General features: G+C 40.1%; 2 protein-coding genes across 4 annotated transcripts; one reads left to right on the top strand and one right to left on the bottom strand.

Annotated features, from left to right (window-relative positions):
• Nucleotides 1–17773: 17773 nt before the first annotated feature.
• On the top strand, nt 17774–20434 carry POU3F2 (POU class 3 homeobox 2). The gene has a single exon (XM_007169667.3). The coding sequence runs from the start codon at nt 17916–17918 to the stop codon at nt 19239–19241; it is 1326 nt and encodes a 441-aa protein (XP_007169729.2). The 5' UTR covers nt 17774–17915; the 3' UTR covers nt 19242–20434.
• Nucleotides 20435–52157: 31723 nt separating this feature from the next.
• On the bottom strand, nt 52158–123322 carry FBXL4 (F-box and leucine rich repeat protein 4). 3 transcript variants are annotated; one of them, XM_007169664.2, is made up of 9 exons: nt 123196–123322; nt 107436–107552; nt 106201–106784; nt 94249–94591; nt 84885–85129; nt 77466–77679; nt 61130–61201; nt 57309–57621; nt 52158–52706 (listed from the first exon to the last, which is right to left on the bottom strand). In XM_007169664.2, the coding sequence occupies exons 3-9, from the start codon at nt 106710–106712 to the stop codon at nt 52543–52545; spliced, it is 1863 nt and encodes a 620-aa protein (XP_007169726.1). In that variant the 5' UTR covers nt 106713–106784; nt 107436–107552; nt 123196–123322; the 3' UTR covers nt 52158–52542. The 3 variants fall into 3 exon arrangements, with proteins under 3 accessions (XP_007169726.1, XP_007169728.1, XP_007169727.1); XM_007169666.2 differs by having other exon boundaries at nt 106201–106641; XM_007169665.2 differs by lacking the exon at nt 123196–123322 and adding an exon at nt 109773–109899.
• Nucleotides 123323–144179: the final 20857 nt, after the last annotated feature.

The following is a 144179-nucleotide window of genomic DNA, read 5'->3' as shown; positions in this document are numbered from 1 at the left end:
ATGATAATGTAAAAATGAAATTAAGAAAAATATTTCACTTACAATAGCACTAAAAAGAATAAAATACTTAGAAATACATTTAACCAAAGTACAAGATGTGTTCACTAAAACTACAAAACATTGTTAAAAGAACTTACAGAAGATCTAAATAAATGAAAAGATACACCATATTTATGATTTCGGAGACTTAATATTGTTAAAATGGCGACATTCTCCAAACTGATCTGTAAATCAATGCAATCCCTGTTAAAATTTCAACTGCCTTTTTTTCAGAAATGGTGAAATTGATTCTAAAATGCACTTGGAATTGCAAGGAACACAGAATACCCAAAACAATCTCGCAAAAGAAGAACAAAATTGCAGCAATCACACGTCTCAATTTCAAAACTTACTACAAAACTACAGTAATCAAAACAGTGTGTTACTGACATAGTGGTAGACATAAATGCCAATAGAATAGAATTGAGAATCCATTTGAGGCCATTAGTGGCTGAGAACTAAAGTATGTCTACTAATAACACCCCCAGCAGCTGGGGTAAAATTTCTCTCCTTGAAGAGGGAGTTGAATGGTATATCTCTGTAGCCACCTTGCTGATGCATATGATTACATTAAAATTAAAGATTTTTGTTTGGTGAAGAACACTTTGGATCAAGTTTATAAGCAGGAAGCAGAAAGGGTGAAGATGTCAACAATGTCTATAACTAATAATTACTAATATCTAGAATGTACAAGGAATTCCTGTAGCAATCCCAACCAAAGAAAGATGGACAATGGATATAAATGGGTAATTTAGAGAAAAGAAAACCCAAGCATGAAAAATATGCTTAAACATAATCAGAGAAAAACAAAATAAAATAAAAGGGAGATACACCTTCATACATATAGATTGGCAGAAATAGGAAAGCTGGATAACATCGAGTTGGCCTGGATGTTGGGATAGAGCAATTTGTCTGAAACAGTCCTAGTTTACACTTATTGTCCATCATAATTATTAATATCTGCTTTCATTGTCAAAAGTGTCTCCATTTGGACAATATATCACATGATCTCCCTGGGATAGAGGAATCATCATAGACTGCTGGTGTAATGTAGACTGGCGTAGCCATCTGGGAAAACAATCTGACACAGTATTCAGTCACATTAAGTATTTAAATAACTTGTGATGCAGAAATTTCCCCCTGGATGTCTGGATTATGAGAAAAGTATGTATGTGTGTGTGTGTGTGTGTGTGTGGATAGATAGATAGATAGATAGATATAGATATATAGAGAGAGATATAGATAGATGATAGATAGATAGATAGATAGATAGATAGATAGATAGATAGATATAGGAAACTCTCACAAAAGTCCATTAGAAACATGTATCAATAATAAGCTGGTCAGTGTAGCGTTATTTGTAGTGGCAAAGAGTTAGAAGCTATCTGAGTATCCATAACTGGGAGAGTAGAAAAGTAAAACCTGAGGACACATGAGGAGCCATACAGCAATTAGAAGCAACACAAAAGATGTAAACATAAGAGCACAGATGGATACTTAAGACAATGCTGAGTGAAAACTTTTTTTTAATAGCATGATAGTATGTAGGATGACTCCCACTGACCCACACTATTGTACAATTCTCTCCCCTTGTCTATGGGTGGGATCAGCGAATATGGTGGGATGGCAGTTCCACGATTACATTATTTTGTGTGGCAAAGGGAAAGGGGTTTTGCTGATGTAATTAGGGCTCCTAATCAGTTATTTTGATTTAATCAGAAAGGTTAAATCAATCTTTCTGATTAAATGAGTGGGCACCACCCAGTGGTCAGAAGCAGACACCTTTCACATTATAGCCCCAATCAGGACTGTCCCTGAAAGATCATGGTGAAGGGAAATCCACCTAATGGGCAGAAATTAGAGCAGCATATTTGCCGCCTTTGTCAGGACTGGATATGGCCAGAGATATGCATCTGACTTACACACAGTGACTAATAGTTTGGTTTGACAGTTAAGGACAAGGTAGGACTAATCGATGCCAAGAACGACTAGGGAAGAGGTTTGTGGCTAGACCTACAGAATGAGCACAGAGTGTGAAGACATCTGCTCACCAAATGGCCTCCATTGCAGGTAGGACTGCAGAAGGTTTGCTTTCCATACTCACAACTTTGTGCTCTGCTGGTTTAGAGGTCTTAGTTCCCACAGGAAGAATGTTTATACCAATAGACGTAACAATTATTCCACTGAACTGAAAGTTGACACTGTCAACTTGTCCATTTCTTGGTTCCTTATGCCATTGAGCCAATAGGCGAAGAAGGGGATTGCTCTAATGACTAGGTTGACTGATCCTGACTGATCCTGCTGCCACAAAATGCAGGTAGTGAAAACAGGAGACTCATTGGGATGCCTCTTAGAACTTACATTTCCAAGAATGAAAGTTAATGGAAAACCAAAGTAATAATAATTTAAAAAAAAGACAGAACCACTGAGGATTAAAATCTTTCATAAATGAAAGTATGGGTCCTTTGGCCAGGTACAGAACTAGCTGAAGTACCAGCTGAAAGCCAAAGAAACATGGAATGGGTACCAGAAAAAGAAAGTTAGAAATATCAACTATAGCCTTGTGACCAGTTGTAGAAACATGGACAGTAGTAGCAGCTATATATTTTTATCTTCCTTGCTTATATATATATTTCTATTTCTATTTTCCTATTACTTTCTATAAGGAATGTTGGTGTTAGTTAAATTTGCAATTTAGTGTTTTTGTAACTGAAATACAAGAGTAATTAGTGGCCCATACACGGAAACAATACCTGTTGGAAAATTAGGTCTCCTTTGTCGGGGGGCAGGTTGGGGGGCGGTGATGAGAGGGTTAGAGCATCTTGTGAAGAATAGTTGCGACTTACTAGGCAGAAGCATAAAGTTCTTGTATAAAAGTTCTGATATGTGTAGGAACACAGTATTACACCATTGTTCTTTAACTCCAATTTTCCCCCTTGTAGATCTTACTTTGTAAAACTAGGGCTGAGATTCTTTAGATTACTTTGTCAGTTGGATCCTTATTAAATTCTGTCAAAAGAGAGCCTAGAGAGAGACCAGAAGACAGGGAGAGCCCAGAGAGGTTTGGTCCTTTTTATTTGCTTGTTCTTCCTGTCGGTATCATGCAAGCAAAGGTACTTCACCCTGGCCACAGCAGTTTGTCTCAACCTCCAACTTTTTTTGGCACTTCTGGAGCAGCCTCATTAGCCCTGGTTCCCTTGGAAGCACCAGCTGCCAATGCCTCCTGAGCTTTGAGTCTCAACTCTTCAAGACTATTCCTCTTACCTCAAGGTATTAAGACTAGCTGAGCAGCACTTTCTCTACAGAGGTCTGAATCCCCTCTCCCTGGGGCCCCTCGTCCAAACTCTAAAGTTTTAGTAGCCTCAATATTTCATATTTACTCCCCCAGCCCTACTTTTTGCTGCAATTATTACCTCTATTATTCATTAGTTTTCACTTTTTGCATTTTCAGCTCTCCAACACCTGTGTAATCAAACCCATAAGTTAAATTATTTGTTGAAATACCTAGTGTGGTTTCTTCTTTACCTACCGGAGCTTGACAGATACACACACGAGAGAGAACTATGAAGCAATTATAAACAATAGATTAGATGTACACATAGCAACATAAATAAATATTAAATATACAGTACTGAGTGAAAATGCAAGAAACAGAACAAGATGTTCAACACAATGTCATTTACATGAATTGAAAATAATTCCTTCAGAAAAACAACACGTATTTTCAAGAATACGTGGAATTCTTGGTGGGAATGTAAACTGATGAAGCCACTATGGAAAACAGCATGAAGTTTCTTTAAAAAGCTAAAAATAAAACTACCATAAGATCCAGCAATCCCATTCCTGAGCATATATCCAGAGAAAACTATAATTTGAAAAGATACACGCACCCCACTGTTCATTGCAGTACTATTTATAATAGCCAAGATATGGAAGCAACCTAAATGTCCAATGGACATATATACAATGGAATATTAGCCAGCCATAAAAAAGAAAGTTAGAAATAATGCCATTTGCAGCAACATGGATGGACCTAGAGATTATCATACTAAGTGAAGTAAGTCAGAAAGAGAAAGACAAGTATCAAATGATATCACTTATATGTGGACTCCAAAATATGATACAAATGAACTTATTTACAAATCAGAAACAGACTCACAGACATAGAAAATAAACTTATGGTAACAAATTGAGAGAGAAAGTGTGGGGAAGGGATAAATTAGGAGTTTGAGATTTAAAAAGAAAAAGAAAAAAGAAAAATACATGCAAACATATTAGAATGGTGACCTATGAGAAAGACAGGAATCTGAGTGAGGTATGGGGATAAAGGAGAAGGGAAGAAGGAGGGAAGGAAGGAAAGAAGGAAGGAAGGAAGGAAGGAAGGAAGGAAGGAAAGAAGGAAGGAAGGAAGGAAGGAAAGAAGGAAGGAAGGAAGGAAGGAAGGAAAGAAGGAAGGAAGGAAGGAAGGAAGGAAGGAAAGAAGGAAGGAAGGAAGGAAGGAAGGAAGGAAGGAAGGAAGGAAAGAAGGAAGGAAGGAAAGAAGGAAGGAAGGAAAGAAAGGAGGGAGGGAGGGAGGGCGGAAGATAGATATGAGAAGGGCTTTGCATGACCCAACGATAATGCTGTACCATGAACTGAGATGTATGATTAACTTAACCCTCTGCCCTTAAGAGCATGAGAATCATGAAAGAGTCATGGCTGTTTCAATTTCAAGCGACAGAAACTCAAACTAACTTCAGCGGAAAAAAAGAGTGATTTCTTGGCTTATGTAACAAAAGAATCCAAGGGTAGACTTTAGGCACAGCTGAATCCAAGGGCTTGATTATATCATCTTATGTTACTCTGTCGTTTGCTTTTCTCTGTATTGGTTTCGTTCAAGTATCTCCTCTTCACAACAGAGCTCCTAGAGGATGAATACTTATACCTTAGCATATAGGGTAACCAGAGATTTAACTTTTTTCTTCTTCTTCCTCACCATTTTAGCCAAAATTATGAGGCTGATGTTCATTGGCCCTAATTGGCCTGCTCCGGTCATGTGCCTTTCCTGAACCAATCACTATAGGGTGCAAATACTTTCATTGGTCAAACATAGGTCATTCTCCCCAGATCATGGGGTTGGTCCCGTGGAACCTGTTACTAAAAGCAAATTCTTCACTACAACACCAATCCCATTAAAACAGTTCCAACACTGCCCAATTACTAATAAAGAATTCTACAATGGCACTGGTTTCCAGTAGAAATTTCATATCTGGGTAGATCACAGAGGTAGAGCTGGTCTTTAAAGAGAGGACAAAGAAGGTGACTCATGGCCATGTGGCTATATTTTAGGAATGCTGCAAATTCCTCTTGCCTAAAATATCTTCCCCATCTGCCAACCACAGTCTTAAATTCCAATTCCACTACCGAGATTCATTGTTTGGGGCCTATAACATGGACCCTCCAAGCTGCTTTGGAAAAACATGTAAATACCTCTTAGCATGTATCAGCTTTTCACACCTTGACATTGATTACCTTGTCAGATGGATGATGACAGGGAAGGCAACAAGTGAGGAGTCCCTTCGAGGAAAGAGTCTAAACAGGCTAAAATATCACAAAGGGCAGACCTGGAACTGTGTGATCAGGGTGATGGGGCAAAGTGAAAAGAGTGGCAGGTAACAGGACATTCGAGACACAGCCTATCTGTGTCACAATTTCTCTTGGTAACAACGTTACCCACAACACACTTAATTGTGTGTTAGAAAGGGTATCAGCTGAGAGGATGTTTGGGGATCTAGTCCCTTCCCCTAACAAGACAAGTTCCATGTTGGAGACATGGCCGTAGAACAGCATCTGTCCTGGGTCTGCAGGGAGAGGGGAGATTGTTTAAATAGAAAATGCTCACCAGAAAGAACCTCAGACTCTAAGAACCTTCTTGAAATATTCCTAGCTTCTAATAGTTAAACAAAGATGTTCCCAGAACGTTTGTTGATCTTTTCTATTGACATGAAAGTGCTAGTTCCTAAATGACGTTTTGTTTTGTTTTGTTTTTTTCCAGCTAATGCAGCAACAGTGAGAGAGCAATACCCCAAAGCTAGCTTCCCACGTCATTTGGGACAAGATATTTTCCTTCTTTAGAGGGCCCCAAACTTGAACTCTTCATTACTAAGTTTCTTATCTCACCAGGCCCCATCTTCCTAAAGGGAATTATAACAATGTATAACAATAAAAATCTTCCCAAAAGTTTAGTAAGTAGGTGGAAAAAGAGAGAGAGAGAGAAAGGCAGGAACTCAAACTATCAGCAGTGGTTACCTAAGGGAAGAGAAACGTGATGAAGGTGAAGGTAGTGGAAAAGAAAATGTACATTTTATTCTATATATTTTATTATTGCTTGACTTTTGTTTAGCATGATGGTGTATTCATGAATCCTTTTAATAATTTAGAATTTAGTTAAATTTGCACTTAATTGATTCTACCCACTAGAACTTGTTCTCACGTTTGGGATTAAACTTGACGGAGGCCCGGCCAGCTCTGTGGCCTAGATAAATGCTGACCACATGGAGAAAAAGTATATCCTATAAATGGTCCCCACTGTCTGAATTAAGCTTAAGAATGATGCTCAAATTATATAAAGCCAAGCTGAATAAAAATGCAAAATACTCCAATTCTTTGTTACATCTACTTTTTTCCTTTTTTCAAGAAGAATGAACTACTGCTGTTCTTGAGAGTGTCATAAAGATACAGGTCGGTTATACTGCTCCCCTGGATGGGTTTCAGTTGGTAATAACTGGTTTTCTGAGAGGTTTGAGTTAAAGCTCTTATGTAAATAGAAAGAGGCTTACATAATGCTCTTTAAACTAGAACTTTGAAGACAATCTGCAGTAGGCATATGAAATCTGTCTGTGCCGCAAATGGCATCTGAAAACTATCAGGAAGCCATCCAAGATTTGGTTCAAGAAAACTGGAAGAATAAACACCCACCGTGCAAGCTTCTGGTGAATCGTTTAACCAAACCGCAACCACAACCAAACAGAGAGTATGTGAGCGATGTGTCTTGGGTTTATAGCAGTGCTAGTAAACCAAAGTGTGTTTCAGCAGCGCTCTTGAGCACAGTTCATTGTAAATTTCTGCGTAAAATTCTCCAGGGGCTGGAGTCATGCCTTCGGCCGTTTCCCTCCCTATAAGGTTAGACAGTGCATCATCTCACGGAAGAGGCTAAACTGGTATCGATTTTCCAATTTCTAAAAGGAGTAACCATTTGCAGCAAAAGCACGCTGGGGGCGGGAGGTGGCGGGGAGGGGTGCTCTGTGTGAAGGGGAAACACACTTCAAACTGAAAGCTCTGAGGAGTGGGGAAGAGGGAGCTGCGGTGAGCGAGCCGCGGCTCCTCTCTGCCCAAGTATCGAGGCTGCGAAGTTCTGGCCACAACAGCTGCGACGCTCTAATTCTGTGGACCTGCCGGGAGAGCTGTTTCTTTGCCAAAAGAGAGAGATTTCTGTATTTCTCAGGGAGGCGGGACGAACCGTCCTCCATCCGTTTTCACTGCCGCCTCACGTTGATCATCCCGATCCTTACGCCCTCCTCTCCGAACCCCATCCTTGCACAGCAGAGAGGGAGAGACCGGGGACGGGGAGCGCGCGCGCACTGGATTTCAAACTCGACCAAACTTTCCAGGAGCCCCCGGCCTTCGCGGGACTCCGTGCAGGCGCCCCTCCCGGCTTCCCCGCCCTGCAGTCCCCGGGGCCCAGAGGAACGGTGGCCTAACTTTCAGGTCCATTACAACCTTGAGATTGAATTGCACCGGGGGCTCGTAGTTCGTGAAGTAACTGCAGAGTCTGAGCGAGCTTGGGGCCGCGCGCTGGGGGCCGGCCGGCCGGACGGCGGGAGGGAGGGAGCGGCCCCGCCTGCAGCCTCGGGAAGCGTCCCGCCCCGCCCGGCCCGGGAACGAGCCCCTCTCCGCGGGCCCCCTCCCCACCCCCTCCGTGGCCACCCTCCCCACCCCGGTCCCGACGGCCCCGCGGGAAGGGGACCCCGCAGGCAGAGCCCCCCGCCGCCCGCATCTGCTAACTGCCCCGACACCTCCTTCCCCTGCCACGTAACACACCATTGATGACCATGTAGACTCGCACTCCCGCACGCCTGCCCTTTCCCCAGAAGCCTGAAAGTGGCTGAATGGAAACACTGACACGTGAAAACTCTATTCTGAGTGACTTAGCATCCGCCGCCTTGAGGTTTTAATCTTGCTCGGCTCGTCCCGCCTGGCGCTCGGGGCAGCTGTCCGCAAGGTCCCGGCGTTCTTTACTGCCCCCGGGGAAGGTGAGGGGAGAAGGATGGGGGGAGGAGGAAACGTGAGAGGTCTGGGGCCACTCGGAATATCCAAGAGGACACTCCAAATCCTAATCCCAGGAACTTAAGTCCCGTGCATTGTTTCTAAGCCAAATGCACATGGCAGCTTTCTTCGGAGCCCTGCGATCCCCAGATCACGTCTTAGGAACCGGGAGAACGGACGCGCGCGCCACCCCTGACCATCTGTCCTGGGGTTGAGGGGCGGTGCGGGTACTGCTTGCCCTAACCCTGCCACCCTTCATCAGCAGCAGGTTTCCAAGTACGGAGACCCACACACACACACACACACACCTGGTCCTCCTCCCCGCCCTGTGGCAGTCGCCCCGCCCTGTGTTGCCCCAGACAGGGTCAGACTGGGGCTAGACTGGCCTTGAAGGCGTGGACGCCTGTGGCCAACAAGGTCTGAGATTTCAAAACGTCGGGGCACTGCTGGGGAGAGGGCAGACAAACCTCTTATCAGACCTCTTCACGAAGGAAATGAGTGCCCATGTCTTGGCCTTTGGTTGTTCCCCACCTAAGAAAACCTTTTTTCTTTTGCAAACACAACATCGAGGATCACTTGCATCCCTGCAAAATTCTAGCTTAGACGTTTTTTCTCAAAGGCGTTCGTGGTACGTTTTGACAGGACTTTCCTTCCTTCTGCGTGCCTGCAGGGATCTTCCCGCCTAGTTTTCCCTGCCTGAGACACTGACTGGTGGCCCAGCCTTCTCCCGGACAGTTGCAACGGGTCCCTCTGGTGCTCCAGGTCTACTAGGGGACCACCCACCAAGCTCCCTGCTCTCCATCCACCACTGTCTGTACCAGGTGGAGAACGACTTTATTCTCTACGGTATGACCTCCAACCCGATGGCTCTTCCTGATGAAGCCAACGGAAGAAGGAAAGGAAAGCAGTGTAGATGGTGGCTGGACACTCCAAAGGTTGACCTCAGAGAAGGAAAACCTTCCACTACTGCCTCTCCCCACCTTGCATTGTATCCCTGGAACCTGGAAATGAAAATGGAAATTGTTTGATGTATGAGGAGACTTTATCTAATTAGGGCATAAGAAATTTAATCTTTCCAGCGTGGAGGTCATATAATTAATGTTAATTTAACACTCAAATTCTCAGTCATTAATTTTTATTCTCTTAAATGCAGTTTGGCAGGTGCCCCTGATCCATGGCAATGGATTTTACTGGATGTGAGAGCACACTTGGTCTTAGGAGTGACTCACCACAGACCTTCCCATCCTAATAACAAGATCACATCATGTATGCATTATTAAGCCACGTAATTGAACGGTCCATAGTTTGCATATCAGACTATTAAAATAATGTGTTTTGCTTTTCTCTGAACACGAATTGTTCAAGCCTCTGCGAATCTGTGGCGATTCTGATAATTATCACCAAATTACTACAAATGTTCTCTTCATTAACGTGATTTCTTTCAAGCATTTTTAAAAATGTGAATATTATTATGAATTAAGGAACTTCTTACAAAGTTGTGTCAACTTTTTTTTTTTTAAAGACTTGTCACTTGGAAGGAAAGGATATAGTTTAAATGGAGGAGGGAGAGAAACTCTCTTGCCATGCTTTTCAAATGGCTTCCTCCAGCCAACTAAAAGTTTTCTCTCTAGTTTTTCAGGCAGCTTCTAGGCAAGAGACAGACACAGAGAGAAGAGAGACACAGAAAGAGAGAGAAAGGGGGAGAAAGTGAGGGGGGGATTTAAAAGTCACAAGAGAGTAAGAGAATTAATTTTTTTAAGTTTTTACTATCTGATTCCCTTCTGGTGTAGATAACTTGTCCCCACAAATAAAATCTTACTTTTTACCTGTCCTAGAGTAAACGAATATTCCCCCTTTTAAAAAATACCAACTCCAAATTTTCTAAAGCTAACAGCTCACAATTAACTAAATAGTGCTGTTTTCCCCTAGCTCTTCTGAGCTATGTGGTTGGAGAAATTATAAGCCGTAAAGAGCCTTTATTGTAACCCCTTCACACACTGTTTTCAAAGTTGAATAGTAAGATTTAGAAAGAAAGAAAGAAAGAAAGGAAGGAAGGAAGAAAGAACACTACTGCAAAATAAGAGTCTTTTAAATGTGAGAAATTTGCATCTATACTCCTTTCTAGTCAAATTTCCCTTTGAATGATTTTTAAACTTATAACAACAGGTCATTCTGCCTCTGGTATCATCACTCCCTCCCGGTACAGGGTACAGCGTCGGCGCCGCGCGCAGGTCTCTCTCCTCCGACGGCGCTTCCAGCGCGGAGATGCTGCCATCAGTCCCGGCAAAGAGGGGGTTCTACCCATCGGAATATCTCCCGAGTTTGAGAAGGTTGTGAGATTTTTCCTAGGTAAAATGTGGCAGGGAAAGAGGAGAGAGGGCGAGAGAGAGGGAGAGAGGGGGGAAGAGAGAGGGAGAGAGAGAGAGAAGAGATGGGAGAGAGGGAGAGACTGGTGCATTCCGCCCGCTCCAGTAGTAACCTGCGCGGCTGTTCCCTGCTGGGCTGGATACCCCCTCCCCTCTTTCGGTGCCTGGATCCTCTGGGCCCCTCTTCGGGAGCCCGCAGTCAGCTCTCCGGGGAAGGGGTGCCAGGCCCCGGGCGGCACTTTTATTTTGGCTAAGAGGAGGGAACGCTGCTCCCAGGCCCGAGGGAGGCGAACTGAGCCCTTCTGTTTGGATTTCCCTTCTCGCTATAGCAACCGGCAGCATCCGGACAAAAATGCGCCCTCCCTGGACAATGGCCCGGCCTCCCGCTTCTCGCCCTCTCCTTCCTCCCCCGGATCGCAGCCAGAACCTGCCTAGGAGCTCAGTGGCTCGGTGGCAGGGAACGCCCCCTCCCAGCCCGCGGCGTTCCCCAGCAGTCCCCCCGGAGGTCAGGCCGGGGCGCCCGGACGCCGCCGCCCGTTCTCCCCACCCGGGCTGATGCCCCACGCAGGCCCTGGCCGGGAAACGCAGCCTCCCGGCGGAGCATGCGGGCTCCCACCGCGGACTTCTGCGAGGGATTGTGTGGGTGGTTGGCGGGCCCGGAGTAGCACAAACTTCAGCTTTTTTCAGGGTTATAAAAAAAAAAAAAAAAAGGTTAGTATAATGCACGAAGGAGACTACTCCCCCCATCCCCTGCACATTCACATAAATATAAGTAAGCATCCTAAACCACGGTCCTAGGCTTGATCTCTTTCTTTCACTCTCACAAGGCTCATTACGTTCCCTTCCGCGCCTATTCATTATTCTCTCCCTCTAACCTAGGGCGTAATATGATCAGGCCTGTGACTCTACCGTGTCCTGTTTTCCTATTTTTGCATTTAATGCTGGGACCCGGCTGCCCTAGATTACCACCGAAACCTCGCAGGAAAGACTAGAGGGGTGAGCTGGTCTCATTACTCCAACCTGACTAAGGCTCCCTTTTTCTGAGTCTTCTTCCAGACAATACCAGCCTCTACGTTCCCAGGACCCACATTCTGGAAACCTGCCTTTTAAAAAATAGTCCTCTCTAACTTCATTAAGTCCAAAAGTGCCCAGAATGACAGCTTTGAATCTCAGAGACCTAGAAGAAGGTCCCGGCCCACAGCTATTACCGCTGTGGTCAACTGTACACAAGAAAAACTTCGCTCCGTGCACCTGGACACTAACAAGAGACTATTAAGGGCACTCTTAACACTTTAGCAGGGATTTGCATTCGTGCTCTGTTGAACCAGAATAAGAAAAATGAAGTCCGACCTCAACTAAATGCATCTTTGTTTCCCCCAGCGATGGAAACCCAGCCCTAGACCTTGGACAGAGTCCTCGTGAAATACGCCCTCCCCCCAGCGCCTGTGCGAAAGTGTGTGGGAGTGCTCTTGCCCCTTGCTTTCCGCTTCTCAGATTGTCCCAGAGGATAAGAAAGGGAAGGGATGGTGGCAAGGACTTCATCTCAGTACATCTCCAAAAGCTCCAGAGCTGAGGTGGTTTCTGTTGAAATCACTTTTATGTATCAAAGAGTTGTCATTTCCTCCTGGTGGCCATCCACCTGCTTTAGGGCAAGGGATGGGGGTGGGAAACACCTTCAGGCTCCACTGTTAGGAAGTCATTTAACTGATAGTCCTTTGAAAACGAAATTTCAGAAAGGGAACTAGGAGCCACCAATCCCCTCGTGTTCTGTTCCTGATATTTCAATATAAACAAGCTGTATTATCTCCAAATAGAATTTGTCTCGCACACTGATGGAATGTGTCCTTTATGCTTTCTCCCCCGTAAGGCCTCAAATTCACCACTCAAAATTTAGCAGGCTTCCTTTGGTAAATTACCCAAAGTAACCCCTGAAACAGCGAGACTGCCTGGGCGATGTGGTTTTAGAAGTCTTTAAGCCATGCCTGTCTATAAAATATTCACTTGTGGACTACAGAGGGGGTATCATTTTTAATGATGAGATTCAGAACTGGAAGAAAAGGAGAAAGAGGTTAATATCCATGAATTCAAGTAATTTCATTTCAAAACACTGAACTTAGAACATTACATCTCACTGGTTTACACAGTAGTGAAGATAAAATAGAATCATCCGTATGTGAGGCATGGACAAACACAGAGTTGCCAAGAATATGAAGAATGGGAGTTTCAACTTTCAGAAAACTTTTCCTTCTTCAAGACCGTTTATGACATGGAGACAGATGCACATTTAGAAACTTGTAAAATGTATGTATAGATAGTAACATATAAATCTATGTGAGATTTTTTTAATTGAGGAGACATTGTGCTCCTACATAATTAAAGATATTAATTTCTGTCCTTTTTTTAAGGTAAATGTTTATTGTTTCTCTCACAAGAACTGGCAACTTGGAAATGCATGTTCCTTGCTCCTTATAAATGCATCCCCAAGCCTGCAATTCTTCGAGCTTTAAGGAGGTTTTCATTAAAGGAGCTAGCTGCCTCTTTGTGTGGATTGGCTGTTTAAAGCTGCAGCTCTGAAGTGGGAACCTCAGTTTTGACATTCTGTAGGCCCTTAGCAAAGAAGTTCCATTAAACGTGTGAAGCTCAAACAGCTTCTGGGAACTAGCAGGAGAGCAGAAAGCACAGGAATGAATGACTGAGACAAGGGAGGAAGAGGAGGAGGAGAGGAAAAGGAAGAGAAAGAGAAGGGATTCACAGAATCCTCCTCCAAGGTGGATACATTAAAAAGGAAGTCCCAGTAGGCAATTTTACCCAAGTTTAAACCAGCTGCCACCTCCTAAGAAAATTTCCTTCATTTTCTGATTTGTTATCATAAAACTACATCAATAAGAAATAAATGAAGATCAAACGAATACCGTCTCACCTCTATTTTAATAACTGTGTCCTTTCAGCTCCATGTATGGGAGTGATTATGGCGGTTTTTCTGCCAAGTCCTGGTATAGAGAAATACAATAAATGATATTTTACATGCGGTGTGAGTGTGTTTACTAGATGAACCAAGTTAATAAATTAGAGTTCAGGTTACAATGCATAGGTTGATACCATTACTGTTACTCAGGTGAAGACTTTGGGGGCCTCAGGTCAAGGTGCTGGGCACTACCAAGACCCAGGCCCGGCTTGCTCTTTCGAGAAGTGTGACAATGTGGGGATAAATATCGGTCTTTGGGGTTTAGCTCGGATTCGCTGAGTCGTTTCTCTCCAGGCAGTGCAGGAGGGAGTCCGCACCAATTCCTTAGACTTGTCCAGGTCAGGATACCGACTCAGTAGAGCCCTTGCTGGGACCTAGGGGAAGGGGATGGGCTGACGCGGTTGCCAGGATCTCCTCTCAGGGCGCCTGGAGCTTGTTCTCGAGGAGGGGGCCCAGGGGACCCCTCAGTCAGCCCCGGAGGCTGCGAGGCCCGCGTGAACCGCCTGCTCAGCCTTTGTCCTAGCCAATGATCTCGGGGAGCTGTACTGGAGTGAGGGAGATATCAAGACACCTTGTCAGTTCAAAGCATTTTAGGGTTGTTTGAAATCCTCTCCTCGTCAACGTAAGCAGCCTCTGTATTTGAACAGTTGCTTTGAACAGTGAAAGGGAATGAGCTGAATCGAAACCTGGAGGTGTCCCTCCGAGACACCTTCAACATGCTTTTATGAGGGTGGAGAAAGGCAGGCAGACGTGCGGACTCTGCTCCAGCGGGGTCAGCCGCAAAGAAAGGAGCCCACGATGGGGGGAGAAAGGTAAGGGAGGACCGAGAAGCCCCCATCTGGGGCTGAAACCTCAGAGAGCCCAGGTTCCCGGAGCCCCGGGGAGGGGCAGCGCCGGAAGGCAGACTGGAAGCCGAGGCTACTCAGGACCCGGCGTTCGCGCCAACCGGGCCTCCGGCGACAGCCGGGGAGGCGGGAGTGGCGCGGGGGGTGGGGGGGGTGGTACCCAGAGCCACTGTGCGCGCCCAGCCCAGCCCAGCCGGCCCGGCGATTGGCCCGGCTCCGGGGGTGGGGGTGGGATGCAGAGGCTGAGGCCCAGGAGTAGGGCATTGCTTTGTGTACTCCCCGGGATTTACTGGGTGTATTAATCCGGTAGAACCACCCGGCTTACCCTGTTGGGAACGTTTCGGCTCCGTCGCCTGCCAGCGAAATGAGGCGGGGGTGGGGGTGGAGTGGAGACCCGGGACGTCAGCGTGGCATGGATCTCCGAGCAGTAATCGCCAGTGAAGTCCCATTGCAGACAGGAAGTTGGGATGTACACGTGCAGCCTATTCTTGCTCCCCTACCCAACACCCCAGCGCCCAAAGCCCGAGACTGGGGAAAGGGAGGCAGAAGGAGAGGAGGGAAGGGGACTTTTAAAGTGTCTCTGAGTCAGGCCGCCTCGGTTCCCTCGGAGATTGGAAACCTTTCTCTTCCCTCGAGTGTTTCACCCCACCGGCTGCAAAGGGCCTTGTCCCTTGAGAAATGAGAAATCAAATCCAGAGAAAAGCAGACACCTGCCCCGGAAGGCGGAGGGTGGTGAGCTTGTTCAGCGCCCGGACGCGGCCCTTCCCGGAGGCTGGATCCTTCCATCTGTGGGAGCTCTGAGTTCTCCCAGCCGAAAGGCGGGGAAGGAGGGCAGCCGGGGGGCAGGGGGTGAGAAGAGGCGCGGCGGGCCGGGCGGGACGCGGCTGGCGAGCGGCCTTGCGCTCCCAAAGCCCCGGGAGAGCCAAGAGCCCAGCGCTGGGGACTCGGAACTGCTGCGGAGGGAGGCGGTCCTGCCCTCCGCCCATCCCCTTTACTCTCAGTGGAAAAGCCGCGGGCGCCAGCCGCAGAGTCTGCGCGCTCCGGGGCTTGGACTTTTTCATTTTTTCGTAGCCCGGCAAAGTTACGGGATTCCTAGCAGCCCCCAGGCGAGCGGCCGGAGTGGCTCCGCGCTTGCGCGGGAACCCAGCGCCACAAGGTGTGTGTCCTCGCCTCGCCGCGCGGGTGCGCGCGTGGGGGGATGCAGGTCCATTCCGTTGGCGGCCTGTGGGCTCGCCCCTCCCCTAACGATTTCTCTCTCTTCCACACACACGCTCGTAAACAGAGGGCACGTGGAAATTCTCAGCCAAAGCGCCTTGCCCGGGCGGGTGCTCAACGTGGTGATTTATAAACAGCTCAGCCACTCCCCAAAGGCCTCCGCTCCTCGTTAGTCATGATGAATTCTCTGGCCCGTTCCACTTTGCTGTCTAGATTAAGATGCTCGGAGGCCCCAAAGTGCTCCCCTTGAGCGTTGATTTGGCTTCCCTCACAAACCCACGACCACCGGCAGCGCCAGCGCTAGCGCTACAACGCGCGAGGCCGAGGGTGAGAGGTGGGGACGCAATTCACTTTCCCTGTGGTTTTTTGTTTGTTTGTTTGTTTCCCTTCCCGGCAGCAACTTCTGATTCGTTTTGCAGTATCCGTCCGGTACACTCGGGCCTGCGCGGTGGTTCCGCTGCTCCAGCACGGGTCCGCGCCCGGGACTCTGCTACCCGGCTAGCAGGCTCCGAAACCCGCGGCAGGCACCTGCTCCCGGCGGCTACGGCACTGACGGCGCGACGCGCTCGCGCTGGAAGAGCTGTGCTGCCAGGGCAGGGTCCCGCAGTCTCGCTCTGGAGTTCACGGCTAAAGGCTAAGCACGGAGCTTCGCCAGTGAGCGCCTGGGAGCCGAGTTAGACCAACCCACCAGCTGGCGTCCGCCGAAGTTTAGGATCAGGAAGGTTCCCCTAGTACTGCCCATTTTTCTTCACACGCTCTTCCTCCCTTTCGAAGCAGCTAACGGAAAAGTTGCATCCAAAAGCTCCAGGAGCACGAGGAAGTGCTCACGCAGTCCCCGCGGTTCCGCTTCCTGGAGCCGCCCTTGGTGCCTCCCCCGCACCCGGACGCCGAACACCCCTTGCCAGGCGCTCCTGTAGCCTGGCACAGGGCGAAGGTCTACCGGCTCAGGGTCCTAGTTTCCTAAACCAAAAACTGTGCGCGCGCCCCAGTGTTTGAATGTGTCAGAGACTTTTAGAGTTTTGTTTTCAGTCCAGACCGCTGCGCTGTCAGAGCAGGCAACTCCGCTCCTGGACAGGAGTCTCTTACAAGCCGAGGCACGGGCTGAGCCTGCCTCTCGTGGGGTCCTCATCCCGAGGGGCTGGAAGACAATTAGGCCTGGAACCTAAAAGGAAGACATCCTACGCTAGCGGCGGGGTGGAGGGGAAGAAGAGGACCTTTATTGGGGCAGAAGTGTCCGCACACCCTGGAGCAAGAAGCTCATGGGCACTGAAATTCTAACTGTGGGGGAAAGGAGACTTCAACAGGGGTGTCTAGTCTGACTTCTGGCTCTAGATATGAGACGTTGGCGTGTGTGTGTGTGTGTGTGTGTGTCCCAAGGTGAATAAAAATCGGACTCCCCCTGGCTTGTTGGGACTCAGCCTTTCTCTTCTTCCTTCTTCAGCCCCCTCTCCCGCCCTATTGGGAGGAGTAGGTGGACTGACATCCCCCTCCCCTCCGCCACCCAAGTCTTGCAAGTGTCTGTGGTCGATAGATGGCTGGGGCGCCCCCCTCCTCCACCGGGACCGCCCGGCGCGTCTGCTTGGGAGACAGATGGGGGGCGGGCCCATCCTAGGGGCGGAGGAGGCCGGGGGTGGGGGAGAAGGGGAGGTGAGAACTCTGAGATTCTGAATTGGGTGGAGAGGGGGGACCGGAGGAGGGCTAAGAGGACTCCGCGCCCGGGAGGGGAGGAGGAGGGGACAGCTCTGCGCCAATCAGTGGCGCCGGCCTGGGAGGTTGCTAGCGGTATCCACGTAAATCAAAGGGCGCGGAGCCAATGGGAGGGGGCGGAGGGGGCGGGGCCCAGGCGCGTGCCGCTGCGAGCTGGCGCTGCCAAGAGAGCGGGAGAGAGCTGGAGAGAGCAGGGAGAGGGGGGGAGCGCGGAGCTAGTCAGAGAGTGAGAGAGAGCAAGGAGGGAGAGGAGGAGAAAGAGAGCGAGGGCGGGCGGGAGGCGGCGGCGGCGGCGGCGGCGGCAGCAGTAATAGCAGGAGCAGCAACAGAAGGCGTCGGAGCGGGCGTCGGAGCTGCCCGTTTGGGAGAGAGGAGAGAGACAGAGAGCGAGCGAGGAGAGGAGCCCGAGGCGAAAAAGTAACTGTCAAATGCGCGGCTCCTTTAACCAGAGCGCTCAGTCCGGCTCCGAGAGTCATGGCGACCGCAGCGTCTAACCACTACAGCCTGCTCACCTCCAGCGCCTCCATCGTGCACGCCGAGCCGCCGGGCGGCATGCAGCAGGGCGCGGGGGGCTACCGCGAGGCGCAGAGCCTGGTGCAGGGCGACTACGGCGCGCTGCAGAGCAACGGGCACCCGCTCAGCCACGCTCACCAGTGGATCACCGCTCTGTCCCACGGCGGCGGCGGTGGGGGCGGTGGCGGCGGCGGCGGGGGCGGGGGTGGCGGCGGGGGCGGCGGCGACGGCTCCCCGTGGTCCACCAGCCCCTTGGGCCAGCCGGACATCAAGCCCTCGGTGGTGGTACAGCAGGGCGGCCGCGGCGACGAGCTGCACGGGCCGGGCGCCCTGCAGCAGCAGCAACAGCAGCAGCAGCAGCAGCAGCAGCAGCAGCAGCAGCAACAGCAGCAGCAGCAGCAGCGGCCGCCGCATCTGGTGCACCACGCTGCCAACCACCACCCGGGGCCCGGGGCATGGCGGAGCGCGGCGGCTGCGGCGCACCTCCCGCCCTCCATGGGAGCGTCCAACGGCGGCTTGCTCTACTCGCAGCCCAGCTTCACGGTGAACGGTATGCTGGGCGCCGGCGGCCAGCCGGCCGGGCTGCACCACCACGGCCTGCGGGACGCGCACGACGAGCCGCACCACGCTGATCACCACCCGCACCCGCACTCGCACCCGCACCAGCAGCCGCCACCCCCGCCGCCCCCGCAGGGCCCGCCCGGCCACCCCGGCGCGCACCACGACCCGCACTCGGATGAGGACACGCCGACCTCGGATGACCTGGAGCAGTTTGCCAAGCAGTTCAAGCAGCGGCGGATCAAACTGGGATTTACCCAAGCGGACGTGGGGCTGGCGCTGGGCACCCTGTACGGCAACGTGTTCTCGCAGACCACCATCTGCAGGTTTGAGGCCCTGCAGCTGAGCTTCAAGAACATGTGCAAGCTGAAGCCTTTGTTGAACAAGTGGTTGGAGGAGGCGGACTCGTCCTCGGGCAGCCCCACGAGCATAGACAAGATCGCAGCGCAGGGGCGCAAGAGGAAAAAGCGGACCTCCATCGAGGTGAGCGTCAAGGGGGCTCTGGAGAGCCATTTCCTCAAATGCCCCAAGCCCTCGGCCCAGGAGATCACCTCCCTCGCGGACAGCTTACAGCTGGAGAAGGAGGTGGTGAGAGTTTGGTTTTGTAACAGGAGACAGAAAGAGAAAAGGATGACCCCTCCCGGAGGGACTCTGCCGGGCGCCGAGGATGTGTACGGGGGGAGTAGGGACACGCCACCACACCACGGGGTACAGACACCCGTCCAGTGAACTCGAGCGAGGGGGAGGGGCAGAGCGCGGGGCTCCCCCTCCCCTTCGGTCCGCGACCCTTTCCCGGCCCCCTTGTTCCCTCTCTAACTTCTGATTGTTCTTTTCTTTTTAATTATTATTTCCCCGTCCCTTAAAAAGAAACAAAAAAAAATAAGGAAAACAACTAAGGCACTGGACTATCTTTTAAACGGTAGCAGGTGTAATGATATGTTTTGACCTTTACAGGCTAGCACCCAGGCAATGGAGTGGAGTGTCTCATAGAGAGAGTGAGAAGAGAATGTGTGTGTGTGTGTGTGTGTGTGTGTGAGAGAGAGAGAGAGAGAGAGAGAGAGAGAGAGAGATGGCAAGCACTGAGTTAAATACCTGGCAAAACTAAATAAATTACCAAAAAGACAAAAAAATCTACCAAACCGTGAGAAACACAAAACACAGCTCCTGATGCTTGGAGTTGGCACATGCTGCTGTGTTTATTTAATGTGGATCCCCATCAGGAAAGAGGGAAAAATACACACGTTCTTTGATGTAGGCAAAACTTAACCACATAAATTTGCACTGCAAGAAAATTGAAGTTTACATGAACAAATTCACAAACATGTTTTTCTTTCTCCCAGCGTTAATTTTGAAGTTGCCGGGTTTGGTTTGGTTTGGTTTGGTTTGGTTTGGTTTGGTTTTTATTCCTTGGAGAGAGTTGAAGCCAGCTTTTGGCCACTCTCCATCTCTAATGTTCTTGTGTTGCCCCTCTAGTTATTCTTACTGTTTGTGAACTTTGATTACCTTCAGATTCCCCCCTCCTTACATTGGTATAACGTTTATTTGCTCCTTTTACCAAAGCAAACCGATTGACTTCATACAAAATAAATAATTCTCTGCTTTCAGGAAATGTGCATGGTCTACCCGCTTTATCCAAGGCAAGAATTCTGTTTGGAATACAAAAATGAAAGTGAAGCATTGGTTTTTGTTACCAGCCACAAAGTAAACTTCATTTTCAGGCAGTGTTTCTGGGGGAGGTTGAGGAGGGAAGAAAAAGAAAAATCGATAGTGAGTGACTGATTGCTTCATTTTATCAGGCGGGCCCATTGTGAAAGAGCTCAGAGGAAATGTGGAGGTTAAATATATTTCCAGAGTTGTCCAACAGAAGGAAAGTGGCACTTCGAAGAGAACTAGGGAAATATGTATCTTCAGACACCCCTGTACAGTTCTCTGCCTTCGGTTTTAATAACTTAATTATGAGGAATTATTTGTGCTGACAGCAGCAGTTAAACTTTGTTCCTCTAATAGCTTTTGTTTTTTAACATAAAGAAAATAATCTGGGAACTTAATGGTGTATGCATAGACTGTGATTCTTAGCACACAAATACCCATATGCATACAGAGAATATCTCCACTCTAGGCTGACTTTGTCTTCACTAGCTCATTTGTTTATCAAATCATATATAAGGTCCCACACCCTCTTCTTCTGTAATTTATTATAGAAAATACCAGTTTGACTTGGACAGTTTTCCCCCCTCTTTTACTAAAGAAGCCAAATGAAGTAGAAAAAAATGTTATTTTCAATCCTTCCTTTTCTCCCTTTGTTAACAGTTTTAAGTGCGTTTTTTGACCTTATCTTGATGGAAAACGGTTAACTCTCATAACAAAAGACTCTACCGGGAAGTGAAGGTGGAAAAAAAAACTTGTAACTTTATTGAAAATAAATACCATTAAACTGTGATCAGTTAAAATATTAAATAATAATCAGCACAAAAGGGCGCTAAAAGGGAAAACACTTTTTATTCATCTTAAAAGTTTGGGGCTTTTTTTCTGGTTAGTTATTAGACAAATTTTTATTTTAAGAAATTAAATTCTCACTACCAGAAAATTATTGTACGGCATCAGATTAGCATTGCAATCAGTAGTTAATGTTTTAGGAACTATGCTTTATATTGTCTTTTCAAACACCTGTGATTGTTTCATTTTCAATGTTTTTGCAAGATAAATGATGGCTTATAATGGGCATATTTATTTGCCTGTATTTCATTTCCCCCAATGACTGTCACAAGGAGATGGGCATGGAGCTGCTTCGGGGTGCATCATGCCGCCTGTTCCTAAGGTGTGGGAACTGGCCTTTAGTGAAGCAATCCAGAGCAGGGCATAGAGCCAATGGTAAAGCGAGGAAATGAATTTTCACATTCTTATTACCAAGTGGATAAGGTCAGAAGCTGGAGTTCAGGGGACGTGTCTATAGCTCCTCTAACTCTCATAGGTTTACTAAGATGAAAGTTACCACTGAACCTTACCACTATGTATATATGTTTAATATCTGTCTTTTGAAATGCAGAAATAGTTTAAATGTTTCTTTGTCTATTTTCTTTTTTTTTAATGCTACCCAGGGAAATATTTTCATATCATTTTTAAGTGGCCTGCCTCAATGTATATTTATTTCTTTTAAAGCAAAAAGGTTCTGGAAACTGTTTTTCTGTAGCTTTAAATGAGTAGGTGAGCAAAATCTATATGGGATGTAATTTTTTTTGTTCAGTCTCTTTAAAAATACTTTGTTTTGGTACATTTGGTTGTGCTTGTGGGGAAAATAAAAACTCAGAGATCCTTATATATTTATGTTAAAGTAATATTTTATTATCTACATAAAACAGAAATGCACAATACCTTCATAGTTTGTTCTAATTATTGAAATATCTTTATTTTATTTTAAAAATAGTGCCAAGTTTTAAGGGGGGAAAACCCTAGACCTTATACTGACTGAGTTGAGTTGTGTGTAAAACACTTCCCTTCCTTTATACTTCATAAAGTTTTGGAATAAATTTTATACATATACTGCCAGGTTTCATGTTTATAACTTTCAGGAGCTTTTTTTTTTTTAAGAGAGAATACTCTTCTGATTCACTTTTCTTTGCAAAAACTATCAGTCCCAAACCTTGCAGTCACTAAGCCTGTAGTATTCCATTGAAATGGTCATTGGGTTTGAACTTCAGTTTGTTTGCCATTTCATGGTCTGACAAAGAGGTGTTTGTCCCCTGAAATATCTGCAGTGCCCCTGCATCATCTTTCCAGGTTAGCTTTACCTTATCTGATTGTGCTTTTTTGGAGAGCATCCATGGAACTAGGTGGACTTTGATCTTTACCCACATGTCCTCCCATAATTTGGGACCTACAGAAGAGCAAGGCTTAGTAAAGAGGATTATTCTTTTTCATAATTAACAAATATCTTTCAACAAAGAATGATTCTGACAATATGCACTATGTGTGTTTACAAAGTGATTAGAGGTAGGTCCTCTATATTGTTCCTGTTAGGCTTACAGAAAAAGATGGAATTTGCAATGGTTTATACAATAGTGTCTATTTCTCATCAGACAAGCAAACAGGATCTGAAACAAGAAATGAAAAAAAGGAAAATAACATAGGGGAAAGACTCAAGACCGGGATGCTAATAACAAATTGTTTCAGATAGTCATAGATGGAACATCACAAGGTTTAAGGTTAGTGAGAAATCCAAGCAGTGTTGCATTAGTTTACAAGTTTGCTGATCTATTTAAAGTCCTCCTTGGAACAGTGGTTTAAGTATATATGCCCATTCTGAAAGGTAGTTTCTGGGCTTATTACATCTGATCATCTTTTCTAACTCCTAGTCAATATTACCCAGGTCCCAAACAGATTCAGCCAAATGATCTTATCAATAGTCTGAACAAGAAGTGACAGAAAGAAGAAGTGTTTTGTGACTGCAGTCATGCTGATGGGTAAAATGTTTAAGCTGGCTATAGATTTGAGTTCTGCGTCAATATCCCCCTCCGTTGTAAGCAGAAAACAAGCAGCATCTGCCCTCTGCAGGGCATTTGAGTGGACCTTGAGAAGGCTTTTTTTGTTCTTAGCCACAGGGGCTACTGTCTGGAAACCATCACGTGTTAAACGGACACGCCACGGTTTTGACCCATGCTTGCCGTTCAGACTCTAGAGCTACTTGGGCAGTTTTGATGCCCGTTTGGGGAGTGTATGGCATGCTAAGGTGAAAAACTCCATGGCTGCCACTGGGAGAAATTTGTGGGGCAGTCATCCCTAAAATGTTGACTAGCCACAACGACAAACCCTTTCGTTTCCCTAAAGACAATAATGCAGAGCACGGCCATCCTGAAAGAGCTCCTGTGTTTCCTCAAGATAGGTCACTTTTAAATTTTATGGGGTAAGATGGGGAAGAAATGATCGTGTGGGAGAGTTATGCGAAGGTCAGATGGAGGGAGTGACCATAAATAATATTATGCTTGGCACTTCTAAACATTCTCAGTTCCCATGAAGTTACCTCCCTTATATTTCAGATTCAACAACAAAAGCACTCTTCTCCTTCCCCTCCCGCTCCTGCCAGTGGGAACCACACACTGGTTGGCAAAATTTTCTGGTGAAATGGCTTTAATAAAGGCATTCATCTTTTTATCTTCTTATGTCTTCAAAAGCAACTAATAAAGAGATGCAACAGCAACAATGGGGAAAAAATGGCATGTGAGCACATTGGTACCTGCCCTTGTGTGTCTATATGCTGCATTCATTTGCCTTTCATTTGCCTTACTGTGGAAGCGGCTTGGATAGTGCTGGGTTGCAGGGTGAGAGAAATGATCTTTTTATCACCGGTCTCTGTGATTTGTCTTTGTTGATTTTTCAATCAGTTTATAGAACTCTGTTCTAGATTCTATTGAATTTCTAGACAAGTTAAAGAATGAGGTAAAGAACGGAGCTTGTACAGAAAAAGGAAGAAGGATGGTGAAGTGAGGGTCAAAGGTAAAAGTGTTTCTTCGGGTCTGCTTGTATATTTCAGTGAGGCAAAAGGGACGGTGTTTATTTAAAATGAAAGAAAAAGATGCATCTTTGAAGTACTATGAATGAATCTTGACAATATGACTAAATGGGATGTACAGCTAAATTTATACAAATGTTTTCCCTGTTCAGGAAAGTTTACTTTTTCAGTGATGCATAGTCTCTTAACAGGGGGCAGATGGTGTTAGGAGAGAACCAGGGCTCCTGGTACATATTGCCCCTACTTGATTCAGGATGGGAAATAATGCAAAAGTGGCAGGGGCTTGCCACTCAGCTAGCAAATCATGGAATAAACTTGCTCACCTTTGTAGAACTTGGGCCAGAGTTATTTCAATGACCCTTATGTAGATGTGGGTACAGAAGGGCCAGAAAACGGCTTTTTAGTTTTCTTTAAGGCTTTGCTTGGTTGTGGAGATAAAGAAAAATCAGAATATTTTCACATTGTTCCTGTGTTTAGTGGGAAGCTAGGAAATTTGTTTCCTCCTTTTTTTTTTAAGAAAAAAAGTTAATTAACTTTATCATGTAGTACTTTCCCTTTACCATACCAACAACTCTGCTTGGCTTAGCTATTAGAGGTTTTAGACACAATATCATATCCCATCAAAACAACCCTGGCCTCTCTTATTGTTCCTAGAATTCTGGTTGTTGATAACATTAAGATGTATTTCTTTTTTTTTTAATGTCTGAAATGTTATTTAATACACCAGTAAAAGTGCATCTATATCTTAAAGTTCATTTCTTCCACGTCTTTCTGAGTTTTTATAGCTCTTTGTCTGGGATTTGGAGGCGGGGGGTCGGGGGGACTTCCATACGAGGATCGCAGATGAAGAGCCTGGGCTCTGGAGTGGTCTGTGGCTGGCGGCAAACAGCTCTCTGCTCTCAGAATGGGGAGCTGTCATCTAGAAAAAAGAAGAAAATAAATGCCCCACAAAGACTCACTTGTCACTGATTTTAGAAAGACAGGGGAGCACTTGGACCCCATCTGAGCAATATGGAGGGGATTTTGATTGTTATAAATTGTATACGATTAACTCTCGGTGTGCAGAACGACGGCGATAGGAAACCTCGCTGTGGAGTAAATTTGAATCTGCATCCATTTTGATTTGGAGCATATATTTTTCCTCCCACCACTGTTTCCTCTGGGTTTGTTGTTTAAAAAGAAGGAAAGAAGAAAGCCACACACAACTAAATATGGCCAAAGTTTGGCAGCAGAGTGGGAAAAAGAAAAAGTTTCTTGCGGGTTTGTAACACAAATTAGCCATTGTAAATCACTGGGCTTTACGGTTCGGGCAAAAAATCCTTGTGGAAAGTGTTGGGAGTTCTTTCCCTCCTCCTGTTAAGAAATCTCATCCCGTCCGAGGATTTTTGTTCCACAACACAGGATTCTGGAGAGAATGATTTGACATTAACAACTTTGGGTCGTTTGTTTGCTGCCCTAACAATATTCCTTCCAAGTTGTGACAGCGCCTGGGCCAGGCAGGCTAGTGTGCTGCGCGCGGGCGTAGGCCCGGCACCCGGCGCACGGGAGACGCCCCAGCCCCGCTGCGCGCCCCCCACCTCGGGGAGCCCGGCCGCCGAGAGGAAGGCTCAGGCTGCTCGGCCAGCGGGCACGGTTGGGGGGGACCGAATGAAGACGAGCCCGGCTTTTCCCTGACTCCAGCCCCGGCCTTCGCTCCGGGACGCTGAACTGCCCCTGAGTGTTGGCCAGAGATGGAGATTCTCTGCGGCTCCCGCTGCACGGACGCCCCGACCCCTAGGGGGAGGGTGGACAGCCCGGACCTTCTGGGCCGTTCCAGCACTCTCCCTTTCCAGGCAGACCCTGGGAGGCGGAGGGGGGTCGGCGATTGGTGGGTTCGCCCACCCCAGGCTGAGGGTAGAGCTGGTGGTCAGAAGAAGGAGGGCAGATGCCCTGGGTGCGGCCACCGCCCCCGGGGAAGTTGTTCCTAGTCGCGGTGAGTTGGTGGGGCCTCTCTGGGGGCGCGCTTGGCCGGGGCAGAGATGCGATGGGGCACAGAGGCAACTAAGTGTCGAGGGTCCAGGGGCGAGTGACTCTCCTAGCTTTCTGCCTGCGCGGCTTTTCCGCTTGACTCTGCAAAGTTGGGCCCAGGACATGGCTTTGTGCTTGAGAGAGGCAATCGTGGGAGAAGGACCCCCAAGAGAAGAGGGCAGAGGAGGCGACTGCAGGAAAACTGGGGAGGAAAAAAGCTGCCTGTAAAGTAGATAATTTGGCCTTGTCCTGTTTGTCTATTTTGGGGGGAGAGGGGGTGGGGAGATGGGGAGGGTCAAGGAATGGAGCAAGGGAGCCGAGAGCTGGTAAGCGAAGTTCTGAAGCGTGTTCCCTTCAGCCCACACCCATCAAACTTGTGGCTGCTCCCGACCTCAGCTGCCTGCCTCCAGTGGAGCGGAACCGAGTCTCCCAGCGCTGAAACTGGGAGGAAAACGAACCTCTAAACCCTCGGACACCGATCTCTCCCTGCTGGACCTGAAGTCGCTCTTACGTCTACACAGGAGGAAAGTCAGTTCCCCAGCGAAGGGAACCTGGGAGCCCCTCTGGGCACCCCGTCGTCCCAAGTCAGAGCTGAGGGCAGCGAGCGGGGAGGGGCCTCGCCGCACCACCCGAGGCCTGGGGTTCTCCTCTGGGGTGTGGGTACCCGAAGCCCAGGCGGATGGCCCCCTTGGTCCCCCAAGGCACGTGGGAAGGATCGCTTGGTGGGAGGAAATCACTTTCTTAAAACCCTTGTCGACGGGCGCTGGGAGTTCTAGCAAGGCCTTCCGCCTCTGGAGGAGGGGAGGCCCAGCGGGGCACTGGGGCTCTTAGGGCCTGGGGTGCGCGGCGGGGCCACTGAGGTGGGAAGCTGGCCGAGGAGGGGTGGGAAGGAGGCCAGGGCAGAAGCAGGGATTCCGGCGGGGCGCAGGCCTGGGCTGGCGCCCGGCCCGGCCTCCGCCCCGCGCGCCGGGCCTCCTGCTCTCTCCCGCCGCGCCCGCCCGCGGCCACTCACCGGGCCCGGGAGCCAGCCCGGGCGGGGACGCACGCAAACAAGGATGCTTCTATTTACACGCCTCTGCCTGTGGATTTCTAAGACATTCAGCAGGCACAATCATTAAACTAATTTGTATTTGATTGTTTGGGCGGACGGAGGGTAGTTTTATTGCGCTAAGCATTCAAGCAGGCACGCATCGCTGATTACCAGTATACATTAAATAAAGTTGTTTGTACACATTGTCTTACCACATATAGGCAGAGGCTTATTATTCTAATTACTCTAATTAGTGCATTGAAATGTTTTCTACTTGATTTGAGGAGACAGTGATTAGTTCTATTACTTCTTTTAACTCGTATTTTATGGAAAACTGTTGGTGCATGTTCAAATTACTTTATTTGCCCCTGGAATATAACGCTGACCCAAACGCAGTGAACTGCACGGCCCTTGCGGGGCCCCAACTTTGATGTGGGCCTCGGCTTGGAAAAGGCGTCTGTTATTTATTATTGCCCTCCCACCCGCGCGGCCGCGTCTCCCAGAGCTGGGCCCGCCGCCCCCGCCCCATCCTGCGTCCCAGATGCGCGCCCCGCACCGGCCGAGTCCGAGCAGACGCGGGTCCGAAACCTGCTCGGACGCCGCCTCTCTGGCCCGCTGCCCCGCTAGTTCCCCGGTTGCGATTACTTTTAAGAGACGCCCTTAAGCATATTTCCCGTGAATCTGTTTCTTGAGCTTTAATGTTACTATTAATTGATAAGATCAGCTCATCAAACATACTATTTCGGTAGGGAATTGTAATTAAAACCTTAATCCTGTTTGAGACTTTTTTCCCTTTAAATTCCTTTTTTCTTATGGAAGGGGTGCAAAGTTCACTATAAAAAGTATTATAACAGGGAGATTAATTCGTTATCTAAATAACAATCTTTGCTATTGATCCAACGTACTTTCGCCACCTTTTGTTGGTCGGGGAGGCCGTTTAAAAAGGAGAATATGACAAAGCAGAAGATTTGGAGCGAGCCGCACACACTGCGATCCACTTGGCAAAGCCAGGGGGTCTGCGGCCCTCCCCGCTTAACCACAATCCGAGGAAGCTCCCGAGGTGGGTCTTTGGGCGGCTTCGGCGATGCCACGGGGAAGCGCCGGGTCAGAGCCGCAGGCCTGGGAGCGGGGCCTCCTCGGTGATCCTCTCCCCTGGCAGAAGGAGATCTGCTCAGTTTCTAGGTAAATATTCCACCGGTTCTGCTTTTACTGTTAATATTTAAACTCGGATTATCCCATCTCTAAATGCGCGTTCCTAACCTTTGCCGGTGGCGGGGATGTAATAAACCCTGGCGGGGCCGGGGCGTTCAGTCTAGCCCGGTGTCTGCCGCCGCCTCCCGCCTCCCGTCCCCCGCCCCCCGCCCCGCCGGCCCCCCACCGCCCCCCCGGCCCCCGCCCTCCGCCCCCCGCCGCCCTCAGCGAAAGCCGCGCGGGAATGAAATCAGCGCCTCCCGGCAGCTGACGGCTGAGCATCCTGGGCGCTCGCAGGCTGGGGGAGGCCGCCCTTTATCCCGGCCGAGGAGTCCTCCCGGGCTGCAGATGGACTGGGGCAACCCCGCGGCGTCCCGGAGGAGAAAGCGCTCGGCTTCCCGGATGCGGCAGCCCCCAAATGGCGGGTGGGAGGCGGGGAGGTTGGGCGGGGTAGCTGGTGTGATGGTGGGGATCGGAGCCTCTCCAAATCTCTCTCCCCTCCTCGCTCGCCCTCTTTAAAAGAGGTCGTGGCCCCAGTTTGAGAAGAAACCCAAGAATTTCTGAAGCGAAGAGGAGCGTCTGTGCTCCTTGGTCAGCTCAGTGGTCCGAGAGTTTCTTCTTTTCTAAGAGCTTCCCCCCACTCACACCCTCCTTCTTTCCTTCTAACAAAGTCCTCTTCCCGCACTCACAGACTTGTTATGTAACAGTCTCCCAGGCGGGTTTAACTGGAGAATAAAGGACACCCCAGCCCCACCCCCTCTTTCCTTTTCCTTCCCTCCTTCCTCCCCCCCTCTCTTCCCCCGGTGCATCTGTTCTCCAGGACTTCTGTCCTCGCACCCAAGACGGCCGCAGGCCTTAGCCGAGTAGAACTTTGGCGCCCCACAGTGGCATCGGCTCAGAATTACTCTGGGTTTTACAGCCTCCTAATCTGTTCGAATGTTTTGTTGAAGATCCAATTCTCCTTCCCTATCCTCCTCCTCTGCCTCCTCACTCTGCGTTCTTTCCCTCAACTCCTAACCAAACGCTTGTGAAGGTGACTCTATGCATCTGACTCATACAAAGGTTTCTAAACATCCAGTTCTAGAAACTAAGTAGTTTCTAAACCATTCGGTTCCTAAGTAGGAGTTTGAAAAACTGCATCTGCAAAGACCATACATGCAACACCGGAAAAGTTCCCAAACAAAGTTAAGAGGAAAGCGCGCTCCCCCAGTCCTTGGTTCCTGCATGTTTGGACTGTGGTGGGCAAGTCTTCAGTCTCTCAGAGAAGCCCCAGCTTTTCAGGGCCATCAAGACCAGAATACCAGGCTAGAAGCAATGGTTAATATCAGGAAAAAGGGTGTCCAGTAAATGCTATTTTAACTCAACCTAGGTTTCACCTGTGACTTTTTCCTATCTAAGTAGGTTTGTTCAGTTTTAGGGTTCAAAAGAGAGTTTCCATCTGTAACTTGAATAGAGACCCATCCATGAAAAAACTTTCCAAAATAGGGAAAACATCTCCCCCGCTCCCTCAACACCTACCAGGGGTGTCAGTTCAGCATGCAGAGCTGAGCTTTGCTTTCTTCAGAGCCCAGTGAATTAGTCCCTCTTTCACTCTATAGGCCATTTTCACCATGGATGGCGATTTTCCCCTCTGCCTTCTCCCTAGTAACATGACAAGGAGGGAGAAGAGGAGAACAAGGGTCTGGAGGTAGATGGACTTGGAACTGGGCCTGCAGTCAGAACACCTGCATTTGTGCACCAGCTCTGCACTTCTCTGTGAGCAACCTGAGGGAGTCAGTTGATCTCCGAATCTCAGTTTCTTGCTGTGCAGAATGTGGTTAATACCACTTCTTTCTTTCCAACAGGATTTAAGTAAGGCTCAAATGAAATAATGTCCAGGAATGCATATAAAGTGTGAGTCTAATGGAAAGGGCTCTTGTTGCCAATGTCAGTGGAGGCCTCTGCTGTGACTGTCCAGCAAGAAAGGTTTTTAACTTAAAAATAATGATGCAGTCGTATGTCTACCAGAGTGGGGACAGAGAAATGCAGGGATGGCCATCTCAATTGCATTATCCAGGAAAGGCATCACCAATTCTGAGTAGCTTTAAAACCGGGCTGCCGCTGCATGAGATTTTTTGTATTTAGGATGTTCAGGCCCTGGCTTGTAGTTAAAACCGTCGTGAGGGCCTCCAGCTCCACATCCCAGGACTCCTGCAAACCACTCCACGTCTTTGACATCTTACAACCTCTTGACGTTTATTGCATCCTTCTCCGGGAGTCATTTATAGCAGCCCGCCTTAGTCAGGAAGGGAATACTGGGATCATACACTTAAAAACCAATCACACACACACGTAAAGTAGCTGCAGCCCCAAGAGCACTAACCACCAGCAGTTCATCGTGAATAGATACAGGCCTCCCACCTGTGGAAAGCTCCAGCGCTCCAGGGCCACATCCAGTCACTGGGCTTGCAAATAAAGACGGTTTGGATCCAACAGGCGCTCTACGACACTCTGGAGTCGCCCGGAGAGGCGCTGTGGCGGAAGTCGGTCCCCCACTCCGGGGTACCCTCCGCCGCTCAGGGGCCCCATCCCACTCAGAGAGTCCTTCCACCGCCCTAAGGAGTGGCCCGGCCAGTGCCTCCTTCCGCTGGCCCCGGGAGGCCCCCCCTTGGGGCGCGCAGCCGGGAGGGGCCGCGCCGGAGCTGGGGTCCCACGTGCGGGTCGGGTGCGGGCGAGGCGGAGTCTGCGCTCGAGTCCCGCGGGAGCCCCGAAGGCGCGGGCAGGCCCGGGGCGCCCGATGTGCAGGCGGAGCGAGGCTCGCCCCGGGCCGCTCAGAGCTGCACTCCCTCTTCCTGTTGGTAACGTGGGGCGGCCGGGGCTGGGCCAGGGCCAAGTTTTACAAACACTTTGTCTCCCCAGGAGTTCAAGTGGGGAGGCGAGAGGCGATCGGTCGGGGCCCGGAGCCGCCACGCCGAGCGGAGCATCGGGGGCCCCAGCATCCCGCATGCCCGGGACCCGGAGAAGCCGCCCCGCGCAGACGAAGAGGTGGCCCGGCCGGGAAATGACCTGAGGTCCCGCGATCCGCTCCCCGGCGGCCCCAGCCGCGATCCAACAGCTCTCGCCTAGATGGTTTCCTTCTGAACGCCTGGAGGCCCCCTGAGGCTTCCCTGGTCCCGCCGCGCCACGATGGGGGCAGAGGGGCTGCGGAGGCTGCCGAAGACCCCGAGGGCAGCGCGCCTCGTGGGCGGGGAAGGGAAGCGAGAGGGCAGCCGGACGGCCTCTGGGCGGGAGCCAAGGACTGCACACTAGATGCACTGTCACCTGTTTGCAGGAAAAGCCAAAACACTAGCCCCCGGACCGCAGAACTTCTACCAAGTGCGTGGAGTCCTGAACCGAGGTGTGTGGGCACTGCTTCCCGCAACAAGGCGTTGCTAATGCCTGGACGTGAACCCACACGCGTTTCCCAAAGGACACACCCAAGTTCCATCGATTAGGATCCTTAGTTGGAATAATCAAATTTGGAAGGGAAAGGTAATTTAGCACTCTTTTTGTTAAAAAGAGAGAGAGTGTTTTGGCAGAAAAAAGAAAGTGGAGTGGGCCCTCTAGGTAGGAGGCGACTGGCCCCAGGTGAGGCGGGGAAGCGGGAAAAGGCAAAGGGTGAGCTGGTTTGGTCCCTGGGCCAGAGCACTGGAGCCGCCACCCGGCTTGAGAAGGCTGCTAAGGAGCTTCCTATGGAGTTAATTAGTAGAGGGTCTTGAAGAAGTTTTAATTAGATTCGAAAGGCAATTAAGAGCCATTGTAGAGGAGTGATCCGATGAATATCAGGCTTCAGGAAGGAAGAGAGTCGGCGCAGTGCATTGGGTAGGTCTGGGAGGACAGAAAGCAAGAAGGTTAGCTGGGGACCTGCGGGAGGGCCCTGACTCCACAGTGGTCGGAGAAGTCTGAAAGAGACAGCAGCTGATGGAAAGGACGGAGAGAATGGTGAGGCCATGATTACACCTGGGTGGAATCAGTTGGCCCAGGACAGAGAAATGGGAAGCAAGGAGAATTGCAGAAACTGTGTTCAGTTTCAGATGTGCTACTTGCACTAGTTTCTCCCTCCTTCTCTCTCTCTCTCATACACACACACACACACACACACACAGAGTCTCATGAAGCCATCAGGATAGCAGCTTTCTCAGCAACATTTGTCTGTCTATTGAACCTACCTCTAAGGCAGACCCTACTAAAATCAACTTAATTTCAATTCAAGAAATTTTTATTAAGCACCTACCTACCATATGCGAGGCTCTTTCCTAAATGGTGTTTCTGTTAACTGAGCTGGAGAGAATAGGAAGGAACAGAAAATGAACATAAATTAGAGGCCACACATTTTTCATACGTAGTAGGCGGGATCCACGGGCTGCGAAACCTTTACAGAAGGCCCACAGCCAGGCTTCCTGTAACTTCCCAGAAGGAGGCCTGCTTGAGCCATATCACTTCTTTTTTTCATATATCTTCTACCATATATTTTCATCCAAATCTTTATTTGCTTCCAAGGGAGTTAAAGAAAGGAGTCTATTTTAAGGAAATTTAGACATCCGTTAAATTTCCTTCCTTAACGTGTTAAGTCATCTAAAACTAGGAGGGGTTAGGTTTGGGGGTATTTGTTTACATTTAATACTACTTCCCAATTAAAGTGCAGAAACCCCTTTCTAAGATTTCCTAGCCTTCAAAAGATAGGAATGGTATACTGGATTACTTTTTGTTAGGAGGAAAGGCAGGCAATTTGAAGAGGCCAGTGGAATACAAGTATGTCAATATTCTCTTGAATATAGTATAAAGGAACTGAGACTGCCTGACTTAAACGACAGAGCACAAACCGCCTTCCACATCATATCTTTTCCTCTTTTGTGTGCCACTGATAGTCAACCTACAGTGGTTCTTGTTTTTTTTTTGGCCTCGACCAGATATTGAACCTGGGGTCATGACCACTGGACCACCAGGGAATTCCCTGGTGGTTCTATTTGCTATTTCCCATTTAAAACCAAGCTAAGCAGAGGACATTGATTTTTTTTTCTTAGAAGCGTCCTAAGTAATATTCAGAAAAGAACTTTCCACCTGAAAAAGTTTGTTAGAAATTAATATTTGGGGGCTCTTGGGAGAAAAATGAGCAACTATTTTCTGCAATATTTGTCAGAATAAGATATAGTCTTAATATGTTAAGAGAAAGTTTTCTGGAGTACTTTCACAAGCACTTTTTTTAGATGTAGACCTACTACTCCAAGCCCACCCCACCCCCTGCAATATTTTACAAATATGCCGTATAAAAAAAACCTCTCAGGTGCAAATAAGTGGACGGGACAGGCTTTTGGCTCCGAGTTGGAAGATGTATGTGTACAGTGGAGCCTCTCTGCTTGTCATTACCATAATTAATTTGGAAGGAAGAGAAAAGGGTATTGTGAAATGATAGTGCATGGGGGCTGCATTATCAGAATAATCTGTATAGTGAGGCAACATTTTAGAAACCAATTTAAAAAATATTTCTGAGAGAGTTTCAGGTAGCATAGATTTGAATGCTATCTTAATCAGCTGATAACTCTAATGGATACCATTCTCTTTATAATTTTGCAGTATTTCATACAGAAAGATCAAAAGAAAAATATAACAAATACCTGCACACCTACCACACCATTTAAGAAATAAAACATTGCCAATATGTTATTCACCCCTCAGTTATGGCTCCTTGATGGCCTTCTCCTCTCTTCCCCACCAGAGGTGAATGCTATCCTGAATACAGTTTTGCCATCCATGAATTTTAAAATATTTTTCTACATATTTTTTACACATGCATTTCTATTTTTTTATGTGTTAAAACTTTATATAAATGATATAAAACTTTGGAATAAACCACACTTCATAGAAACACTATTAAATATCTCAAATGCAAAAGGCATCTTGGGTACACTGCTATACTTTTCAGACTTACATAATGCAACCTATTGGTTCAAAGGCCTGTATGGCTCTTCCAAACCAGTTATGTTTTCAAAAATTGAAGCTCTGCAGAACAGAGTAAAAGGCAGAATTAGTAATTACAATGTGTTTTTGCCTTTTTCAATAAGAGCAAAATCTCTATATTTTACAAATTATCAGCTTGGTTGTATATATAAGCCAAAGAAAATAGACTGGAATGTATGTGTACTTATAAATAACTGTATGTCCTAATACTTGGCCCTTCAGAAATACGTACTTTCAAATAGAAAGCATTATTTTTCATTTGGAGTACTTTTATAAGTATTACATGGTTCAGGAAGGATTCTACTAATATGCATCACGACAATTTGGAAATTAAGAGTGTACTAGTTTCTTTCTCCATTATAAATAAAAACAAGAGGGAGGTAGATTGTTTCCAAAGCTCGTCACACTGTAACCCCTATCCGACACCCTTTCTGCAATGAGATTTTGCCACTCCTTCCATCAGGTGGTAGAGTTATTCCCCCACCACCATTCCTGCCTAAGCTGGGTTGGTCCTTGCTGTTACCAAGAAAACGCGGCCATAGACATGACTCTACATGGCTTACAAGGTAAGTTTCAAAAGACCTTGTCACTTCTATTTTCGCACGCTTGGAACCTCTGAGGGGAGAGGAGAGATGAGATGCCTCAGCCAACGACCTGACTGAGCCCAAGCCCAGCCAGTCAGCTAGCCGAATGCAGCCACAAGGGCGCTCACACAAGATCAGAACTGCCCAGACCATCCACAGAATCAAGAGGAACAATAAATCATCATTGTTGTAAGCCAGACATTGTGAGGTGGTTACAACGCAGGAATAAATAACTGAAACAAGGTAATATGAGAATGGGCTTGTGCTATAGCTCAGGCACATTTGCGCGGTAAGGTGAAGTCGTAGGAAAATGTCCACAGAGGGAAGTCTTACCAGTTCTGCATCATAGTAAAAACAAATATTTTTTAAGTTCTTGGGGTGCCATTCCTGCCCAACTCACAATCCTCCGAGGTATGTCTAATATGAACAGAGACTTTACACTAGATGAAATTTTTCACACAACCAGTCCAAGTGACTCCCTAAGCGTGTGGGGAGCCCTGAACTCCTCTGATATCAGTATTATTTATATTTGCCATGAGGAGTTTATAATCCAAGTACACAAACACATACCAATTTCCAGAAAAACAGAAACAGATAGGTATTATGTGTCAGCTGACTCAGTTAGAATCCTTAGTTGGAGGAGAATTCAAAGCTAGGAAGAGTAGGGTAAGAAAATGATTTAGCAGTGTTTAATAAAATGAGATGATGGGATCTGGCAGGAAGAAGTGGGATGGTACTCTACAGAGGGAATGAATGGAAAAGACAGAGAACTTGCCGTTTATAGGAAATGGTTGGGAGGAGGAGTTGCTTATTTCTTCAAAATAGTAGGATCTGACTATTAGGATGCTCCCATTTGCAGCTAACTGAAATTCAATCAAACAGGCTTTTAAGCCCTCAAAATCAAAACAAAACCCCAAAGTAAACAAAAATGGGAGTTTATTGGATCAGACAACATAACCCTTCTGAAATGACTCAATCCCGGGAGACAAAAAGCGTCAGCAAGACTGAGTCTGGCTCACTTCCTCTCCTGGCAGCTGAATGCATTCTGGTGCCTGGAGCTGCTGGCTTGAAGTTGTAAGTTTGTACTCTGTACCATGAGGAGCCCTAGCTCGAAGAGTTCCACCTGAGGCCCAGAACTAGTCTTATTGCCCATCTTTTTAAACAGTAAGTGTGTGTGTGTGTGTGTGTGTGTGTGTGTACAGGTGTGTGTAAGGAGGGTTGCAATGCTCTGGTCAGTCCTGAGTTCACATGTCAACTTCTAAAACCAAGGAATCAGCTGCATCCAAACCTTATGTCCTGAGAGTCTGAGAGTTGAGTGTTCCTAAAGAAAATCAGGGTGGTGGTTCAGGAAGGGGTAATATGTGGCTTGAACAGACAAAATAAATGGAATAAAATAAAGCGTCTACTATAGTCAATGTATTTTTAATACAGTAATACTTGTATTTTAATCATCTGTTGGCTATGACTTAAAGTAAGGATACTTGGAGAGCTCTTTTTCTCTTCTATCTTGACTTAGCAACTTAAAGAAATAGGTTATATCAATATTTGAGTTACAAAAGAGAAGGTTATTTGTCTCTTACCCTACTGTTTCCTTATTTCTTACTGTAGAGGTAATAGACCTTTCTAGGAAACTACCCTTAGAAGATTAAAAGATTTCATCTAAAAAATGTACTTATTTGAAATTCTACAACATTCTTAACGAAAAAATATTATCTGCATAATTACATTAAATGGCTTCTGGAATACATTACCACTAATGATGCTAATAGAGTTAGTCCAGATGCAAACTATAAAAACATCCATTATCTTTTGTCCTTGAAGGAACTTCAAAAATTGCTTTTTTCCTGGTAGGAAGCCTACAAATGTTATACTCTAATTTCTTGTATGTTGTTTTGTAAACTGTTCTACAGAGCCTGATAACTCACAGAAGTTTCTGAAATGATTCTGAAAATATATCCCATAATTTTGTACTTTTTTCTGTGGCTCAATTTCATATGTAATTGATTTTATGTCTGTAGTCACCAACATATTTAAATATGATTTTTATTTTCCTTCCTAGCTTGTATTCAGCCTACAGATATTAGCACTATATACAACAGAAACATTTTCTACTATTTTGTAAGAAATAAATTGTTACCATTATTGGTAATACGCAAAGTTGAAAATGGGTTTCATTGTGCATCAGTGTTATGTTAACTTATAGAATTTACAAAAAAATGTCTGTAGTGATAAAGTAACTTGAATATTCTGGGTCTCAAGTTCATAAAAAAGCAAATGTCCTACAAAAATGACGTTTATTAAAAAATAAAGTAGATGTTTGTAAGGTAGGCAAGAGCATGGCGATAGAAAAGTATATGTAATGCAAACTTCTGCTAGCCTTGAGTGATTGTATGACGTCATTATTACATACACAATACTTTGAATCTAGTTAATAAAATGTTTTTATTTTCTTGTATATAATATGTAGGTCATAAGCTTTCTTGGATTAGGCAGTGTTCTCCAGAGAAAGGATATATATGTATGTATGTATATACATACATAAAGGAATTGGCTCATGGGATTATGGAGGCTGGGAAGTCCAAAATCTGTAGGGGTAGACTGACAGGCTGGAGACCCAGGAGGACCAGTTTTCCAGTTGAAGCCCAAAGGTAGTCTGCAGTAGGAAGAGGAAGAGCCAGTGTTGCAAATGAAGTCTGAAGGCAGTATGCTGGACAAATTCTCTCTCGCTTGGGAGAGGCCAAGCTTTTTGTTCGATTCAGACATTCAACTGATTGGGTAAGGCCCACCTACCTTAGGGAGGGCATTATGCTTTACTCGAAGTCCATCAATTTAAATGTTAATCTCACCCAAACACAAAGGATACACCTGGAATAATGTTTGACCCAAAATCTGGGCACTCCATAGTGCCAAGTTGACATGTACAATTAACCATTCCAAATGTACTCCTTGTCAACTTGGCATCCATACATATCTCCTGAGACCATACTTATCTCCAAATAAAGACAATAAGAAGGTCACAATTCCACCTAACATGATACAATTATTCTGCATACAACCAAAAATGCACTAACCCTTTCCTGAGGAGAGGATGCAAAGTCCTTAGACGATGTTTACTCTTCTTGATATCCTTAACTTAAATACTACAATGGAAAGTTAACAATACTTAAATATTATGGTATAAAGACAGTACATGTTATATTACCTGATAAGGAGATAAAAGAAGGAAGAAACAAAGATATTTGCTATACAAACACACACACAAACATATTCATAGCAAAATAAGGAAGAAATATGACAATTTCGGTCCTTATTTCTGTAACTGGTCACATGGCCCTGGCTGGTGTTCATGACTACTTCCTTCCACTACCTATTCCGTATTCCCTTTGCCTTTAGCGAGCACCTCTGCTGGTCCTGGTTCTTTACCTGGTGAGGTGACCCGAACCTTCATACCTGACGGTGTACTGTCATATAGGGAATACTGAGGCACCAGGCCAGGCAGTAAGTGACAAGCAGGGAAGTCTAGTCTCGGGTGAGGAAAATGTCCAAATAAGTGGACTGTTTTAATGTGTTTTAATCTTATTTTACTAAAAATGTTGTAAACTTTTCAACAGCTATTTGTTTCCTTCAGTTTTCATAGTGCTTTGGACCTATTGTCTGAATAACCTCAGTTCTGTTCCAGTCGGCTTATTTTTATGGCAGAAAAACCTCTACCAGTGTATGTGTTGGTTTTAGCGGGCATGTATCAGAGGATGCTGAGGAATAAATTATCCTCTTAGTTTGTTTTTTAATCAAGAAGCTTTCTAGTTTTCAGAGGAAATCCTGAATGCTATTACCCATTCATATACTATCCTGTGTATGCTTCACGTGAAGATAAGTGCTCAGTTTTATGGGAATGTAAATCTCGTGCCTTTCACCAACATTGAATTCATAGTTGGAGTTTCATATTCAATTAAGTAATTAAAACTTGTTGGAATGAAATATCCACTTTAAATTGCCACCATTTAAAATAAAGTATCACACATAATTAAAAAATAGACAAGAAAAAGATGGAAAGAAGAGAGTTTGCAAAAGCGATGATAAATCTGAAAGTAATACATTAAAATGACTTTCAAAATAGATGGGAAATTAAGAAAAAATAAAACTGCCTTTTAAAATGTTGCCTATTTTATAAAACTTGGATCTTAATAGTCTTCCCTTATACTAGAGACAGGCCAAGCTGTGGATAATCTCCAAAATTTTTTTCAACAAATATTTATTGAGTACCTACTATGTATCAGGTACTATTCTAAGCCCTGGAGACATAACAATGAACAAAGCAGTCTTTGTGCTTATAGAGCTAAAAATGAAAGAGGGGTGGATATAAATCAATCCATAGTTTGTCAAATAGTCATAAGTGCCATAGTCATAATAGTCCTTTTATGAACAAAAATATAGCAATGTATGGAGGCCAGTGATTGATGGGTGGAAGAGACTATGCTACTTTATTTTGGATGGTCAATAAGGACCTCTCTGTGTAGACAATATCTGAGCAGAGATCTAAGGAAAGTGAGAGCTGGCATGGTGAAGATACATGGGGAAGAGCATTTCATTAAGGAGCAAGATGCTGAGGGTGAGGGGGACCGTTGAGGAACTAAGATCTGATAGGATAAGGGCTCTGGGTTTTATTCTGGAGGATTTTAAGCAGAGAAATGACATGATGTGAGTACATGTTAAAAGAAGTATATGGATATGGAAATTAGATTGAAAGGAAACAAGGGAAGAAGCAGGGGACTGGATGTAATAATCCAACAGTAGTTCTAAGTTTGTAGTATTTCAGTTTCATTTCATTCTGAGATGGATCTGCCCTGTATGCATTTGGAGAAGGCTAACACTAATCAAAGCACTTTTACTTCAAAGGAATATTAAGATATTTTAGTTTCCACATTTCTAAAATTTATATATGAAATAATTCCATCACTTACAGAGGTCCCATGCACTAAATGTGGTGATAAAAAAACTAAATTCACAAAGACAAAATACAAACACCAAATAACGAATGTATAACTGAGAAGCATGGTATTAAAAACTAATTTTAAATTATTATGCTAAGTGTATAGTATCCCAGTGTGTGGGTTTTAAAAAAATTATTATTATCAAAATAATTTATAGTATTTGTACTGCTTAGACTAGTTTGGACACCTGGGGTGCTTGTTAAAAATGTAGTTTTCTGGGTTCTATCTAGTCTTAAAATTTACATTTTAAACAAGCTTCCAGATGATTCTTATATATAATGATGTTTAAACCAGTAAATCTCAGAGTAATGGAAGAATAGTAGTTTAAATATTAAGATAAAAACAAGTAGGATTGCATTCTATTACGTTGTCTCAAATCTATTTTTTAATCGGGCACAATATGAATAAAAGTAAAATTCTATCGCTCTGCCATAATTTAAAAAAAAACAGTGAGTTAAACTATAATAAAAATTGCAGAAGGATATGCTTTGTTAATTAGATGACGATAAGAAAGCATTAGAATGAGAGCTTTATAGTAAGAATGACCTTAGGAAACTTGTGGAACAACTCTCTTATTTCACAGATGAGAAAATTGAGACTCAGAAAAGTTGAATTAACAGCCAAAAAGAAGCACAGTCCAGACTGTGGTCTCATGATTCCCGTTTCCCCTCTGTTATTTCCATTACTACACCATCACTTATGTAGGAATATTTCTGTGAGTTTATCATATTTTTAATTTCCTACAGAATTAGGTGATAGAGATATTTGGGAAATTTTTATTTTATTTTCCAAAACATGAAATACAAAGAGTGAGGATCCTTCTAAAAATCCTGAACCTAAGCCAATGTAATCAGTAATAGATTTTTTTTAAAACATTAAGATGTTATTTCCTTTCATATTATTTTGACGTCCTCTGGCTACTCATAGTGAGTGCAAATATGTGTGGTACATTGTGGTATCAATGTTCAGAATTATCTGCTCCCAACACTGTGGGCTATGACTTAACCATAGCTCCAACAGGATGAGTAGCCTTGTTGTCTAGCGACTGGGCTTGGTCACATGACTTGCTCTGTCCAACAGAATGTGAACAGACTTGATGAGCAGTATATCCACTGAGACGCTTTTATTTTTTATTTTTATTTTTAACTTTTTATTTTATGTTGGAGTATAGCCGATTAACAATGTTGTGATAGTTTCAGGTGCACAGCAAAGGCACTCAGGCATACATATACGTGTATCCTTTCTCCCCCAGACTCCTGTCCCATCCAGGCTGCCACATCACACTGAGCAGAGTTCCCCGTAACCAACAAGGACCTACTGTAGAGAACTTAAGACACTTTTAGATGCATTTCCCGTTGCTGCCAGGTCTCCCGCATCCGTGCCCTCTGCCACCACAGGGCGTACCCCAGGTAAGCCCTTCTCTGTCAGCCTGGGTCCTGGTGGGGCACACCTGAACCTGAACCACATTTTGAAGGACAGCCACAGCCAACAGCCCCCAGAGGCCAATTTGCCACGTGACTGAGAAATAAACGTTATTGAAAGCTACTGACATTTTTGAGGTTGTTATTCATTGCAACCTGATAAAGCTAGCACACAAATGCTTCCATATCCAGGACAAAAATCTGGTACCTGAGGCAGAAAAATATCAAAAGTAAAAATTTTGAGGGTCCCAAGCCAAGAGTCTTTGTTATAACAAAACCATGTAAATATCTTATCAATGTGCCTGCGTATACATTAGTGATGTTTTTCATGTAGTTTAGAGGTTGATATATGATAGGTGCATATTTGAGTTATGGTCATTTGTGTCTGGAAAATAGGTGTAATGAATCTACATGACAATTTCATAATGTAAAATTGCACCAACATGCGGAAAGGAAATGTCACAATTTATCTGGGGATATAATTTTCAGTCCATGGAAATATAGGGAAATGGTTTTTAAAATTATAATCCCACAAACACACAATGCTCTCTATCAACGTACATGACCAGTGTCAGTTTTACATTAGCAAAAACAACTTGCTTCTTGTGAGTTTTTTCAAAGTTTTTCTTCTTAATATTTTTAATTCTCCTACTGATTACTGAATATTAGTTTAGAAAAAAATGCTTTTGAATTTTATTCTTTCAACGTATTCAATGGCAAGGAAGAATTTCATAGATTTTGAAGGACCACTTGATTACACCTCTGGAGGAAAACTAGCAATAGCTTATTATGCCTATTTCTCAGAAATTATGAGATCAACGTTTTATAACGTCATCTGGCAGTGGTGAACTAGAGCCAGTTCATAACAACTCAAAAGAGCAAAGTGTGCATCTCATCCCAACTCGCCTTGAGGGACTTCACATTGATAGCTTGAAATCAGTCACAGTGGGAGAATTTATAAGACAAAAATTGGAAAGCACTACAAATCAGGGGTTTTCCCCCTCTGCCAGAGAGCTGGTTTTTAAACATTTATCAGTGTACCACTGGGCTTAAAAATTCACCTTCTTTAACATTTGGTATTTTAACATTCAAAATATTAAAAAATAGATGGCCTAATTTGATTTATGAGGGAGGATGTAAGGCTACAGTTACAACAGAAGCTAGTGGCTTGTTACAGAGGTTCAGAGGGACAGAAGGCACTGAGGCATGAGACTCGATTATGCGCCTGTGCCACTCAGACTCGAGACTGGTAAAACTGATGCACCCAGCTTAAGAAATGAGACCCTTGATTTTGGCAAGGAGTGCCCATAGATGGGAAATCAGAAGATATTTTAAAAGACAGAAGCTGAACAGTCATCTAATAGTCTAACAGTGTTTCTGTTTTCTGGGTAGATACACATGGTCAGACACTGCTGACAAACAGTAAGGATAAAGTATGCTAAAAACACACATTTAAAGGTCTTTCAACTATACAAATCCTTCTGATTATAAAAATGTATAAATATTTATTTTAGGTTTTACTGGGTGCAATTATTTTTAAGACTTTTAAACAAGTTAGCAGGGCTTCAACACTATCAGTTCTTTATTTGGGGTGTCTGTCAGCAAAAACACCTCAAGTAAGAAGAATGGTATGCCAGAACGTGTGTTAGTATTAATAGTTCTCTAGCTTGTGTTGTTGTAATCTTAGCAGCAATTCATAAATATTCTATAGAACATATTGCTGAAATATAACTTCCCACTTAAAAAAAAGTTTAACAAAATAAACACATTTTTTTTGTGAGACAAATAAATACATGTATATATATGTAACTAACATCTAATAGAGTTCATATAAAAGTATCTATTAGGGAAGAAACGATTCTCATAATAAATTACATTCCTTTATTAAAAGACTTTAGCAACAGATGATAGTAGTGAATTGTTGTTACTATACCTTTAAAAAAATATATTACATATTAAATATTTTTAAAATAGTCACTGATCAGAAGTTAATCTAAAATTTCTACTTTTTTCTATTACTCCACAATTGATGATTAGAATTGTTTATGGGCTGGCACAAATATTAAATAAAGCAACTTGACAGTGAAATTCTACCGCCATTCAGTGTTATTAATACTGAATTAAATACTAAAAATATTAAAAATAATCAGATGGTACAGCAGTTCCTTTAGGCATTTCCAATGACTAGACCATGATTCATATTTCACAGGATTTTAGGAAACCAATAGTAAACACATATTCTAAAAATCTAATATATGAATAAAAATTGAGTTAGAAATTATGGGCCAAAATATAAAGTAATCATGCTCAGAAATATTTTTTTTTAATTCATACCATCAAAGTATTTAGTCAACTTCCTAATGTTCTTAAATAAAGATTAAAAATATTTTTATTAGAAACAAATTATAATGTATAATCTTTAGCAAATATATTAAAAATTATTGTAGTGAATACCTTTGATAATACACCATATAATGCTGCTTAGTAGCATTTTCCAAACTGTGCTCTGAGAAACTAAAGTTTCCAAGAAATGTTTACAGGTATTCTGCAGAAAATTGGCAAACACTACAAATCTTCACTCTATCCCACCTTCACAGTGTCCATTAGATATTAAAGGTTCTGAAGTTCAGTAGTAAAGAAACCTAACTTTGTTGAATCCATTGTATCCTATGCTTATTCACCATAAAATTTTCTTTGCATATAACCATTTTTGAAAATTGCTCTGTGGTTGTTTATATACATTCTGTAACCCCCCGCCGTATCTTTGCCTAGCACACAGATGTCAGTACATTTTTGTTGTCAGTATATACTGCTGACTAAATGAATAGATGAATGTGTTTCATCTTGTGTCATTTATTCCATTCTAGCTCACTAAAAGTAGTTTGGGTGTGACGAAGAACTGTGGAACAACTTAGGAGCTTATTGGTAATGAAGGAATTGGCTTCTACAAAAAGCAAATAAGGTACATGACACCTTATAAATAAAAGTAGGAAAACACTGTATCAAACTTCGTTTTATTTTATTTTATTATTATTACTATTTTGGCCGTACTGCATGGCTGGTGGGACCTTAGTTCCCTGACCCGGGCCCTCAGCGGTGAAAGTGTGGAGTCCTAACCACTGGACCTCCAGGGAATTCCCTGGTTTGTTTTAAATAACAAACTAAACAAACTTTAAGTAAATAAATCTTATTTGGGGTAACTACTGAGAAAGTATAAAGGAAAAGTAAATAACAGTGTGAATGCAGTTTACAGTTTAATTGCAGATGCATGTAATTTTAGAGTTTACAACGCACCCGAGCTGATGTCATTTCATAGCATGAGGACGGATTGTTAGTGTTCAGCACATAGATGATAGCTTATCTTCCAGGCTTATTTTCGTCTAATTTCGTAGAGGCTGTGACACAAACCTATTTACCCAAACCTTCCATTATATTCAGCAGTGTCCTGAAATGATCCGTTTTGAAAGTGAACTAATGAGATACTCAAGCTTATCTTATTATTCTAAAGTACAGGATAATATGAACAATGAAAATCATTAGACACTGAACAGCATTTTTATACAAATAAAATTTAAAACATCTCAGTCAGTTGTCTGCACAGATTCTCATTTGTAACGGAGCTGTTTTATCTTTGGCATAATTTACTCAATTTATCTGATCATATGACTGCTTTGCTTTAAAATTTTTCCTTAAAAATTTTATAGCTAAGACTGCACTAATTTACTTTACCAAATACATTGATAAAAAATCTTCCTTCCTCTGAAAACTGTCGATTCTGACATAATAGCCTTTTTCCTTTCAAAATCGAATAAACAATTAATGGTATTCATATGCACAAAAATTTAAGCCAAAAATTCAGACTCATAGGCAAAAACATTAAATACACTCTGCTCTGCCAAAGGAAATATCTTGGCCTCTATCCACATTTATAAAGCAATATATAAAATATATATAATAAATCATCTCTGATTAATTTATCTCTTCCCTTTTGACTTGTAGCTATAGCTGTCAATCATCACCTCATTTGCTTATTGACATTAATGTACTGCTAAAGAACTAGGCTGCAAGTGTAAAACCATAGCTGCAAGAAGTAGTGTTTTGGCAATAGCTAACATTTTGTTAAGGGTCATTGACAAAATTTTTGGAGTGGCTAAAAAAAGTTCTGAAGTAGCAATATTAAATGTGCAAAATGGGGGGAAACTAACATGCAACATCAATAAAGGTGTGATAAATGGCTTTGAAAATGAAAATTACTCTGTTAGTAATAGGCATCCTTTTATACCTTAAAGTAAAAAATGAAAAGTCCAACATTCATTAATAATGTATCTGGTAACCAAATGTAATTTTTATTGACTCTCCTTGGTTAGTATTATTACACTTGCAAATATGAGTTTTCAGTCTCTAATTCCTAGGAAACACCAAAAAATAGAAATATTTCTGAAAAGAAATGTTTTTCTTTGCTACATGTTGGTTCAAAATTAATCACTCCGAAGGAGAGGAACAACATTAACTGTCTAAACGTTTTGCTACATGTTGTCTATTTTTAGGGTCTTATTTCAGAGCCATTTAAATTGAGAGGATCCTTTAATTATGCTCCCAGAGTCAGGAACATACCTTTTATCTATTACAAGCCACTGGGAAGATAATTTGTCTTACCAAAATTCTAAGATAATTATAAAAAAATTTAAAAGTCAGTTGACAATGCTAGTAACAATGGGTCATCTGTCTTCAAATTTTAATGGGTAGTCTATATATTCTCTCTTATTAAGGGAACCCTTATACACTGTTGGTAGAAGTATAAATTGGTATGGCCTTTATGAAAAACAGTATGGAAGTTCCTCAAAAAATTAAGAATAGAACTACCATACGATGCAGCAGTCCCATTTCTGGGTATACATCCAAAGGAAATGATACCAGGGTCTCACAGAGTGCACCCCTACATTCATTTCAGCATTATTCACAGATTCACAATAGCCAACCAAGATGGAAACAACCTGGATGTCTGTCAATAGATGAATGGATGAAGGAAATATGGTGTTTGTGCATTGGTTGGGGGGGGGATGTATAAAATGGAATATTGTTTATCCTTAAAAAAAAAGGAAATCCTGCAATTTGCAAACAACATGGATGAACCTGGAGGACATTGTGCTAAGTGAAATAAACCAGACAGAAAGAAAAATACTACATGATGCCTGTCCAAACACCTAGGGCTTGTCTCTCATTGGTTCCCCCCACCCCCCTTCCCCTTCATCCTCCGGACAAATTGCAAACTGTTCGAAACAGGATGTTGAAGGTGCGGATTCCCCAAGTGGGGAGATTGTTAGGAAAGAGGCCGGTGGGGAGAACCCGAGCACCAGGAGATGAGGAGATGAGGGGCCTTTTCCAAACTCTTTCCAATCAGACGATGTACCATCCTCTTTGTGTCCCATGCATGTTTCAGCTGTAGGAAGGTTCCCCTGCACCTGGAGTTTTGGGACCCATGCAATCGGGGGCCAGGAAGTATTACTCTAAAGGGGCTGCATTTGCTGACCCATCCTCACCAATTCTCTCAGCCCCACGAGCGTCCAGCCTTAGGTCTCATGCAGCTGTGGGTCTTGTGCGGTCAGTCCACGTTGCATTTCAGCCCCTGAACGTATTTTGTAAGTATTTCTCACTCTCTCACTGTCTTTGTATTTCTTTTTTTTTTTTTTTTTTTAATTTATTATTTATTTATTTATGTCTGTGTTGGTCTTCATTTCTGTGCGAGGGCTTTCTCTAGTTGTGGCAAGCGGGGGCCACTCTTCATCGCGGTGCGCGGGCCTCTCATTATCGCGGCCTCTCTTGTTGCGGAGCACAGGCTCCAGATGCGCAGGCTCAGCAATTGTGGCTCACGGGCCCAGTTGCTCTGCGGTATGTGGGATCTTCCCAGACCAGGGCTCGAACCCGTGTCCCCTGCATTGGCAGGCAGATTCTCAACCACTGCGCCACCAGGGAAGCCCTGTATTTCTTTTTTATAATTTACCTTATAATGGTGTATAGCTGATTTTCAATGCTGTGTTTCTTGCTGCCGTACATCCACTTGATTCACTTCCAGAGAGACATCAATAAATTTTTTTTCAGGTTAAAAAAAAAAGAAAAATACTACATGATTTCACTTATATGTGGAATCTAAAATAGTCAAATTCATAGAAGCAGAGAGTATAATGGTGGTTACCAGGGACTTGGGAGGGAGAAATCGGGAGAGGCTGGTCAAAAGGTACCAAGTTTCAGTTATGCATGATGAATAAGTTCTGGTGATCTATTGTACAACAATGTGACTAGAGTTAACAATACTTTTTACTTGAAATGTGCTAAGAGGGTAGATCTTAATGTCACCACCCCAAAAAAGTGTTAACTATCTGAATAGACAGATAGGTTAATTAGTTTGGATGTGATTTTTTTTCCACAATGTATATGTATATCGAATTATCAGTTGAATAATTGTATACCTTAGATATATACAATTCTAAATTGTCAAATATACCCCAATAAAAAAGAAAAAAATCCAAAATTCTTGTTATGGTAAAAAAGTTTTGTTTTCTCTGAGTCAGTAAAATACTGTCCTTAATTTTAAAATCTAAATGGTAAAATGAGAAAGATTATAAGCTGAGGACAGGTTTGAATGTGGTTTATAAAATTAGGAATGGGCAAACCTGGGTTAACTAACTGATCTGAGAATCTCCTCAGAGGTCGCACATTCGGACCACAAGCCGAATCCAGACTGCAACTTAAAAATGGTTTTTACATTTTCTAACGGCTAATAATAAATAAATCAAAAGAATATTTTGTGACACATGAAAATTACATGAAATTCAACTTTCAGTGTCCAGAAATAGAGTTTTATGGGAACGTGCCTACACGTATTCACTCATTTGTCTATGGTGCCTTCCACGTTACAATGGCAGAGTTGAGCTGTAGCAGCAGAGACCTAGGCAGTGCTCTCATCGTTTTGCACTACTGCTCAGCACGTTACAAATTGTAGTGATAGTTATTACTACCAACATTTTGAATGCCACACATACTGTCATTCCACAATATTTCAAAATTTTTTATTACCCGTGCATACCGATAACGTCGGAACAACAAAAAAGGAGACTTCAAGCGTCATGTGTTTAAGGCACGGAGGAGTATGGATTGTTAACGAATTAGATGGCAAAGCATTGTGTCTAAAATGCAAAGACCCTGTAGCTGCTCTGAAAGAATATTATACACGGTGGAATTACCACACTAAGCGCTCACCACAATATTTTCAATTCATAGGAATGCAGTGGCCAGAAAAGTTAGAAAATTTAAAACAAGTTATCTCATCACAGCAGAATTTCTTTACAAAAATTAAAAAATGAAAATAAAGCTGCAGCCAAAGTAAGTTTCTGAGTGGCTCATTTGTTAGCCAAGCAAGGAAAGCCATTTACCAATGGTGAGTTAATTAAATTGTTTTTGATTCGTCAGCTAAAGAAATGTGTCCAAAGTAAACTTGCTTAAGACTATTAAATTAGCCTTTTGGCAAGAACAGTTGCTCAAAGAATCGAGAACATTGAGAACAACATCATTAGTCAATAAAAAACCAAGGCAAATGATTCTGAGTTGTTCTCCTTGGCTCTTGATGTGTCAAAAGATGTTACCGATACTGCCTGGTTATTGTGATTTATTTGATGAGTCAATGCCAAGGTTGAAGTGACTGAAGAGTTGGTTTCTATGAGTCGTCTGCATAGGACAATTACGGACAAGAATATTTTCTAAGAAGTTAAGAAAACATGAGTTCAGTATAACCTGAAGTAGAATCTGCTAAGATGTGTTACAACTTGTGGTGGTAAAAATATGTGTGGGGTAAACAAGGGGTTAGTTGGTCAAATTTACGAAGTTTGTGAAAATGCAATGTTTAAAACCTATGGTTATTTACTGTATTATTCATCTGCAGGTACTCTGTGGAATATGTATGATTCAATCTTATGTTACTGAACTAGCAGTGTCAATGGTGAACTGCATCTTACCGTCGTCATCAGCTGTTATTTTTTCATCAGATATAGAAGCTGAATATCCTGATTTGTCCTCCCACACAACAGTCTGTTGGCTAAGCAGTGGTAGTTTTATTGTGAGTTTCTGAGATCAGAGCTGATATTGAGATTTTTCTGAAACAGAAGAAATGCACTCAACCAGTATTACAGAATACTGAATGGCTTTGTAATTTAGCTTCTGTTGCAGCCTTGATAATGTTTTGTAATGAATGCAACCAAAAACTGAAACAGTGCACAACGGTGAGAATAGCTACTCCCACTGTAGGTGTAGGTGGGAGTCACTGGGATTCAGGGAAAAGCTTCCGACTCAAGGAGAGCTGTAGGGCGGTGCTTCTCAAAGGGTGGCCCTCAGACCAGCAGCATGAGCGTCACCTGACTACCATGAGAAATGCAAATTCTACTGAATCAGAAGCTCTGGAGGTGAAGCCAGCAAAACAGTGCTTAGATGTGAAACAGACTACAGGAAAGTAATTTTGATGACAACTAACACTGTTTGAATCATGAAGTCATGTCAAGCTGCTTTATATACTTCCTGTGCTATCAAAGGTAAGATAAGCAGCAGGAGCTCTATTCTCACATGAATTGGCAGCAGATATACTTTCTGAGCTCAAAGGATATGCCCAGCAGCGTTTTCTGGACCTCAGTGCAAGTGTAAAGGAAATACCCATTTGTCAAAATCCATTCAATTATGCAATTGAGGAGCTTCCACCTAACCTTCAATCAGGAAGTGAGTCAGGAAGTGAGTAATCTGCAATGTAATAACATTCTAAAAGAAAAATATCAAGAGAAGAAAGAACCTAATGGAATTCTTTCAATGCCTTCCAAGTGATAAATATGCTCCATGAAAATCATTTTCTCGTGGATTAATGTAAGTATTTGGCAATACTTATCTGTATGAAAGATATTTTCAAAAACAAAATTTCTAAAATCTTACTATAGATCAACATTAACAGATGAATACATACAATCAATTTTGATGACAGGAAATATTAACATTAAATCCCAATTAAGTGAAATGTTATCCTCCCCCAAAGTATTTCTTTCTTCTTCTTAGTAGAACTGTAATACGAAAAACTGTTCTCAATTATTCTTATGTTTTGAATTCTGTCAATAAAAATTTTGTGGAAATTCATTTTCTCTTTAGTTACATAAGTACTTACATAATAATCTCCATTTTGCCTCTTAGCCCACAAAGCCTAAAATATTTACTATCTGGCCCTCTACAGAAAATTTTTGCTGACCTCTGCTCTAGAACCAGATACTACCTGGACACTTTTAAAAGCGTGGATTGAATGCACTGTCTCTAAAGCTGGATGGCTTGAGTCTGCATGCTGCTGGCTCTGCCACTAGCAGCCATGGGATCATGAGTAAGTTCTTCAATCTTCCTCTGCCTCATCTGTAAATGGGAGTAAGCAACGGTATCTATTTTACAGGGTTGTTAAGAGGACTAAGTGAGTTAGTAAATGCAAAACACAGGAAAGGGTGCCCGGCACAAAGTAAGCATTAACTCAGTGGCAGCTGTTAGCTTAAGATAAAAGCACTGCTTCACCCAGTTGGTAGTCCAATTATAAATCTCATCCTCCTAAAAGGTCCATTGAATAAAGCATTTAAGATGTTTACATACATTCCTGGGTGAAAAGGAAATCCAAATGCATGAAGCTAATAACAGAGGATAACCAAGCCCTTTTCCAACTGCCCTGTGCTTCTGCCATCAAATAGAAGACATTGTGGGGCATACCAACAAGACAGCAGCTCTCATACAATGGTTTCTTACGTGGAGGAGATTGGATTACTATTTTAATATTTTAAATGTCACGTATTACATTCTTTATATTCTATAAAAGAATAAACACAGTGCTACTAGTAATTTATAACATTTATAATTTTAAAATTTGACATATGGCTTAATTCAATAATATATTCTTATTCATTCAGTAACTATTTACTGAATGCCTACTATTTTCCGTATGTATAAATCCACTAGCTTTACTTTGGGGGTAAAATGCTTTCATATATGTACTATTGAGAGTATCCTCAAAAATTTCCTAGAGATATATATTAACTGTGCTAATTTTTAAACTAAATATGCTTTTTCTTAAATGACTACATCTTATAGCAAGAAATTCTAGAGTAGTGCTGTCCAATATGATAACCACTAGCTTCAGGTAACTACCGAATACTTGAAATGTAGCTAGTACAACTGAGGGATGGAATTTTTAATTAAATTTAAGTTAACTAAAATTAAATAAAATAGCCACATGTGGCTAGTGGCTGCTGTATTGGACAGCAGAGTTCTATGGGATCACTCTAGGATGTGTGGATATTGGAAATTAACATTTTGCCCCGTGCGGGAAAATAAATTTTGTTACACTATATATTTAGTATTAGTTTGCTATTCGAAACAGCCCTGCTTTTTCATTCCACAAAATATTTTCTGTCTACTTTCTTAGCAGCAGAACTCAATCAATTTACTATTTAACAAAACAATGTTTGTTTGTTTTCTCCACTGTTGCTGATTTCTAATTATTTAAGGTGCTGGGGCACAGAAAATAAAATAAAATAAAATCCACATATAATTCAGAAGTCTTAAACCTTTCCCTCTGGCAAATTTTTAAGGCATCTGCTGAACAGTTGGAAAACTATTTCGTTTGATAGTTTACCTCTTGTTCTTGATTATGCCCATATTTTACTACTGATATTATCCAGTAGTAAAATAGATAAATATATCAGAAGAAAACTGGAAAAACTGAAAACTTTCAAGTTGAAGAATTAGTATATCAACGTAAAAAATAATCTTAACAGATAAAAAGTAAGATTCTTTCTCCAACCAACTCTGACAATTTTGTACATACCAAACGAAATACTGGCCAGGTCATAAGGCTTATTATTAATAAGGCATCTTTACATGGAGGTGTGAAAAATTCACTTTATTTTTGCATAAATATCATGATACTTTATTGTTCAAAGTGCTTCTTTCAAAATAAGTTAAAATGTTTCCATATTACTCTTTTATTAAACATGTAGTTATTGACTAAAGCATAATATCACTGATTAACATAAGACAAAAATAATATGAGCCACTCATATATTCTTGAAAGAAAGTGCTTACAATATTTTATGAAAACATTTGTTTACATCACTGATTTAATGATTTAATGGACAGTTCCATATTTTTCTTTAAAATCCACAAATGTCTTAAGATATTCCCACCATTATAAAAACTAAACAAAACCAACCCCAAAACAAAACCCTACAAAAGCACATTAATTTTATTATAAGACATATATGAAGTCACTGAGTAAAGCTCTTTTTTATAAACACTTTTGGAAAGCTCACATTGAGTTCTAGCACAGCTCTATTATCAATCTGTGAACAGAAGGACACATCAAGTAAGGAAAGATCTTTACAAGATTCCAGGAGTTTTCTTAAGGATGCTGGACTTACCATTCTTGTTCCTGTTTAAAATAAACCAAACAAAATATTATGTAACATTTATATAATATCCTGATAAAAAGTCCCTTTTTATTATTTAAAATACACTTAAAATAGACTTTTACAAATTACAAACATTTCTTAAAACAAGACTTCATATTGAAATAGTCCTGTTAAAAAAAAATAAAATTTCCCAGCCAAATTGGTATCTAGGACCTGAATTTTGTCAATCTCTACCCATTCTATCTTCATTCCTACCTCTTACCCTTTCCAATCAGCTCCTCCAGACTTTCCTATTTCTGTTCACCCCAGTTCAAAACTGTTTGCACATCTCATTTTCCTGAACCCATGGGTCAAATCAGGCAGCAATACTTAATGATTCAACCTCTAATTCCATGCAGTGTAATTACTGAGCGACTACCCTGTAGAAACTTCTGTTTCAGGCACTGGAGATACAAAGATGAGTAAGACACGTGTCTGCCTTAAAGAACTCATCGACTAGAGTTGAAAGCAAATAACTACAACACAATTCGATAAGTTTTACAGTAAGTGGTAGGTATAAAATGGCATAACTGGAAGACAAATGATGGATGATGAGTACTATTTAGCCCACGTTAAATCTGAAGTGATTATGGGCTATTCAGATGGGTTATAAATCATATAAATTATGTAAAGCACCTGATGCACGGCAGGCACTCAATAAGTACCAAATATCACTAGGCTCTAAGATGTCATCTGTTGTAACTACAGCTTTTCTAGGGAGAAAAAAAATCATCACAATCATATTACATATACATACCTGGGATGGGGATTAAAGGTTCTGAAACACTAGTCTATGCCTTTTTCTCTGAGAAATCCTTTCTCCGCGCCTCCCCCCCATCAGAAGGGAGAAGTAACTATACTTCTACCAGAAGCTGTAACTATACTGCCACCCTGGCTGCGAATGGCCCCATGATAAACCAATGCAGATTCTCCTGGGAATTTAGAATTGGGATTCAGTAAAGCCTCCAGTGCCCATTTGATCTCTTGAACTAAAGGCATGGAAAACTGGGTCAGGGCTGCTATATTTAGCCATGTGTACCCAGAGGAACAGAGATGGCCACCATGACAAGAAAAGAACAAAGCGAAACCAAAGGGAGAAGCAGACACAAACGTCTCTGTAAGTGTACAGCGGCAGAGGGTGTGGGTTAGGGACAGGGGCCTGAGTATGCAGGATAGGAGAAGGAACGAAAATGAGAAAAAGCTTCCTCGCCTTTTGATGGTTTTCCAGTCTCTCCTGAGGTCTGACCATACCCAGCTTCTACCCATGGGATCTGAGATGGACACCTGTATCTTCATAATAATCGTCTTTTTCGTATGCTTAAGTTATCTTGAGGGGGTTTCTGTTATATAAGATCAGAGAACCTCACCTAAGCCATTTGGCTCTGTGGAGCTTTTCACCTAGGGCTGTGACTTTTTTCTATTTGCCAGTCTTGGTCATTAGAATCTGAGTTTCCTGATAAATTAGGAGTTCCTAAAGCCTAAGAGAATGCCAGGGAAGGAAGTCAGAGATTGAACATTTAACTGGGCTAGGGTCACCTGTCCTATGTTTCCAGGGTACTGTGTCCTGTTGTTTTGTTATCCACTTAGGACACAATTCTGTTTTCAGTCAGCTTGCTCCTTCAGGGTACTGAATATCTCCAGTGTTTAAAATAATGCCAAACACAGTATATGCTCAATAAGTGTGTAATGAATGAAAAAATGAAGGAATGGTGGTTAACTGCCCAACGCCATCACCCTGGTGTAGACCCTCGTGAGATGGATTATTGAAGCTAATCTCTTTGATTTTGATTTCTTCCTTCTCCAATTCACCTACTACTCATTTCCAGATAAGTATTCCTAAAACACAGCTCTAAATACATCACTCATATCCTTAATTAAAACCCAGTAAAAGCTCTTGTTTAATTTTGTGCATACGCCTCATCCTGGTGTTCAAAACTCTCCATGATACCCTCCATTATACCAACATTCTAGATCAAATTAGACTGCCTATTCTCTAAAGATATTCTGTACTTTTAACTCCTTTGCTTTTGCTTCATGCTATTCATTCTGCCTAAAATGCCCTTCTCCCCCAATTTCCTGCTCACTTTTTAAGGATACCTTTCAAATATCTATTAGCCTTTTAAATTAGGCTTTTCCTTATTTCTCTGATCATATATATACTCTCTTTTCTTTGAGCCCCATCAAAGTGGACTTGCTTCTGGCTTGCACTACAGTTATATATATGCTTGTTTTATTCTTTCTTGCTAGGTTTTCAACTCCTGAAGACAGGGACTGTGTCTTATTCAGCTTTGTACTGATCGATAAGTACGTTAAGTATGACGAAGATATGCCACTTAACATTCATATGTGCTAATCACAAAATGACAAAATAATGAATATAAGCATGGTTTAACTAAGAATCCTTTTTTTCAAAAAAAAATAAGGATTCTAACACTAAACGATGAAAGGAAACCAAAAAACAACAATAAAAGTAAAGAAAATACACCACAGTGGTTAGAAGCATAGACTCTGGTTCAAGTCCAGATTCCTTACGAGTTATAAGCCCTGGGCAAATCACTTAACCTATTTCCACCCGTTTCCTCCTCTGTGGCTAATAATAATATCTACCTCATAAGGTTGTTGTGATGATTAAATCAGTTAATATATGCTCAGAACAGTATAAAGCACATAGTCATGTTGTTGTTAACAATATTAATTATTGACTACTAGTGATATTACTTTTTACTGTGCTCTTTATATTTGAAATAAGATGTTCCAATGTATTCGCATGACGGTCATCTTCCATCGGTAATTAGATCTGACATAATAAATAATGATACTGCCTTGCTCTTATGCTCATGAAAGTCACAAATGTCTTCAAAAAGAAGTCATTATACTTCGTACCTGCTTTTCTTTTATGTCTCTGTCAAGTAATTCATACATTTACAGACCAAACTTAGGCCACCTGACAATGGAACCCACTGTTCATCACAACGGTGCTTTTGTTTTGGGATCAGTGTTACCGACTTCTTTGGTAGCATCTCTTTCAGCTACTGGCTACCCTCCATCTCTAGTGTATGTTTTTTGGGTTTATTTGAGGGTTTTTTGGAGGGAGAATTGTAAACTAGATTTTAAACAACAAAGGCACCATCCTCTGAAGTGAAGCCTGACGCAATTAGTGATCATTTTAAAAGGCCCTTGACTGCCTTTCCTCATGAAGTCATGACTTTTTCTTGAACGTTTCAAAATAATTACCTTATTTTAAAAAGTCTAGGCTAATTCAAGGGGGAAGGTAGATAGGCAGGCAAAGAAACAAGCAAGGTAAGTGGTGTGGTGTTTTGAAAAGACAGTACTGACTGTGGAGACAAAACCCTTGTACGTGAACCCTTGCTCTGCCACATATTAACTGCTGGCTCCAGTATCCTCATCTATGAAAAGACAATGATACCCAGCTTCCTGAGCAATGAAGATTAAGGAGAATATAACACAGATGAAGTATCTAGCCTAAAGTGTGCATATAATAGGCAAGGATTTCTCCCTAAGGTTTTTTTTTTAGCCAACTGTTTTTATTGATTTTTTAAATTTTTATTTATTTTTATTGAAGTACCGTTGATTTACAATATTGTGTTAGTTTCAGGTGTATGGCACAGTGATTCAGTAATTTTTGCAGATTATATTCCATTATAGGTTATTATAAGATACCTGATATCATTCCAGTGTATATATCCTTGTTGCTTATCAATTTTATATAGAGTAGTTTGTATCTGTTAATCCCATATGCTTAATTTTCCCTTCCTAAATTTTTAAGCAAGAATTTCTGCCTACAAGGAACTTGAATAAGTAACATGCAACTATATAAGCAACATCTACAAATGTACCATAAGCCTGGGCTGTGGAGAGATTTTAACTGAAACTACAAACATAAGTGTTGAAAATCTTCAGGTTTCCCTTTGGTTGAATGTTGAATAAACAGGAAAGGATATAATTAGCACTTCAAGGACTAATCTATTAGTATTAATAGATTACTAGAAACACAGTGCAAGTGCTATTTGGGTTCACCACTGTGTGGGCAATTATAACCGTGGCATTGCTAGCACTTCCGGCCAATGTCAGAAGTAACAAAATATCACAGGGTTTCTGGCTGTAAATTGCAAAAAAGACACAAGGAATCCCAGCACTGGGAAGGATTTTCAATAGCTCTGCCTCAGGGTAGAACTATTCCTAAAAACTAGAATCATCAGGGATGGAAATTTCACAATATTCCTTAATCAAGAATTTAACATCAAGAAGCCATATGTGTGTGTGTGTGTGCCTTGAATTCATTATACAAACGGATTAATTTCTTATCTGTCAATAACAATGGAGAACACAGCTCACACAAACTCTCACTCTTCTTACTAGACCAAGAATTATGGTTATTTAGAGCTTTCTGATAGGTTCAACTATAAAATTCTGTTACTACCCTCACTCTTTTACTTAAATACAGTTATAATTATCAGGACAACATTTTTATTGTATCCAAGAATTTTTTTTCTCCCTATAAAAAGTCTGAGGTTAGTTTTTATGTCAAGGCTTTAAAAGAAATTTACAGATTGTATCCTTACCTAATATGTCCAGTTGGCGTAATCTGGTACAATTACATGCTAGTTCTTCAATGTCTGTGTCACACACAGACCTGTTAGCTGTTAGAAAGAGTTTCTGCAAGTTTGGAAGCTGGCGTGCCAGTTTGGCAAAGCAGCCGGTGCTGCTCTGCAGAGTAGGGCACCAGCCGAGGTCAAGTTCCTCCAGAAGCGGACACCCAGAAGCCAGCTCTGCTATCCCGTTCTCAGTAATGTTCTTACATCTCCACAGATCCAGAGTCCGGAGTTGTTTACACTTGGCTCCTATCATGCTAGCTATCACGTCATAGTCTTCAATCTGGAAACCAAATAATTTCAATCTTTCTCACATTATGCTCAGAAATACAAAACTGTTTTGAGCATGTTAAAGCATTCTTAATCATCTCCTCTTGTTTGCTTCTGTGCAAACATACCCACGTCGTCGTTAACACAGATCTGCCCACTCATCTCACAGATCTGCCACGGTTTCGTTAAACAGCGAGAGTAATCACTTACTTAAAAATCCGTTTAACAGAATTCCAGACAGAGGACGTTCATGAATTAAATCCCAAAGCAGCCTGAAATCCTCAGTCCCTCTTAAAGAATCTGAGGATTATGTATTGTCCTTGTAAGCCTCCCATTTTGACCGTGCTGTTGCTACTTTGATATATGTAAGATCTCCCTGATAAAGGGATGCACTTTGCTAGGCTCTAAAATAGTAAGTGAATATGCTGATGGTACTAATAAGGATACTAGTTTTGGGTTAAATGAGGCATTTGGGGACTGGAAATGCAACCTGAAAAATAATTTAGATTGTGATAAGTTAGCTGCTGTCAGTTATTGGAGGTGTCCAGTGATTTACCTCATGATCGTGGCATAAGCTTCCACTAGTCAAGAATTAAACATTTCGGTTCACGGGCTTTGAGTGTTTTAATAATGTTTCTTTAAACAGATTCTTTTAGGAGTTTCATTGGACTTTGTTATAATCAGGTATCAGCATTATCACCAGAAGTCAAAAGGAAACAAAACAGCAAACATTTCCAATGATTACTTCCTTTTGTTCATTTGTTTATTCATATTTTCATCTACAACGTGCCAGCATCACTCCAGACACTAGGAGCAACAGTGGATCAAAAAAAAAAGACTGTGTTCACATTTCTTGGAAAGACATACAGACAAATAAATGAGCAAAATAAATTCAGAGAGTGATAAGTAAAACAATAAAACAGGGTGACATGAGAGTGATCAGAGTGGCAGAGGTTGAGGGAGGGAGGGGTGGCTGCCGGGATCTCCGGGAATGAGCGTGGCTCATTCAAGGAACAGAAATATGATGGGTACACGGCCCAAGCGGAGTGAGAGAGAGGGCGGGCTGTGAAGCCAGAGAGCTACGCACGGGCCAGGCCATCAGGCTGTGAAGGACCTTGAATTTTTATTTTAACTATAAGGAGATCAATGGAGGGTTTGAAACAAATATGATTCACATTAAAACAAAAACCCCTCCGGACTCTGGAGGATGGTCTAAGGTGGGTATGAATGGAGGAGGAAGCCCAGTGAAGAGGCCTGCATTAGCACAGAGGAGAGATGCCGGGGCTTGGATTAAGGTGAAGCAGTGGCATTGGAGAAGTGGACAGGTTGGGGGCTATATTTTGAGTCAGAACCAAAGAGCTGATAGATTAGATACAGTGGTGATGATTTCTAAGCTTCTTCAGGAACAATCATGCAGAAGACCACGAGAAATCTATTTGGGTAAATACAACTATCTTCTTAAGTGAGTGGACCCGAACAACACAAAACTGTAACTTTGATCATTAGTGCAGCCAATTAGCTTCTTTAGAAAGAAGCAATTTAAAAACTTTCCAAAACCCATGATTCTGATTGCTATTATTTTGATAGTCAAAAATAAAATATCAAATGAATCATCCTGCCTTTTGGTCAGCTGACAGGAAAGAAACTGAAATAAACATTGTATTAAAGTATCAACCAAGAGCTGTGTGTGTTACTGTCCTGGTGAACCCAGACCTGCTGTGAAGAACAGTACTTCTGTGACAAGTATGAAATGTTTCAATCACCACGTTAGTAGCAGTATCAGCAGTATTAGCAGTATTTCTGAACTTCGAATGTCAAGTCCTTAAAACTTCATTTCCTGGCGAATAAATATCAATTGTAACAATACTGGTAACTACATACTTTAATTTAAAAATAGCCTATTTATCTAAAATAGCATTTCCCGTACCATATTACATAATAATAGATGTAACATGAAAAAATGGGTTCATTAGCCAGGTAAAGTTGGCAAACACTGGTTTAAGCAAAGGCAAACTGTTTCTTTATTGTAGGACATACCATTGAAAACTCCAGGGCGAGGATATAGGAGCATTGTTTCCTAATTTAGACCCAGAATTCCTATTCCCCCTTCTTTCCCTCTACAATACACAACTTTTTAACTTGAATATCTTTTAGGACTAATGTTCCATAGGTCAGCTTTGGAAAATGCTGACTTCAACTACACCTAATTCCAACTATAAACATACATAATTCCAACTCTAAAGTGTCTGTGATTAGCGGCCTGCTTTTCTAGAGAATGCTGCTCTAGGTTATGGGGAGGTAATTAACAGGCAGAATAAGATACCTCTGGCCAAAGTCAAAGCAGGGTCCTTACCAATCTAAAGAAGGCAGGCTAACAATAAGCAAAGTCCAAGTGACAGTAACTGGCTGGTGTGTTGTCACAGAAAGTGCCATGGAGTGTCACTGAGCCCATCCAGAAGAGCCACTAGAAGGACCCAACAGAAGCCCATGAAATGGCTTACTAACGTAAAAGGTTGACCAGAAGGGAAACCTAATGCTGAGTTAGTGGGCTCTCAGATTGTTTCCAGAGACTGGGATGGGCCTGAGCCCATACATGGGGTTTAATAAGGCCTAAAAACTTCTCTGATCTTGCAACCATCCTGCTTATTCAGGTCTTCCTAATAAGTGGATGCAAAACTGGAATGGTTTAGGATCTCCTGAATCTGCTTTGGGTATGGGCGGGGCAGGTAAGAAAATAAAGAGGAATGGATCCCTCCACAGTCAGTTATATTGGGAGATGCATTTCCTGTGAGTGTGCATGCATGCACACACGCACATAGGCTCACACGAGTGCACACACGCGCACAGAGTTCTACTGTCCCTTGAGTGTCAGTCTTATTTATTAACCATGTAATTTAGTTGAAAAACATTTAATTCATCCCATGAACTCTTCCAATGACATATAACTTATAATTTTGTATCTGAAAGGACTTTCAAGATTATTTATTCCAACAGTCCCTAGGCTTTTGGATTTCACAGACCAGTAACGTTTCAAAAAAATTAGTTCCAACATAGGTTGGTGTCCATCTTTTCATCTTACTCAGTAAGGACAGTAAAACAAACAAAATAAACCTATCTACTATCATCAGCATTTCCAGAAAATAATCTCTGAACTCAAAAACTAAAATTAGCTTTGTGAAAAACTTACCAGACTACTGGCATTTGGGTATGATTGATATATTATTTTGTAAAGAAGCCCAGAGAGTTAAATAGCTTGTCTGAGAGAACATCTGGCTTGAGGCAGAACCACACTCTTTGCACCACACTATACTTCTTTCCTTGTTCTCACACATAAATAATGTCAGTGCTTCAAAGACAAATTCTCCCACTTAAGGAAAATGTTTTAAAGCGGGGTGCACATAGTTATGCATAAATCTGAAAAGCTGTGGGTGGGTGTGGGGAGGGTCGGGTCAGGATAAAAGTCACCCATGGGAAGAAAAAGAGAAGCAGCAACTGAGAATAAAGAATTTTCAAATACTCACCATGACACAACTACCCAAACTGAGGTGCTGAAGCTCTGAACAGAAGTTCAAAACGCTGAGCAGGGCTGTTTGCTGCCATCAGGAACCACAACAGAGGCAAATAAGGAAAGGCCAAGAAAGTGAAACAAAGAGAAGAGGTCAATTAGACATTAAAGGCTGTCACTGCTTTTCCTGAAACAGAGCTCAAAACCTCGGTTACAAACACCACAAATGCCATTTAATGAGTCCCCAGGTGTTCACACCATTGATTGGCTTGGAGTCAAGGTAATCATTACTCGTCTCCACGTAGGAAGTCGTCACTCTGTACATGATTTTGCATGCCCTAAAGACACCTATATTCCCTATGACCTCTCAGTGCATTTTCCAAATGTAAGCAATTTGAAAGCCTGGTGAAGACCGAACAAGACAAGCTAAACCATCCCTCCCTCCCTCCAAAAAAAAAAAAAAGAGCACCGAGGGTTGGTGACAACTGTAGAACAGTGGCAGCTCTGACATTCACTGATCAGCTGCAGGCTGATGGAACTGCCAATAGCCACCCCAACTCAGGATTGAGCCGGTGACTTTAATGTCAAAGAATTCTCTTTGTTGACAAGGATCCCAACAACCATCGAGCACCTGTCACTAGCGACATGCTGACTGAAACGTGCACTTTCTAGTCATGTTTCTGCCATTTCAGCCCATCTGTCCTGTGCAGTGGAAACGGTCTCACCACTAAAGAAACCCAAAGGTGTCCGAGACTGCTACATAATCATGGTTCCTGAAATATCTCTAAACAGTCAAAATTTCACTTGATGACATGCCTGCCATGAAAAATTTAAAAACGAGCAATGCAGAGCATTCAGATTTCTAGTTTTTCCTTTTATAAATTAAAAAAAATACTACTCAAACATGTGGCAAACTTTCTAAAGCTCTGAACTAAATAAATCATATCTAACAAAATTAAGATGATATTATACAGCCTCTGTTTAATCTATTCCAAGTGTTCAGAAACGAAAAAATTATCAGTTGGGGAGGGATTGAGGAATGTGCCAATGACAACACAAAACATTTATCAGATTCTTATTGAGAAAATAAAGTAACGAAGTACTTCATTTAAAATGAACTTAGGGCAAAAATAAAATAACAGTAGTTATAATAGGCCCTAGATTGGTACTAGACTTAAGACTAATTGTTTCACTGTTGTGCATTTTTTTAAAATTTAAGCAAAAAAAAAAAAAAAGTTTATATTGATTTTATGCTTAAGTTTCAACACAACTTATAACATTTATAAGACAATGCCATGTAGCTCTCAGAATGTTGACATCAGAAGAGGTATATGAAGATAAGTTAAGTTTCAGATTCTCCATAATACTTAGCTATTTTAACTTACTGATGGGAAAATGACATTAGGTTTGTTTTTATTAAAGTACCAGATCTTATCACAAGGTTGGTTTATAAGATTTTCCCAGAGCAAGATCCAGAACACGGTAGAGAATTTTTAGAGAGGATCCCATATATTCTTGTGGATAAGAAATTTTAAATTAAAAAAAATACATATACACACACCTCATTCATGATTCATGGAAATTGTTGGGTCATTTATTTTTAAATTACTTACAATTAAGAACCTCAAGTATGCAGACAAGTATAGAGTCCAAGACAATAAACACCCATGTAGTCAAAACTCAGATTTATCAAATCTTAACATTTTGCCCTCTTTGCTTATCTACTCTATTTGTGTATCCCTCCATCCATTCACATACTTTCTCAGAAGTGACCTTTATCATGACTCAGGGTTTAAAAACATGCTTGGGGCTTCCCTGGTGGCACAGTGGTTGAGAATCTGCCTGCCAATGCAGGGGACACGGGTTCGAGCCCTGGTCTGGGAGGATCCCACATGCCGCGGAGCAACTAGGCCCGTGAGCCACAACTACTGAGCCTGCGCGTCTGGAGCCTGTGCTCCGCAACAAGAGAGGCCGCGATAGTGAGAGGCCCGCGCACCGCGATGAAGAGTGGACCCCGCTTGCCGCAACTGGAGAAAGCCCTCGCACAGAAACGAAGACCCAACACAGCCATAAATCAATCAATCAATCAATCAATCAAACAAACTAATGTGATTTAAGAGAGTGTCATTTAAAAAAAAAAAAACATGCTTGAAAATTACATAACTTTACTATACATTATGGATCACTTTTGAATTAATATTCTCATAATTATGTATCTAGAAAACACCTATGTAAGGGTAGTTGCATTCTGAAGGAATTTCAAGTCGTAGAAGAGGAATCCATGGCCTATTATACTTATTCAGGCAAATATTTTACAATAACTTACACAGTCTGCATATTAAATTGAGAATTAAAAATTCATTTAGTAGTAGAGAGAATTATCATTTTTCATTCCTACCTTAAAAAAAGAACTAACATAGAACATAAGAGATTCATATTGAATATCACACATCTTTGCTAAATAAGAGACGTGAGATCAAACGCTGAGACCAAGCTATAAGGGGATAAGGATGACCTTGGAAGGGATGCTGTGAGGAACGTAACAAGGAGTCAAATAGAGATAAATAAAAGGGTTGACTGGTAGCACTGAGGTGAGCAAGCACAAGTTAACAGTTTCCTGACTTTCTCCAGCAGAGCTCATGATAAGCCAGAGACTGTGGGAGTACCCAGGTATAGAGCACACATCTATAGATCAGCTTGCAATCTCTCCAAATCCAGTTAACCAATTTCCTCCTAGAATATCTTTAGTATCTTCTTTCTCTATGCTATTAGTAATCAGAATTAAAGTACTACTATTGATGCTAAAGCAAAAAGGAGAAACTACCTCTTCACTTCCAGACATAAAATGACCTGATTTTAGAGAGACCACAGTCTCAGTGATTTACAGCAGTTGAGAAAATACTGCTCATGGGCCAAATTCAGCCCATTGGTTGTTTTTGTAAATAAAGTTTTATTGGAACATGGCACACCCATTCATTTATGTATTGTTTATAGCTGTTTTCACACTACAACAGCAGGGCTGAGTAGTTATGACAGAGACCATATGGCCTGCAAGCCCCAAAATATTTACTATCTAGCCCTTCACAGAAAGAATTCGCCCACCCCCAACTTAAAACAATTCTACCTTAATGAGTACTTGCATCACTTTTACCCTTGTAGAACACACAAATAGATGGATTAAACCTATATTAAGTGCACTACAAAAAAAGGTATTCAGAAATAAAAACTGAACAATTTTATGAACCTCTTACTTAAGACTTAAGATATCTTTTAGGTTCCCAAATTGACAAATTCTGCTGGTTAGACCTGTAAAATTCAATATAAGCACAAGAGTAGCTCTATAAAATTAAAACACAATTTAAATAGTTAGCAGCTTTAATAATGCAATGCAGCAGATTCATTTTCAAATGAGTTTGCAATTTTTAAACAAAGGCCAACCTTATTTAAATCACTGTGGAACCAGAGTCACTAAGAGGTGACTGGCTCCGTGTTAATTTCTTCTACAGAATTTTCAAAACATACTCTAGGTGAAGCTGCCACCTGGTAGTAGGATTTATGTTCATAAAGAAAGAATCCTTTTGGGACCTCCCTGGTGGTCCAGTGATTAAAAATCCACCTTGCAATGCAGGGGATGCCGGTGTGATCCCTGGCTGGGGAACTAAGATCCCACATGCTGCCAGGCAACTGAGCCCATGCACCAAAACTAGAGAGCCCGCATGTCACAACTACTGAGCCCGCACGCCACAACTAGAGAGAAGCCTGCGTATCAAAATGAAGAGCCCGCGTGCTGTAACTAAGACCCGATGCAGCCAAAATATAAATAAGTAAGTATTTTTTTAAAAAAGAAATAAAGAATCCTTTTATATTCAACCTAAAATCTACCTACTAACCCTGTTCAGCAGCCTCAAAAACCAATGGATAACTATTAACTTACAGAGAATTATTATTGCCTCTACTTGTTACAAGGAAATTTATTAAGAGGTAAAAGAAGGCAGGAATTCAAATTTTCATTGACAGCTTTTTAAGAGATGCTACCCATAAAGTTCAAAATCTCCTATCCTCCACACTACTAAAGTGCTAAGCAAAAATACTTAATAAAATGATAACTGATACTTATTATACTCACATAAATGGTTCAGATATTCCAGATTTATAGCTTAGTAGAGTTATAATTATGCATACCATGTACATTTTATAATATAATGAAACCTTACATAAACCACATATGCAATACTGTGTTCACTATTTTATATTAATACAGGTTTACAATTATTATAACTAACTAATAATTTTTGCAATTAAAATTTTTGTAGTTAAAAATTAATTGTTGCTTATGTTTAATAAAGAATACAACCCTTACTTGTAACACTCAATATAGGAAGATTGGATCCCAAGTCTATATTTCTCTATTCTAAGTCCTGACTCCTAAGGACTTCCCTGGCAGTCCAGTGGTTAAAACTCCGTGCTCCCGGGACTTCCCTGGTGGCTCAGTGGTTAAGAATCTGCCTGCCAATGCAAGGGACACGGGTTCGAGCCCCGGTCTGGGAAGATCCCACATGCTGCGGAGCAACTAAGCCCATGCGCCACAACTACTGAAGCCCTCACCCCTAGAGCCCGTGCTCCGCAACAAAAGAAGCCACCGCAATAAGCCTGCGCACCGCAACAAAGAGTAGCCCCCGCTTGCCTCAACTAGAGAAAGCCTGCATGCAGCAACGAAGACCCAACACAACCAAAAATAAATACATAAATAAATTTATTAAGAAAAAAAAAAAAAAGACTCCGTGCTCCCAATGCAGGGGGCACAGGTTCCATCCCTGGTCGGGGAACTAGGATCCCGTATGTTGCATGGCATGGCAAAAACAAACAAACAAATAAACAAACCATGATTCCTAGAAAGCATCTGAAAGAAATAGGTAAGTATATATATCACAGACATGCACCAGCTAAAACAGAGAGACTAGTGACATCACCTGATCACAAGTATACTTTCACTGATGATATATTTCAAACATATCACAGCAATAACTACAAGTAATGAGATACTATTTTATAAAAGTATGTTCATTAAATGAAAATTTATAAATTTACAAAAGAAATACCACCAAAGAAATCCTAAGAACACAATCACTCAATTATTGTAATTTAAGATCCATCTACATATATGTATGAATTTCTCTTTCTCTAATTTAATTTTTTTTTGCCCCAGTGTTCCAATCTCTAAATTTGGGGAAGGGAAATATAGAATAAAAGTTGAAGTCTTTTAAGACCTATTTAAAGTACTTGAAACTAACTATATTTAGAATATTTCAATTCAATTACTTTATAGATATTTGCTATAAACCAAATTGTTCTTTTATACAGTTTAAATCTACAATACGGTATAGTTTATATACTGATACATAATCACAACTTGAAAATAATATTGTCTTTTATAGGTTAAACCCGAAGATCAGCATTGTGGTGGAAAAGTAAGACTTCTGATTGTTCTCTAAAAAGAGAATGTTCAAGATCATAAATGACATAAATTAATAAAGCTCTTATACATGCCTTTGAGGAAAAAAAAGGAAAGTTCTCTAAACCTAACTGTAGACCTACCCTGGACCACAGTCTCAGAAATTTTAGTATAAGGTTCAAATAATGTGTTAAATTCCAAAAACCCAAATGTGTGAAAGAACAAAACCTAAGACTAAATCACACACATTTGCCTTGCCCTGTAGTCTCCTTTCAGAACCTATTTTTACCACTGTAGTGGATCTCTCCTATAATAATACAGTTGAACACATCTTTGCTCACAGATGACTAAACTGATCAATTTCCATATCAACCAATGATGGATGATGGCAGAGATGTGCAGTCAAAAAGTCATGGCAGTTTGCACACCAGCTGGACTTGACTGTAACCTTATTGCCTATATAAAAGAAAGAATGTTTTGATCAGAGGGGTAAGGGTTGGACCATCAAGGGAGCATAGGAATCTGAAGCACACATTGGTTGACGCTGTTCATCTAAACGATGCTCAGCTGAAGAGGGTACACTGGTCCAAAGACTTTATCTATTTTCTTCCAAAAGCACGTCTTTCCTTCCTGTTAAGAGGAAGGTATCAATCTGTTTTGTGTTGATGCCTTCAAGCATTTAAGTCACATAACTAATGCTCACTGTTCTCATTCTGAACTCACCAGACAGGTCTTATAACTGTAATTTGGTTTCCCCTGTGACATGCCAACAGTGAGAGAATGTGTTAATCAGCTATCTCTAATGAATGTGTCCTTACCAGGTAGATTTCTTATACCCGGTATACTGGTTACTGTCATGAATGTGGATGATAATGAATCTGACCCCCAAGAAGCTTCTCAACTGTGACTGAATCATAGCCCATCATGCAGGTCACACACACTCAACCCCACCAAAAGCCTGGCACTTCCCACTGGCACTTCTGTAAAGCAATCCAGGATAGAAAAGAAGTATAGACATATTCTTGCCTGGAGACATGTATTAAAGACTTTTAAAAGTTTGTTAGTTTTAGAATATAATATATTAAAAGTTATTAAAATCTTAATTCTTGATTCTGTTTAAGAACAAAGTAATTATTAATATCTTTTGTTTTATATGTTGTCTAGCTAAACAAATCTGTCTGAAATGGACTGCCTTTTAGGTGACAGCTAATGACAGCCTGCATTAGTCAATTTAGGTGACCAAAGTAGGTTCTTCCTGCTTCAGTTGTTCGATCTTAGTTAATAATCAGCACTGGCTCTGGTGAGAGGCCACTCCTTTCCTTAAGTCTGTTAAATGCACTTGCTCTACTAAAAGAAAGACCATTCCTGCTTCTACTTACTAATATACAGGAATGTGTTCTCTAAATCAAATAAGAACGCAGTCAGGAGAACACCATTATCTATGTGTCAGAAAGCAAATTCATGGCACTAACTCAAATCATATTGTTTGCAAAAGACAGTTTATGTATCTTTTGTAGGAAAGCTCAGGTGCTTTCATTAACAGACAGGGTGGTATGCATTTCTACTTATATATTCACTCTGCTGAATAAACTGGCACAGAAAAAAGAAACTAGGAGGAGAGTGTTGATATCCAACAGAAGTAAAGATCAGCTATTTTTGTTTTGTCTTCTAGTTCATGAAGATGAAGGCAGTGGGGTCCTTGAAACTGTCATCCCAGCCTAGTAGGCCAAGTAAACAGTTGCTGAACCACATTTATGGATTACTGTCATATACTAGTCCCCTACAATACCTATAATCAGTTTTTGCACTACTTCAGATTCTTTCAATTTATGCTCTATCATTCCTGAAGTGAGGCAATCAAAATTGGATGCAGGTGTTCCATTTATAACTCCAACTTTTAAAAAAACACTCTTGGTTTTCTTGTCTGCTGCTAAGCAACAGAATGACATTCTTACTGAGCTACCTATCATGCCCCATCTCACCCCCAACTTCAGATATTTTTTCCCAAACAAAGAAAAGATAAATAGGCTCAAATTCCTAACACTAATCCAGATTGTTTTAGACAATGCAAAGGACTTCTCTTGAAGTCACTTTTTATGCAATACGTTAAAAAGTTATCCTTATGCTATCCTTTGTAAGTTTTATCAGTTTGCTAGAACTGCCATGACAAAGTACCATAGACTGGGTAGCTTAAACAACAGAAATTAATTTTTACAATTCTGGAGGCTAGAAGTCTGAGATCAAGGTGTCAGCAGGGTTAGTTTCTTCTAAGGCCTCTCCTCTTGGCTTGAAACTGGCCATCTCCTTCCAGTGTTTTCATATGGTCTTCCCTCTGTGTGTGTCTGTGTCCTAATCTCCTCTTCTTATAAGGACACTGCTCTTATTGGATTAGGCCCCATCCTAATGACCTCATTTAACTTAATTACCTCTTTAAAGGCCCTACCTCCAAATACAGTCACATTATGCGGTAATGGGGGTTACGACTTCAACATATGAATTTTGGGGAGACACAATTCAGCCCATGGCACAAGTATTTACCAATAGGTTGCAGGTGTATGTCCCTTCAGGGGTAAAAGAGAATTATATCTTCTACTTATTTTCAAATGGTTCAGGAAAAAAATATGCATATAGTAGGGAAATCCACTTTTCATGCAACTTTTTGTAAGTCTAAAATTATTTTAAAATAAAAGCTTTTTCCTTTTAAGTATTTAAAAGTCTATTTAATGAGTAAAATTTCTATAGCCTTCCTCTCATAAGAATATATCATCATGTATGGCTAAAGAAGTACTTGCAACTAATGTTTATCATGAATAATAAGAATCTTGTGAATAGAGATGAAAAGGACTAAAGGTACTTAAAGTCTTTCCAATCATTATATACCTCACTTTACTATAATTACTTCTTTGTCACGAATGGTAGAAGAAACTAAGTACAACTAAAGTTCTCCTTCCTGTTTGTTCTAAGTTCCCATCTTTTGCCTAAAAGTCTTGCCTACACAATTCTAAAAGATCTACCAAATTCAGTAAAAAGAAAATTACTGCATTTAACCACTCATTTCACTAGTTATGCTGGGATCACACAGTAAACAGGGTCTAAATCTCAGCTTGAGGGTCATTTCTGTCTCTCCATCACCTAGTACTATCTTGTTTTTCACCAGGCATACATTTACTGCTCCGCAACTGCTGAAATTCAACAAATGTATACCTCTAACTCTGAAAAGAGGTTATTTAATGATTTTCTTTTTTTGGTTGATGTTATAAGAAGACATTTGCTATTTCTCTGATGAAGTGATTTTTCATCACAATCCTAAGCATACCTGAAGAAAGAAAAAGATCTCATGAAATAAACTAACAAAACAAATAGAACTATATTTCACTATTTTTTAGAGCTAAAAATTTTGGACAAATACAGTTCAAATATTTTCTTACAAGTTTTCCAAGTTGTAGATCCACCCACCCCTCTGCTTAATTGATGTGGTTATTCTGTAGAAAGACAAACTTATGCTTACTAACTTAGCAAATAAAGAAAAAATGAATTGACAAGCGAGAGTTATCACTCATTCATTCATCACAAGTTTACTGAATATCTACTAGATATATTCACTATAGTGAATACCAGCTACTGTTCTACGTACTGGTTGTAAAAAGTAAACAGTCAAACATCGTCCCTCCCATTAGGGAGTTTATAAGTTAGGAATGAACATTCCTTTTACCAGAAACAGATCACAAGTGTAAAAGCGGTAATTCGGCCTAAATCTCTCTTAGCACATGATGGAAAAGATATTCCTATTTAGGAAGACCTATAAGAATACTTCACAAAGTTGGGAATAATTGTGTAGGACTATGCTGAGTAAACCTATACTATCATTTTCACCTTTACACAAGTCCATCTAATTTATATAGTGTGTTGTTGTCGTTTACATGTACGACCTAATTTGGTCTTCTCAATAGCCTATGTGATAGGGTAAGGTTTTTTTTTAACAGATAAATAAACTTTTAGCTTAGTTTAAGTGACTTACCCAAGCACAAAAATCTTTCAAGTGGGAAAGCCAAGAGAAGGACTGAGTTTTTTCATTCTGTCCCATCTGCCACAGATTGGTCGCTTCACCCTCCTCTGACAGCCTCAAATGCTTCCCTTCTGTCCCAACCGATTTCCCCATCAGTGAGGGGGCTTCCCCGGATGCGGGAATCTCTCCCCTGCTCCAGCTTCCCACCCCCACACCCCCCGGGGTGCAGGTCCTGTCCCGCTTCCTCTCCCCCTCCTTCTCCCTTCTTTCTTTCATCATACCCAGTTATACAGGGATCTTTATAGTCTTTTCCAGTGTCCAAGGTCTTCTGCTAGTGTTTAGCTGGTGTTCTGTGAGAACCGTTGCATCTGTAGATGTATTCCTGATGCATCTGTAGAGAGAGATGAACTCCACGTCCTCCTACTCCTCCACCATCTTGGAACTCTCTAGGACTGAGGTTTTTGACATTGGTCTCTGATACAGACCAAATAACAAATATCTTCCCAGCTTTTAAATTATCAAATAATGTCTGAATCAACACCCAGACCTCACGGCTAAGCAGTTTTAACCATACCTAAAGTCTGAACAAGATCCTACTGCTGCTTCCTCTCACTGTAGGGTACTAGCTATGGTATTAGCCAAAGCAGTGGAGCTGGGGAGAAAAATCTTAATGAGCTAGGCCAGGCCATAAAAGGCTGGGCTCCAAAACTGGTGACAATGACACTTGGGGCTTGTTTTAAGGTTGCTCTCACAGAGTTGACTACCAAAGCAGCAATTAAGCAGTACAATGCACTGGGATATAGCCCCAGTGTCTGACAAGGTTACACATGAGGCTCAGTGGTCAACGCAGCAGGCCTTGTTGGTAAAATGTCAGGTAGAGAGAAGCCCGGTGCCCTGGGCCCACTGCCTGTTTCACCACTGGCTCAGGGAGGTGCCACAGCAGCACACCAGGATCTACCTACGTGCATATAAGGCAATTCTGACCCTACTATAGTTCTGTTCTCCTGCATTCTCATTCTTATTGAGTAACCAGACCTGCAACATGCCTGGCTATACCTAACCACTTAAGGACACACTACCTAGACATCAACAATGCACCACTTTACATGCTAACATATTTGGGGAAATTATATGTACCAATGCTGCTCCCCACTATAGTGTAATATTGAGAGTTGGCCTATCTATATAAACCATTTGCTTGAGGTAGTTCATTATGTATGGATTCCACAAACTATTATTTAAATGATATTAAATGTAATTTGAATAACTATTATTATAAATTCAGAACTAAGACTTCAAACTAAGTTTGTTCATAATAAAAATAAAAGGCAAAAGTCCATTTGTCTATAGTAGGTATTTTAGACTAGAAAATGTTTACAGAATATAACTTAATAGTTTGCATTTTACACTGGATCAAAATGTTGTGTATCTTATTTACAGTGTTATATTTCCTTACCAATTACGGATTAGAAAAGGATTAAGTAGTAAAGAGAAAAGCTCTATTTTAGATAGAGGCAGCCAAGCTATTAGAATAACTACTATTCTATGCTCTTATGTATCTTACAATTTTCACTGTAACTCTGAGGCCACCAAATCTGGGTTCAAATCCTGACTCTAACTTATTGCTCTGTGCCACTGGGAAACATTAATCTTTTGGGACCTTCATTTCATCATCTGTAAGATTTAAGAGTAACACCTACTCTCATTAGACTAGTGTAAAGGATTAAATAATATGCAAAATGTCTAGGACAGCAAACAACGTATTCAGTAAGTTTTCCCAAACTTTGGGACTAAAACCCAGGTCTCCAATATCCCCTAAAGCTATATTCACTATGCACACAGATTTGCTTCAATCTTGTAAAATGGCATAAATATATCACATTTATTAATGTAAATTATATATAGGCACATAAATATAACTCTACTACATCATAAATCTGACCTCTCTGAAGATTATATGCTATAATAGAGTCAACATTTTTAAATACTAATTTTTGCTTATTTTATAATTATGTAGTGTTTAGAAAAACAAGGGTAAAAGTGGCACTGGATAATTTGTATTCCTTTAAAAAAAAAAAAAAAACCTCTCCCAGGAAGTTCAAATTCATATCTTCTTTTTCTCCTCATATATTTCCTTAGAGCCATCAGAGGCATCTGAAGTCAACTGCTATTCCTTCTTTCCAAGACAGTTTATAACATCTGAATGTACTGCCAGTGATTATGCGGAAGGTTTAGAGAGAAGCCAATCCCCTAAATCTTGTCTTCTCACTCTGTTTTCTCTCATCCACCAACATCATTGAGTGCAGGACTGAAGCAGTGAACATATGGAAGGGAAAAGGAGGTGACATAATGCTTTGCCTAAGTGACAAGGGAGGTGCTTACAGATTGATGTGAATACCAGTGCTGTGGCTTCTGTTTGTTTTAAAAGAGACCAGCTGATTGTGTTGTCTTTTCCCTTTATTCCTCTGAGTTACTTGGTGCCCGTGGGGGAGTCTGATGCAGATCCCAAGAATGACAAGATAACAGAAGTGAAAAAAGTATAGGCAGAGAGAGCTGGGAAGCTGTAAAAGTAAACACTGCCTGGGTAGGTTTTTCTCAATTTTGAATTTTGCCATTTATATCACTAAGATGACACTATTTTTTATTTTATTGTAAGTCAACTGTAGATCAATGAAAATCAATTTTATGATTGTTTCTATGTACTAAATGTCAGAAAAATTGTGTAGGGTAAATTTATAAATGATTTTATGGTATTTTAGCAGATAGACTAATAAAAACAAACTTTAATAGGTAGTAACATATGGTACAAACCAAATTTTACTTAATGCAGTCATACAGTAATTTCACATCTATGTTTAAGTAACTGAGGGAAGCTGAGCTGATGCTATTTAGACTTGGATACATATGTATAGGTCTCCACTCTTGAGAGATGAAATCTTCTCAATTCCTATAAATCACACTTTTTAAAAAATATGTAGTCATATTCTATCAGTTTCTTGGGGTAAATGGAAGAAAACTGTGGACTATGTAATGATTCTCTGACACTTAAATCATGTTAATTTATGACATTTCAAAAGCATCACATGGAATATATTTTTACAAACCATCACAGATGTAAGATGCCTAGCAAGTTGATATAATTTCTTGGTTTTTACCCGATTTTTCTTCCCGAAGGTTCACTTATTAATGAACTATGCTACATTTCTTCTTAAAGTTAAATTTAATCAGAATATTTTAAAATGAGGCATCATCTTGCTCAGAGGATATCAGACACACAGAGCAATATAAAACAGTAAATACACCAGTAAAAAGCTGGTGTGGCATAATTTCAGAATAGATAGGTCTACCCAAGAAAAGATAGCTGACAATTTTACACCCACATAAATGACGAGTCATTTCACCACAGACCAGTGAAAACATGGGCTAACACTATCTTTAAACTAGCATTCAGGGACAATAGTCCTCTCATTTTACAAAGAAAGAATCTTGGAATTTGAGAGACTGTGTGAGTTAAGCTTGTCACTGGTAGGGCCAGAACTAGAATCAAAGTCTTCTTTCCAACAAAGCAGGTCACCAGTTAAACTCTAGGTAAAAATTTTGCCCCAAACCAGGAATACTATATTCAGACTTCCATAGATTAGTTTAAAAACTATGTCAAGCTAAGATATCTACTCTGATCTACCAATAAAAAATGCTATACACCCAGATGGTTTTATAGATAAATTCTATCTAACAGATAATTCTCATTTGTTAAAGTTATTCCAGATCAAAGAAAAAGATGTCAGTGTCACAAATCATTTTGCTAAGGTGTCATAATCTTAGCTCCAAACCTGATAAAATGGCATGAAAAGGGAAAACACAGCTCAATTTCATTGAAGAAAGCAGACGTAAAAAGTATTGATAAGTCTTAACTCTTAAAGAATATTTACAATGAACCAGGTACTGCTGTAGACACTTTGTATATATTAAATCAGTTAATCCTCATAACAGCTCTTTGAAAGGCATACTATCATTATCTCCACTCTACTGAAGCACAAGGGGTCAAGAACCTTTCTCAAGGTAACATAATTCATAAGTGATAAAGTTAGAATCCAAAATATTGGATTCTAAGTGATAAAGCTTGACTCCAAAACATTAGGAAAATAACCCAGCTGTGTATTAAGTTAAAACACGTAGGAATTACCACAGGAATGTAAGGATTGTTCAACATGTCATTATATTAATAAATAAAAGAAGATGGGCTTCCCTGGTGGCGCAGTGTTTGAGAATCTGCCTGCCAATGCAGGGGACACGGGTTCAAGCCCTGGTTTGGGAAGATCCCACATGCCGCGGAGCAACTGGGCCCATGAGCCACAACTACTGAGCCTGCGCGTCTGGAGCTGGTGCTCCGCAACAAGAGAGGCCGCAACAGTGAGAGGCCCGCGCACCGCAATGAAGAGTGGCCCCCGCTCGCCGTAACTAGAGAAAGCCCTCGCACAGAAACGAAGACCCAACACAGCCAAAAATAAATAAATAAATAAATTAAAAAAAAAAAAAAAAGAAGAAGAAAAAAGATCAGTGTGGTAATGGAGGCTTTAAAATTTTTAAATACAATATACATTTTTGATAAAAATATTCTTAATCAAATGAGAATGATAAAGACTACTTATCAGAAAGAAACATCAAACAATATATAAAATTAGTAAGCTACATGAGGAATTTCTATTTAGTTCACTAATGAAGTCCCAGTGCCTAGAGCAGTGCCTGGCACATAACAGGCACGCAAACATTTGTTACATAAATATTAAAAAAAGAAAAAAAATTCCCTCTATATTAGAAATACAACTGGTATACCTATTGTGACTCTATTATTCTACCTTATTTATGAAGTTCTACTTAATGTAGCAACACTTTAAATATTGGAACAGAAAGAAAAAGTATATTAATTTCCAGATTATATAATTGTATCATTAGAAAACCCAAAAGACATAAGTTATTAGAACAATTATAAGCACTCAGTAAGGTGAGCAGATATAAGATAAATATACAAAAACCTCATTTTTCTTTATATTAACAATAACCAATTAAAATTAAAGAAAAGAAAATAGTATCTGAGACTAAAAAATACAAGGGTTAAATTTAACCAGAAAGATATGAAACCTAAGTGAAGAAAACTATAACATGTTCTTGGATGTAAAACAAGACCTATATGAACAGATAGGAAGCCTTATTAAAGAGCAAAATGAAATATAATAAAGGCACTGCTAATAAAATCCTTGCTGAAAGAAATACCTGAAAGAATAATACACAAGGATTTTTTTTAAGTTTAAAAAGAACAGATTTTCCTAACACATAGTAAAACATACTACAAAACTGCCATAGTAATATTATACTCTTACTACCGTTATTAGTAGCTAATATTTATTGAGAGTTTACTATGTGTTCAGCACCCTCTAAGTACATTACATCTAATTAATTCTCACAATGACCCTATGAGATCTGTATTTTTATTATCTCCACTTTAGATATGAGGAAACAGAGAGATTGAATACTTGGCCAAGGCAACATTCAAGACAGGCAAGGGATCACTAGAGTGGGGTACACCATTTTGGAAAAGTAATTTGGCTATCTTATGCATTCATTTAAATATTTACTGAATGGCCAATCTTTACCAAGTATGATACTAGATACCAGGAACACGGCAATGAAAAAGACAGACAAGGGTCTTACCCTCATGAAACTTATATCCCAATGTGAGGAGACAGGTGATAGTATGAAAACCAATAAGATAATCTCATAGTGATAAAGTTGCTAAAAAGAAAATACACTGTGGGTGATATGACAGAAGCAAACTAGAAGGGGGGGAGGGTTACCTTTTATCAATGTCTAAGAAGCCATCTCTGAAAAAAAAAAAATTTAAGTTGGACATTGAGTTGAGAAGAGGGCAGCCATGTAATGAGCTGGAAGAATATTCCAGAGAGGCAGAGGAGAAAAAGCTGTGAGCTGGGACTGGATCAGAATGTTCAAGGAATAGAAAGAAGGCCAACATGACTGGAGTAGAGGAAACAAGTATATGGCAGTAAGTGAATGTTTACCACAGGGGCCCAGACACATACTGTGACCAGATATACCACTTACAGAACTCTATCCTATAGCAATAATAACCAGTACATATAAAACTCTGTGCAAAATAATGTTATTGCTAGATGGTTTGTAAAAGAAAAACAGCTGGAAAAACCGATATTTTGACCATTTGGGGAACAGTTGAGTAGATTACAGTAAAATGTAATATGTATACATATAGCTGATTCACTTTGTTCTACAGTAGAAACTAACACAACATTGTAAAGCACTTATACTCCAATAAAAAAAAAAAATGAAAACAGTCAGGTGGTAGTATATGTAATGACCTGGTAAGATGTCCTAGAGCTATGTGAAAAAAAGCAAGCAGATCAATAAATATTATATGACTCCATTTTTCTTTAATGAGACTCCTAAACTATGTATTAGGGATTTTAACTCCTAAGTCTGGTCCTGGATAAATTCCACTTTGCTTCCTCCCACTCCAAGCAAATGTTCTCCTACATACTTTCCTGCCACCTCTTTCTCTAATTCATTCCCTGCCAGCATTTCAGCTCACCTCAGCCCATTGCTTGCTTCTTTACCTAGAAACATGAACAGCGTTACAAAAATTGTAAGAGCACAGAGGATAACATTTTCTTAAAATGAAAAAAAAAACACAACACAATAGACTAATTCTGAAATGACTGAATCAGCCAGCTCTAATGACTGTAGCATAGTCAGGTTGCATCATACACTTAACTATTTGAAAATCAGAAATGACATTATTATGAGCAATTACAGGTAACTAAATATTCGGTTGGCTATTAACAATAGCAGAGGTGTAAATCTTACCTCTACTTTTGTTCGATACAGAACAAGTCGTTTAAGGCCACATAATTTGGCAATGTGGTTGAAAGCTTGAGGTGGTAGTTTATCACAGGATGAGAGATTTAAGTCCTGTAGATTTGGACACATCTCAGAAATAATCTCCAAGCAAGTTTCATTAAGGAAGTGGCTGCAAGATAATTCAAGACGCACTAACTCAGATCCACAGACCTTCAGAAACCTGTAAAAACAATGTTCCATGTGAATTTCATAAAACTAAAAGATATTTTTTGCAAGCGCTTTGGAATTATATCGACTCTAAGCAGACACCTTCAGAAGAACAGATTTCTATTAGGGAAAATTAAAAACTTGTTTCACTTAAATTCTCATTTACTGCATGCCAAAACAGGCACGGTTAGGCTAAAATATATCAACCTAAGAAGATAAAATGGATTCACATCACATAAAAAGTCAGCTACTGCTAAGTGGGAAATTAAGAAAGCAGAGGGTGTTTTTCTTCTACTCACCTGTAATTCACATCTGAGCTGGTAGAGCCAATAAACAAAACATAACGAAACTCTAAACTCTTGGAAGATAGTTCTCCCTAAACAGTACCCATTCAGTACTGGATAATTTATTTTGAATGTGGCACACAAAGCGCCATCTCTAAATGACCTCAAACCAAATCAGACTAGCCTCCTCTCAACTAAGGAAATTTCTGGGTTGGTTTAACTATACTGTTGAGATATGTTCCTTGTAACTGATACTATTTAACGCCTAGACGGATGTTGAAATTATTACAAGATATTCAATTGCAGCTTCACACAAAATACACAGAAATAACTTCATGTGGAGGACACAAAACCCTTTATCAGAGTAGGAATAACAATATTTGTCTTCATTACATTACAGATGGGGGGCAAACAGTCCTGTCCATAATCATCGTCTGATGATAAAAGTAAACTGTGAGCCTACGAGTATTCATATCCCTGAAACTTTATCAACAAGTGGTGCGCTTGTTTATCCCTTGAACAAGCGCACCACTCATCCCTGTCCAGGTCTCTTGACATTTTCTTGCCCATCTCAGGGTCACATCAGTCACATACTGTTATTTTATTTATGCCGCATCTTTTTCCTACATGATGTAATGATTCGCTTACGAATACACATGCAAAATAAAACTGACTAAATCAATCACTTATGAAAGTAAAGGAAGTAACACTGGACTTCTAAGTCAAAAGATGGATATTTTGCCCTGTTCCACCACTTCCTAGCATGTGACCTTGGAAAAGGCGTTTACCCAAGTCTCAGCATTTCCTCCGATGTAGAAGGCAGACCAGAAATATGTTAACAGCATTCACCACACTGTTTGTGGTTTTCAACATCCCACAGTAAGTGAAAGCAGTTTGCAAAGACCAAAGTACCCCACGAACATTAAAATAAAAGTGAAATCTTGGCCAACACACATTCAAACAACAATTAAAAAATTTAATTGCTACAAATTTATTTTCAATGTTGCAAATAACTCAGCAGCCCACACATCTTATTTACACCCAAACATCCAAGAACATCCCTTTACTCTTAATCCATTGCAGCGTATGTTCTGCTCTCCCTAAATTCAGCCTTTCCTTTTAAATGCCAAATTAAACGGCCTTTCTTTCCAGTCCTCGTATTACCTGATTTATTGTGGCATTCCACACAACCGCCCTCACCCTCCTTCAAATTCTCAGATAGTCCTCACGCTATTCCCTCTCCTTAAATTCCTACGACCTGTCTCACTGCTGTGTCCTTTGCTATTATAGCAGCTAAATTGCCAGTTTGCATCAAGCACCTTAATTCATTCACTCAACAAATATTTATTGAGCTCCAACTATGACCCAGGCATTACTCCAGGCACTTGGAAGTTGGCAGTGGGCAAAGCAAAGTTCCTGCTCTCATGGGGCTTACTTACATTTTGGTAGGAGAGGTAGACCATAAACAAATAAATTAAATGAGTAAAATTAATAGTATATTAGAGAGTGAAAAGTGCCAAGGAGAAAATAAAAGCAGAGAAGGACAACAGGAAGTGTCAAGGGTAGACAGGGTGGTAAGGGAAGCCTCATTGAGAAGGTGAATCAAGACCCAAAGGAAGTGAGCGGGTGAGCAAAGCAGTTCCCTGGAGAAGCAGCACTCCAGGCAAAGGGAGGGGCAGGCACAACAGCTCTGAGGCGGGATAGCTCAGACAATGCCTAGAGTGCCGAACTGTAAGGAGGCTCAAAGTGAGAGGGAGATGCGGAGCAGATCAGAGAGGTAAGGGGCAGTTCAGAGTGCGTGTCCTATAAAGACTCTGGCTTTTATTTTGAGGGAGATGGGATCCTCAATCATCAGAGGGTGTTGAGCAGAGGTGTGGCACAACCTGCTTGTATTTTAACAGGGTCACTCCGGTTTCTGTGCGGAGAACAGACTGAAGGAGAACAGGGGTAAAAACAGGGGGACCCTCAGGACACCACGACCATATTCAGGGAAGAGAGGACGGTGCACTGGATCCGGTGGTGGCACTGAAGGTGGTGCTCAATATTCAGACTCAGGATCTATTTCAAAGGGAGGCAGTGTGTACTACATTATGACATACCTTCTTCATACTGAACTGAACTCAGGCTCACCTATTTCTCAACAATAATTTATTTTTCTGTTAACCACAGTTTCCTTACATACTGATTTGTTTACATTGAGTTTTATAAGGTGCCTCAAATCCTTCGACAATTGAAATAGATTCTTGGGCGTACCCAGTACTTAGCATGATGTCAGCCATGTAAAAAACACTGGATGACTTTGTTGAATAAATCTTCCAATGGTGAATATTCATTTGAAGAATTTAGATTTCCTCTACTCTGGAACAGACTAAGTTTTATGGACTCAGAGAATTTTTCCATTAAGAGGTTCAAACTACTCCTAAGAAATATGACAAAATTAACGTTTTTACCTTACTCTGAGTATACATCGTAGTTATGGCTAGTTCTTCACTATTTATAAGCTAGCAATCTAGAAATGAATGTAGGGTGTCAGAGATCTGGAGTATCCTATTTTGATTTGATACTTCTAAAATTATTTGCAGATTACAAAAGTTAGATGAGTATATTAACTCTTAAAATTAAAATCTTTAGGCATCTTATCTCTTGAAGGTCTTCATTATTTGGCAAAGCACTTTGTTCTACAATTCTTTTTGGTATTGGACTTGGAATACTTTGACATTTCTTTTCTCTTTGCTCTCATTAATGAACTTTTCCCTTCTAAAGATAGAAAGTAAATCACCAGAAAGCCAACTGTTAATAGACTAGAAAACATCCCAAATTGATTGAATGAATGAAAAAATTTGGAAGCACAATAAAGATAATGATCATGCTTATCTACCTTTATGACTCTCTCTCTTCCTTTTTCTATATTGCATATTTTTACTGAGATTATTTGGTCAATATCCCCATAGTCTCTCTTCCTAAACTTACAAGATCTACACTACCTACTTTTTCATAATATTTCCACTCCAAGAAGGTAGAATTAGGAGCAGAATCAATTAATTAGCTGAACACAACTCTTGTTTCTTGCCTTAATGCTCCTCATAGTTTTATTTTAACGCAAAATTACATACATGTTTTTGTCTTGGTCATCTATTTATTCATCTCAATTGTGATATTGGTCACTTGAAAGGAGAATTATAGCTTGTCTACTTCCTGCAGCCTGTTCATACCATGTTATGAATTCTCATCAAGTATTTCTTGATACTGAGGGTATTAAGAGAAGACCTAAGTTCAGATAAACAATTCCTAAACGAGGTCTCTTGCTATGAGAAATGGAGTCTCTGGAGAGAGAAATAAATTGTTTATCTTTATGAGGTGAATTCATTTGTCCAGATTAATATAAGTACATAAAAAGTAATTTACTAAATGGTAACTTGCACCCTAAAATAATTAACATCACATGAATGAATGATTTAATCTGAGTTTATTCATCACAAAATAAAAGGCACTAATCCTTACAAGCTGCCTGAAGTATCAAGGTAAAGGGGAGAATTAGGTATAAATATCCATGGTTTCTGATTGCTAATCTCATGTTTTGTTAGCTGACTCACTTGAGTTTTATGAGACAGTATATTTAAGATAATTTTAATCCCAAATAGCTGGAGCATTATTTACTATAGCTGATCCAAAATAAAGTCATTAAAAACAAAACTTCTTGCTTAACTGTGTACGGTACTATCTAGCAATGGTAGAAGGAAGTGGAAAAGAAAGTCTTAAATTGTCTTTAATCTCTAGGAATTGACCATCTAAAAGAGACAACAGTGTAAAACACAGGCAGGCAACTGAATAAACAAATATATGAATAAGCAAAAAGCTCTCTAGTCCATAAAACTGTAGCTCTGTGTCAAAACATCAAGTTCTTAAATCTAGAAAGCATCCAATAATGTTTTCTGAAGGGAACAAGTAGAAGGGTGAGGGATAGAAATCTCTACATAACTGAGGTGGAGCTCAAGGTGATTATTTTGAGCAACTATCTGAAGAAAAATGATAGAGGAAAAATAAACAGAACCTAAGACTTTTTGAACATCACAATGATATGATTAAGCCTCAGAGCACAAACAGGCAGGGAGGCAAAGGAATATCAGAGACTTCAGGGAAGTGTATTATAAGAGAAAAGTGGAATTACAGTAGATGTGACTTTAATGAGTAATGATATAAATGAGCAGTACTTGAAGTTACAAATCACAAATCTGTAGATAGAACAGGATTTTAATAACTGATTAAAAGTTTTAAGTTCTTATTATTCCAATTTCCCTGTTATTTTGAATAAAATAAATTCCTAAGTTCTTTAAAATCCAGTGAAACAATTCCAGCTTGTGAAGATAAGGTTTTCAGGTAACAAAAATAAACTATATCAAGCTTTTCCCAAGGACTTACTCAAAAAGCAAGCTCATCATCATTGGTCTCTATTTTAAAAATGTACTTTTTTTCTTTAAAGTATTACAAGTCTTCTTCACAGTAATGAGCATAAATAGACCATACTTACTCATAGATTATTCATTAATAATCAAGCCATGAATATTTACTGTTTATTCTGGGAATACTGCCTATAAGCCATAATGACTATCAATTCAGCAGTCAAGTCAAGGGGGCCAACAGCAATCAGTAGGCAAAACTCCAGTATCTCCCACCCAAAAGAAGATTCTCTCTCCCTGTTATTTAACCTTTTTATTTTCTTAATGAGAACAATGACTTTACTTAAAGGAATGCTATCAAGATTTATGGTTTTACTGGCTGAAATAGTCCTGTGAAATATGGAAAACTTAAATTTATGTATGTACTTTTGTGATTATTTAAACAGCCCCATGGCAACTAAATGGCTGAATTGAAAATGGAAGAGAAATTGCTGGTGAGAAAGTAGATTGGAGCTTTAACCTCATAAAAGAAGATCTTTATCCATCACGTGTCTAAAATTTTAAAAATAGCATTGCGGTCTTCTTCTCACAACTTATGTTTCTGCTCATGTACCAGAAGAAGCTACATAAAGAGTTTTTAAAAACTGATTTAATACTATCTCTACATTTTATTCATTATACCATGGTTATATGCAACATTTTGCCGAAGAAGCTGGACTTCAGCCATTCATTACCAATATTTTCTTTAATGTCTATACTCATTAGTTGCCTCCCTGTTATTTTATTTATAAAAATACAGGAAGGATATGTTTAAATGTTTATTCTTATATCTTTATCTTTTCTGTAGCAGGAACTATATTATCTATCTCTTTACATGGTCCACAACACTCACCATAATGCCTTACACACCAAGAGTGAAAACAAACAGTAAGTTCCTAACGGTGGGAAACATTGAGAAAAGAGCTATGAGGGATTAAAACACCCAAAGGTCCTTATAATGTAAAATAATGCTTACTGATACCAATGGTTCTATCTGCTCTCAGAGTCAGTTAGTCTTGGTTTATGATCTATAGTGCACGCTCTGAATACCCACAGTCATCATTAGCTTCAGTTCTTCTTGGTCCCATTAATAGCGAGGAAAATTAGCCAATGAAGTGGGTGTGTCTGCAGCAAAAGGAAGTAGAAAGGACTAAGCTTGTGTTCCACTGGAGAGCTGTCAAAGATCCAGCAATTTTCAAAATGTGGATTCTATAAAAATTTACCAAAATCACACTGCCAAAAAGAAATGCCTTATTTTTCTACTATATATATATAATATATATATTATATATATATCCCCTTTTAAGCAAATTTACATAATAAAAAAGAATTTTGTATACTTAGCCTGTTATAAAATCTTTAGACTCTGACCCACAATCCCATCATGTTTTATCTAAGAACCCCTTCCCCTGGCTCTATTTCTGGCAGAAAAGAAAGAAACTCAGTGCATCTATGGTTTCAACATGTGCTATAAGCCATTACTGCTTGTATTTATTTTTTACTTTGATGCATAAACTATCAGTATTAGCCTTTTGAACACATTGGTACTATTTCAAACATGACTTCATCTGAATCTAATGGTATCAAATATTTATTTCTGGAACTGCATCTTTATTTTTATACTCTAAGTCAAGGGGAACAAAGCTCAAAATACAGATTTCTAATTCATAAACCACTGTTGAGGAATGTATCCACTGGGGATATGTGTAGGGAGGGCTGTAGTTCATTCTAACTTCTAAAAACAGGATAGGAGATTATTCGTTAATCAAAAATAACGGGTAATTTCCCCAAAGTGTCTACTTCTTCGTTATTTAACTTAATGAAACGGATTATACTGTAACATACAATGAGAATAACCATCAAGGTTAAGAGAAAAACACCTGTTTGTTTCACAAGAAAAATGACTATGGCATTACTAAATGAATATGTACTCGTGCAAGCTTTCAAATGTTTAACAGGTGACATTTAATAGTAGGGAAACTAAATGCTTAAATAGAAAGGAGCAGAAACACCTGGGCAGGTCTGCAAGTGTGGTCGCCTATTTAACATGCAATTGCATTTTCAACATAATTAGTTTAAATGAGCTTCTAAATTTGGGTGATGTATTGCACATGTAATTAAGATTTAATTTAAAATGTTCTATAATAAATTGTTTTCCATTTCTGACAAATCACATTAGGGAGGTAGATTTTGATTTGGAAATAGTTTTTAAAATGTGTTAATCATCTGTGCTGAAAATATGAGAAAGAAAAAAAAGGAGCTCTGTTCAAAGTTACTTGGGATTTAAAAAATATGCGGTAAAGGGCATAATTTCCCTCCATCTTATGAAGTCTAGCTGAAGAGGACGGTGAAACTAACTCATCCACTTCTGTAAGCAGAAGCACTCTGAACATGATCTAAAGTACATGACATATAATTTCAAACTTTTATTATCGAAACTACTACATAGTAAGCATAGCCTGCTGATTTAAATAACCTCAACAAGGCTTGGCACTAACCTGCTAAATCCTGAAACAGAGATGAAGCCCCTATTGCCAGTCCAAGATAAATTAAGCCACTGGACGAGAGTACAGCGAGGCTGCAGAAATTCCAGAGAGGTGTCATTTAGTTTTGCCCAGTATGGTTGCAGATTGAGATGAATGTACTGCAGAGGATCACAGCAATGCTGGTTCAGTAGTTTGCAAGTCTGTGCTAATCTACACAGGTCTGGTAGTGTCAGATGATTCAGAATCAGTTGAATGAGCTACATAAAACAGAGAAACCAAGATCACCCAGACTGAAAAAACAATATCACTTTCTGAAGCATATGATATGATCTAATAAAGAACAACAGTATCACACATTTTATAACAATACTTTCACATACTAAATAAATCAACATTCAACAGAATTATCCAAATCAGTAGTAACCATACGTACATAAGGCTATATATATCACATTTCAAGAGCGTTCAAAGTATATTCAATTCATGTCGACTATTTTTTTTTTTTTTTACAGTGCAAAGATATATTTTGGTAATCTATTGAATAATACAATTTTTCACAGACTTAACATTTACTAAACATCGACTACACGTCAAACACTGGTGAGAAGAGCTCCCGCTTTCAGGGTTTCCAGAGTCCAGTGGGGACTGATAAGTACGATGATATGTTTTAATAGCTTGGATGGACGCATAGACAGCTACTAGAGCCTGACACAAGACACAGGCCTAACCACAGTGAAAGCGGACTTGGACCAGCAAGGCTCAGCTTTAAAGAGTGAGAGGCAAAACTGGGGAGAGGAAAGGTTGGTTAGTGGTAAGGACTGGGTCACAGAGAGCCTCACAGAGGAGCCTGGATTTATTCTGAAAGCAATGAGGAGTCTTGAAGGGATTTATGTAACTGCAGAGTGACAGAGTCAGATATATGGTTTAGAAAGATCATTGCAGGGGGCACTACCGGAGGCAGGAAGGGAAACCCGCCTGGCGGCTACTGCAGATTCCAGAAAAGAGGAATCAGGGGCCTGCTTACGGCAACTGGCAGTGACTGGGGAGTAGCTAACAGATACAAAAAAGTATTAAGGAGCAGGAATCAAAAAGGTTTTTATCTCTAATTAAAATAGTTTCTTTGAACTAGTTCAAGATTTGTTTTTTCTTAATGGTGAACGGTCGGGGGATCCTAAACTAATTTTCAAAGAATCACTGCTAAATAGCCTATTCTGAACCAAGAAACACTAAGAATAAAAAATCAAATATTTGCTAAATGGTAAAAATGAGAGAGAAGGTTGGGTTTCTTACTTAATGCAGTGTATTTATCTAGCTATACATTTTGATTTGCAATTATGCCCTTTAACCTAAATGCTCTTTGTCGATTTATTTAACTATGCAGGCCCAGTATTAAATTTAGGTCAGAATAACACTGTTTGAGGCCAAAATATGACAAAGTAAAGAGTGACAACAACATATTTAAAATAAGCTTGAAGAGTACATATAAAATATGAGGATTGCTGACTAATACATATATTGAGTATAAGAAGGCTTGGGATGTTTTTGCTATTTATTTATTTATTTAATTTATTTATTTTTAAAAATTTATTTATTTTTGGCTGCGTTGGGTCTTCGTTGCTGCACACGGGCTTTCTCTAGTTGCAGCGAGAGGGGGGCTACTCTTCAATGCTGTGCGTGGGCTTCTCATTGCGGTGGCTTCTCTTGTTGCTGAGCATGGGCTCCAGGCGCGTGGGCTTCAGTAGTTGTGGCATGCGGGCTCAGTAGTTGTGGCTAGTGGGCTCTGAAGCGCAGGCTCAGTAGTTGTGGCTCGTGGGATTAGTTGCTCCACGGCATGTGGGATCTTCCCAGACCAGGGGTGGAACCCATGTCCCCTGGATTGGCAGGCGGATTCTTAACCACTGCACCACCAGGGAAATCTCTGCTATTTATTTTTAACATTTGAACTGGGCTTTTGAAAAATAACATTAAGGTGGGTGTGTATGTGTTATAAAAACAGGGAAATATAAGGAAATTAAAAATTAGTCTAAAATCTCATCATTCTGATGACATGCAAATTGTCAACAAGCAAATTATACAAACAACACAAGAAAATTCAGGTAAAATATTAGAAAATCCAAACACTGAAGGCAGGCAGAAAATGAGTTTTTCCCTCTCCAACCTCAAATGTAATAATCCCTCTGCCCCTTGGTAAATACTGCTAACAGTTTTTCTGATCTCTTCCAGATAAATATGTATGAAATTCTATTCTTGGATTTGCACTAAAAGAATGATACTTTATACACTGTTCTGCACCTTACTTTTCTCATTGAATGATGTATCTTGTAGATATTTCTATATCTGCACATACAAATCCACCCCATTCCACCTTACAGATGTGATACACTAATTCAGCTAATTTCTCATTGATATATATTTCCTGCTTTTTTCCCTATTGCAAATAACACTGCAATATCATTTTGTGTATGTATGTGTATCTTGGCAAATTTTGCAAATATATCTTAGGGTAAACTTTATGCATTTAAAAGTTTTGATATAAACAAAAAATTGCCCTTCAGAATGTTTGCATCAATTTACCACAAACAGGGCATAAAAGTACCCATTCACTCATAACCTAGACAGCACTGGTATCAATACTTTAAATGTTGCCATTCTGAAAGCAGGAGAAGGAAAAAACAAAATAAAACGGGGGCTTCCCTGGTGGCGCAGTGGTTGAGAGTCTGCCTGCTAATGCAGGGGACACGGGTTCGAGCCCTGGTCTGGGAAGATCCCACATGCCACGGAGCGACTGGGCCCGTGAGCCACAACTGCTGAGCCTGCACGTCTGGAGCCTGTGCCCCACAACGGGGGGGGCTGCGATAGTGAGAGGCCCGCGCACCGCGATGAAGAGTGGCCCCCGCTTGCCGCAACTAGAGAAAGCCCTCGCACGAAACAAAGACCCAACACAGCTAAAAAAATAAATAAATAAATAAATAAATAAAGTAGCTATTAAAAAAAAAAAAGGATAAATAAAACAGAAACAAAAATTGTATGGCACTGTTGTCTTGGGGTTTTGTTTGTTTGTGTTTGTTTTGTTTTGCGTGGCTTGTGGGATCTTAGTTCCCCGATCAGGGATTGAACCTGGGCCCTCGGCAGTGAAAGCATACAGTCCTAACCACTGGACTGCCAGGGAATGCCCTATTTGCTTTGTTTTTAACTACAGAAATGTAATCCTTTGCCAAGGGAACTGCCAATGTTCCCTTCTTTCCTGTTGGTCTGTTTCTAGACTCTATTCTGTTCCATTTATTTCTCCCATATCAATAGCCCTCTGGGTCAAATAAATAACTTTTGTTCTGACTTTTTAAAAGTTTATGTGTGGGAATGCACTGGATCGGTTTGGTTGCAAATGAGACTCTATCTTCATTGTTGATCCACAAATATCAGTACTATGGCTTCATAATGTGCTTTATTATCTGGTGGGACTAGTGATCCCTCCATCACTCTTCTTTTCCAGAATTTTCCTGAGCATTTTCATAGTTTTTAGGTGAACTTTTCTATTAAAAAACAAACAACAAATTATGTTTGCATTTTACCTGGAAGTTCACTGAACACATAGATTACTTTAAGGAAAACTGACATCTTTAATCTTTACTTCATTGTGTCTTCCTACTCAAGGGTATGGCATGATTTACCATTTAATGATCTTTTTTGATCCTAGAGTTCCTAAAGCTACTGATTATTATCTATTAACTTCGTAACCTGCCGACTTACTTACTGTTCCAAATAGTTTTTGGTCTCTTCTCCTGAGTATTCTAATACAAAATCATATTGCCTGCAAATGATGATAATTTTACAGCCTTCTTTCCAAAAATCATGCCTCTTATTTCTTTCTCCCATCTTTCAGCATTGGATAGTATTTCTAGAACAATGTTAAGTAACACTGACGTCTTGTTCCTGACTTTAATTTGTATGTGAGCCATAAATGTGAGGCACATATGTAATTTAAAAATTTTTAGTAACTACAATTTTTTAGAAGTCCAAAGAGTTTAGTTAATGATACAGTACTGTATACTTGAAAGTTGCTGAGAGTAAATCTTAAGCATTCTCACCACACACAGTCACCCAAAAGAGTTAACAATGTGAGGTGATGTATGTGTCAATTATCTTGATCTTGGTAATCACTACACAATGTATATCAAATCATGTTGTACACTTTAAATATATACAATTATATTTGTCAATTATTCCTCAATGAAGTTAAAAAATAAAATAAATTCTAAAGAAATAGGTGATATTAATTTTAATATATTTTATTTGATGAGATATATTAAAATGATCATCTCAACGTGTGTTCAACATAAAAACTATTACTGATACTAAATCTTTTTTTGTCATATTAAGTCTTTGAAATCCTGTGTGTATTTTATATTTTCAGCTCATCTCAATTCAGATTAGACATAAAGTGCTCAACAGTACATGTGGCTAGTGGCTACCATATTGAACCATGCATTTCTAGTGTTTGATAATTAAATATGATGTTAGCTTTTGGTTACTCATATTTGGTAGCAGAAAATTCGTAGATAGCTTAATAAGGTATTTAGTTTTTAACAGACACTGATAAAAATTTGGATATCTATCCAGCTGCCATTTGTCAAACAATTTTGCACATCTACTGAGACGATTGTAGGATTTTTCTCCTTTGACTATGTTACTATTTTATAGTACTGTACTATTATCATATAGATTCTCTAATACCTAAACACCCTTGAATTCCAGGAATACATCCTGAATGATTTTTTGTATCATATTTTAAAATAATTCTATTCACTATATTTTATTTGCAGAAGTAAAATTGGTCTGTAATTTTATTTTTATGTGCTATAGTATTATATCAGCTTCACTAAGAAGTTAAAAACTTTCCTTTTTCTTTATGCTATGAAAGAGTTTAAATAATACAGGATTTGATCACTTCTTAAATGTCTGAAAGAACCTATGAGTCATCTGGGCTTGGCAACCGTAGGACCTTAAATATTTGTAGAATGAATTAAAAATTTGTTGTTTTAACTACAATATTAAAAGCTATTTCAGTAAAATTTTTAAGCAGTTAGTGAAAAGAGGCATTAAAAGTTAAATATATCCATGTATCAGAGGATAAATAATTTACTTTTTTCCAGATGATTTATAATTTAAATAACTCCCAGCAATTGCTGGCATCATTCCAAAGTCACCAATATTAAAAGATGTATATTGTGTGAAAACATTTTCTGATCCTTAATATTATATTTTAAGCAAATATCAAAGTAGAAAAAGAATAATGAAGTTATGGAGACCATGACATTGGCATGTGAAAAAGCACCTTTGGATTCTGATTAAGCAAAAGATAACAGGTTTTAGGCCCACAAGATAATACCCATTAATTATTACTCATCTAGTATCTAGTGCCTGTCAAAAGATGTTTTTACACGGGGGTATCCTAGCCTAAAGTACCATTTGACACCATGCTGAAAGTAAGATGTTGTATGTAGGATGTTGTATGTCTCAAAACACAGCTGATCTGCCCTCAAAACCCACTCTACTCATAATACAATTATTTTCAACTAAGGAAACATTATGTCACTTGACATATTTAAATGTGGGGGGGGGGTTCCTTTAAATAACTTGGATTACCTATAATTGGGGCAACTTTTAAAAAAAGAGTTTCTCTTTTTACTCACCATGAGATCATTCAGTGTTTTGCAGCATTAACTCTTTATGCATTGTACTGCTTTCATCATGGCTAATTAATGTCCTTCAGGACGACTGATTCTATCTCTCGGTTTCATCTGTGTGATTCTGTTGCATTGATTAAACCCCTTGCATGTACTGGAAGCTTTTACTCTTTTTTGGCTCCTTCCCTACAGCATAAGAGCATACTGAAATCTCTCCCAGCTTGCATCACAAACAGAAACCTTCCCACCCTGCTATATCTTCTGCCACTCGTCTTTTCTCCTTTTAAAAGATAAATTAGAGCAAATAATATCTATAATAATTTCATACTCTTCCTCATCTTGATATGCCTTATTGAGTGTGACATGAAGGGGTGGAGTGTTAGGATGCCAAGTATTATTCACTATTGGTGGACAGTCTTGCCCATGATTGGTGTATATTAACAGAAATATTTTTCTGCTTATGCTCAGAGAGCAAACACTTTTTGTCTCTGCTTCTCCCCCCCCTCCTTGATGCCGTAACCAGATATGGTAAGGTTTTTCTCATCTCTCACCCTATGGTCATAGTTCCATTGAACTGATAATGGTAAAGGATTATCAGAGATCTCCCGATGACCAAAACCAGTGGGCACTTGTCCCTGAGCTCTCTGCAGCGGTACGGCTGACCACACCCATTTTATGTTCTTTATATACCTGTGTAGCTTCCTATCGTTGCTTTTAAGACAATCTCATCCTTGTCCCAAGTGCCTTTTCTGACTTGTCTTCCTCTACTGTACTCTTAGATGTTAGTAATCCCAGAATTCTATTCTTGGCCCTTTATTCACGCCCTCAGAGCTTTCCTGGTCAGTTTCATCTACCACGGTAGCCCTCTCCTCTTCTGAGAAGACTCACACAAGTGTAAACTCAGAACTTCCTCCTGAGTTTCAAACTCAAATAGCAACTGCCTACTGTCAACTTCTCAATCAGAGAAGTCGGCTTTGATGAATCACAGGCACCTCCAAGTCAATGCACCCTTCCACCTTCACCCACTGGCTTATGATTAATGGCATATCCATCCACCAGGTCATTTCAACCACAAGCCCAAAAGTCCTTGTGATGTTCTGCTTCATGTCCACATTCAATAGTTACTTTGATTTCTACCTTCTGCATCTCTGGAATACTTCTCCAGCTTACCTCCTTTCCAAACTTTCCAGTACCCAGAGCTTCATAACTTCTTGCCTAAATTTCTGCAGTAACTCCCCGACTGGTATCCCTGCTTCCCACCCTGACCTCCTTTTGGTCTATTCTTCATTTACCAACAGAATAAACTAAGAAGGAAATCTCATTTTGTTATTCCTTTTAAAATGAATAAAACTTTCAATGTTTCCCTACTGACTACAGAAAAGGTTCACAATCTTCTTCATACCATGACACACATGAAAAACAAACTTTACATGAGGCCAAACACCTGGGCAATTATTCTAACTGTGGGCCAAAGCATGTGCAAAAATGCCTGCATAGGGGACACGGGTTCGAGCCCTGGTCCGGGAAGATCCCACATGCCGCGGAGCAACTAAGCCCGTGCGCCACAACTACTGAGCCTGCACTCTAGCGCCCGCGAGGCACAACTACTGAGCCCACGTGCCACAGCTACTGAAGTCCATGCTCTTAGAGCCCGTGCTCCACAACAAGAGAAGCCACAGCAATGAGAACCCCATGCACCGCAACGGAGAGTACCCCCGCTCACTGCAACTAGAGAAAGGCTGCGTGCAGCAACAAAGACCCAACGCAACCATAAATAAATAAATAAATAAATAAATAAATAAATAAATAAATAAATAAATAAATAAATTTTTAAAAAATGCCTGCATATTATGGATAATTTCTGGAATGCCAGCTATTATTCCACATCTTTTTCTCCCACTAAAAAAAGCATACGAAGAATTCAGAGAACACAAGAAAGTGAGTGTGAAATTATTATAGGTATAATCTTGGCTTTGTTCTAATTTTTTACCAAAGGTAAATGATTTATAAAATCTAAGGTCTCTATGACTCCCCTCAACTGATTCTGCTGCGTACAGGAGAGACACAGCAGCCTGAGGACCACTGGCTGAAGAGAGAAAATGCAAACCTCTCGGTAAAACCCACAGAGCCCTCTACGACATGGCAGGGTGGGCTGTGCGTTGCCAGGGCTGGGATGTCCCAATCACTGTCATCTGTGTGGACGGTGGCCTATGGAGTGATGCACCGAGGCAGCCCTGAGCCTGTGTCCAAGTTCATCTCTTGCAGCTTCTGCTATCAAATCCTATTCCAGCCACAGTGAAATACTGGAGTTCCCAAACAGGTCACACAGTTTCACTTCTTCTCACCTTTGGACACACTCTTCCCTTTCCCTGAAGTTCCCGTTATTCATTTGAATGTAATATGTTAAGCATTTTACTAGGTCTGGATAAAATTCAACAAACTCTTTAAAATACATTTGCTGAATTTAAATCTCTATACTGTAGTTTTAGGAAATGGGTAAGAATCAAGGAAGTGAGCTTCCTCCAGATGAACTGCTGCCACTGCTGCCAGGACAGACCCTCCTTGAAGCCCCAGGGAACAACGCTGTCAACATCCCACACTCCTCTCTCCTAGCTCAGCTCCTCCTCCCTCCTCCCTCTAAGGGCCAGGGTGTCTTGTCCACCTATGAAACTTCCTTCCATAACACAAGACTGGACCTAGAAGGCCTGGGTTGGATCCTGGTTCCATGGCTTACTGACTGAATTACCTTGGATCTTTAAATTCATCTTTATGTGGCAACTTTAGCTACTTCACAGGATGTACCATAGCATTTGAATTGTGAAATGTTGAACAGGCATTATAGTTCCGGTTAGGCACTCAAGAGGTGACCTTATTGTTCCATGCAAGTTAAGCTACTTGTATTATTACAATGAAACCTGAAATACCCACCAGTGTGGAAGGGGGATAGTTGAACTGGTTAAAGTTTAAGTTTATAAAATTTTCTTTAAAAGATCTGATTATATTATTTTTAACCACACACAGCTCTTCTCAGCAGGGGAAGGAATGCCTGGCCCTACTCCCACCCCAGGGGGTGTGCTAATGGCATTTGATGCCTGGGAGCCAGGAGTGCTAAATATACCCTGGAAACACCCTTGTAGTGACACACTGAAAACAAGACTTTAGGTAAAAGGCACTCTGTACCTGCCTAGACCAAAAATCATAGCTAGTTAGAATACAGAATAGAGTTAGTATAGAAGAGTATATGACACTTGGAGAAACTGCACACTATTAAACAGAATAAGCATTTCTCTCACAGTCTTATTAATACTCTTATTTTTCATAGCAAATCATCTTTTAACATAACCGGTATCAAGTTAAGCACATATTGCCCATATTAATACTGTGTAATTATGAATTAAAGTGGAGTGTAATTTATCATTGCTTTATGTATTTTGGTTATTGTTAATCAGTGATAAAATAACATATATTTACTAGTTTATTCAGAATCACTAAAGTCAATCCAAAACAAAGGTGGTGAAGTTACTGAACACAATTTTGTCTAGTCTTTCCAAAATCAAAATACACAATACATCAGATTATGTATACCTTGCTAATGCTCCGATTTCTCTGACATCTAGCAAAATAAACATTAACATCTAAACATTTTAAAATGATAGTATGTCCAATATTGCTACTGAATATCTTTGGCTTACCTCATAAGGTAGTTTATCAAAATATCCATTACTTGTCCCTTCCCTGAGGGCAATACTGCTAAACTTTTTGTTCAGATTGTCCATTCCACATCCATTCTTTTCTTCATAGTCATCTTCTAGATCATTCATGTCAATAAGTGAAGTCTTGAGAGAAAGCACTGGCTTGTCCTTTGTACCATGTAATACAACTGCATCTAATTCAGTGTAATAATCCAGAAGAGAACTATTTACTTCCAGCCGTATAAGATTTGTGGGAAAATTTATCTGCTTAATACAAGGTTTAAACTGGCGAGCCTGGGAAGCATTCACCTTCGTAGGTTTCTCTGACCAAAGGATCTCCCATCTGCCAAAGAAAGAAACTTCCCTATGATACAGTTTGGAATGAGATTTATTGTTACCTTAATGTTAGGGGCCCAGCCCAATACATTACAGTGTGAAGCAAAAGCATTAAACAAGGTGGGTAGGATCAAACCAAGAATTGTTTCCAGGACATGAAAAAAATTTAAAACCTAAATGCCATAGACCTTATTACTTAAAATATTTTTACTACTTAAATTATTTTTACAACTCCCTTAGAAAGTCCTTTTCGGCAGATTTCACTTTGGTAAGTTAAAAACTGGAATAGGTAGTCAGAGGTACATGAACGACCTTCAGTTTTACAGATAAAGTAAACACAAAGTATTAAAGCACACGGTAGAAAGCACTCCTGGGTGCATGCCCTAAACCAACTGTGGAAACTAAACTTCTCACCTTGCCTCACGAAGGTCCCCTTTTCTGTTTCTGTTACTGGTGTCATACAAGTTCAAAACTTTCATTATATTTTTCTTTGGCCACAGCACACGGCATGTGGAATCTGAGACCCCCCCCCCACCAGGGATCAAACCCGCGTCCCCTGCGTTGGACGCGTGCGGAGTCTTAACCACTGGACCACCAGGAAAGTCCCAAAACTATCATTTTCTTTGATTTTCTTTTATCCAGTCATTAAATTTTATCAGAGTTTTCATGAAATTGTCTCATATATGCCCTTCTCCTAAATTTCCATTATTGTCAGCTTTTAGTCATCCTTGTATCCTCAGTACCTAGCAAGTAGCTAACACATAACAGGTGAATAACATTTTCTCCTATTCCTTCAAAATGAACTTCTACTTTTCAGCCAGGTTAATCATTACTTTCCAGATAATAAACTTATTTCCACACGAAGGTGTTTGCTCACGTTGTCTTCCCCTCCCAATGAAATGCCTAACCTACAATTACCTGCCCATCTTTTCTTCAAGGCCTAACTCATATTCCATGTCTTTCTATAGGTCTTCTTAAAAAATTATTTTCCAAAATTATTTAAAGATTCTTCATAACATAGCATCATTAGATATATAATATTCTCAAATATATGGCATAAATAACCATTTCTCTAATATTGTTTTCTAATATATCAGAGAAAATTAAAAACACAAACAAAAATACTTCAATAAATACTTCTATTTCTATTTATTTACTTTAGCTAGCAGAACTTTTACATAAAGATTTTATGTCAAAGATTAAGAACATTTTTAAGTCTCCTAATACATACTACAAACTGCTTTCAAAGAAGCTTATGCCAACAGTATATAAGAATGACCACTGAAAGCACTCTTTATTTTTAAAAATAAGCTCTAATTTCACAGTGACCCAGGTCTCTGTGACATAATTTATAATTCACTGACTACTAACACTTAAAATGTTTTCATATGCTTATTAATCATATCAATTTTTTTCCCCTCCAATATACTGTCAGTTCATTTCCTTGCCCCAATGGCCTATTTACTTTTTATGAATTTTATTTTTTTTTATACAGCAGGTTCTTATTAGTTATCTACTTTATACATATTAGTGTATATATGTCAATCCCAATCTCCCAGTTCATCCCACCACCACCACCCCACCCCCCGCTTTCCCCCCTTGGTGTCCATATGTTTGTTCTCTACATCTGTGTCTCTATTTCTGCCTTGCAAACCGGTTCATCTGTACCATTTTTCTAGATTCCACATATATGCGTTAATATACACTTGTTTTTCTCTTTCTAACTTCACTCTGTAGGACAGTCTCTAGGTCCATCCATGTCTCTACAAATGACCGAATTTCATTCCTTTTTATGGCTGAGTAATATCCCGCTGTATATATGCACCACATCTTTATCCGTTCATCTGTCGATGGGCATTTAGGTTGCTTCCAGGACCTGGCTATTGTAAACAGTGCTGCAATGAACATTGGGGTGTATGGGTCTTTTTGAATTATGGTTTTCTCTGGGTATATGCCCAGTAATGGGATTGCTGGGTCATATGGTAATTCTGTTTTTAGTTTTTTAAGGAACCGCCATACTGTTCTCCACAGTGGCTGTATCAATTTACATTCCCACCAACAGTGCAAGAGGGTTCCCTTTTCTCCACACCCTCTCCAGCATTTGTTGTTTGGAGATTTTCTGATGATGCCCATACTAACTGGTGTGAGGTGATACCTCATGGTAGTTCTGATTTGCATTTCTCTAATAATTAATGATGTTGAGTAGCTTTTCATATGCTTCTTGGCCATCTGTATGTCTTCTTTGGAGAAATGTCTATTTAGGTCTTCTGCCCATTTTTGGATTGGGTTGTTTGTTTTTTTAATATTGAGCTGCATGAGCTGTTTATATATTTTGGAGATTAATCCTTTGTCTGTTGATTCGTTTGCAAATATTTTCTCCCATTCTGAGGGTTGTCTTTTCGTCTTGTTTGTAGTTTCCTTTGCTTTGCAAAAGCTTTTAAGTTTCATTAGGTCCCATTTGTTTATTTTTGTTTTTATTTCCATTACTCTAGGAGGTGGATCAAAAAAGATCTTGCTGTGATTTATGTCAAAGAGTGTTCTTCCTATGTTTTCCTCTAAGAGTTGTATAGTATCCGGTCTTACATTCAGGTCTTTAATCCATTTTGAGTTTATTTTTGTGTATGGTGTTAGGGAGCATTCTAATTTCATTCTTTTACATGTAGCTGTCCAGTTTTCCCAGCACCACTTACTGAAGAGGCTGTCTTTTATCCATTGTATATCCTTGCCTCCTTTGTCATAGATTAGTTGACCATAGCTGTGTGGGTTTATCTCTGGGCTTTCTATCCTGTTCCATTGATCTATATTTCTGTTTTTGTGCCAGTACCATATTGTCTTGATTACTGTAGCTGAAGTCAGGGAGTCTGATTCCTCCAGCTCTGTTTTTTTCCCTCAAGATTGCTTTGGCTATTCATTGTCTTTTGTGTCTCCATACAAATTTTAAGATTTTTTGTTCTAGTTCTGTAAAAAAATGCCATTGGTAATTTGATAGGGATCGCACTGAATCTGTAGATTGCTTTGGGTAGTATAGTCATTTTCACAATACTGATTCTTCCAATCCAAGAACAAGGTATATCTCTCCATCTGTTTGTGTCATCTTTGATTTCTTTCATCAGTGTCTTATAGTTTTCTGAGTACAGGTCTTTTACCTCCTTAGGTAGGTTTATTCCTAGGTATTTTATTCTTTTCATTGCAATGGTGAATGGGACTGTTTCCTTAATTTCTCTTTCTGATCTTTCATTGTTGGTGTATAGGAATGCAAGAGATTTCTGTGCATTAATTTTGTATCCTGCTACTTTACCAAATTCATTGATTAGCTCTAGTAGTTTTCTGGAGGCATCTTTAGGATTATCTGTGTATAGTATCATGTCACCTGCAAACAGTGACAGTTTTACTTCTTGTTTTCCAATTTGTATTCCTATTCTTTCTTTTTCTTCTCTGACTGCCATGGCTAGGACTTCCCAAACTATGTTGAATCACAGTGGCGAGAGTGGACATCCTTGTCTTGTTCCTGATCTTAGAGGAAATGCTTTCAGTTTTTCACCATTGAGAATGATGTTTGCTGTGGGTTTGTCGTATATGGCCTTTATTATGTTGAGGTAGGTTCCCTCTGTGCCCATTTTCTGGAGAGTTTTTATCATAAATGGGTACTGAATTTTGTCAAAAGCTTTTTCTGCACCTATTGAGATGATCATATGTTTTTTATACTTCAATTTGTTAATATTGTGTATCACGTTGACTGATTTGCGTATATTGAAGAATCCTTGCATCCCTGGGATAAACCCCACTTGATCATGGTGCATGATCCTTTTAATGTGTTGTTGGATTTTGTTTGCTAGTATTTTGTTGAGAATTTTTGCATCTATATTCATCAGTGATATTGGCCTGTAATCTTCTTTTTTTGTAGTATCTTTGTCTGGTTTTGGTATCAGGGTGATGGTGGCCTCGTAGAATGAGTTTGGGAATGTTCCTCCCTCTGTTATATTTTGGAAGAGTTTGAGAAGGATGGGTGTTAGCTCTTCTCTAAATGTTTGATAGAATTCACCTGTGAAGACATTTGGTCCTGATCTTTTGTTTGTTGTAATATTTTTAATCACAGTTTCAATTTCATTACTTGTAATTGGTCTGTTCATATTTTCTATTTCTTCCTAGTTCAGTCTTGGAAGGTTTTACCTAAGAATTTGTCCATTTCTTCCAGGTTGTCCATTTGATTGGCATAGAGTTGCTTGTAGTAGTCTCTTATGATGCTTTGTATTTCTGCAGTGTCCGTTGTAACTTCTTCGTTTTCATTTCTAATTTTATTGATTTGAGTCCTCTCCCTCTTTTTCTTGATAAGCCAATGGCCTATTGAGATCCAGGTAAAAACTGATTACAGCAAGGCATTTAGGGAACTGAAATAGACAAAAGAGTATGAAACTCAGGGGAGAAATCTGAGCTGAGACTATAGCAGTCATCGACATACAAGTACCATAATGGTCTTTAGGCCAAGATGGGGGCAAGAAAGGCATATAGCACCACTCTTGGGAGAAGAGAAGTTTGGTAATTTCTACCTTTAGGAATAAAAGCATAAGGCAGAAACTCAATGGGATTCCAGTAAACATATCACTAACCGTAACAGTAGGACTTTTGCAGTTAACAGAACCCTATAATCACCCCATATTTGTTAGATTTGCTACTTCTCTCCTGAAAACTAGGAATAAAACCCATCAAACATATAAAGAACCTGTGAGTATTTGTATTCAGAGACAACCTGAAAGTAGGAATGGAGAGACTGGTCCCTCTCTATATCCAATCTTGGGAGGCAGGGGAAGAGTTCTAAGGAACAGAGCAGGTTGTGGCAGATTTAAGGAGGAAAGGAAAGCTAGCTGGGCATCTTCTCACTTTCTGTGACAAGGCAGAAAAGCAAATTTGGAATGCCAGCCTAGACCTAAGAAGTGCCCCCAAAGCCTAAATGCAAAAACTTTTAGGGTTTCCAACAATGGAATTGATTTGAACACTCTACTGAAAATCCACACAGTTAAACAGAGCTAGCTATACAGGAATAGAAGTATGAAACATTTAAAACCATGTTCGTGGGAAAACGCATTCCTAATTTTGGACAGTACATTTCCAAGAATCCTGGGGTAAATGGTGGAAGGTATGAGAAAATTCAAATTTTGGTTTTACTCATCCTTTTGTTGCTGCTGGAAAATGACACGAGATGATGTTGGAGGAATGTCTCATGTCCAAGAAACAAGGACCACTCAGGACCCTGTGAAATAACTGCCTGTACTGGTTCACAACACATGTGGACTAAACCAGCCTATTTTATTGTTTAGCTTCAATGAGAAGTTTTTATGAGCCTTAACAGAAACACTGAAAATGTAATATAGAAATCACCTCTGCCAGGTTCTTTGCAATAAATAAAGATACAGACAAAACATGTTCTTTATGTATAGCCTGACTTGCATTATAATGCAAATTACATTATAAAATTATAAATAAAACAAGCTTAAAAACAAGCACTGATTAGAGCACAAATACTCTATTGTAATAATGTATTAATCTATTAAAGTCCTCTCTCTCTCTCTCTCTACCTTGCAGAATGGACAAGGTTAAGATGATGCTTTAAAATGACTTCCTTAACATTTCTAGCATGTTTAAAAGTTTAATGCTATGTTAGCATCATTTTTGCTTCTGACTTTATATAGCATAAACATTATATATTTAGTTATATATATATCATAAGTTTAAATATGACAGCATTCTTAAAGTTGAAAAATATCAAACCTTATCAGTTATTAGAAATAGTTTTAAATGTCTAAACATAAAAAAATTCAAGTATCATTAGTTTATTTATATTTTATTTTGATTTTTCTTGATAACCTAAGAAGTAATAAAGAAAAGTGGTAAGAAGATGGAAAAATTAGTTTATAGGTCGGTAGCCAGTTGAATTAAATTAACATTAACTCTGAGACCAATACAAATTGATTTGGGGGTATCATCTGTATTAAGGTGATTTTGTTTAAAATTCTAATAGAACTAGAATATATTATTTTAGAAAGAGAAAGATATCTACATTACCCAACAAGAGAATATGCCAATATCTTTTTTTTAAATTATAGTATGGTTGATTTACAATATTATAATAGTTTCGGGTGTGCAACATAGTGATTCAATATTTTTACAGATTATATTCCACTTAAATTTATTATAAAATAATGGCTATATTTCCTATGCCAATCTTTTTATTTTAGAAAATTAATGCCAGAATTTAAAAAACTAGTCAGTGAAAATAAGCAAATACAAGCAAATGCACATGTGCATGCATGTGTGTACACACACACACACAATTTTCCATGAGATAGCCCTGACTCTTAATCCTCTAGACCCAGAACAGTGTTGATGAGATTAAACTGCTTTAAGTCATGGCCTTTGTAGTCTGCACATTTATGTGCTGACTATATATGCCCACACACTGTATTCATCTACTGGACAAATCTGACAAACACTAATGTCCTTTGTAAGTATTTTAAATCTACAGTATCATGTGCAAAATTCAAAATGGAATCCCTATCAGGCTGCGCTTTGTTTGCACTTGGAGTCCTTAATTCTGGGTTGGTAACAGCATTCTCTTTACCAGCCCACTTATTTCTCCTTCTGTTGATTGCTCTGAATGCCTACTATATGTCCCGTGCTTGGACACAAAGCACTCTGTCTCTGTAACTGTTGACCTGTTGTTACTCACTGAGAACGTCTCTCTAGGGCTCCCAGGAAGCAGCAGGTAGGCAATAGAGGAAGAGAGACGTTCATCAACGGAAACTGGAGAAAGCAAGTTTTCTAACATATTCAGGTTGGAAGCCAGGCACATGGATGCAGAGAGCTTCCCTATAAACAAAATTCCTCCTGGTTAGTAAGCACATCTAGTAACCAGCAAAAAGAAAGTTCTCTTGCCAACACTGTTCCATTTTACCTGCTGAAAGTGAAGGGATAGAATAGGAAAACAAACTAGAATAAAATTAAAGTACTGTAATAGGTATACCTACTCACTCCCTGCTTCCCAGCCTGTCTCTGATTGTAACTAACAAAGTGGCATCTGCTTTAAAAAGAACTAACCGATAAAAGGTCTGATCATTTCTAACTTAAATGACAAAGTCATGCTTCTTGACTCACAAAGTCAAGGGGACCAGACTATGACCAATTCGTGAAATCATTGCTTAAGCAACTTCCTTTGGCAACTTCTGTGACGGCCACTTTCTTTCTCCCTGCTTTCTTAACTTCAATATTATGTAGTGAAAATGCTTTCAACACTCAAAAAAAAAAAAATCCACACCACTAAATTTTATCCCCAAATAGCTTCATTCCAGTAGGCTTCCTTAATATGACCTCAATTTGTCATTCTCTTCCTCCTCTTTTCCCTGTCTCTCTTCCAATGTGTAACCCTGCACTAGGCTTTTTTCTGACTCTTACACAAGCATCTATTAAGATCTTATACTCAGAACCAGGACACTCTATACTACCTTTTTTCTTTTCTCTTAGTAGAGCACTAGGCCCGAAGTCAGAAGACTTTGAGATCTTACAGAACTACCTGTAACTTTCCTACCTCACTCACTGAACAAAGAAATGCAATCAGACAAAATGGAGAAAGATTGCTTTTAAATTTTAAATGTTCTGGGACAAGTTCATTTCCCATAAATTCCTGAGCTACTCCAACACACTCCCTTATTTGCTAACTCCTAAGGGAGAAATAAAACCGTATGCAATTAATTAAAGTAATAGGCAGTACAGTCCAGTGGTTCCTAAACCACAGTGTGTGATAGAGCTTTCCATGATTAAATGTGAAAAATAAAGAATACACTGGTATATATAAAGATATGCACACATATACACGTAAGTTGCCAACCGCTCTTTATTCGAGATTCTGAGCATGCTAATTTCTCAGTATAAACTGGGGTTTCTTTTATGAAATGATAGTGATGAAAAATGATGTTGGTAGCAAAGTAAATAATCTGACAACCCTAAATCAGTTCTCTAACTTTTATTATCAATACCATTATGTTTACCAGTTTATTGGAGTTGACTTTCTCTACCTGTGCTCTGCTTAGATCTCCTGGTAGGTCTGGTGCCCATGTCCCAGATGTGCGGGCTTGCTCCTAAGGGCTCCCACCTGTAGCCTTCTACAGAGAACTACATAGGCTCCCAGAGCCGCTTCATCCTGAGAGTGGCATGTGCCTGGAAGACTTCCATCCCCCCTTCCCACTGCCCCAGCCCACAGCCCAAGACAGACAGGCAGGAGCATCAGAGCCCAGCTCCCGGGCAACTGTGCCTCCAGGCTGACTGGGATGTCACAGGGCTTTGCATCCTGGCCTGACTTCTTCCCTTCCCTACAGTGCTTTCCCCACTCCCTTATCTTCCCCACTCCTTACCAGTTTCTCCAGGAGCACTTTCTTAACAAATCTTTGGTAAAGGAATAGTCCTCTCAAGGTCTGCTTCTGGGAAACTGTATCCAAGAGCTCTATGAAATCCCAAAGCTTGTGGCCCTTCAACAGCTTGTTCTCTCCACTCTGGGGCTTTCCTCACTTCTTAGAACACCAAGATCTCACCTCATGCGCTTTCACCTTTGCACGTGGTATTCTCTCTCCACCTTTCCTACCCAAACTAAAGCTTCACTCAACCCTCAGGTCCCAGTTAAGTCACTTCCTCTGGGAGGACTTCTCGGAGCCCCACAGGTTAGGCGTTCCCCTCTGCCAGCACATGCACCCTGCAGTCTCACGGCCCTCTTCCAGGCTGGCCTGTAAAACTCAAAGAACAAGACCCACCTCTGTCTGGCTCTGTTTTGTTCCTGGCAGTGAGTGGGCAGAGAAGGTGTTCAATCAGTGTTTCTGATTGTCTAAAGAAATTCACCAAAACGTTAACAGTTACTGAATCTGGGCAGAAGAACTGGGTTTTTTTTTTTTTTTTTTTTATTTTCTTTTTTGGTATTTTCTAACAAGTTTTTTAAACACTGAAACTGATTTCATAATCAGTAAAATTTAAAAGGCCCTTTTTTATTCTGCAATAATATATATTGGTTAGCTTCTTTTTCTCTTAAAAGTTAATGGTATTTTCTGTGGAATAAGGCTAAAAATCAGTTAGGCAAAGTAGAGCTACATCTATAAATAAAGCTGTCACTTTAATCACAATCACGCACTACAGCTCTCAGCTAGGAACCCAGGAGCATGATTCATACCCAAAATCAGTTCTGCAGACATTAAGTTTTAGATCAGAGGAAAGACATTACATGTTGCATGGATCTTATCCCCATACTGGTTCATCTTTTTAGAAAAAAACTAGATAGCTTTGTAGGAAAGAGGCAAACAGTGACAGAGTCCAATGATACAATTCTCCCATAAGAAAGGATCCTACTCAAAGTACTTTTTTTTCCTCTCAGGAAAAAAAGCCTGTATATTAAAGGATGCTGGTTTCCTGTTTTTTAAAAAAAACTGACCCATTAATAATACTGTTCACAATGAATTATCAAAATCGTTCTGATAAGAACAGATAAAGATGATACCAGCAGTCTCCAGCTTGAGTTGAGCTGTACTCTGCATTTGCTTCCTGGTAGACTGGGAGGTGCTCCCTGGGAGTTGAGGGGACAGGGACTTCAAGGAAGCAGTGTGTTAGATGCAACGTGATCTGCACCCTCACTCCTCCACAGGCAGCTGGGCTCCTACAGTTTAACAGGTGTCACAGACTGCCCTTGGGCTAGAATAAGCTCATAAGGGCAGAGATTTTTGTCTATTTTGTTCATTGTTCACTAATGTATGCTCAATACCCAGAACAATGCTTTAGCACATGGTAGACACTCAAATATTTAATGAATGAATCAAGCAATATAAAGGTTAAAAACTGATAAGATCAATAAGTAATCGAAAAATGGACAAATAACATGACAGTTCAAGGAGAAGGAAATAGAAACGGCTCTTAAACATGAGAAGATATTCAACCTCAGAGATGATAAAAGCATTTCAAATGAAAGTTAACATGAGATAACATTTTTCCCCTATCATTTTTCACCTAACAAATTGACAAAAATGCTAAAATTTATTAAAACACTCTGTAGGTGAGGCTTCGGGAAAACATGCATGCACATACATTGCTGGTGGGAATAGAAATAGGAGAGCCTCTTTGGAGGGAAATTTGGCACTACGTATTAAAATTACAAATACATAGACCCTTGGCCCAGCAATCTTTCTGGCAACTTATCCCACAGATATACTTGCACACATGCGAAGTGACTCATGGCAAGGTTATTCACTGCATTAATATTAATAATAGCAAAAGTATCGAAACAACTAAGAACCCATCAATAGGGGAGTTGTTAATAAGTTGGGGTACACATACACTGCATTACTTGCAACTGTAGAAAAGAATAATGAAGCTCTCTTTGCACTTACATGAAAAGATACAATATACACCAGTAAGTGAAACAAATAAGGTACAGAACAATGCAAATAGTGTGCTTATTTTTGTGTATAAAGAAAAGTAAAATAAATACATTTGTATTTGCTTGTATCTGCATAAAGAAACTCTGGAACAATGCAAAGGAAGTGGATAAAAGCGGTTTCTTTGAGGGAGGGGTGGATCCGAGGCACATGGAGAACAGGGTACATGCAAGACTGCATTATGTAATTTTTAGATTATTGAACCATGTGAATATATTACCTAGTCAAATAATTATATTTTAAAAAATCAGGAGGCTGAACTACAGAAACGAGAGAGAGAGAGAGAGAGCGCCTTTAGGGAGAATGCATGAACACTTAAGGCAGCATTTATTTATTTTAATTAATTAATTAATTTATTTTTGGCTGCATTGGGTCTTCATTGCTGCGTGTGGGTTTTCTCTAGTTGCAGCGAGCAGGGGCTACTCTTCCTTGTGGTGCGCGGGCTTCTCATTGCAGTAGCTTCTCTTGTTGCGGAGCACAGGCTCTCGGCACAGAGGCTCAGTAATTGTAGCATGTGGGCTTCAATAGGTGTGGCTCGTGGGCTCCAGAGCGCAGGCTCAGTAGTTGTGGCGCACAGGCTTAGCTGCTCCGTAGCGTGTGAGATCTTCCAGGGTTTGAACCCGTGTCCCCGGCATTGGCAGGCAGATTCTTAACCACTGTGCCACCAGGTAAGTCCCCAGCATTTATTTTTAAATGAATATACTTGTTACGAAAACATCCACCTAAGATTAAAGCTAATCCCCTAAGGACTTCCTCTAAAGTGTCACTCTGTAGGTCGACTTTGAGTTACTCCAAGTATTTAAAAGCAGTAATATGATGCCTGTTTGAAAATATGTTAGAAATCATATTTCCAACTAACTTCTCAGATTGTCCCATGTCCCAATTAGTTCAAATCGTGCTTTTCATTTATAGTAAATTCACACACAAATCTCACAATCCATGATTATTATGGTGTGAGGTTTTATAGGTATAAAGAATGCATTACATTTCATATGTCTGACCTTTCTTCCCCTATCAGAAAACTAAGGAACATTTTAAAAATCGAATTTGTTTAAATGACTTAAGAGAACGCTTCCAGTGAAAAAAGACCTCCAGTATTAAAACCACCACAACCTTTCAGCCATAGAACATGGTCATTAAAAAAAATGAGTCTTACCTGACTTCAGCTGGTGGACTTGGGGAATAGGGATTTGCAGAACAAGCTAGAATTCTAATGACTGCTCCAGGATGATAGGTTTCCAGAACGTGCACGGCTGTAGGATACACCTGTTGTTCAAAAGCAAGTTCCACATAGTCTTGGCTCTGGAAATTAGGCGGCGTCCTCTTAAATGGCACAGGAGCGCTGGGACACTGATCCCACCATGTGCCGTACGTTCGAAACACAGCTGTCTGAGTGAAGTCACCAGAACTCGGGAATACGTTTGGTACACCTGCTAAGTTCCACATGGTATAGGACATGCTATTCTCACTCCCATAATGGGAGCTGAAATCCACTACTTCTTTGGCATACTGGACCAGCTCTGCATTGAGAGGGGAAGTCCGGCTGTTTGCTTCTATAGTTCTATGGCTGTTCATCATTTCTCCTCTTGTAGCTGTCCTGGCTCGGCGCCGAAGGCACATATAATAAAACATAGTCAGAACTGTTAACATGGGAAAGACTGGTGGCATCTAGGTGTGAATTATGAAGCTTCAAAAGGTCAGGTGTCCTCGGTAAGATGCGTGAACTCTCTGAAGGATGTTCTAAAAAAATGAATGGCTTGTTGAAGTAAAATAATTTAAATAAACAGAAAAATGCATGGATAAGGTAATAAACAGGCTTTTTACCCAAAGTAACTTCCCAGAATGAAACTGAAAACAACAACATTCACGTAAATGAGACTCTCTGGTATAATTTATCTAATATACTTTTAAGAAGACTGAATATTGAAAATGTATACAATTTTATGCTATATGGGAAGCAAAACTGATATTATAAGGCAATGGCAGATGTATGACCCAAAAAAACCTATGTTACGCAAAATTATAACTATCCTTCAAGAAATACTAAGTCCTTGAACTTTTAAAATTAAAATTATTTAAAATATACAGGGAACCACTAAAATACTGCTGTAAATCCAAAAGGATCTTAGGCATTTTATAACTTCACATTTTAACAAATGATTCCCTATTGTTAATTATGACTCACTTCCGAACATGCTAAGTACAGATTTCACATTATGGGAATATAGTTTTCTGGAGCTGAGAGTTAATCCAGACCAACTATATTAACTGCCTTACACATCACAGATCACCAGACAGTGTTTAATTTATAACCCCTAGCATTATTCGTGAGGGTAGTCCATGGCTGGCTGGCATCTGGTTTGTTGCCAGCTACTCTTAGAAATCACTCACCCCAGATAGAATGGTCACAGGATATACACCAGAAATGCAGAGGTTGGCACTCATCCATGTGGCCTGACAATTCACTCTGATTTCAGGTACAAATGTTGAAATATGACATTCTTTTACCTGTAAGACAAGAGTTTTAGAAAATATTTTTATTTCTGACTTAGGAAGTCAAATATCCCAACAAGATTATTATCATAGATAAATAGCTACTTATTAGATACAGAACGTTCAAATTGAACACATCACATTTTTCTGAATCGTGTGGACAATTCTGAATAATTAATATATTTTTAAAATTTTATGACAGAATGTAATAAAAATATTATTAATGAACCCTTTTTATATAGAGGTTGCAAACCCATGGCTTATGGGTCAAACCATGCCAGCAGATATATTAGGACCAAATAGTGATTTTTAAAATTTGGAGGAGTTTGCAACCTTTAACAATCAAGAAAACCCTGTGAGAAGAGGTCTGGTGGCCGCTCCTGTTCCCAGCCAGCTCTACTAGTTTACAACACAGGCCTGGCCCCTGTCTGCACTGACTAGTAACCTCTTGTCTACACAAACAGGGAAATCAAGCATCCTCATTTTTCTACCTGTAGAGTCTTGAGTTTAACTTCTCCTAAGTAAAAGAAGGAAAATAAAACAACTTTTCTTTAGTAGAGCAAAACGTTAACACTAAGATTATAAAACATGAAACGTCTCTCCAACCCAAAACCTCTAACAGCTTTTTGTTCTTACATACAAGATATAGTCTAAATCCCTTGGTTTGACATTTCAAGGCTCTCCTCAAGCTAGACCCATTTCTTTTTGTCTAATGCAGTAAACTCTTTCACTTTCTAAACGCCCTTCATATTTTACTTTAACTCTACCTCTACATTCCTTTTCCAACCACTTTATTCCATAAGTCAGCTTATTATCTGATACCACCTTTGTATCAGGTATATACCCTTGTTCCACAAGGGCCTACATTAGGACCAAGTTTCTTGAAGGAAGGAATCTAGCCAAAGATTTCATTTATCAAAGTACTCAGTACATAGTAGGCACAAAATATGTCACATGTAGACAGAAAGATGATGAGCAAACAAAAAAATTATACAAATCTAAAATAATTTAAAATTAGATAACAGCATCCTCTTCCTCTCAATCCCAGCCAGATCCAAACACACTGAAATGCCTGACAAAATATAACCGGCAAAACAGTAAATAAAGAGCTGAGTTAGAAACAAGTGAGGAAAACCCACAGTTGTGAGAAACAAAGAGGAAAGTCAAAGCGCGGAGAGCAGGAGCTGAAGCTAATATGAGTCAGGGAACCAATTATGGGTCTTAGTGGTTGTAATAAGGGGACTTTCTAACACGCATGCAGAGAGGTTATTTCAAGCCACAGGTCACATCTGGAAGAAACTTCATAAAGCCAAATTCAGGAAAAATCACCCTATCTGTAAAACCAGGAACACGAAAACTTAGCTCACCGGCCAGGAAGCCAAAGGACACTTGACATCAACCTAGGCAGTGGCGGAAAGTCACCGGAGGGAAATCAGAACCCTGTTAGGCGTGTACCACGCAGAGTGTGGGCCTAAATTCACACTGTCTTCATGGCCGAGAATCCCTACACCATCCCTAAGCCAAAAGATCTAAAAAGAAAGGGTGGTCCTCAACTGGTAGGGGCAGATGTGAACCTCTTTGCAGGGATGCTTCCACAACACGAGACTGACTAAACCCTTATTAAAGATGCATCACAGTACAAACTTACAGACCGTAAAAGAAAATGAACCACAGGGACGGACAGTCAGTAGGCAGACGCACTAAATGGAAGAACTTGCACCCTAAAAACAAGAAATAATAGAACACTCTGAACAAGACTTTTTCTGAAAAGACTAACAAAGCATGTATTAAAATAAATAAGGAGTTTCTGCAGCACATGCTCTAATGCTGACATATCATGAGTTGACAAATCAGATTCACCTCAGGACATACAACACCAAGGGCTGAAGTATAGGACAGGTTATAAATGTGGGGAAAATAATTATCTAGAATATCACCTCTTTATTCAGACATTTCACCTACCACAAGTATAAATCTGTCAAATAAAAAAATTTACAAATGCACAAATATCAAATCTTTAACACCAAAACCTGAAATGAAGTAGCTCTTTCTTTTACCACATACACTTTATTTCAAAATAGGCCCCCAGGTAAATTAAGAAGTATAATTTTCTGAAGAAGTGACTTGGCCCATCTCTTTCTTAAAAGAGAATTAATGAAGCAAATTTAAACTGCAAAAATGAAATTTATGAAATAAAGAATAATGTATAAGTATCCAACTCAATTGACAGCTCACCTAATTTGGAAGACTGTGGATGTTTTATTCCTGGAAATCTTTAAGGGAAGGACAGAAACCCATCTGCCAAGGTGGATGGATGGGTCTGACTGTATAATCTGTGGACATCACCTCTCCCTCCACAGTCTATAAATTGCTGCAACTGAGCTCCTTTTACTTTCTTTATAAAACTGCATTTATCAGAAAGTAATAGTTTTATAAAACCAAAGAAACATCTGCAAAATAAGATATCATCATTCATGTGAATATTCACAATCATTCTTGGCAAAAAGGTTGAGACAAATTGTGAAAGACAAATTCTATTTGACCTACCGAGCCACGAACTTTACAACTGTTTCCCAGCTAGCTTTTACCATCATAGATTATGGGATAATATCAAAAACAGCAAGACTGTCGTGTGGCAATATCATGTTTAAGCTGTTGTTAAAGTTAAGTAAAATTTTGCACTGAAGTAATATATGTAAAAGTGAATTATAACTTTATAACATATAAAGAAGTTTACATTTACACATGAAGTTTACATTTCCACATTTACATATGAAGAAGTTCAAACTTCTCAGTAGAGAAGAGAAATGTAAATGGATGCTTAATTTTTTCCAACTGTGGATAACAATAATCTTTAGAGTTAATTTTTTGTGAGATAAAGCTAAAATGACAAAAAATTTTAAAAGAAGGAAAACCAGTGTAAAAAAAAAAAAAACACTGGAAAAAAAGTACTGGAAAAGCAAATATATTTATTCTTTTTCCAGCCATACTATTTGGAAAAATGTAATGAAGTTAAAACCTGTTTTTGAAAACAAACACGGCATAGAAATAAAAAAGGGAAATGTGTAAACCCATTATTAACATCCTTCTTGATTCTAAACTCCTTTCCAGTCAACTAAGATGACACATAAAAGTGTTTGGGGGGTGGGGACGAACATATGGAGAAGAAAGGATAGCTCACTCTACTTTTCCCTGGGAAATGAAGCTGAAAAAGGGAATAGAGCCACAGTTTCAGGACTCATGTGGGCAACAACGACCAATGCAGAAGTTTAAATTGTCCATGTACTATCTGGACTTTTGCCAAGGCATTGAGGCAATTTGTGATAACCAGTGAATATCCCATTGGGCAATGAACCAAACGCAAAAGATACAATAACTCCCCTTTAGGAGGAGAATGGAATTCAAAGACAAAATGATTTTTCCCACCTGGTGCAAATAAACAAATATTAGTCTGGTACACTAAATTTGTCCAAGAGGGTGACTATAAGATACACCTTTTGGGAGGTATATACCTTTCTTTTCCAGTTCATTCAAAAAGCTACATTATACAAGGATCATTTTTACAGTGAAATGTCTGTAATATATTAAATGTGCTTTTCAAATAATTTTGGCAATAAAACATATGAGCAAAACAAAAAAAAGCTACATTAATTTTAAAGATTCTCACAATACATAAAAATATTATTTTCCATTTAACAAAAAGTCTGAAATAGAAATAGCGTGATCTTTATTTTACAAGTTATTTTATCTAATCAATTGTCAACAATGATTACGAAGTAAGAAATTCCCCACAACTCACTGAAATTTTATACTAGCACAATCAAGGAATACAAAACAACAGCCATTTTAACCTGCATCAGGAGACTTTCATACACCTTGGGAAACAACTTGCTTTACACGACATGATTTTATTTTAATGCAACTTTATTTTCAACCACATCTTTCATATTATAAAATGCTTATGGAAGTTAAACAAATACAATTACAGAGAAAGCAATAACAGTGGAAAAGAGAAATTAAGAGGTATAGACAAGGGAGAACATATGTTTACTACTGAGATTTGAAGTGAGATGGGGAGTCGATGAGGCGGAGAGAAGCAGGATGGCAGGAACTGCAGAGAAGATGGCAGAGGAAAGAGGAGGAAGGAGAAGGGCTTTTCACGAAATCAACAAAAGGAGGCAGTTGGGATAAACTCGAAAGCCTAGGTTCATGGTGTGATGGAATAACCTGGAAAACAAGTTTAAAACTCCAAAGAGGATTCTCAACTTATATTAAAGTCAAAAGATATGGGAAAGATAAAAAGACCAGGCAAAAAAGGCAGAGTCCTACACTGAAGGCAAGTCATAACACAATACTTACTTGTAAAATAGCCCACAGAGATGTGTCAATGAAGTGATAGAAGAAAACGAGGGTTTCGGCAGCCTTGCAGGATGTTACCAAAATGTCATAGAAGGCGTAATGTGGTAACAGATCAAGGAAAAAGGCTGAACTTTAAGTGCTGTCATTTCTGAATCCTGATGAAACTGATCAAGAGACACTGCTTTAAGGAAAGGACTTTTCTGGTTGAGTCTAGACATCAAGACACGAGGGAACGGAGGAAAATATCAATAAAGAAAAGAATGGAATTACACTTGAACTTGGTGCAGCAGCTGACATAACCAGCCCCCTTCCCTGGCCTGCCCCCTGTAGACTTCTATGCCACTACATGCTCTCCTATCTCCTCCCACCCCTCTGGTAACTTCTCAGTCTCCTCTCTGGGTCTTCTCCCTCCTCATTCTACTAAAATATATAGAGGTCCCATTAAAGGAAGGCTGTCTTTTTGATAACATGATACATGAGAAGCTCCCACCTACCTTGGACCAGTCTTCTCCTTGTCCCTTCCACTTCTACACACCCCACCCTTCCTGTAGACCCACCAGAACCTCTACCACGGCCTCAACTGCACTTGTGCTTTCACACCTCACACCTCAAGTCTCCCACTGAGGCTGCGTGGCTCTGGAATTCCCTTGCTCTTCCTCTGCTTGGCACCCTCTTACTCATCTTTAAGGTTCAGACCTTATCCACCACCCGCTTTTTCCTTGCTCTTACAGTTTGTGTGCCATTTCTTACATGCTGAGATATTTTTTCTACCTTAATAGACTACGAACCCCTCAAGTTCTAAGAATGTGTCTTAATTAGAACTATATCTTTAGGGCTTAGCACATGCCAATATATACTCAATAAACATTTATTCATTTTTTGGAGACTGGCAGAGTAGACGGCAGAAGAGAATTAAAATAAATAAGTTTAAAATAGACACAGAAATAAAACCCTTCAATATAAGGCACATGTAGACCAAAAAATGAAGCAAAAAAAGTTCCATATCTTGATATAGAGAAAAAGAGGGGGGAAATGGATAAGAAAAACGGAAACACAATAGGTAAGAATCAAATGTATGACCTTCCTTGAAGCCCTCCAATAAGGAATAGTATATATATTGAAATTTTACTGTTCAAAGAGAATGTAAAAAAGTGGTAACTTTTTGTACTAATTTCTGTTAGTACAAAAGCAGCCTTGACTACGTAAAAAGACCTGACCTTGGCCACAAAGAAACTCTGATTGAAATTAAAAAAAAGATTCTTGAAAGAGATGATTAGAGAGGTAAAAGAAAGCTATTCTCTCAAATATGAGGATTTTTTTTAACACTCCAAATCTCTGTTAAGTCTTAACATACGGTGATTATGGAGAATTGGAAAAACTGTGGATGAAAAAGAAGTTCTTAAAAAAAAAAAGGGATAACCTCAAGCAAAAGAAAAGAGACAGGCCAAGAGAGGCAATAATATAAGAGTAAGGGTAAAAAGACAGGTTAATATTGTTCAGGTATTAAATATGCTAAGGAGAAGCAAAGTCTTAACAAAAGCATCCCTTAATTACTTACAATGTACTATATTGAAAAAATATGACAGTGTCAGGAAGGAGACTATTGGGGGTTGAATATTATTACTTGACGTTTCTCTCTCTTCCTCTAAGTAAATTCTCCTCCAGTTGAAACATTTTTATTATGACTATAGTTTTTAATCAACAAGGTCCCAATATAGAATAAACAGGTTGAGTTCTTAACTGAACCATGTGGACGAACAGAGAGAAGACAGCTTCCTATCCAGCTTCAAGGCTTTTTGAAAATCCAGGCGTATAAAGCAGAAGGAGAAGGCAAGGGAACCAACCAGGAAGAAAAACCTAAAGGCCAGGGAAAAATCTTGAAAATCAAAGAGGTAAACAGTATCCATTTCTCTTCCAGGAATCAAGGTCAGCTTTGAAAATACAAAAAGTATGGAACACAGTGGGCTCTTCAAAATTTTTGCTGAGTTAATGAACAAATGGTGAGGACTAAGCAGGAAGTGCCTAACCAGTGAAACTAGGAATAAACTTGTCAGAAAACAAAGGTTTAGAATCAATTTAAACTAGGAATTGACAATGGTTAGTGCTACAGAATGTTTTATTTCTCCTCTTTCTTTCCTAGACTTTAACAAGCATATCTAAACTTATGAACTATTTCATAAGCAATCTTACGAAATCTTAAGTAGCAAGAAAAAGGAATTAAGGAGTCAATGTTAAAAACACACACACACACAACTGTAGGATAAATGAATGGTGATTTTCTGATACAATAGATCTGGAAACCCTCTTCCTACCCAAGATACTATCTCACGAGTGACAAAGAGGGACATGTTTCTAATTACACAGGTATGACACTATAAAGTACCTTACTTACAAATGTCACTAATGCTATATTATCTCTATTTTACATGTTTCTTAATTGTTTAATGATGAATAAGAATAAACCATCTGAATGGGAAGAACTATAATAACCCTAAACCTTTAGCAGACACACAATGTATATTTAACTAAAACCTACAGTATTAAAAATTAAGAATATCTGGTGGCAGATAATTTTAATGGACACACTAAAGAGAGAAAACAATCTCTCTCTAGCTATTAAAACCATAAAGTAAATGTGAGTTTATTTTAGCCAAATACTAACTATACATTTGTACATTAAAATAAAGAGCATTTTACCTAATAAAAATATACTGAATTTATTTAGCCTTCTTAACAAAAATCCAAGTACAAGATCATAGGTATGTCACTGCTAGCCATTCAAGCTAAAAGAGCCATTAGTTAAAATGGCGTAATACTGTTAAATTAACTTTGGGGTATAATTTACATTCCAAAACATGTACTCCATTTTAAGTGTACAGTTCAATGAGTTTTGACAAAGACATATACCAATGCAACCACCACCAGGACCAAGATATAGAATATTTCTATTCTCCCAATCACCCATCCACTCACTGTGCCAGGAAAAAACTGATCTGCTTGCTGTCACTATAAATCAGATTGTCCTTTATTCTAGAGTTAACATATAAGTGAAATATGTATGTACTTTCGTGTCTAATTTATTTTGCTCGGCATAACTGAGATTCTTCCCTGTTGTTACATGTAACAGTAGTTTGTTCCTTTCTTGCTAAATCATATCTATTATACAGACATATTCATTCACCTGCTCATAGACATTTGGGTTGTTTCTAGGACCAAAATGTTTCCAAAATGGCTGTAACATTTTACATTCCCAACAGCAATAAGTGAGAGTTCTAGCTGCTCCACATCTTCATCAACAGTTACTATTGTCAGTCTTTAGACATTCCAGTGGTTGGGTGGTGATACCCTACAGTTTTAGTTTGCATTTCTCAATGGAATAGTAATGATGTGGAGCATCTTTTCATGTTCTTATTTGCCATATGTATCTTCTTCAGTGAAATGTCTATTTTGCCCATTTTCATTGGTTTTTTGTTTTCTTAGTATTTATTGAGTTGTAAAAGTTCTTTATACATTCTAGATACAATCTTTATCAGATATATCTTTTGCAAATAGTTTCTCCCAGTCTGTGCTTGCCTTTTCTTTTTTTTTTTTCTATACATTTATTTTATTTATTTATTTTTGACTGCATTGGGTCTTCGTTGCTGTGCGTGGGCTTTCTCTAGTTGCGGCGAGCAGGGGCTCCTCTTCATTGCGGTGCGCAGACTTCTCATTGTGGTGGCTTCTCTTATTGCGGAGCACGGGCTCTAGGCTCACGGGCTTCAGTAGTCGTGGCACACAGGCTCAGTAGTTGTGGCTCATGGGCTTAGTTGCTCCATGGCATGTGGGATCTTGCCAGAGCAGGGCTCGAACCCGTGTCCCCTGCATTGGCAGGTGGATTCTTAACCACTGTGCCACCAGGGAAGCCCTTGCCTTTTCATCTATTTGATAATAGCTTTTAAAGAGAAAAGTTTTCAATTTTTAAGGGCAATTTATCATTTGTCTTTTATGACATATTTTTGTGTGTCCTAGCAAATGTTTTACGTAAGAACAGTTTCAAAAGAATAAACCCTAAGACAGATAGTGTTTAATATCTTAAATCTGGGAACAGTTAAATACAGATCATTCAAATTTTAAGATATCAAACTGGATGCTACAAACACTTCCAGTGGGAATACAAAATGGTACAGCCACTTTGGGAAAGTCTGACACTTTATTATAAAATTTACATACTCTTACCAAACCATCCAGCAATCCCACTCTTAGGTATTTACCCAAGTGCATTAAAACCTATATTTAAACAAAAACCTGTACACAAATGTTTATAGCAGATTTATTCATCATCATTCCAATCTGGAAATATCTAAGATGTCCATCAACAGGCAAATGGATAAACAGTGGTACACCTATCCAATGAAATACTACTCAGTAATAACAAGGAATGAGTCACGGATTCACGCAATAGCAGAGATGACTCTTAAAATGCATTTTTTAACTGAAAGAAGACACACAAAGGCTACCTAACTGTTTAATTTCATGTACATGATACTCTAGAAAAGGCAAAATTATAGGGAAAGAAAGCAGATCGTGGTTACCGGGGAGTTAGGGGAGAAGACAGGGTTGCTTCCAATGACTACAAAGGGGCCACGCAAAAGAATTTTTACAGCAATGAAACTGTTCTGTATGCTTGTTTTCAGTCTTTGCTGTGGACCAAGACAGTCAAGTTGGAGATTTGGTATCCCAAAATCAGCTTGTTTATGGGCATCCTAGCTTATCAGTCTGTTTTTGACCAGCACACCCTGAAAGGTATCTACTAGTTGGCATGTTCTGCCCATTCATTATGCACAGGGCAAAGCCTGATCTCAGAGCCCCAGCCGCTCACCTGGCCCTTGGGGACCACCTGCCCAGAAAAGAGACCTTCATGACTTCAGAGTGATTCCCGACCAGGAACAAATCAGTCACTACAGATCTGAATTCATATATATGAGTAGAATTAGACATGTTAAAGACATAGAAATAACTTGGGTAATTAGAGCAAGTGGTCTCTAACAAAAGTTAATGCAAAAAATCGAAGAGTTTTAAAATAATAACTATTCTCTTTAGTGTGAATTAATAGGGCATAGGATCCATAAAATAAGTACAAGCTAATTTAGAAAAAAATTTTTTTTAAGTTCGTGGAAATTAAAGTCACGGTGCTCAAAATATATTGAAAATCTAAATGAAAAAAATAAGTAACCTGGAACACAGATGCAAGAAACCTAATATCTATATAAAGTGAATTCAAGAAGAGATTGAAGCTGATGAAAATTCAAGAAAATGCTTGAAGATACTGTAATATTTTAGAAATTCTTAAGGAAAAAGAACTGACTCAAACTCTTATTCACATAGAGAAACAAACAACAAACAGAAAACTGTTTCTGGACATGCAAGTATACTTCCCATAACTCTTCTTAAAAACATTACTCAAGAAAGTATTCCAGTCAAAAAACAAATGAACTAAAGCAAATAATTTTTAAAAAGGGAAGACATAATATTCAAGTAACCAGTGACCTTATAGTTAAGTCTAAATCATTATAGATGCAGTAGTGGTAAAGTTGAAAAGGATGGTTAGGGAATAAAACAGAAGACAAGTGATTTAAAAAGGAAATCAAATCAATAGAACCAAGAATGTGGGGAAGGCAAGGAGTCAAGGTCTCACTTTATTAAATGGAGGTGTGAGGGCAACAGAAAGTCAATTCTACATGGTTTTAGAATTTCCAAACTTGCAAAGGAGAAAAAAAGTAAATATGAATAGGTTAAATTTTCCTATTAAGAAGTAAGCCCTTTTGCAAGCGATCCTTGTAATGGAGTGATTCTGTATTTTGACTATGGTGGTGGTGACAAGATCTACATAAAATGTCAGAGAACACACATACACACACAAGTGCCTGTAGTGATAAAACTGATGAAATCTGAGTAAAGTGTGCAGATTGTGTCAATGTCAATTTCCTGCATGTACTATTGCGCTATAGTTATGCAAGATGTTACCACAGGAAGAAACTGGGTGAAGTATATACACAAGATCTTCCTGTATAATTTCTTTTAAGTGCTTGTGAATCTATAATTATCTTTTTAAAAAAGTTTTCTAACAAAGCAAAATAAATAATAAATAAAGACAAACTTTCAAGTTGGGAGGGGGGAAGGTTTTAAGGAAAAATCAAAGTCTAGCTAGATGATGTTTTACATTTATAAGAGAGGCAAGTAAAGCAAAATGATGTAGAATAACTGAAAGAAACATGTGGGCAATAAAGATCTATCCAGTATACACAAAACTGACAGAGATGGCAACAGTAATATCAGAAATCATTAAACAGAACAAAAAAATTTATATTTTATAAGATTAAAATCCACTAACAACAAACATCTTTAAGGATGAATCCAACCAAATTCACAGTCACAGTAAGAGACTAATATATTTTGCTTACTGATTTGTCAGTTTTGAGAAAACAGTAAATAAGGATATAGTACAATGAATGTGTCAAACCAAAAACAGGGAAAGGACAGCTTATCAAAAGTGTTTTGGGAAAATGTCCATACATTTAGAAAAGTAAATTTAGAATACAGTTGATCCTTGAACAACGCAGGGGTTAGGCGCATGGGACCTCTGTGCAGTTGAAAATCCATGTATAACTTATAGTTGGCCCTGCATATACACAGTTTCTCCTTATCCTCAGTTTTGCATCTGCAGATTCAACCAACAGTGGACTGTGTAGTACTGAGCATTTACTATTGAAAAAAATCCACGTCATACTAGCAAATGCAATTCAAATCTATGTTATTCACTGGCCAACTATATTATCAAAGCAACCATTTTTTTAAAATCTAAACATATAATACAAAATATCCAATAAGAGAATATGTACAAAGAGTATTTTAAAAGCCTTGGAATGGAAACTCAGGAGGCCATAAAGGAAGAGAACACAGAACTGACAACATACATATTAAAGATTGCTACATGGCAAAAGCTCCCAGAAACAGCATTTAAAGAATAAACTATGGGGCTTCCCTGGTGGCGCAGTGGTTGAGAGTCTGCCTGCTAATGCGGGGGACACGGGTTCGGGCCATGGTCTGGGAAGATCCCACATGCCACGGAGCAGCTGGGCCCGTGAGCCACAATTGCTGAGCCTGCGCGTCTGGAGCCTGTGCCCCGCAACGGGAGGGGCCGCGATAGAGAAAGGCCCGCGCACCGCGATGAAGAGCGGTCCCCGCACCGTGATGAAGAGTGGCCCCCGCTTGCCGCGGCTGGAGAAAGCCCTCGCACGAACCGAAGACCCAACACAGCCAAAAATAAATAAATAAATAAATAAATAAATAAAAAAGAAAATCCTTTAAAAAAAAAAAAAAAAAAGAATAAACTATGAAAAAATACTAGCAAATGGTGTACCAGGTCATTGATAGCATGGCATGTAAAGAGCTATTACAAATCAGTAAGAAAAAGAGGAACACTTCAACAGAAAAGTAAGCAAAGAATATGAACAGGTAAGTAACAAAACATTTATAGATATTCAACTCCATCAATAAGCAGAAAAATGCAAAATTAAAACAGTAAAAATACTACTTTTCATCCATAAAATTACTAAAATGTAAAAAATGATATCATTTTAGCAGTGATTTGTTTTTCAGGAAAATTCTTCACAGGTCTCTCACATTTCTGCATAGCCTATAAGCAGGGTCACTGATAATCTCTGTTCCAAATTACCCTTTCAAGGGTATTTATACAGCAAACATTGTTGGCAGATAAAGAGAGGTCTCCCTCTGGAGTAGAGGGAAGGTTTTTTTTTTTTTACTATCCAGCATAATAAAGATAATGTCTCTCTCTAGGGCAAAGGTTAGGCAGGTTTACTTGCAGCCTATTATGAACGAGTCAGGTTCCCTAAGCTCAGGGTTCCTCTCTTGTAATGCAATCTACTGCATGTGCTAGAATCATCTGACCCTCATCACATCACCCTGTGGAAATTAGGGTTCAAGGAAATGGCACAAGACAATGATGATCCTCTGGCTACTGTTATTGCTGTGCTTTGTCTCTGACCCAGGATCTCATGTCTTCTACCAGCAACCATGAAACTATGAGCTTGCAAGTAGGGTAAAACTCAGCCTTGACAATTCCTGGCAATGATACAGCAACAGCAGACAGCATTCTCAGAAATTGTATAAATTTACTCTTATGACAACCTTTTGAAGAGAAATATGGAACAATCTATCATAATTTTAAAACGTATATAGCCTTTGACCCAGCAATTCCATGTCTAAGCATTCACACTAAGGAACTAAGTAAATGTGCAAATACGTGCACACAAAAGTAATCCCTGAGGCTTTGTTTCTAACAGAAATAAATTTGGAATAGCCTAAATATCACCAGAGGATTGGTTAAATAAATTTTGGGTTATTCCTACAATGAAATATCAAAATACTTTAAAAAGATAACGTTATATGCACTGACACAGAAAGATGTTCATCAATTATTACTAACTGGCAGTTAATGAAAATTATATGTAGTATACTGCCAGTTATGAAACACACATAGGCTTATACACATGTATTTTTAATGTCTGGAAGGAAAGAGAACAAGTGATTAAACAGTGATGATCTCTGGGAAATGGGGTTACCAGATAGATGGGCATACCACACTTTTACTTTCCCCTTTGGCTATTTCTGTATTACTTGACTTTTTTTTAAAGAACGTATACATTTATTTTATGATCTAATAACATTTCTAAGTATCTATTATAGCAACACTTGAAAATTCATTACGTTTAAGATGTTCAACTGGGATAGTAAAATACAAATGGGCATGGTGCAGTCCCAGGGATCACTTCTATAGGCATTTATCCCTTAGAGCTACTGAAACCAGGTACAGAACATCCCGAGTCACAGCTGATGAGGAGAGACACACTCCACTTACTAGTACACAATGCAAAGTCAAAAGACATGCAGATTTGAATCAAGCTGCTTTTCTAGGTACATCTCTGAGGAGCAACTCTAACATGGCGAGCTGTGAGTTAGCAAGAGAAGGGATTTATTTAACAATGGTTAATGACTCAACTGACCATGAGAAAGGCAAGCTAAAAAATAATTTCAACAAGAGGCAAGAAAGGAGGGGGTGGAGTAGGGAGGAAGGGGTAAAAAAGGAAATCAACTTACCCTCACTAAATGTGTCCATTCCAAAAATATTTAGGTACTGTTTGAATCACTAGACACTAAAACACATTATAAAGCTAAAGTAATAAGACCAGCATGGTATCAGTACAGGAAGCCAGAGACTGCTAAACATTAATTTAGAAAAAGTCCCAAGAATATACAACAATTAGGACCTCAGATAAATACAGTACTTGCCATCAGTAGGGAAAAACAGAATTCAACAAATGATGACGGGGACAATGACTAACAACTACAAGAGAGGAAAAAAAGGGCCTTAATTCCATCCTTATACTAAAATATAATTGAGGTAGGTTAAAGATTTCAATATGAAGAATAAGACCATTGGGCTTCCCTGGTGGCACAGTGGTTGAGAATCTGCCTGCCAATGCAGGGGACACGGGTTCGAGCCCTGGTCTGGGAAGATCCCACATGCCGCGGAGCAACTAGGCCCGTGAGCCACAACTACTGAGCCTGCGCATCTGGAGCCTGTGCTCCGCAAGAAGAGAGGCCGCGATAGTGAGAGGCCCGTGCACCGCGATGAAGAGTGGCCCCCACTTGCCACAACTAGAGAAAGCCCTCGCACAGAAACAAAGACCCAACACAGCCATAAATAAATAAATAAATAAATAAAATTAAAAAAAAACAAAAGAATAAGACCATTAAAAGTACTAGAAGAAAACAGAGGAGGACACTTACATACAATTCACGTGGCAAAAGGTCTTTCTTCAGAGGATATCAGAGTTAGATCCATGAAGTTAAAACCGATTATGTTGATCACAGCAAAATTTAAGAGGATGAGGCAATGAGACTAACCCAGTAAAGAAAGAAAGGGCGGTTTTTGTTAACTGGCCATATTTAGAAGTAAAAGATAAACAGCAACATTTTACGATGTCACTGTACAGAGGACTATAATTGCATTACTGGATTGCGGCGCTAGTAAAAAGGAATTAACCATCTTACATTGAGCTGACCTCTCTGATTTTCAAGTCCATAACAGAAAGGAAGAGTATGAAAATGCAGGACTCAGAAAAGCCAAAATTTGGGACAGTAGTAAAAAGAAAAAAAGAGAGAAAGAGAGAGAAAGAAAAGAAAAGATATGGTACTCAGAAAGGAAGTGTGGAACGAAGGATCCAATTCAATGAACGAGTAGAACACCTACTACGGGATGATGCATACTGTCACTAGAAAAATAAGGACATGTCCCTTTCCCCAAAAAACTTAGTATCTAATAAAGGGCTAGAGAAGCACTGATGTCTCAGGAAAATCTCTCTCTACTCAACCAACAGGTACAATATGTAATATAGGACAACAGAAGCAATGAAGTGAGCTTTAAGGGGGAAAAAATGTACTTATGTTCTGAACTTAAGAATACCAAGAAGCAGTAAAAGCAGCTTGTGTCCTCTAACAGACCAAAGCAGGCAAGATCCCCGCACCTGCCGTGAGTCCTCCGGGGCATAAAGCCAGACACAGCATCCTTGCCAACGCAACTACCTGACCACAGGTTTATAGCATCTTGACTTTCTAGTTATTTGTATATTTTAATTTGTGACTGCAAGCGAGGCTTTGTGGCAACGAGCATTCGGGAAACCATCAAGGAAATCCAAAACCACTCCCACTGCAAACATGCTGACAAGGAGGCCAAGTGGATGTTCATCATCACACTGTATTCTAAGGATATCCCTAAAACATAGGAACAGAGCTGCTGCCGGGTATCTCGTGGCAGTCCTGAATTAAGACATGGGCCTGGTTAGGTAAAAACCATCGGGTGCCAAAAAGAAATCAAGGAAGCACGCGCAGGAGCCAGCAAGTACACAGGCGGGCAGGTGGCCAACTCGGGGCTGCAGGGTCAGCACTACCCGCCAACCCCGCGGTGTAAACAACCCTGCGCCGCGCGCACTGGGCGACGCCTCACGCCCGGCAGACAGTCGAGCAGAGAAGCAGCGCCCGAAGCAAGTAAGCTGTTTGCAGGGTCACCAGCAAGCCCCGCAAGCGCAGGCGGGCGGCGGGGCCAGTAAGGCCGGGGAGGGAACCTCTGCCGGGCGCCCGGGCTCCCCGAAGCGCGGCTCCGCCCGGGCCCGGCCCAGCCCCAGCACCGAAAGAGGAAGACGGAGACCCGCAGGAGGGAGAAGTAAAGGAAGGGCCGTACCCTGCAGGGTCCGGTAGAGGCGCGCGCCGTAGGCTCCACCAGCGACCAGCCGGCGCGGGGAGGCCGGGGCGCGGGGGCGACTGCCAGGCTCCGCGCAGCGGCGCAACGGCACGCCCGGCCGAGCACGACCCGGAAGGAAGAAGCGCAGGCTGCGCCGAGGGGCGGGGCCAGGGACGGGGCGGGGCCACGGCGGCGTCTGGACCGCCCCTCCTAGGCCGAGGGGAGGAGCTTCCTACTGCCTTCCCTGCCGGAGTCGTACCCTACAAATTGCCCGTTACTCCCCAGAAGGCAGCGGTTGCAGATGTACTGTGGAAATAATCTCTTCCTCTTATCGGCCTGCTAGGACTTCTCCAGTCTAGAGTTGTTGGGTCAGGGGATGCACAGGGATTACTGATGTTAAGGTTCTCAGAGGAAAAGTGGAACAAAAGTTATAGGCGCTCTAAAGGCATAATTCATCAAGTTTGCAAACTTCTTCTGTCCCAGATAGAAGTCCTTCCTGCAGGCTCATCTCCCTCCCAACATTCCGAAGGCCGTGATCATTACCTCTGTTGAAGAAGATGCTCTCACGGTCTCCCTTAATCATTTTAATGTATTTTGAGTAGATACAATATTACCCTTTTTTTAGTTTGCATATTTATCTTGCATATTGCAAGGTTTCCATTAAGATGGAAAACATTTAATAATGAAGAAAGGTTGACCTACACATTACTTGCTATCTAATTGCTCCTAAAGAGGCAAAATAATGATATTTATTTATAAATTAATACATGAACTGAGCTAATACATGATGTGCAGTATAAATTGTATATAAAAATGGAAAATTTTTAACAGAATTGAAGCTTAATCCCCATTCCACCCTCAACTCTCCTTGAGTGTGGCCAGCACTTGGTGACTTGCTTGCAAAGAATATGGAAAGGAGGGGAAAGTAGCTTCATTGTGGAGAAAGCTGGGAAACACTTCCTTGGCCAGATGGAAGTTAACACGATTAGTGATAAGCCAAGTTGATAGCATGTGCCTTGATGTGGTGAGATGAAAAGGGTACTTCATCTCTGTGATAGTCTTCCTCAAAACCTGTAAACCCTGTCTAACCTTGAGAAAACAGCAGAAAGCCCAGGTATCCTATAAAAAGCCTGAACTAAATGCCAAGTTAATGAAAACAAAAAAAGAAGAAAAACTGAGAAATTGTCACAGACCAGAGCCCCCTCCCTTAGGAGACAGGACCACTAAATGTAACATGGTATTTCGAATGGCATCCTGGAACATGAAAAGAACATTAGTGGGAAATCTAGTTCTACTAGAATAAAGAGTGGAATTTAGTTAACAGTGATGTACCAGTGCTGGTTTCTTAGTTGTAACAAAGGTACTATTGTAACATAAAATATTAACAATAAAAGGAAAATGGATGAGTGATATAAGGGAACTCTCTGTATCATCTTTGCAACTTTTCTGTAAATCTCGATTTATTCTAAAATAAAGAATGGATTACAAATAATAAATTAATTGTAAGTAAATGAAACTGACTGTTTATGGTTGCCAGCTAGACTTAATTGAGCTGATGTCCATAGAGCACTCACTCAGTCATACTAAAACAGTTTCTCATTTCTCATATAATTTCTAAATAAACTTTTCATTGAAGTAAAAAATGTCTTTAGAAAAAGACACAAAATATAATGCAGAGTTCGATGAAAAGTGAACATACACATGTATTCATCACTCAGATAAAAAAAAAATAATTACTAGCACTCAGAAGCCTCTCCTTGCTCTTCTAAATCTCTACCCTTTACTCCTCCTCAAAGGTAACCATTATCCTGACTTCTAATACCAGAGATTCGTTTTGCTAACTTTTGCCTTTATGTGGATGGATTCATACATTATATGTACACTCTTTTGAATCTGGTTTCTTTCTCTCAAAATTAGGTTTGTGAGAGTTATTCATACTGTTGAGTGTAGTGGTAGTTTCTCGAGTTTCTGTTGTACAAATATACCGTTAAGTTATTTATCTATTCTACTCCTGATGGACATTGAGCTGTTTTTAGTTTTGATTATTACAAGTGATGCTGCTATGAAGATTCTTACTTATATTCGTCAGTGCAAATCTTTTGCATGCCCTTCCATACATTTCCTTTTTCTTTTTGGTGTGTAAGAGATGTAGTAGTTGGTGCTGTTGTTTTTAAAGGCACTTGAAGTGCTGCTTGGAACGTATATAAGGTTATATTTAAGGAAAGGAAAAGACCACGGCAAAGTTCCATTTCTGTGAGTAGATGGAATTTTGATCATCATTGTTCAATCTATCCTCCCTCCATCCTTCTCATCTCAAGGGCCATGCCGTGCTTTGTTTGCCGGGCAGAAGAGCCAAGTGAGGCCAAGGAAAAGGGTGATACTTATCAGTTCATGATGGCACTGATTTAATGGGTGAACTAATGCCTCGTTATTAAATGGAATGTTGTGTAGAGCTGAATAGCATCCCACGCGGTAACAGCGCTATTACAAATAAAGAAAGTCCCAACAAAGCTTAATTGTGCATAAAGTCACCAGCTCAGCAAGTTGCTTATGATCCATTCTATGTTAGCTTCAAAAGTTACAATGTTCTGCTCAGATGGGGAGACGGGCAAAGAAGCAGCAGGTTCAAAACTCTTCTTTGTCTCTAACTCTTGAAACACTCACCGTCATACCCTCCGCTATTTTCAAGTGATTTTGCTTCATCTTTTTATTTATTTATTTATTTTATTTACTTTTTGGCTGCATTGGGTCTTCGTTGCTGAGTGCAGGCTTTCTCTAGTTGGGGCGAGCGGGAGCTACTCTTTGTTCTGGTGCGCAGGCTTCTCATCACAGTGGCTTCTCTTGTTGTGGAGCACAGGATCTAGGCGCGCGGGCTTCAGTAGTTCTGGCACTCGTGCTCAGTAGTTGTGACTCGCGGGCTCTAGAGCGCAGGCTCAGTAGTTGTGGCGCACGGGCTTAGTTGCTCCGAGGCATGTGGGATCTTCCCGGACCAGGGCTCAAACCCGTGTCCCCTGCATTGGCAGGTGGATTCTTAACCACTGCGCCACCAGGGAAGTCCCTTTTCTTCATCTTAAAAAGAAATTTCTACCAGTTATAAACTTTCAGGGCAATGAGTAAGTATGGCAATAAGATACTATACCAGAGAGGCAGAGATGTCATTCAATACGCTGCCAGGAGGACCCCAAATGTCTTCATAGTGAGCTCCCTTAGGTTTTCTGCCGTTGGTTCCCAAATAAGTTCTTCTGTCAAGACCTCTCAGAAAATGCAACTCCATACATACATACCTGTCCATACAGGTAAAGCAAAAGTGATATGTGACTGAGAGTTTCAGTAGTAATGTTCCATATAATTCAAAGTCTTTAATCCCTTACAACTATTTTGTCCTCAGTGGAAGATTTGAGGCGACTGGATTATCCAGATAAACACTCAGTATTCATTCATTTATTTGTGCTCTGGCACAAGTGTGAATATCCTGTCCCCACTGTAATATAATCTATGTATTTATTTAAAAGAAAATTATGAAAATATGATTTTCTAGGTTACGTATATCCATTGGAACATAAAGAAGTGTATCCTCTTTTTGTTATTGAGCCATAAATATTTTCCCCATCAAGTTAATATAAATAATATCACAGGGACTTCCCTGGTGGCACAGTGGTTAAGAATCCGCCTGCCAATGCAGGGGACACAGGTTCAAGCCCTGGTCCGGGAATATCCCACATGCCGCAGAGCAACTAAGCCCGTGCACCACAACTACTGAGCCTGCACTCTAGAGCCTGTGAGCCACAACTACTGAGCCCATGTGCCACAACTACTGAGGCCTGCACACCGGGAGCCCATGCTCCACAACAAGAGAATCCACCACAATGAGAAGCCCACGCACTGCAACAAAGACCCAGTGCAGCCAAAAATAAATAAATAAAATAAATAAATTTATTTTAAAAATAATAATAATATCACCTATATAGTAAATACAAATGAACAAAGAATAATTTATTATGCATAATTTAAAATGAAATCTTTACAATAATTGGTGAACCTTTATTATAAAGCTTCCCCCAAACCCAGTACCCATTGACGACCTATTTCCTTCAGCCAGCATTATCTCTTCTGGGTAGTGTGTGAGCAGACAAACATCATCTGGCAAGAAGCACCCTAAAAGTGTATCTGTAAGTATCATCCTTTGTGATACTATAACCGTTTGGGATTTCTTGGTTAGAATCCTCAGTGCCTTATTGGGAAAAATTCCTCTATGTCGAAGAAACATAGAAAATAAATTTAAAAGTAGCTTTCTTTTTTTCTCTCTCTTTCTTCTGGTTATAAACTGGTAGAAGTTTTCCAAGTTTTGAGGAGAAATTGACTTTCTTCTTTAATGGGTTCCTCAAAATGTTACCAAGGATAAAGTTCCTATTATACACTATCTTTCTGCTAATTTTTTTCTTGCTTATCATTTCAGCCTTTAATGGTGACAGATCTGATTGCTTTAGAGTAGGGGGTCTTTCCTCCAAGTTAAATGACTCGCAAAGCAAGTCACTAAAAGAAGAGGGTGAGAATCCAGGATGGGCTGCTGGCAGCGTTCCCCCTTCCTCCCTCCTCTTGGTCTCCTGCCCCCTGAGAACGCCTGCGGCTGCCAGGACAACACAAACGTCTTGGAGACAGGCCAGACAAGATTTAGCAATGGTCAGCCGGGATCAATCAGTTACGGAACCGAGCACTTTATTTACTAAGTAGATTGCTATTCATATAGTGTTGGACTATTTTATAGGATGAGAGGTCTTGAGCTAATTTCATATTTGTATGTCCTATTCCCCTAGTAATGAATATTTTTCCATAGCCTTTAGTGCAGCTAGGAAGCAAGCTTAATGCAGTCACTGAAAAGTACCTCTTTAGGGAAACAACACAAGTATTTGAAATTCAGAAGAGTGGGTTTTTGAGCTACTTTCTGTGAAGGTCATATTTTGAAGACGGGAGGGGCCATTTTTTGGTAAGGACAATATCACTATTTATTCTCCCACTAATAAGAATTTATGTTCATTTAGACAGAGAGTTGGACCTTACATACAAATTGTGTTTGGTGGTTTATTCTATTCCAATTCTGTCTGTGCTTCTGACTGCAAGTAGGAATCTAAGTAGGCATTCTTTCACAAGGAACGCCTGACCAATACCATTTGTCGTAAAAATAGTAAAAGTCGTATATGCCAGTACTTTAATGTGAATCTGAGTCTCCTGGGAATCACGTTAAAATACAGAGTCTGATTTTGGGTGGAGCTTGAGTTCTGAACTTGTAACAATCCCCAGGCTATATGGATGCTACAAAGCCTTGAACTACACTTTGAATAGAAAGCTTTAGGCCATTTCACTTGCGAATATTGTATCTGACCTATGAAGATTTAGCATGACCAAACACCAATATTACAGAGCAATATCTCAACTTTAACTGAAGTCTTGAATAAGGTAGTAAGTGGATAGAATCTTGTTAAATGTGTGTGTCACTCCTTTAGATGGTTTTAAATTTCCTTGGGAATAGGGTGAGGTAATCTAGATTCTATTTTCATTTTACTGAAAAGGCCGGTGCAAGAGAAAAATCTATGAGGTGATAGCCCAAGTGGGTATCCCTTTAGTCTCAGAAGACTGTAGCTGGCCCATCTTTCAAGGTAATCGAGGAAGCCGACAGCCAGTATTAGCAGAGTTTTGGAGATTGAATTCTGGCATGTGCCAAGACTACATGAGCTGGATGAGTTTAGCTTTCTATGTGTCAAAGTTCTCAGCCAGTAATGCCAATCTCTAGCTGCTACTCTGCTCTGGCCTGCTTTTGTTTTCACCAAGTGCAAGTGCAGCACAGAAATGGGGGCATAAGAAAAATATCAGATTTGTTATTCACAGCAACAGCTCCAAGCCCAGACAGCTCCAAAGTAAATCTGAACAAGGTCTTGCTGTGACTTTGTGATCAAAGACTTAATGTTCTCATACCATCAGTGGGCTCTGGCACTTTATCAAACCTGTGATATTGACTAGCTACCAGTAATTGTTGATTAATGAGCAAAGTTTTCTCTGCCTTGTTTTCTTCAGGATTCTAATATACCTTCATCTTCTGGAAATGTGTTGAATCAGTCAGTTGACATTCTCTGTGAGCTTTTTTTTAGATATTGATGTATCTAAACGGAGGACATCTTGCTCTTTTACCTGTTCCTCTTGAGATGACCTTGTAGTGCTATATCTGCCTTAAGTTATACCTTTAAGAAAACAATCACACTTTCATGCATTCAGAGAGGGCAATTAACAGACTAGAGCACTTGGGAAAAAAAATTTTTGTTCTGTAATTTTCAAAAGCTCTTTACTTAAGTAGGATACGAAAATGATATAACTAGAAGGATTTCTAAAGAGCATCTAGTCCAGGGTGACAAATGAGCTTCACTTCCAGTGCCACAGGACAGAGGAACGAGGACAGATGTACCTTTTATTTTCCAATCTAGATCTAGTATCAACCCTAACTTCTAATCTGAGTTTTTCTTTTCTTTCCTTCTTTTTTTTTTTTTTTTTTTAACTATTTCTCTATCCAGACACAAGTACCAACCAGGCCACAAAATTACATCTGAGGAAGGACTGGGGACAAACCAAGAGCCTAGGACAACTCTGCCAATTTCACCTCCCTTTCAGACTTCCTCTACCCCTTATTCCATGATTGACCAGCATCTGGGGCTCCCCAGCACCACATACATGGCAACCTTCATCCTCTAGCGTTTTTAAAGGGGTCCATATTATGACTGGGTGCTTTGTGCCTGATTCCATGGTCACAAAGGATCACGTTACAGCACCCTTGAACCATGCTATAGAATGTTTATGACCAAGCCACAGCTCAAAATAGTTGGGTACATAGATGTGTCTCTGGTTTCCATTTACATCCTTTTCCAGAATCAAGGCTTCAAAACCGCTGGCAGGTGCCTCCTTTGCTTTCCACACTTCCTCACTCATTGCACATAGCACTGGGAGGGAGGCACAGGTGGGTGACAGTACCATTTGAGACCTTATAATATCTTGGAAGCATCCAAGTATAGAAATATATTTGGTCTTGTTTATTTCTGGATTCAGGAGAGTGTTAATTGCAGCCAAGATGTCTAGAGCTGATTTAGATCTCTCTCTGTCAGTGTGACCTTGGCTAAGTTACTTCACCTTTTTGATATTTTGTCAAGTGCGGATAATGGCACTTGCTCTTAAATGTGGTTAATCAAGATATGCAAAAGAACTTGGCTCTCTCCACAGGAAAGTTTCTCATCTATATAAACACAAGGAATTATTAAGATACTGATATTTTCAGGCTGAGTTAAATGTGATTGAATTTTGCACCATTAAATGTGCATGTTCAGTGATTTCGTTATTGGTGGGCTGATTCTTGGTATGTTAATGAAGACCTATCTATAGTTTTCTTGATTAACTCATGGCTCAGGACTTGTTACTTCAAGCACCAAACAAGATTCAGTTTTTTGAGGCATTGCATCCAATATCTCAATTATTCATCTTAGAAATTAGTGTAAAATTAGCACAGATCCCTGTTCATATGGAAATAGACGGGTATGTTAATTGAAATGCTGTAGCTGGAAAAAGTTTTGCATAAAGAAAGGATTGATATTAATATCTTTGAATGGAAGATGTATATCATATTGTTAATAAGGAACAATTTATTCATGTGTACTTTTTCTAAACAATTATTTTATGTAGTTTATCTCACTTCCAAAGTAGAAGCTATTTAGTCTAGCAAATATTTTGAAATAGAAATATGCTAATAACACTTTTTAACTTAAACTAAAAGCTATGTTAAAACATTAACATTGGGCTTCCTTGGTGGCACAGTGGTTAAGAATCCACCTGCCAATGCAGGGGACATGAGTTCGATCCCTGGTCCCACATGCCGCGGAGCAGCTAAGCCCATGCACCACGACTACTTAGCCTGCGCTCTAGAGCCCGCGAGCCACAACTACTAAAGCCTGCGCACCTAGAGCCCGTGCTCCGCAACAAGAGAAGCCACCGCAATGAGAAGCCCGCGCACCGCAGCGAAGAGTAGCCCCCGCTCGCCGCAACTAGAGAAGGCCCGCGCACAGCAATGAAGACCCAATGCAGCCAAAAATAAATAAATAAATATTTTTAAAAGTTAACATTTTTTTCTTGCTCCCTCTTGTCATATTTTTTATCACTTTCCATGTTCAAATTTTCACATTCAGCTGCTGTAAGAGTTTATTAATTCTTAATCAGAACCAAATAATTAGGGTACACTTCTACCAACTATGCAGATTAAACACTAGGTGTGTGTGATAACTTGCCATCACTAAAATTCCTTGGTTCTCCCAGGTAAGTCCCTTGAAGCCTTTTCTGAAATTAAATACAAAGTTAAGCCCAAATAGGGGGAACAATAATTTATAGAAATGTGAAGGAAATGAGACACTAATTTACGTTGCATGTAAATATATATATATTTTTTTATACTTACGTATATATCTATTCACACACATACACATACACACCAGACTCAAAGACTCCAATCAGTTTTAAATTTCTGAAGCTTACAATCATATATAATAAATACATATCATATAAACCTTATTACACTATTATAACCTTATTATAATATTTCACCATTCCTTGTCATTTAGAAATTTAACTCAGAAATTTAAGTCAACAAACTTGTGCTGTGGATCTCTTATGTGAAAGGTATTCTGCTAAGTGCGGAGGACATAAACACTAACAAAGACCTCACTCCCTAGCCAAGGACATAATCCATATGTACAGATATGTTAATCACAAGAAGAGGATTTAAAAGCATTATAAACAAAATTCTGAAGGAGCATAAAGTTGGATAAGATGCCACCAAGCATGGCTATTTAAAGGAGTTGGTGTGTTGAACTGAGCTAAAAAAGATAGGTAAAATTCCAGGGATTTCCAGGCAAAGGCAAGGACATGAAGAAGAGCCTGCAGGGGAAAAAGAGGCAGGAAGAGTTTTGGGGGACTAGTGATAGGAGAGAGTTGCCAAGAGTAGCAAAATATCGCCAACCCTTTTTTTACCCACAGCATACTGGGATCATTTTGCCCCCTTTTGATCAATGTTGTGAAAATATTGTTATTGAACACAGATTGGTATGTGAAGAAATTCTAAAGCAGAAGTGATTTTCTAGGGAGCACATACACTATAATTTCACTGCTTCTAATGGCCTAAGATAACTGAGGTTGGCATTAACCAACACAGTCGACGTTAAGCAGGAGCTTAAGGAGTTCGCAGAAGGAAGAAAGAATCATCCAGCGATACTGTGCTGGCAGCCATCTGACAAAATCGGAGCACAGGGAAGATGGTGGGGGGAGGCACAGGAGGCCCCTGGGGTGAGGGGCTGTTGGCTGAGACTTCAAGTCCAGGCCCCCAGTTCCACTTCATACTCCGGTGGAAGCCGGTAGTAAAGGGCAGTAGGAGTTCGGGATAAAAACATTGAGCAAGTAGTCCTCAAAGGGAGGGACTTCTCCAACCATTTCTAACTCAGAATTATGGGACGAGGACCCCTATTTATCTACTTATTTGTACAAAGGGCCTGTTTCACTTACTATGACTGCATAACAAATTACTCCAAAAGTTGGTGGAGAAAAACAACAATTTATTATGCTCACAGATTCTGTGGATCAGGTTTTGGACAGAGTAGAGTGGGGTCGGCTTGCCTCTGTTCTATACTTTCTGGGCCCCAGCTGGAAGCCTTCAAAGCTGAGGGCTGGAATCATCTGGAGGCTCATTCACTCACGTGTCGTGCAGTTAATACTGGCTGTCAGCTGGGGCCTGGAGTTCCTCTCCACTTGGGCTTCTGCATATGGTCTCTAGGTCTAAAAAGCTGGTTTGAGTTCATCACAATATGGTGGCAGAGTTCAAAGGGCAAGCATCCTAAGGGAGAGAGCCAAAGGTAGACTATATCCTTTCTATACCCTAGCTTTGGAAGTTATATAGCATTACACTGCAGAAGTGGTTACAAGTTCCTGCCCCAAATCACAGGGAGAAAACAGAGACCCCACGTCTTGGAGGGAAGAATGGCAACGTTCTTAAGAACATGTCTGAAGCAGAAATATTGCCATAGCCATATCAGGAAAATCTGCCACATGGCCTTGGAGAGCTCATACAACCGATCCTGTGTACTCTGTTTCTGCCTTTCTCCTTCCCTTTCCTATACCCCTTGTAGCTGTTGCAGTTTCTAGAATAAAGAGAGGGGCAGAGGACTTAACAAGAAGCCTAGATGCTGCCTAGGGGAATTATTAATAAAGTTGATTGTGGGTTTTCAAAACTCAAACTCAGTACAGATTAATATTCCTGGAGCATGGAGAGGAAAAATGTATTTAGAGAGGTGGCTTTGAGGCAGGAGATAGATGGGTCCTCAAGGCAAAGGTTTGAGTTCGTTCCCTGGAGACCGATATTCCGAGCCAAGAACAATAAGACAATTGAGAGAGAAGGCTGGGCCCTGCCCAGATAGAAGATAAGAGACCACATATTCCTCATTCTCAAAGTCAGGAAACCTGACTACACATGAGCAGAAAGGCTCCTTGGAGGTCAAAAAGGGAGTGATGCCAACTGACGTTCACTACCCATAGGCCTCTTCGGTAGAATCCATCTTGGCAAAGAGATGTGCCCGCGCACGTGGGACGATCCTGAGATACACCAAATACGGACTTTGAATCAGGCAAATCAAAATGATTGGTCAAAGGAAACCTGGAAGAAATGCCCCATAACAGTGATTCAAACTGCCTCAAGGGAGCGACTCTCTCTCTGAGCCCACCTGTGTGTCTATCCACACGTACTGTACTTCTTTTTTTCTCCTAATAAATACTTGTTTCACTACTTTCCGTCTTTGTGGGAATTCTTTTTCCTCAGAGCTGTAGGGCCAGGGCTTTGTCACTGACCACTGGTCTAGTGGCTGGGATTCGGTGCTCTCACCGCCACGACCAGACCTCAATCACTGGCCGCGAACTGAAACCCTGCTTCAAGCCGCTGCAGGCCCAGGCCACCCGAGATCAGTCTGGGATAAATCACGGAAGACTTTATGCTGAGAATTTAGGTTTTCTGTTGGACTCAAGACTTTGTTCTGTGGCAATGGAGAAACGGCTGCATGTTTTCGATCAGGTGAGTGACTTAATCATTTAGGAAAATGACTCACTCTGAAAGTCCTGGGCAGAATGGATCAGAATAGCAAGACACTGGAAATTGAGAGAAAGCAGAAGTTCTCTTAACTGACCCCCTCGTAACTGAAATGCCTCATTAATCTCTGCTCTCAATGCTGTGTCTCAAATCTCTGGATGCGGAGACCAGGAAGATATACCCAAACATGCCCTTGTGTTCTTCCTCTTTCCAGATGAGTTGCTTGCTGATCAAGAGTCATGATATTTGTTCCCAAAGTTGTGTATGAACTTTAGTTGCAATTACATAATTTAAATATTTTAAGACAAAGTTAATTATGAGTGCAAAAGGAAAGAGGGTGGTAGTTTCTGTAAAAACGAAACTACCTGCTTTGGGAAAGACTAAATAAGAGTGTAATAAATGCTGTAAGATTAAGGGTGGGTGAGACAGGTAAAAGATAGGTGGGGAAAATGAACATCTAGAAAGAGCCTATAGTCAAGTTACTTTGTAAGAGTTTTGCACTTTCACAGTGTAGCGCAGCAAGTAAGAGCCTATAGAGCTAAACTTATTAAATCCAATTCCAGTTCTATTATTTGCTGTCTATGAGACTTACCTAGCCTTTATGTGCCTCAGTTTTCTTATCTGTAAAATCAGGTTACTAATAGTACCTACCTCAGAGTCTGCAGTAAGGATTAATAGAGTTTAAATTTTTTGAAGTGCATACAAGAGTATCTGCTACGTTGAAAGTGTTAAAGAAGGGCTGTTATTATTATTATTATTATTATTATTACTATTATTATTCACTATGGATGTAGCTTTTAAGAGGACAATAAAGAATAACCATAAATGGATCAACAGTCAGGAAAATGTTATGGCTACATCGAAAGATGAGTGAGTGAGTGTATATTTATATGTTCATAAGGTATCTGAGTGTCATTATTTTTACAATTCCCTGCTTAAACAGACTTAAAAATAACATTGGAAGCCATTGGCCCCGATGATCTCAGATAAGAGAGCCTTATCTGAGGCTGGGGGGCTCGTGCCAGGTGGGTGACATTAGGGGTCTAGGGAAGGGGCAGGGAGAATGGAGAGTAAGGGTCAGAGAGGAGACACTTGAAGAGAATAGACTCAGAAGGAGAGGAAGGAATATGACCTGAAGGTTTGAGCCTAAGCGCTTGAAAAGATATTCATCAGAAGAGAGGACCGAATTTTGGGAGGGCGTGATTAAAACACTTTATTTAAATGTAATGGTTTGGGGACTTCCCTCATGGTGCAGTGGTTAAGAATGCACCTGCCAATGCAGGGGACACGGGTTCCATCCCTGGTCCGGGAAGATCCCACATGCCACAGAGCAACTAAGCCCGTGCGCCACAACTACTGAGCCCATGTGCCGCAACTACTGAAGCCCATGTGCCTAGAGCTCATACTCTGCAACAAAGAGAAGCCACTGCAATGAGAAGCCCATGCACCACAACAAAGGGTAGCTCCCGCTCGCTGCAACTGGAGAAAGCCTGCGTGCAGCAACGAAGACCCACACAGCCAAAAGTAAATAAATAAGTAAATAAATAAATATTTTAAAATAAATAAATAAATATAATGGTTTTTAAACTGTGGTATTTCCCAGGGTTTGGTCCTGGCCCTCTTCATTCTTCCACAAAACAGTCTCTAGGCAAACTCATCTCGTGCTTTTGGTTAGTGTATTCTAATCGTGCCAGAATTCATGATCCAGCTCAAACCTCTCTGCTGAATTTTAGACTAGTATATACAGCTGGCTCCCACACACAGCTCTTCTTGAATGTTCCATAGAACATTCATTGAACATTCAATATGTGCAAAGCAATTTATCATCTTCCCACTAACACCTGTCCCTTTTCCAAAATTACCTTAACAAATGATACCGTCATTCACCCAATCATTGGCCATGAGTGATCTGGAAACCAATCTAAATGTCTTCCTTTACCCCACCCTTCACATTTAATTGGTCTCTAAGACTTGCCATTTAACCTTTTAAATACTGTTTGAATCTATCTCTTCTGCCTCCTAAGTCATTTCCCTGACTTCTTAACTGGTCTCTCTGCCTTCATGCTTTCTTCCTTCTAATCCATGCCTCACAGTAGCAGAGTTATATTTATAAAATGCAATATGATCACACTACACAAATGGTTAAAACTCTTCAATGACTCTCCATTGTTTATAAGGATCTAGCCCAAAATTTTGTAGATGGTACATAACATACAGGACACATCATGAACTGCTCTCTGCCTCTCTGTCCAGATTCATCTCTACCCCTTGTACCCTATGATCAGTCATATAGAATTATCATGAAAATAGCCCTACCTTCCAGAATTTACCATTCAAAAACCCTGCACAGTGGAATTCTCAAGGCAGAAGATCTTACCTTGATCAATGAAGAGCATCTGTATTTGCTTCAAGGAACCTTTCAAGAAACAAAGAAAAACAATCTCAATCCAAACTTTCTGAATTCATTTAAAGAAATTCCACAGAGAAAAATCCTCAAAATGGGATATTTGCAATATATATTTTATTGTAAATATTTGTTTTATGAATTTATAAATATTTGCTTCTAATTAACTATATTTTATAATTTCCTTGCATTTACTTTATGATTAACATTGGTATTTTTATAGCATGATTAGGACCAGAGCTCCAATTCATAACACTGTATGTATAGGACTTTATCTAAAGAATTTATCTAAAAATGACTTGACTTCTAACAATCATACAAAAAGCAGTTATGCTGCCAGAAGTACCCTATACACAAAGACAGAAATGAAAAAGAGAACAGAAAGGATATTAAAAGAATTCCAAGAAAATACTTTGCACATCTCTATAATAATAAAATCAGAAAGAAATGAACAGTAGTCTAAGAAAATATAAATTACCAAAATTGGCCCTTGACGAGGTAGAAAATCTAAATAAATCAATTTTCATGTAAAAAATAAAGTTGTCACAGAACTACTCCTCAAATATGTGCAGGACGCAGATGGTTTTACAGATGAATTATTTCAAACTTTCCAGGAACAAATTTTTTCTATGTTATATAAACTGGTCCAGAACACAGATATAGAAAGAAACTGTTTCTCTCCCTTACATGAAGTTAGCATCCATTCTAACAAGGAGAATACAAACTTCAAACCAACTGCCCTTAAAAGAACTGACACAAAACTCCTAAGTAAAAGATGAGCCCATTTAGTTTGAATATTTTTAAACGTTAAAGAATGACCTAGGGGCTTCCCTGGTGGCACAGTGGTTAAGCGTCCGCCTGCCAATGCAGAGGACACGGGTTCGAGCCCTGGTCCAGGAAGATCCCACGTGCCGCTGAGCAACTAAGCCTGTGCGCCACAACTACTGAGCCTGCACTGTAGAGCCCGTGAGCCACAACTGCTGAAGCCCGCGTGCCTAGAACCCGTGCTCTGCAACAAGAGAAGACACCGCTCGTCGCAACTGGAGAAAGCCCGCGTGTAGCAACGAAGATCCAACACAGCCAAAAACTAAATAAATAAAAAAGAAAAAATTTTTTTAAAAAAAGAATGACCTAGCAAAGTTAATTTCAAAAATGCAAGGATAGTTCAATAGTAGAAAATGTATTAATAAATCAAAAGAGGAAAACCATATTATCATCCTGTGATGAAAAAAAAAGGTATTTAATTTATTTTGATAAACTTGAACTAGGAAAATGCAGACAGTCCATGTTTGGCATAATCATCACCTACTCTTAAAATGGGTATGAAACGGTTAACCAATAAACCCCTGAGATGCCACAAGGTATCATAAACTCCATACATTCTGTGCAATAGAAGAGCCTGTTTCAGTCCAGTTCTGTCTACTCCCTCCTCCCAGAAATGGAGCATGAGATGCAAAGTGCTTCCCATGGCACTGCCCTGGAGCAGAGTAGGTATAGACAGACCACAGGGAGACAAGGCAGGGAGCAGAGAGCACTGCACAGGTATAAAATCCTCACTCCTAGAAAAGCAGGCAGCCATAGCAGGCATTTCAAAGGCATGTTGTCAGGAAGAAATACAACTGATGAAGCAACTGCTAATGCAAAGGCTGTTCATTCTCTGGAATTGACATCACAGATCTGGTGTAGAGAGGTGATCATTTAATATAGATGACTGAAGACCTGATCAGTGGGGGACAGAGAAAAAAAAAGTCAATGATCCAGCTCAATATAAAAAGAGCATCCAAACTGGGGCAGGATAGAAATTGTTACCTTCATCACACCTGGAACCACACTGGGGATGTGCCCTAGTTTGGGATATTTACTTATAGCTGAGTTCATCATATAACTTGTAGGATGAAGAAAGAGGGAGGTACTACACAAGCCCATGCTACACAAGCCCATGAAGACCTAAGGGTCTGCAGTGTAAGCTGCTCCTTTCTAAGAAGAGTCTCCTGAACTGCTTTGTTTTGCTTTGCTTTTCTCTCCCTTTAAAAGCTGGGGTGAGATATGCCTCCAGCTTCAAGTGAAAACAAACTGCCACAATAGCCACTGCTGACTGGGGAAGAGATTGTACATGAAGCAAAGGCAGCCTTAGAGTGGAGCCCATGAACCAAGCATCCAACTAATAAAAGATGATGAAAATTGTTTACAATGCAATAAATTTAAGTAAAAAGATGATGTTGGAACTAAGTACATGATTACTTTTTAAAAATACACTTTGGTAGTTTGTATGCATAGGCAGCTATGTCAAGAGTTCCAAGACCACTGTCAGGCTGAATGATTTGCTGAAAGGACTCACAGGACTCAAGAAAGCTGTTGTACTCACGGTTATGATTTATTACAGGGAAAAGATACAGAGGAAGATAAGAAAAGGGTAAAGGTACCTAGGGTGAAGTCCAGGAAACACCAGGCACAAGCTTCCAAATGTGTCATCCCAGTGGAATTGCACAGGGACACACTTAATTCTCCCAGCAAAGATATCTGACAACACATACAAAACGTTCCCAAAAAAAGCAACTCAACTGAGTCTTGGTGTCCAGGGTTTATACTAGACGTCAGTCATGCAGGCATGCAGGGCTGTATGAATGCTCTCAACTACTCAGACTCTGCCCATATGCCCAGAGCAAAAACAGACGTTCACTGTAAGTCACGTTTTATTTGGTTTTTTAAAAATATATTTCACTTTTTAGAGCAGTTTTAGGCTCACAGCAATATTGAGCAGGAGGTACAGAGATTCCCCATATACCTCCTGCCCCTACACATGCATAGCCTCCCCATTATCAATATTACCCACCAGAGTAGGTACATTTGCTACAATTGATTAACCTACATTGACAAACCATAGTTTATATTAGGGTTTATTCTTGGTGTTGCACCTTCTATGGGTTGGGATAAACTTGTAATAACATGTATCCACCATTATAGCATCACACAGAGTAGTTTTACTGCCCTAAATATTTTCTGTACTCAGCCTATTCATCCTTCCCTCCCCACTAACTCTTGGAAACCCCTGATCATTATACTGTCTCCATAGTTTTGCCTTTTCCAGACATCATAAGGTTGGAATCATACAGTGTATGGCCTATCAGCTCAGCTTTTTTCACATAGTAATATGCATTTAAGGTTCCTCCATGTCTTTTCATGGCTTGATAGCTCAGTTCTTTTTAGCACTGAATAATAATCCATTGCCTAGATATACCACATATATTTATCCATTCACCTACTCAAAGACATCTGGATTACTTCCAAGTTTTGGAAATTATTAATTTAGCAGTAATAAACATTCGTCAGCAAGTTTTTGTACGGACATTAAGTTTTCAACTCATTTGGGTAATACCATACTAGATCGTATGGTAAGAGTGTGGTTAGTTTTGTAAGAAACCACCAAACTAACTTCTCAATGGGCTGTACCACCAGTGGTGAATGAGAGTTCCTGTTGCTCCACACATAAACCATATTTTTAGGGTAAGTCTATCCGGTCAAACAGGTGTAGCCTGGCCCAAGACCTCAGGCACACAAAACACTCTTAGCTGGCAGAATACTCCAAGGTTCAGAGGCTATCTCCCAGGAGTTAGTCAAGGGCCAGCCCTGAAGCCACACCTTTGTTTCGAAAGGACTGAATTTGAGCAACAAAGGCCTGCTGAGTTAACACTTTCCTGCCCCCCACAGCCCAGGTCGTGAGAGCCCAGCTGCTCCTAAAAAGAACCTGTTCTGCACCCAATTAGCATGAGAAGAGGGGCTTACCCTGTGATTTTCTTCCAGGCAGCCTGAAGTAACAGGAAACCCCCACTGGCTGAAACGCAGATCCTTCTCTCCTCAGAGGTGTTTTTATCATTCCTGGGGTGATACTACTCCAACCCCCAATTCTCTCCTTTACCTCTAGCTAGCACTGTACCCTACCTAGAGAGACAAGATATAAAGCTCTCTACTGTTCTCCGGGCTGGAAATCCCTCCCTACCCATGTGGTCCGAGGGAGGCTGGAAGGAAGCATTGAAGCTTGCCTGGGTTTGTTCTGGCATTGGTGAGTTGCAGTTCTTAAAGAATCCATTTGGTTAGAGGAAAAGAACCTGCTCTCAGTTCCTTTTTTGGAATTCAGCAAAATAGTAACCTTTAACTAGACTACTTTAGAAAAATGACAATTCTTTGCGAGGCTGGGGTGTGACCTTACAGAAGGAAGCATGTGCTCTGGACTGGCAATGTTCCATCTCTCTCTTAGCCAGAATGTTTGGGTCTGGGACACAAAGAGACGGTGAGAATGATGTCCTTCATAATGACACCTAAGGACCCACTCTCAACGTTTCCGGTTAGACAAGGCCAGACCAAGAAAAATAATGCATGCATGTTAAGAAAGCTGGATTTATCCTGGAGGTAATGGGAAGCCACTGAAGGAATTTACATGGGCCATGGCAGACTAAAATTTATATTTTTAAAATATTGCTCTGCACGCAATGTGGATAGAGGGAAACAAGAATGGATGCCAATTTAGGAGATTAGTGCATTAATTAAGGCAAAACTGGGTGGATTAAGATAGTATCCGTGGGAGTGGAGAGGACTTTGGATAAGAGATATTCAGAGAAAACTGACATGTGCTGGAAAGAAGCTGACATGATGCCCATATTCTGGGTTGGATGAGAGAAGGATGGAGAATCCTTTAGCCCAGGGTCTCTAGTAGGAAATACAGAGGAAGGAGTAACACCTAGCATGAGGGACTGCACTTAGGAGGGGTTAACACATCTTTATTAAGTTGAGTGTTAGAAGAGGAATTTTAGGAAGATTATTCTGAAAGCAGTAAGTCACAGGTCCTGGTTAAGTGAGAAACAAAAGCCAGAGAGACCCCAATTAGGGTGTGGCAGTGATAATAGGAAAGGAAAGAAAAATCACTAACTTGAAACCATGAAACTCCTAGAAGAAAACAGCCTGTAAGCTCCTTGGCATCAGTCTTTGCAATGAAAGAGCTATCAAGATTTCTGATATTTTTACCAGAAATAAACAAATGAGACCACATCAAACTAAAAAGCGTCCGCACAGCGAAGGAAACCATCAACAAAATAAAAAAGCAACCTACCCAATGGGAGAAAATATTTGCAAATCATATATCTGATAGGGGTTAATATCCAAAATATATAAAGTACTCATACAACTTAACAGCAAAATAACCAAACAATACAATTAAAAAGTGAGCAGGGGCTTCCCTGGTGGCGCAGTGGTTGAGAATCTGCCTGCCAATGCAGGGGACACGGGTTCGAGCCCTGGTCTGGGAAGATCCCACATGCCGCGGAGCAACTGGGCCCGTGAGCCACAACTACTGAGCATGCGCGTCTGGAGCCTGTGCTCCGCAACAAGAGAGGCCGCGATAGTGAGAGGCCCGCACACCGCGATGAGGAGTGGCCCCCTCTTGCCGCAACAAGAGAAAGCCCTCGCACAGAAACGAAGACCCAACACAGCCAAAAATATATAAATAAAATAAAGAATTATTAAAAAAAAAAAAAATAGAAGTTTAAAAAAAAAAAAAAAGTGGGCAGAAGATGTGAATAGACATTTTTCCAAAGGTGACATACAGGTGGCCAACAGGTATATGAAAAGGGGCCCAACATCACTAATCATCAGGAAATGCAAATCAAAAGGACAATGAGATATTACCTCACACCTGTTTGAATATTATCAAAAAGTCTACAAAGAACAAGTGTTGGAGAGAAGATAAAGAGAACACTTGTGCTCTGTAGGTGGGAATGTAAATTGGTACAGCCGCTATGGAAAACAGTATGGAGATTCCTCAAAAATTAAAAATAGAACTACCATATCATCCAGCAACTCCACTTCTGGGTATCTATCTGAAGAAAAAAACACTAACTTGAAAAAATATGTGCACCCCCATGTTTATTGCAACATTATTTACATTAGCCAAGACATGGAAGCAACCTAAGTGTCCATGATTTATGGATGAATGGATAGAGCAAATATTATATATACATATATATATAATATATATGTGATTATATATATGTATTATATAATCGTTATTATATGTAAAGATTATAATATATACATATATGTGTGTATATATATATAATTCAGCCATAAAGAAAAATGAAATCTTGCCATTTGCAACAACATGAATGGAACTTGAGGGCATTATGCTAAGTGAAATTAGTCAGAAAGAGAAAGACAAATACTTTATGATCTCCCTGGTGGTGTAGTGGTTGGGAATCCGCCTGCCAACGCAGGACACAGGTTTGATCCCTGGTCCGGGAAGATCCCACATGCCGCGGAGCAGCTAAGCCTGTGCACCACAACTACTGAGCCTGCACTCTAGAGCCTGCGAGCCACAACTACTGAAGCCCATGCGCCTAGAGCCCATGCTCCGCAACAAGAGAAGCCACTGCAATGAGAAGCCTGCTCACCACAACAAAGAGTAGCCCCGGCTCAATGCAATCAGAGAGAGCCCATGCACAGCAACGAAGACCCAAAGCAGCCAAAAATAAATAAATAAAAATTTTTTAAAATAAAATAACAAACAAAAGAAAAATTTATAAACTCTGATGATTGGTTAATAGAATACAATGTATGATGGGGAAAAAAATAAAGATGGTTCCTGTCTTCCAATTTTAATTCCTGGCTAAAGTACCAATGTCATATGACAGGAATGCCATGGATAAATAATATTATTAATTCTAATAAGAAACTTCAATTTGAATTTCTATTGTATGGCTAAATGATTTTTTCCATTTGGCACAAAAGTCTCTTTATGCTTACAACCATTATCATTGGGAAAATAAGTTTTCTTATCCAGAACTGAGCTGATTTCCAAATTACCACTTGTGCTGATAATGTTTAAGTGCAATAGCTTTTGTTTCTTCGGTACCCTTGCTCCCTGATGAATGGTGATTTAGTTAGTGTAACTGTTCAACCAAGTTTTAAAGCCTGATTGTAACTTGCAGTTCAAGATATTTGACATTTTATCCACATTTAAATATCTGAAAAACATTTGGAAACTTCAGCTGGGAGATCAAAGAATTCTGTCACAAAGGTTCCTGACCTTTCTACATTTCTGAGGAAAGGAATTAAGACTTCAGGCTTTCTTAATACACATTTGAAACAAAGTTCATTGATCGAAAGTTTTCTGTTCTGCATTTGTCTCTTTGGCTTCAGCTAATGTCAGTATGAAGTCTGTGGCTCTCCATCCATTACTTTCTCTTTTTCCCTCTAACCCCTATAAATTCAAGTGACTTTCAGGAGAGTAAATACAGGTCCAGATTCTGTTTAGGTTTGAGTATGTATTACCAAAGTGGTCAGAATACTAAACTAAAACATCAATAATCCTAACACCGGCTGGCAGAGGATTTACTTAAATTTGAATCCTCAGCCTTGTTTTCATTTTAGTAAAATTGG

This window comes from Balaenoptera acutorostrata, chromosome 14 (assembly GCF_949987535.1).
Source record: "Balaenoptera acutorostrata chromosome 14, mBalAcu1.1, whole genome shotgun sequence".
Taxonomy (NCBI): Eukaryota; Metazoa; Chordata; class Mammalia; order Artiodactyla; family Balaenopteridae; genus Balaenoptera; species Balaenoptera acutorostrata.
The sequence above is the reverse complement of the archived record's forward strand: the minus strand, read 5'-3'. Positions and strand labels throughout refer to the sequence as shown.

What these genes read in the sequence shown, in the direction of transcription:
- POU3F2 (XM_007169667.3), top strand. Translation starts at nt 17,916, where the DNA reads ATGGCGACCGCAGCGTCTAACCACTACAGCCTGCTCACCTCCAGCGCC.
- FBXL4 (XM_007169664.2), bottom strand. Translation starts at nt 106,712, where the DNA reads ATGCCACCAGTCTTTCCCATGTTAACAGTTCTGACTATGTTTTATTAT. An exon ending in GTTTGGGTAGTTGTGTCATG is followed by an intron (nt 57,622 to 61,129) that starts GTGAGTATTTGA and finishes TTTGGTTTCCAG; the next exon opens with ATTGAAGACTATGACGTGAT. An exon ending in ACGCCAACTGGACATATTAG is followed by an intron (nt 52,707 to 57,308) that starts GTAAGGATACAA and finishes TATTTTAAACAG; the next exon opens with GAACAAGAATGGTAAGTCCA.